The sequence below is a fragment of the Xenopus tropicalis genome, chromosome 5 (genome assembly GCF_000004195.4).
Source record: "Xenopus tropicalis strain Nigerian chromosome 5, UCB_Xtro_10.0, whole genome shotgun sequence".
Lineage (NCBI taxonomy): Eukaryota > Metazoa > Chordata > Amphibia > Anura > Pipidae > Xenopus > Xenopus tropicalis.
This window is the reverse complement of record NC_030681.2, coordinates 38,403,745-38,536,159: the sequence shown is the minus strand read 5'-3', so window position 1 is coordinate 38,536,159 and position 132,415 is coordinate 38,403,745. Positions and strand designations below refer to the sequence as shown.

The following is a 132,415-nucleotide window of genomic DNA, read 5'->3' as shown; positions in this document are numbered from 1 at the left end:
CAGAACCCAAGGAAAAGTTGCCTTTCTTCTATTGCTTCTATTCCGTGCTGAGCTCAGGCAGATGTGTTACTCGTAGGAGCCAAGTGCAGAGTCCCACACACCATTCCTGCCGCTGCTCTTCAGGATGGGACCTGAGCTTTACGCATGTTGATGTCACAAGGAAAGTGTGAATGAAGCCCAAATAGGGCTGAAATTAATTTAGGCTGGGACCCCTTCCCCCTTTAGCCATATGGTCATTCGGGCAGGGCCTGCTCCCTCCCCCGGCCAGCTCCAGGTAGAACAATAGAAGGGTGAGCAGTGGAGGGAAAGAGAGGGGCGGGCTAGGGGACTTAAGGTGGCCATACACGAGCAGATCCGCTCGCTTGGCGATGTCGCCAAGCGAGCGGATCTTCCCCCGATATCCCCACCTACGGGTGGGCGATATCGGGGAGCATTTAGGTAAAAAAAAAATAATCCGATCGTTTGGCCCTGGGGCCAAACGATCGGATTATGTGGGCGGCAATGGGCCAGTCGGATTGGGGACCGCATCAACGAGCCGATGCGGTCCCCGATCCGACCAGATTTTCTAACCTGGCCGATCAAGATCTGGCCAATTTCAGGCCAGATATCGGTCGGCCAGGCTGCTCTGCTCTCCCCATACACGGGCCGATTAGCTGCCGAATCGGTCCAAGGGACCGATATCGGCAGCTATAGTCGGCCCGTGTATGGGGACCTTTAGGCAGAGCAAGGTATGTAATGGGATGTATGTATGTATATCTTTATTTATAAAGCGCTACTTATGTACGCAGCGCTGTACGTTTGTTAAGGATACATTATTTCTAGTTTCTTGTTTCAGGATCGGTGCCCGTGGAGGATTTGGCAGAGTCTGGATCAGCAGCAGGCATCGTTCAGCAGAAGTGATTTTCGCTTGAATAATGGACGCCATTGGTGCAGGAGTGGAATTGCCCAGGAGGAAGATTCTTCGGCCAAAAAGGTTCCGGGATGGAGGGGAGCAGGGGGAGTTGTTGTTAGGAACCACGTGGAAGAGGAAGGTGAGGTATCTTTTGCAGGAGGAGAGGAACACCAAACGTCCCGTGCTGGGAAGGGTTGGGAAAGTAGTGAGGAGAATCGGTGCGACGCCGCAGGATTGCGGAAGATTTCCAGATGACGGCAGAGGGGTTACGGAAGGTGGCGAGGAACAAGGGAAGTGCGCGGTAAGTGCAGCAGAACAAGGGAGGGGGTTCGGAGGCCCGTGAGGGGGGGGAATAGGCCGGAAGAAGGCGGCCACTGCCACCAATGCAAACCACGAAAGGGTCCCAAGGGGGTGAGTAAGGGATGTGGGTAGCGATCAGACCACATTGGGAGATGCAGGAAGGGGGACATTGGGGGGATCTGAATGCTGGGAAAAGAAGTCCACGGCCACCGAGACAGAAGGAGGGAGAGAGCGCAGCACAGAAAGGGGAGAGGAGTTGGATGAGGCATCGGACGAAGGTGAGTGGGGCATGGAGGCTGATCCTGTCCCTAGGAGGGGGTTTGGGGGCGAGGCTGGGCAAGAGGGGGTTGCAATACACATCTGAGAGGTAGTGGCCGACCGAGATACGTGCAGGACGCTTTGAGACCCAGGTATGGCGGTGGTCTGCAAGATTGGGAGTACAATGGCCATGATGATGATTTTTATGAGGATGCTTATTGTGATGGGGACTATTGTGAAGAGGGTGAGGGTTGTAGTTATGATCTGAGGAAGTCGCATAGGCCTTGGCAAAGGAGGCCTAGGTGGATGAACCAACAAGATAACATGTACAGTCATAATTTTGGTTGTGCAAGTTTCTTTTTCAGGAATAGGGTGGAGGAGGAGAGTTGGAGACAATGGAGAAAGGAGAGGATGGGACAGCAGATAGGAGACGGGAGTCGGATTAAAAATCAGCAGGCAGCCACTTCATCTGCATCTCATACGGTGGGGGAGGAGAGGAATGCTGGAGTGTACACGCAGGAGGCTGCATTGGGTGAGTTGAGATCTCTAGATGTGTTGGCTAATTAGGATTCAGACTCTGATACATCTGATAGCGAGACGGAAGGGGGAAAGATTTTAGCATTACTTAAGAAATATTTTAAGGACGGTAAGGGAAAAGAAGGTGATAGGAAGAGAGGAAAGGAAGGGGGTCAGCTGTTGCTACCGTTAGGGGCGGCGGATACTTATGCGTGTGCTTTGACAGAGACTGCAGCTCATTTGCCTAAGAAATTGAGGAAATCAATTGAAACAGGTAAATTTGTGGATGTGTATGAACTAACAAGGGAAGCAGTTCAGGCAAAAGAAGATGGTGTTAAGATTGAGAAGGAAGGTAAGAGGAACAAATCAATTTTTGATTGGTTGAAGGGATTTTTGTTTTTTGCTAGTGTTTATTTGAAAGGAAAGCCAGAGCAATGTTTGAATGTGATCAAATACATAGATACCATAGTGGATACTTATCTGTTTTACAAGGGCACTTCATGGTCCGATTATGACAGAGCGTTTAGGAAAAAGATTGTTAATAGCAAGGTTTTGTCATTTGGTCAAAAGAATATAGATTTGTGGACTAGGTGTGTGTCTAAGGAGCAAGGAGGTTATAACAACGTGAGTAGAGGGTTTAGCGCTTTTAAACCAAGGAATGTGTGTTTTGCATACAATGAGAGGAGGTGTATCAGGGGGTACGCCTGTAAATTCAGGCATGTATGTAATTCATGCGGGTTGTCTCATGTGGTGAGCGATTGTGGGAAAAAGAAGGAGGGGCAGGTGAATGTTCAGCCCTTTCGTGCAACTCAACAGAAGAGCGGAAACGCCAATACAGGTGGGCAAGCTAAGTGAGGCATTGCGGGATTACCCAGATAAGGAGGCAGCTGAGTTTTTGTTTAAAGGTTTTACAGAAGGGTTCAGAATACCAGTTTTAAAGGCACCACCCCCCAGCAAAGTTTATAAGAATTTAAAATCGGCCAACGAGCATGGTGAAGTTTTGAAACAGAAGCTTGAGAAGGAATTAGGGGCTGGGAGGATGGCAGGCGCATTTGAGGAGATGCCTCTAAAGGATTTGGTAGTGTCACCCTTAGGTATAGTTCCCAAGAAAGAACCTGGGAAATATAGGATGATACAGCATCTATCGTATCCAGAAGGGGCATCAGTAAATGATGCATTGATCAAGGAACAATGTACAGTTCAGTAGCAATCCTTTGAAGATGCATTGGAGATTGTTAAGAGGCACGGGGAAGGGGCTTTGATGGCAAAGGTAGACATTGAGTCAGTATTTAGGCTCTTACCATTACACCCTGATAGTTTTAAGCTGACAGGTTGTTATTTACAAGGATTTTTCTACATGGATATGTGCCTTCCGATGGGATGGGGGATATCATGCTCGTTTTTCGAGGCATTTAGCACGTTTCTGCATTGGTTATTGTGCAAGAGGTCAGGGAGTAGAGCTATAGCCCATTATTTGGATGATTTCTTGATTGTCGGGCCAAAAAAGGAAGATGCGTGCCAGGGAACATTGGTTACATTTTTGCAGTTGTTAAAGGAATTGGGTGTGCCTGTAGCGGAAGAAAAGACAGTGTTTCCAACGACTAATTTGCAGTTTTTAGGAATTGAGATAGATACGGAAGCAAGGGTGTGTAGGCTTCCCATAGACGGGCAGTTAAGAAAATGATAACAGCTGGGAAGGTAACGTTGAAGGAGATGCAGAAATTGATGGGTTTGTTAAACTTCGCGTGTAGGTTCATTCCTATGGGTAAAGTATTCAATAGGCGTCTAGAAAAATCTATGGCAGGAGTGAAGAAGTCATTTCACAAAATCAGAATCACAAAAGAACTGAGAGAAGATTTGATGGTATGGGATAAGTTTTTGACTGAGTTTAATGGGATAAGAATTTGGATGCAGGAGGTTAAGCATAGTCAAGAATTGGACTTTATCACGGACACAGCAGGCAGCATTGGTTTTGGGGCTTACTTTGCAGGGAAATGGAGTGCCGGTAGATGGCCGCAGACATGGCATGAGAAAGGATTAACCAGGAACCTGACGCTGTTGGAGCTTTTTCCTATTTTGGTAGCATTAGAATTGTGGGCAGAGGGATTAAAAAATAAAGCGATAAGGTTTTTGTCAGATAATATGGGGGTAGTTTATGCCGTGAACAACTTGTCATCTGATTCACTTCCACTGATTAGGTTACTGAGGCGGTTGGTGCTGATTTGTTTAAAATTGAACATATCGTTTAAAGCACAACATGTGCCAGGGGTCGAGAATACACTAGCAGACGCCCTGTCAAAGGAAAAGTGGGATCTTTTCTTCAGATTGGCTTCTAAAGCAGAAAGATCTGCTCACGTGTGTCCCGGTAATTTATAGCAGTTGGTGAACCCATATTAGAAGAGCTATACAGCATGTCGTTATCGGAAAAAACTCTGGCCAGCTATAAAAGGGCTTGGGAAAGATGGCGGCTATTCTGCATTGGTGGTAAAAAAAATTATGCTTTTAAAGATTTATTGGACTTTCTGAGGGAACTTTACAAGGAGGGGAAGTCCAAAGCGGTTGCGGCTACTACATTGGCGGCAATTTCGCATTTTTCCGTAGCAGGAGGTAGGCCCGATATTACACATCATCCTATTGTTAAGAAAGTGATGAAGGGCTGGAGTAGAGCTGAAGGCCCGAGGGTAGATAAAAGGGAACCTATCGTTAAAGATAGGCTGCAACAGATATTGCTTTCATTGGGCACAATTTGTTTTGACCAATTTGAGTGTGTTTTGTTTAGAGCAGCTTTTGCCCTGTCGTTTGGTGGAGCTTTTTGTGTTAGTGAGCTGGTGCCACCTTCTAAGAAGGCAATAGAAAAAGGATTGCAATACAAGAATGTATCATTACAAAAGAATAAATTGTTGATTTATATTAGTAGGTCGAAGACAGATCAAATGGGTAAAGGAAAATGGGTAAGTATACAGGGAACAGGGGAAGTATCATGCCCAGTAAAGCTGTTAAGGGAATACATGGCGGTGCGTCCAGAGGGGGGGCAGCTATTGTTGTTGCATAAAGATGGTTCCCCTCTCTCAGCCTTTCAGTTTAGGCAAGTTCTGAAGAAGGCAGTGATCGATAATGGTTGGGACCCAAAGAAGTTTGGAACCCATTCTTTTAGAATCGGCGCAGCAACTGAAGCTGCAATGGGGGGTGGTAGCAGTGACAAGATAAAAGCATTGGGTAGATGGAAGTCGAGGGTATACAAGAAGTATATAAGGCCTGTAAATAACGCAAGTGAGAAGTCTTAACCAAAGTTTTTTGTTTGTTTTTTGTCGCAGTAGGAAGTGCAACGGCTTGCAACATTTTGATATTGGGGCATTCTTTTATTTTCTGGGCATCGGAACATGCAGGGGTTGCAGGTCAACAGATGGGTTTGCCGAAGGAACACATAAAGATCAGATGGATTGGTAGGAGAGGGATGAGATGGTATTTGAGAGGTATTTGCCAGATGTGACTATCCAGGTGGGTGGCTGTATCAGGCAGATCACATGAAGGTCTGTGCATCTATGGACCTCCTTCGTGGCCTTCGCAAATTTCTGTATCCCGTCATTGCATATTTTTTCCAAACCACCACAAAATTTTGCCACAGAAAATGCCCATTGACTCCAATGCCTTCTTTTGCAGAAAAAAATTGCTACAAAAAAATCCGTTGATTCCAATGTATTTTGCACAAAAAAGTCACCACAAAAAAGGCCCATTGATTTAGTACATTTTGCAATTTTTTTGCCATATCATAAATTTTCCCTCAGTTTTGAGGATTTGCTCATTACTATTATTGGACTGGGTCAAATGTGCCCGAGTCGGCAGGCAATATCTACCCAAATGTATTTCAGCATATTGTATGTAAAGAGGAAAATTTGTTTGTGTGTTTCTTATTCATTCAGACACATTAGGGTTGATTCACTAAAGTGTGTTATTTTTTATCGCAGCTTTTTTTGCGTTAAAATAGACGCGAAAATTAGCGTGCGATTCACTACAGTATTACCGTGTGCGTTAAGTCGCATATCGCATGCGTTAATTTTCGCGCAACCGCATGCGTTAATTAGCGCACTGGAAAGAATACTAACGCATGATTCACAAACACTTAGACGCGCTAAATATCACATTAGTCTGTGCGAAAATTAACACCTACTTGAGGCAGGCGGTAATTATAGAAAAGTACAATTCATGAGCTTTTGGCAATAAAATATGGACTTAGCAGTGTTATTCATTCAAGTCTGTGTTGGCCCTAGAGTGACGCAGCCTCCAGTTTGCAGGGAAATGGTCATTTTTAATACAGTCATTTTACGAAAGTATTGACATGTATGGCTAACATGGCGTGCGTTTATTCGCACAACTATTTATATGCGGCTACAAGTGATGAAATGTTTTGCCAGGCATGGATTCGCGGCAAATTTTTGGACGTGCAGCGAATTTTTCTGCGGCAAATTTTTTCGCAAAACAATCCACCAATGGCAAAACGCATGAAAAAATTTGCCACGGAAAAATTCGCCGCACGTCCAAAAATTGTTGCAGGCGTCAAAAAATAATAGTCGCGGGCAAGATAAACGGAACAGATTCGCTCATCACTAGCGGCTACTATTTATAAGCAGCTACTAATTATATGCTACCATTTATATGTGGCGACAATTTATATACAGCGACTATTTATTTGCGGCGACAATAGCGCATGTACCATCAAATACCGAACGAAAATAGTCTTTGCGAGTTAAATAACACATGCAATATCGCGTGTAAATTAGCGCAAGTGTGCTTATAGTGAATCGTGCGTTAAGTCGTGAAAATTTAGAAGCGATAACATTTTTAACGCACGCTATAAATAGCGCACGTTTTAACGCACTTTAGTGAATCAGCCCTATTATCTTCTATCTAACAGATGGGATTGCATCATTCTATAGTATCAGAATACTACTCAGGATGCTGAGCTTGGGTATATGGTCTATTTGTCTGCAAACCTGATCAGTTTATTAATGCTGGGTGCAGGAGTGCTTACCTATCTGAACAAAGACAACTGTGGAAGTTCTCAGCAGTGCCATGCTATCTCAATTCAGTGATCATCACAAGGTGGAACCCTCTGAACTATTACACAGAGGTCTTGGGTCAGACTGACCCCATCTGGTAACAGCGAGAAAACGCGGAGGGCTTGGCTTGCCATCAGCAGAAGTGGAGCAGTTTGGTAACCATGGGGTTGTAGGGAATAATGTGTGGGTGTCAGGAATCAAGGTTTCAAACCCTGACCTGCATTGTATTGAACAGGTGAAGTATCCTGCTGAGCCACTAGAGGCAGTTGGGTTTTGCTGGTTCCAGGTACACCATTCTGACACATTATCTGAAGAATTCTAGTGTTTCCTTAATTGCCAGAGCCAGTTTTAGGGGTCCATGATCAGAGGAGCTGCTCAGAAAAATGCTGATATATGTAATACAATAATGTCGTTATTGTTGGATATTTTCACTATCATTGTATGACCAGCCTGAGGCCCAGTAGCTGTTGTGGATTTCGGTTATTCGTCCCCAATGGGGGGCAGCCATCCTGCATTGTCAAAGTCCCCCCACTAACTCTGACACTGAAAACTGCTATTATTTTAGTTGAAATCACTTTCAATGAGCTGCAGTTGGTTAGTTTAGAGGAATTCCTATAAATAATAAGCAGAACATTTCTGTCATTCAGCTTCTCCATAAAGCCTTGGCTTTCTAATATTCTTTGGAGGGGGGGACACATTCCACAGCCTCTTTGTGCATTGCGCTGTCTTTCAGTACAATATGAAGAGAATTCTTCCAAAGGAATTTCTGATTTGTTGCTTAGGAATGATTTGAGCTGGTAGGATGAGAGGGTTATTATTGGCCTCTTTGATGAAAACAAATTCTTGTCTCTCATGTATATTGTATTGATGCTAAAACAGAGAGAGAGTCCCAAACATAAAATAAAGCAGAAATATTTAATCTTTTCATTTTTTTAAATCAGTTTCATAAAAAAACAGAGGGAGCCATGGTCCTCTCAATGAACCCTTACCCGTGGGTCTCCCTAATTGAAATACATTCTCCTTTCTCACTCATGGGTATCCAAAACCCTCTTCTGCATTTATACCACTGGGCGGTGTTGCCCTGTCCTGCCTCTATCACAATGGACTCCAGCCCTGACTATAGGGTCGTTGTGTAAAGAGGTTAAAGGAAAATTATACCCCTGAAAAATGACAAAATAACAAAATAGTTTATATGTAAAACTCATCTTCATCTAAATTAACCATTTTCATAAAAATATACATTTTTAGCGGTATGTGCTGTTGGGTAATCCTGTTGAGTGCAAATCTGGCCTCTAGCTTTCTATTACACATAATTAAGAGGCTCTTTACTCAGGTATGGTAAAGCTTTCTGCAGAATAAATATATTGTTCTAGGTGGCACTAATGTGGTGAATCTATTGGCAGTAAAATGCCCAAATGACTTTCCTTCTCCTTTAATTGACGTTTTCTGTTTCTTACAATACACAGTTATTATAAAAGCATTTTGTGCACTCAGAATACAAATTTCAATCAATTTCTTTATTAAATATGCCAACTGCTGTACAAAAGCACATGTTCTAGCAATTAACACAATGCTCATTCCAAATTCCATTTTGGCCCACTCATCCTCAACCTTTTGTCATTGTGCATATTGTCAGAGGGAACATGCACATAGACGAGTGGCTCTCACACCCTCACTGAAGCTTTGCTAAGGATCTAGAGTGGCTGGCAAATCATTAGGGCTAGCGCTGCCACAAGCGCAGATAATTACCCCAGCAGATTATTGCCCAACACATGTTGCCCCTCCAAGCGCTCCATGTTTGCACCACACAGCACAACCAGGTCGGGGGGGGGGCAACAGGACAGGGGCCCGTTAAGGTTTCTCCAGGTGCCCCCACAGGCCAGTCCAGCCCTGGGGCTGCTGTTTCTTCAGCTAAAGTAACTAAAGGTTTGTGGAAAGTTTTCAGTAGGAGTTTAATGAATAGAGTTTGTCCCTCTGCATAATCTGCTTCTTATTTAAAAATCTATTAGGCTTCAACTGGGGGAAGGGGAGTTTGTTTATACAGAGGGCATCTCAGTGGACTGCTGATTGTGTCCATTTGATTGTGATTTTGATTGTGGTTGGACGTAGGGTGTGATTTGATTTTCAGATTTTGCAATGTTTAGCAATTGAGCTAAAAATGTTGTCCTGCTGGCATCATTTCTGCCATTCGCTGTGCTGTGGGAAGCTTGGAGCTACTGACGGGTTTGGAGCTAAGGCTTAGGTGTGTTGGAAATTTAATAAAATGACAAAAAAATTGTATGCATTTTTGTGGATTAAAAAAAATAGAAAAAATATCTGTGGGAAAAATTCAAAAACTAAATGGGAACACAAATTTGAGAAATATGCTTTTTTCCCCTTAATTTTTAGGAACAAGTGTACTGTGCCCATTGACGCGGGGTGCTAAGAAAACCCTGGAGTTCCTGCTTAGTTTGGAGGAGCCGATATCGGCAAGTTGTCCCGCATTAATAGGCGCAACTGCGCTCAGTTTGGAACAAGAGGTGGGAAGGATTAAGCAGCGGTGGGCGCAGCTCTACGGAAGTACAAAGAGTTCCCTGTGTTGCCAGTGCCCTTAATAATTGGGATTTTTCCAGCAACTAACTGCTGGGAAATTTGCACAACCGCAACTGTGGTAGTGGATGTAAATGTCCCCTAGCTTTACACTATTTAATGTCTACATAAAATATCTCTTTAAAAGCAAACAATATGGCAGCTCTAATGTACAAATGTAAATATACAGAAATTAAAATTTCTATGGACACATAGGTGACTTGGAACTAATTTATCTGGCACAATGTAGCCCTGCATTAATGTGTGACTGCTACACAATAGATGCTGACCAGAACATTCCCATCTGATTTCTTCCTGCATCATCGTTTTACCCTTTAAATTTTGATATTCAGCTGTCCAAAAAATAGGTTGTTTCAAAGCAAGGAATTTATTTCATTTATTACATCTGCCAGCACAACACTGGCAGAGAATTCACATATTTTCTTGCTTTTCCTGAAGATTCATTTCCCTGCCGATGATACATTAAAATTCTCTTTCTATTGATACTAAAGGATGATCTCTTATTAACTATATATCTCAAAGTCAGAACATCAACACAGAGCTCTTTCTATGACATTTTTTGTATAAATATCATATCTGGAAAGTTTGGAAAGTTACCATAATATGGAGCACCATTCCCTAAAGCTAAGAAAATGAATTATAAACATTACGAAATACCAGTAGGATACCAGGAAGATTGTTGGTCTGCAGATTTGTGGTAACTTACTGTATATACTGTATGCCAGGGTTCTGCCTCATTATTACAAAAAAAGACAAATCAGTCAAACATGAAATACTATAATTGGACACAAGCAGAAATTGCATTGCTGTATGGGAACTTTGTGGCGTAACAATACAGGGAGGCCCGGACTCCGGGGTTTGCTTCCTCCATTTTACATATAAATCCTCGCTCCGCGCCGGCTCTGAGGTAGGAGGATTATAGGGGCGGTGGGAGGAAGTGTCAGGGGCAGGGGGCGCTGGTATGTTTGCTACTCTGGGCTGGGCCCCTTTGAAGTTTTTTTTTTGCAGGGGAACCCAGCACAGAGAAGTTACGCCACTGTACCTGTACTTTATATAGTATAGGCCAGTGCTGTCCAACTTCTGTAGTACCTAGGGCCAGAATTTTTCTGGACTACATGGTGGAGTGCCAATAATGGAAGCCCGTTTTGACCACTTCCCTTTTTTAAACCACACCCACTTCAAGCCACACCCATGTTATCACAATAGCTTTTAAAACCATACCCACAGTAATGGTGGTAGTGCAGCAAAAACCCAAATGGTTGGTGCTTACTGTAGGGCTATCACCTTCATACATATGTGAAAGAATTATATCATATTAAGATATACACTTAAATCCATATGCCTCCTCCTCCCCTGTTGATAGCACAGCAACCCCCAGCACATAATTACACACCTTAGGATCAATATGACTATTTTCAAATGCTAAAAAACTCCCAGAACAAATCCCTGCCTGGTTCACTTCCCACAGGCAGCATAGGACAGGCAGGGTATGGCACACACAGGCAGCATAGGGCAGGCAGAGTATGGCACACAGGCAGCGTAGGGCAGGCAGAGTATGGCACATACAGGCAGCATAGTCCTACGCTGCCTGTGTGTGCCATACTCTGCCTGCCCTATGCTGTCTGTGTGTGCCATACTCTGCCTGCCCTATGCTGTCTGTATGTGCCATACTCTGCCTGCCCTACCCTGCCTGTGTGTGCCATACTCTACCTGCCCTACCCTGCCTGTGTGTGCCATACTCTGCCTGCCCTACTCTGCCTGTGTGTGCCATACTCTGCCTGCCCTACACTTCCTGTGTGTGCCATACTCTGACCTATGCTGCCTGTGTGCCATACTCTGCCAAACTTCCCTTTCACCCTTTGATGCCCAAGGCATTTTACAGATATGACTGCAAAAAATCTTGGGCAGACTAAGGGGACTATTTACTAACACTCAGATTTTTTTTCTGATTTGGTTTTTTAGCGCCAAAAGCCGCCAAAAACCTTTTAGAAATTTACTGTTCAACAAAACTGCTTAGAATCCAAATCCAACAATTCGCCAGCTAAAACCTAATGTACCTGTGCCTCTATCCTCATAAAAAAGGGGGTTTATCTCTACCTAAAAACAATGTGAAAAAATAAGGGGCTGCTTCATGTGATTTATTATCACGATTAGGAATTTGTGGGCCAAAAACTCCCAAATTCAAATTATAGTTTCCAAAACGTGAATGTTTGGTATTTATTAAAGGGACAGTAACACCAAAAAATGCAAGTGTATAAAAGTAATTACTATATAATGTACTGCTGCCCTGTACTGGTACAACTGGTGTGTTTTCCTTAGAAAGACTACTATAGTTTATATAAATAAAGCTGCTGTGTAGCCCCGGGGGCAGCCATTTACAGGAGAAAAGGCACAGGTTACTTAGCAGATAACAGATAAAACCCCATTATATTCTAAAAAGCTTATCTGTTATCTGCTATGTAACCTGTGCCTTTTCTCCTTTTTCCCAGCTTCAATGGCTGCCCCCGTGTTGACATAGCAGCTCATTTATATAAACTATAGTAGCGTTTCTGTTGCAAACTTACCAATTTTACCAGTGCAGGGCAACAGTACATTATATTTTAATTACTTTAAAAAACTTTCATTTTTTGGTGTTACTGTTCCTTTAAGTGTAAAAAAATAAAAAAAATATTAAGGTAACACTTTGGAATCTCCAAACTTGGGAGTTCATGTTCAAGTCAATGTGAGTTGACTAATTTTCTAATTTTTTTTATCTTTTTTGAGAGTTTGTAGACCGAAGAAGATGAGAAGAAAACAAATTTGATGTGTTTAAGTATGTTTCATTCAATCAGGTTTTATGTTCAAATGTTTTAATTCACATGTATTTGAACTGAAGAAAGACCTGTAATATTCACAAATTTAAAAACTGCGATAAATAAGCCCCCCGGTTGTCCAGAAACCTGTTATCCATAAAGCCCAAAATGAAGGGAAGGCATCTCTCATAGACTTAATATATAATAATTAAAATATTTACAGGTTATTTTCTTTTTCTCTGTAATAATAAAACAGTACCTTGTACTAATTAAACTTATTGGAGGCAAAATAATCCTATTGAGTTTATTTAATGTTTAAATTAGTTTTAGTCTTGCGTTATGGAGATCCAAAACATTGAAAGATCCCTTATCCAAAAAATTCCAGGTCCTAAACATTCTAAATAACAGGTTCTATATCTGTGCCATGACAGAGCCCAAGGTTTTACCTATTGATATATGAATATATTACTTTTTGCCTGTTTCTCCTCCTATTCTTACGCCATTTGTGTCAGGGTTCATCCTGGGAATGGTCTGGTTGGATTGGGCCTGAAACAGAATGTTTTTGGGGGAATTGTATCCGGCCAATTACCAAATGTCAAAAATTTGGCTGAATATCAAACCTGATCCAAAACCCCGTGTTGCATATACTAACATCACATTTCCAGTCCAGTCTGGGTCATGTAACCAAGGATTCAAACTAAGTTTCATCCATACAGGAATGGGTTTTACCCAATCCATAAACCTTGGATATAACCAGATCCCAAATGGAAATCCTGGAATAAAAGCATCTCTAGTTGTAGATTAGCCAAGCTAATTGGGTGGGCCATATCCACACTGAGTAGAGCAGCCTGGGATAGGCCTTCTGAAGATGAATGAGAGGATAAGGATAGAGGATACATGGAGCACATTGGCTGACAGTTGAGGTGGGGGTATTCTGTTTCTGGAAGTCTTTGAAGATTATTACACTTAGTTTATTACTTAGATTTAAGTGCAACAAATAAAGAAGAACTGGGCCAGCAGGACACGGGCAGAAAACATGGTGGGCCCCAGCCCTCATGGGCCCTTCCAACCCAGGACTGTTACCTGCCTGGGATCTGCTGCCCTTCCTTCCCCATCATATTTGAGCAAATGCAACTTTTCAGGAGGAGAGAGCAGATATGATGTGATGGGACATGGAGGGGGAGTTTGCACATTAAGGAGGGGAATTCACAACAGGGGTGAGCATGATGGTCCCTTAAGGGGGAGGCCCTGGACACCCCAGTCCAACACTGGAAGAGGGGCACTATAAAGTAAACATCTCTACCACATTGAAGACTCATGGTTTCTTCAATAGTAATTTACATATTTTGTATGTCGCTGTGGCAACAGCAGCACCACAGTATTAACAATGCCCACCCTCCCGGGCCCCTCCAGTAGGTGCACCACTGGGTAGCCTGCACAGTAAATAAAATCAGAAAAACTACAAGTCATATTCACCAGAAATAAAAATAAATTCTTGTCCTTAAAGTGTAGTAGAGTCCTGCATGCAACAGGCGTAATAAGTTGGCGCCAGGCCCCCCTGCAAGGGCCCTCAGAGGGGCACAGCTGCTCAGAGGTTTATCCCGCCTGCCCACTGCCTGTGTCCCGCCCCCATCCTGCCTGTCAGGAACTTTCTACCCAAAAATCAACCACTTTGCAGGTATTCCGCAGGGACCAGTGGGTATCCGACACGCTGCAGGTCTATAAAGTTATACATAAAGATGGAGAAAAAGGTGATGTACCATGCTAGCCAGTCAAAATGTTTACAGGGTAACCCTTTTGAAATAAAAAATAACAAAAGTGGTATAAAGGTGATACCTTTATTGGCTAACTAAGATAACCATAGCAAGCTTGGCTCTCACAGCCAATGTGGGTAAAAGGATACATTTATGTTATGTCTGATGACAGGCGCATGTTACTTATGTCCAAACTTGTTTCTATTGTTGAACCAAAGAATGGCAAACATGAAAACATAACCAGCTAAAAGCATAATCTTGTTTCTTTGGTGATGAAACAATTCCTATCAGATTGCAGCCGTGGCAATGATGTTCCACGTTGTTCCACTATCACACAGTGCATACACAGTATAACATTCACTCTAACAGCACTTCTCTAACATACCTCACCTACATTATCTCATTTTGCAGGAGGGGCCCACTGAAAGATTTCTGCCCTGACCTAGTCAATATATGTTTAACCACAACCTTGTGAAGTAGTCGGCTGGGTTTGGGACAACCTCGGCACATCACTTGCCAAATCGACAGTAATTGATAGTCCTCAGCCTGCCTTCAGCCTGCATCCTCTAAATCCCACAATTCCCTGCACACGCAGGCCTGGATTTGTGGAGAGGCCACAAAGGCCCGGGCCTAGTGCAGCAGAAGTTTAGAGGCGGCATGCCACCCTGCCGCAACAAAATTTTTAAATTTGGCTCCCATACGGAGCAGTCGGGAGTATAAAGGAGCACGGGGGGAGGAGGGGGGGGCGACCAACAGGGGCGGCCTCGGGGCACCCAGAAGACAAATCCGGCCCTGTGCACACGTGATGTCAATAAGGATAGGAACAGCACAGTGCAATACATTGAAGTTTTTGCCTGCAGTCTGTAAGCTGTGGAGACGTTTTTACAATTTGTAACATCAATGTTTTAGTCCCTCCTCCCCTGCCAGGATTTCACATGATGGAGAAAGAGAAGAACTGTTTTGCAGCTGGATTTTTTCAAACTTTTTGAAGGAGCAGATTACAGTGATAGGTATATTAGGGGTTTCTGTGTTGTATGTCAGCTTTATTTCATTAGCCTTCCTATTATGACTCTTTCTGACCTGACTGCTTGCAACCAGAAAGTATATTGACTTTAAGGATTACATTTTAGAGTTATTCTTGATTGTTACATCATACTAACATGTAATATTAAGGTAAACTACTCCTTTAAATAAGGTATAAATATAACCTTTATATTGTGGCTGCCATCTATAAGGGGGGCCTCAGTTTGTTCATGGAACTTCTCTGATGGCAGGTTGACTCTGAATTTTCTTATCCCCCACCTTCCCACTTTATTACCCTTGTATCTACATCTACGGTTAGACATCACCTGTGTACTTGTCTCATTTGCCCATTTTTTTTTAACATACCAGACTGGAATGGTGCCTTAAATACCAAAGCAGGGCCTGTATTGAAATATGTAATGGATTGGGGAAATGGAATGTTATATTTAATCACACAGTGAGCCGGTGCCCTCTACTGGATAAATAAGAAAAAGCTTCAAGCCTAAACACAACTCATTTTTGCCCATAATTTCTACTACCAAGTGACAATCTAAGGCAGGATACCAGTTGTTTGTGTGGGTGGTCACTTCCTTCTCCTTTCCACAAAGACACTAGGGCTCATTTACAAATGCAGTTGCAATTTGCAAAAATGTGCGCTATTATTGAGAGTATTGACTTGATTCATTAAAGGTACTTGTACATAGGCACGCTCCTCCAATTTGCACCTATTTGAGCCAAACACAATCTCACCTACCCAGTCTGTTTTTGACTCTTTTTTGCCGATTTTGAGCTGCCTGAGGCCCTTATATCAAGGAAAAGGAACAGAACAGAAATGTGCCTATATTGGACTGATTGGACTAGAAAACCATCCCTGAACAGAGGAGGGGGCCTGCAACACCGCTTGTCATCAACTTACAATGCCGCTTTGCCATCCTTACCCCGGCGGTTTCACAACAGTTCACACTCCCAGTCATGTACATTGAAAGATTAACACCTGCATCAATGAGAATCATGACTGGATCTCTCTAACTGAAAAAGTTCAATGGAACCATTTTGATTGGATGTCTCAGACTGTACTACCCTTAAGGGTTTAAATGCTGGGGAACTTTCTACCACTCAGTTAAAATGAATGATGAGTAGTGAAATATTTTCAAGAAAATTCAGAAAAGTCCAGTTGCTTTAGACTTAATTCTACTAGATATCAGACATTAATGTATCAAAATTCACCAGTTTGTTTCGATATTCCTTATGTTTAAATGTACCCTAATCCTTAAAGGAACAGTAACACCAAAAAATAAAAGAGCTTTAAAGTAATAAAAATACAATGCACTGTTGCCCTGCACTGGTAAAACTGGTGTGTTTGCTACAGTAACACTACTGTGCAGGGCAGCAGCACATTATATTTTAGTTACTTTTATACACTTTAATTTTTTGGTGTTACTGTTCCTTTAAGATTGTAAAATCTTGCATGTAGGGCCCTCTAATCCTATTCTAACTCTGGATACCCTTGTTTGTTAAATTATTGTAAGATCCCTGTTTTTTAAAAATGAATATAAAACCCTGTGCAACTTGCTGGCACAATACTAATAAATGATGCTTCATGCGAAGCAGTCTCCCTTTCTAGTCATGTGAGGGTCAACATTTTGTTAACTCACACCTGACCCTAACTAATCCTCCTGCTCCCAACCTGGCTTGGCAAGGCACCTATATGGCACATGTTTTTACAGACCCACCCATCTGTGATGTCACAACAGGGGCAGGGCAGGCATGTGCATATAAATACAGGCTGCCGGAGGCAGAAGCTGGGCAGAGTAGGGGGTATATTTATCATGCTGAGTAAAATGGCGATTGAAGCATTACTGGTGATGTTGCTTAGAGCAACCAATCAGCAATTAGATTTCAACAGTTAGAAAACCAAAGCAAAGCATCTGATTGGCTGCTATGAGCAACATCACCTGTGATGTTTCATTCCACTTTTTAATCAGCATGATAAATATACCACTCGGTCTGGGCAAAAGATCTTTCCAAAGTACGTGAGTGAATTCTTTGGTTTTTGAAATACAATAGTTTCATCTTTAGTTCCATAAAGGATTTTATATTATCAGTGTGAAACGATGAAGCTCTGAAAGTGAAGAAGTGGTTCTGGCAGATACTTCACATTTCACAAAAGCACTGGATGTCTCCCCTACAGCAAGAATGTGAATACGAGGTTACTGCTATTAGTACATATTGTATAACACTCAAGCAGGAACAGATGAATTTGCCATTTTGGATTAGAATTTGACCCATAAAAAAGTGACAATGTGTTGCTATGTTACATGGTGACATTCTGAAATCATAGTAGGAAAAATGATTTAAAGGTAATGTCTTTATTGGTACCAAACATTCACAACATCCCAGCTCCTTTGTCAAGGTGATTATGATAAAAATTGGGTGGCTTCTCCTCCTCCTTCTGCACTGTTGTTCCTGTCATAGTAGACAGCACATCTCCTCCAGCCATGACTGTTTCCAACAATGTGCTTTTTCCCAGCTGTTAATGAGCTGGCTTCTGCTTAATCAACAGTCATAACCAGCAGTGCAAGGAATAGCAAGGGGAGACAGATACTACTTTGTAATAGAAATTACATTTGCAAATAAGTTTAAAGGAAAACAATAGCCCCCAAACAATGTGGGTCTCTATAAAAATATATTGCATAAACAAGCTCATAGGTAAAACCCTGCTTCATCTAAATAAACCATTTTCATAAAAATATACTTATTTAGTAGTATGTGCTATTGGGTACTCCTCAATAGAAAAATGCCATTTTAAGAATTATGGGCCACATACATGCTAGGCCACATCAGCCAATTAATGGGCAGAGCTCTGCCTTTTGTTCCCACACTACTTCCTGTTACAGTTACAGCTTCATTATTTCCTGTCAGCTGATCTCTGAGGGAGCACCCTCAGATCCAAATGGTGAATAAGGGGAAAGGATGTAAAAGGGCAATACATATTAGAAAGTTGTTTACAATTATATGTTACAATTACATTTCCTTTATTTTTTTATTAGATAATGCTATGTGTGTTTACACTACCATTAAAGTGTAGGGATGATTGCCAATTTTTTTTTTCTTCCAGGAGTCAATGAATCTGCCTGTATGTTTTTGGCATGTGAGAGGAAACCAGAGCACAGGGGGAACATTCAACTCCCTTTTGGACAGTGTCCTGCCTGGAACTGAATGTAGGACGCCACTGCTGCAAAGCACTAGTGCCACCCATTGCACCACCTTGCTTCTCATCAGAATCAGAATTATTGGCATGTAAATATACTACATGATTTATGGAAGAATCCTAAAAGCATGGGAGCAGCAGGAGAAGTGTCACAAACAGAGGTGGAATGAGGGTACTAACCAGTCCAGGCCCCTCCCCAGTGGTCACAGTGGACATTAGCCACTACATGAACACATACATTCCTTATACATGCTATCTTTACACAAAACCTATTTATATTAAAACTGCTAATTTTTAGGTGGCTATTAAGGTTTTTAATTGTGTTTCTGGTTTTATTATGGTACAATATAATTTGTTTTATACATCTGCCTACAGATACATATACTGTACATTACTACGGCAAATTGCATTACAAGCAAACACAAACTAAGATGTGGGTTAAACAGCAAAGGCCATTTTAAGTATAGATAAAATGGAAAAAAAAAACAGCAAGGAAAAACTTAGAAATAATTTTTATTGACAGTAGGAATACAAGTATAAGGCACGGTAATACAGATTTATTTTTCAAGTAAAGAAATTCCTTCAGATTACCATTCTCTTTTTTCTATATGAAAGCAACAAACAAAACAATGATCCAATAGCCTTTAGCAGCTCAAGCACTGGCATCAGCAGTTACTGCCTACCTACAATATGGGATAGGAAACATCCCCTGTCTGGATCACTTATCTGCTTCCTCACATCAGCAAATATGAGAGCTAGGTGGCAGAATGTGCAATGTTTATACCCACCCCAGAAATCATTGTTTTCTGTCACTATTGTTACAGAATGGTGGATACTGAAAATATATCAGAAATACTTTCAAATAAGCTGCGCTTTCACTCAATACTTTAAACTGCATTCACTTTACAGCTTTGCTGAAAAACACTTTTTAAATTAGCATCTGATCCAAACTGCGCCATACATGGGCCAATCCATATGGTACTCAAACACACAGGCTTAAGTGACAGATAATGTATGAGTGGTCATACATACGTATGGCTACTTTTCTATTTTTCCAATTGTTTGGGCCGGCCAAAGAAGTGAAGAGGACCTGTGACTGTTCGTCGCTTCCTTTCCACCAACTGATGGAAATTTTCTTCCAAGAAAGGCAAGCTTCATTGCCCCAAGATCATAGGATTATCTGTCTAAACACCCCCACAACTTGACATATATGCCCAGATGGCTAACTATGGTCAAAACCACCCAAACTGTGCAACCCAATCTGGGCATGTATGACCAGGACTTTTGTATGACAGTAATGTGAGATATCTACTCGGGGGCCAATGGCAAAATCACATTTTTATATCTACTGGGTTATTACCAATTACGTTTAATTGAAAATTGCAAACCTGTCAAGCCAATGGATCTTGAAGCCAAATAAGAAAATGTTAGCATGCAAAGACAGCTTTTCAGTTTCAAGGTTTGTTTCCTCCCATTACTTAGTAACCATAACTTATAGGTAATAATTTTAATCAAGGTAAATTACAAATATATTTTGTAGCATTCCCCATATTAAAAAATTAGGTGCACAGCATTTTACACAGTTGTCTTCTGGAGGCCTAGGCCGCAAAATACCCACTGACATACCCAAGCCTGAACCCCCCCCTAATGGGGACCACAGGTGACACAATGGTTTAAAGATCAATGACTGATTTTTAAAGGTCTTTAGACCTTTAGCTGGGTCCATGTGACTTTATTTACACCACTGCCCATTAAATGTCACAAATCAATGTATTATCTTTACAGTTAATAAATGTTATAAGAACAGAATAGATCTGTTTATCTGCATATATTACATTTGTAAGAATATCACAGAGAAATAATTCCATGGCATTCTTGGCAAGAGGCTTTAATACAAGTCTAGGTGAGGAAAAAAGAAAAATAAGCAAATTAAATGCAGGTTATGCACACTCTGCAAAGAAAGTACAAAGAAATTTCTTATTAACTTTTCACACAAAAAATGAGTCCATGGCACTGAGAGGAAAAGCCCCAACTTGCCTGTGCCACAGACTCTTTGAACCAAGCTGCACTACAATTAGCAACATACCACTTATGTAGATCACAAGAATGGGCACAGAAAGGGTTAAAAAAAACAAAACAAAAAACCCAAAACAAGCTTGAGCCTTAGCAATGCTGTTGGGAAAGTAAGTAAAATCCATATGTTTGCATGGTTTGAACAAAATAACTGAGTAAAAGCCTTTTTCAACAGAACTAAAGTGAAACTTTATTTTCTTTCAAAGTCTGTTTTTAAAGGGATTATTCCTAACCCTTCTCCTGTCACTCCCAATAAGAACAACTTGTATTACTAAAATACCCTTGTAGACAGATGCTGCTAGAGGCCCCGACATAGCATCAGCCAAGACATTCACTGGTTGCACTTGCTGGAAATCTTTCCCAAGGCACCTGGGAAGAGGAAAAGACCTAAAACTCTATAGCCTGGTAGCGACAATCCAAAGCTTCAGCGGCACAACAAGCTCCCGTGCTGCTTTCATTTTAAAGACTTTAGGGATATAAGGTCTTTGGGAAGAAATAAGAAGGATCATTTAAGGGAGGAGCAGCAAAACAGAGCAAGCAAGCACAATCTCCGTGCAGAACCCACAGATGCCACATTAGACACTAAGGTAATCCCTCCAACAGGAATATCATGAGAACATTAATCTTTTAAGAATTCCAACAAATGGAATAATAAGGTGACACTGTAAAAAGAGTGGCCATTTAAGCCTTTTCTTGGATTAACCTAGGCGGGAGGCAGAGAGAACAATATCAAATATGTATGTGACCCTAACCTTAAATGGTCACTTGCTCCTCTATGACTGCCCCGTGCACCTTATGCCATTGCTCATTTACTGGCTGGAATTGTACTTCCTCTGGATCTATTACAGTAGCGTGCTGGAATGATCAACATAGAAACCAATCCTTAAACCTGCATAACAGTCTGATCCAAATCATTTATTTTATTTTTAAATTTTTTGGCTTTTTTTATACTTCACATTTTATTATTTTAACGGATGCAAAATAAAATCATTTTTCAAGCCCATTCAGCTGCATACAGCTTACTAAAACCTAAGAGCAACAAACTCAGTGACAGTTATTGCTTTTAATAATTAAAGCTTGGAAGCAAAATAAAGACGTGAGTAAACCTTTTATATTGAGATCACACATGCTCTAAGTATGCCATCCTCAAACCTTCACATATGTACAAAATGTTTGAGTTCTCCATAAATAACACAAAAAACAAGAGTACAAAAAAACTGTGCATTAAGAAAATACACTCAAAAAATGTTTTTAAAAAGGTACAGAATTGAACACCATTTAAAAAACAGCATGTTCATCAACATCAATGTATACACACAATGGGCCACCGCCACTTGCTGCCTTCAGGCCTGATCTGTCATACAGTAAATGTTAGTATTCACACCTCAGACCCAGACCCTGGATTTTGATAGGGCATTGTATATATTATAGCTCCTTAGCCACAAACAAAATCTAAGGATATCGGAAAATGCAATGCAATGAGACTCAGAACAGAATGTTCATACAAATATCCATTTTAAAAGACATGCCTTATACATATAATAGGAAATCCCAACTCTTCATTATTAGGCCACATTCAACACAGCTGTATAGAAGGGGGTGGGGGGTTGCAATACAAGTCACTTTTTCATCCTACTACAAGCACACAAACATGGTATTAATGAGAACAGGGCTAAAAAGTTTTTAGTTTAAAGTATACATGTGCAAGGTTTGGAAGTGCTATTTCCATTTCACTGAATCATTGTCTTTGTCCCCCTCGACAAAACATGGAATCGTCTATACTGATTTAGGTCTCTCAGAGCAGAAGTTTACAATTCTTTCAGCCACCGAATTCCTGCCGGCATTATTCAATCTTGGACATTTCATATTTGGTCATCATAATCTCCTGTGCCAAAGAATAAGATATAAATCAGGCTCAAAACATGTAAACTGACATAAGTAGGAAAAAGGTTGATGTAGCAACAAGGCCACTAGGGCTAATAACTCCTTTGTTGTCTAAAGTGGCATATGGTTGGTGGGTAGGAAGTGTAATATCAATCATGTGTCATAAGCCTTATAAAAGAGAAAAGCATGTTGATTCTGGGCTTTTAATTGCCCTTTTATCATAAATGGTAATATTCAACCATAGGCTACTGAGAAAATCTTATTCATGGGAGGGTTTAAACCTCCACTTGCTTGTACTAAAAATACAAGAAATACATGCAAAAATGACTCAACATGCTGTGGATATAATCTAATCTACAGTATTTTTAATGGAAGGAGGCTAAATGTTACTGATAAACAGGGCATACTCCTTGTGAACCAATCACACAGATACTATATATAAGTCTCTCACCTCATCAGAGTCCATTAACACTGGGAGTGCTCTATAGAAACAAGAATTTGCAAGTTAGAATGGCAGATTGTGAACGTGTATATGATAGATATAGTTTCTCTCTAATACTAGAATTTTGCATTGAATTGAAACTATTATCCTTTATTAAAGCAGTGCCAATATATTCTGCAGTGCCATACAGAGATTACACATCATTCATATGTCCCTGTAAGGGCACAATCGAACGGCCCTATCACATTCACGCACACTAGGTTCAATTTTATCAGAAGTGAGAGGGACTGTGGAAACAAAGCCATGTATCAGTAGGAAGGCCATGCAAGCCTGGAAAGAATATACAAACCCTCTGATAGTGATCACAAAGAGGTTAACAAATGTAGTGAATATATTTAAGAGGGATATTTTAGATAAAGTTTATACAAGCAAATAATTTAGGTATCATGTGTGTCTCCCTATTTAGAGACTAGGTATGAACCATGTTTCAGATAGCATCTTATGAAGGCTTTAAATATATTTTAGTCTAGGAAAGTCCTGGACAAAGGACGTAAGATGGGTGCTTAAGGGCCCAGGTCTGATTAAGTTATGGGGGTCATAAAGTCTTCCCCAGGGTACAGGGTTAAGAGTGTGTAACAGTTAACAAGAACTTTCACTCTGCACCTCATGCTGGACTGATAATGCAGCCTTAGGTGCAAAGCGCAGCATCAGGGGGCATGGGCCAGACCTGTCCTTACCACCATGAGGCCCTGCTGCAGCCTGTGTGCATCTTTCAGACCACAAGTTAGGGATGGGTCAGATGCCTACACGCCCCTACTCCCCAATACAGTGCTTTCTTCTGCTCATTACACAATCCCTTATATGTAATAGATCAGCCAAAAAGCACAAAGTGGAAGGCTCTGACAACGGAAGATAAACAGCACTAAACATTAGAGAAATGTACACTGGTACAGCACTGTTGAGTATGTTGGTGCTTTATAAATAATTGTTCATTATAATTTTATATAACGGCATTTTTTACAGTTTAATAAAATGGAAATAAAAAATATATAATTACGCATCAGCAAATGAAGATGGAATATTCTCTTCCACCCACTTTAAATCTTCATCCTAAATAAAAGACACAAAATAAGTGCCATCAATTATAAACTCACTATGTAGTGTAATAAGAGAAATGTTATTTTTTTTCAATAAGCAGGAACCAATAATAGAAATGCAGGGAAACCTTAACTTTTGGTTCAGAGAAATACATTTTCTCCAAAAAATTTGGCTAAATAGTGACCTGAATCTAAACACCAATTTGCATATTATCTGAAAAAAAATGAATGTGATTCTTTTATTTATCCAGTAAAGCAGTGCTGTCCAACATGCGGCCCGCGACCCCCCTCTGTGTGGCCCCCCACCTGTCTGGCTGCTTTGATGGCTTACTCTTGTGTAAGCTTTAAATGGTATCAGTACTGTGATTAACTGGCCCCCTGCATGGTTCTCCTCAGATTCAGGCTGTATTGTTTAAACATGTAATCCCCTGTGTTGTTCACACCTTTTAATCTCTGTATTGTTCACCCCCTGCAGTGTTCACACCTCAGGCTCAGGCTGTAATCACCCACATTGTTCCCCTGTTCACACCTCAGGAGCAGTAGAAACCCACAAATAATCCCTGCACACTACAAAAAGAACATATACTGACGTGGTACTGCAATTAAAAAGTTTTTTAATATATAGTTATTGTGCAGACTGTAGGAGCAGTGCCAGCATTGTGTCACTGTAGGCTGCCTGTGTGTGCCATACACATAGGCAGCATAGGGCAAGCAGAGTATGGCACACACAGGCAGGGTAGGGAAGGCAGAGTATGGCACACACAGGCAGAGTAGGGCAGGCAGAGTATGGCACACACAGGCCAAGTTTGGCACAAACCAGCCAAGAATGGCACACACAGTAAAAGTATGGCACGCAGGCAAGGTAGGGCAGGCAGAGTATGGCACACACAGGCAGGGTAGGGAAGGCAGAGTATGGCACACACAAAGGCAGGGTAGGGCAGGCAGAGTATGGCACACAGGCAGGGTAGGGCAGGCAGAGTATGGCACACACAGGCCAAGTATGGCACATACCAGCCAAGAATGGCACACACAGTAAAAGTATGGCACGCAGGCAAGGTAGGGCAGGCAGAGTATGGCACACACAGGCAGGGTAGGGAAGGCAGAGTATGGCACACACAAAGGCAGGGTAGGGCAGGCAGAGTATGGCAGGTTTTTGCTGTACTACAACCATTAATATGGGTATGGTCATGTGATAACATGGGTGTGGTTTCAAGTGGGTGCAGTTTCAAAAAGGGGTGTGGTCAAAACTGGCTTCCATTATCGGCCCTCCACCACGTAGGTCGGAAAAATTCCGGCCCTCGGTACAACAAAAGTTGGACAGCACTGCAGTAAAGTATATATATTATATTTATACAAAAAATGCAAAAAAAAAAAAACATTGCATTAGCTTTACACAGTAAGTTAAAATAGCATTTCTTATATTTCTAATGATAGGTATTTCTCCCAGACCTTTTCAGATTAATCTTAGCAGTCTTTTACTTACTATATTAGTAGCAGGAGGTTTAGGGGCACCATTACATTCTGGCTTTGTTCCTCTTAATTTCATCCCTTCAGCTATAAAAAGCACGAAAAAAAAACATAAGACACATATTTAACACTGGTAACATCAGAACCAATGAGATTCTTAGCAACAAAAGGAAAATTAAATGTCACCTAAGTGATCTGTTACCAGGAATTCTTCAACTTCATCATCTGAATCATCTATTAAAGGGGTGAATGCATACCTGAAAAACAAACAAAAGCTTGATAGACCTCGTTTAACAGCTACCAATATAATACCATGATGATGGGATCAGTTGATTAGTCGTGGGCTGTCATGTTAGTCCTGCAATGTGTTAGCTGCAGGACTGGCCTCCAAGCACTAGACAAGACTGGATGACGTGTCTGCTGTTCAGACTACTCCTTCCTTATAGCGCTGCCTGCTCACTCCCTCCTCCCAGTTTTTTTTTTTTTACCTGAAAACTGTTTGTTTTGCAGCGTGACAACTGGATCAGGTATTTTGACTACTAATCACGCTTTCGGACCAGTTATTTTATTGATTTGCACAATGTGGTTTTATTGCTCTCTTATCCTTGCATATCTAAGATAAATGTGAAAAATTGCAAGATTTTTAGGCAATTTTCAAAAAAATCGCTAACATAAGGAAAGCTTTGCAGATGATAGTTTGGTGTAGAAAGATATCTTGTAACCTCCGAAAATATAGTGTTACAGTACTTTTTTGCAGCTTTATCCCACATCAAACAGCCAGTGTGTTTTTGAATTAACTGAAATGTAAGCCATAAAATTAGTATGTGCAAGGTATATTTTGGGGTCTCTACATGCCGTGTACTTCAGTAAACCTATGCTCATTGGGCATCAAACTGTTCAATGGACCCCTGGCATTCATATTTAGGATGGTTTATCTTGGTGCCTTATGATATAAAATAAATATTTACCCATACTAAATCCAGGGGGAATGTGTACTTTCCAAATATACAGTGGTGTGAAAAACTATTTGCCCCCTTCCTGATTTCTTATTCTTTTGCATGTTTGTCACACAAAATGTTTCTGATCATCAAACACATTTAACTATTAGTCAAAGATAACACAAGTAAACACAAAATGCAGTTTTTAAATGAGGGTTTTTATTATTTAGGGAGAAAACAAATCCAAACCTACATGGCCCTGTGTGAAAAAGTAATTGCCCCCTGAACCTAATAACTGGTTGGGCCACCCTTAGCAGCAATAACTGCAATCAAGCGTTTGTGATAACTTGCAACGAGTCTTTTACAGCACTCTGGAGGAATTTTGGCCCACTCATCTCAGAATTGTTGTAATTCAGCTTTATTTGAGGGTTTTCTAGCATGAACTGCCTTTTTAAGGTCATGCCACAACATCTCAATAGGATTGAGGTCAGGACTTTGACTAGGCCACTCCAAAGTCTTCATTTTGTTTTTCTTCAGCCATTCAGAGGTGGATTTGCTGGTGTGTTTTGGGTCATTGTCCTGCTGCAGCACCCAAGATCGCTTCAGCTTGAGTTGACGAACAGATGGGCGGACATTCTCCTTCAGGATTTTTTGGTAGACAGTAGAATTCATGGTTCCATCTATCACAGCAAGCCTTCCAGGTCCTGAAGCAGCAAAACAACCCCAGACCATCACACTACCACCACCACCATATTTTACTGTTGGTATGATGTTCTTTTTCTGAAATGCTGTGTTACTTTTACGCCAGATGTAACGGGACACGCACCTTCCAAAAAGTTCAACTTTTGTCTCGTCGGTCCACAAGGTATTTTCCCAAAAGTCTTGGCAATCATTGAGATGTTTTTTAGCAAAATTGAGACGAGCCTTAATGTTCTTTTTGCTTAAAAGTGGTTTGCCCCTTGGAAATCTGCCATGCAGGCCGTTTTTGCCCAGTCTCTTTCTTATGGTGGAGTCGTGAACACTGACCTTAATTGAGGCAAGTGAGGCCTGCAGTTCTTTAGATGTTGTCCTGGGGTCTTTTGTGGCCTCTTGGATGAGTTGTCTCTGCGCTCTTGGGGTAATTTTGGTCGGCCGGCCACTCCTGGGAAGGTTCACCACTGTTCCATGTTTTTGCCATTTGTGGATAATGGCTCTCACTGTGGTTCGCTGGAGTCCCAAAGCTTTAGAAATGGCTTTATAACCTTTACCAGACTGATAGATCAATTACTTTTGTTCTCATTTGTTCCTCAATTTCTTTGGATCTTGGCATGATGTCTAGCTTTTGAGGTGCTTTTGGTCTACTTCTCTGTGTCAGGTAGCTCCTATTTAAGTGATTTCTTGATTGAAACAGGTGTGGCAGTAATCAGGCCTGAGGGTGACTACAGAAATTAAACTCAAGTGTGATAAACTACAGTTAAGTTATTTTTTAACCAGGGGGGCAATCACTTTTTCACACAGGGCCATGTAGATTTTGAGTTTTTTTCTCCCTTAATAACGTAAACCTTCATTTAAAAACTGCATTTTGTGTTCAATTATGTTATCTTTGACTAATAGTTAAAGGTTTTTGATGAGCAGAAACATTTAAGTGTGACAAACATGCAAAAGAATAAGAAATCAGGAAGGGGGCAAATAGTTTTTCACACCACTGTATATGACTTTCTGATACATTAACTTTTTTATAGCTCTAACCCCACATAAAAAGCAGTATAGTATGTGTTGATTATGCAGTAGCTGAAATGCCAGAAATGATAGATTATATGGGGTATTTTGATTTTAGGGTCCCTACATACTTCATATTTTGGTAAACCTATGCACATTGGGCATCAAACTGTTCAGACCCCTTGTAGACATATTTAAGATGTTTTATCTTGAGCCACATGGGACATAACAGTTAGTTTGCTCTTGATCCTGAGTGTGCAGGAGTGAGCAGGTTGTAGGAGTGGCCAGAAACTCAAAGACTATAATGTTTGGGGATACACTGCATTATAAACATAGCTGTAACAACCCAACAAAGATGCTGGAGCTCATTTATAAACACTGGGAAATTTGCCTATGGGCAGTAACTCAGTAACTTTTTTAGCCAGTCGCAGGTTGAAATTACCATGATTGGTTGCTAAGGGTTACTGCCCAGGTGTAAATTTGGCCAGTGTTTATAAATGAGCCTGCTGTCTTTAATTTCATCCAGCGAGACTCAATTTGCCACTCAGTCTTGCTGCAGAGACAAATTATGACTGCGATTGGGACAGCATTTTTTAATCATTTGGTTTTAGAAAATCCCCATATGAAATTTCACAGTTTACGGTTGATTGACTTCTCATGTAAAATTCAGGGAAGAAACAAAATACTAATATATGTATGTTTAACTTTGTATGTTTTAACTTCAAGCAAACTTCAGGTTTGCTGTAGACTTCATGTGTTTGGATACAATATATCTGCAAGGGATAGCACTTGGAAGCCAAAATAACCATATTTCTAAACTGTTCCCATAAATATTGCCAATAGCCCATGTTGAACACCCTTCATCTGTAGGATTAAGTGCAGAAGAAGGAAAGTGAAAAGTATAGGCCTCTTTACCTTTGGTTGTTTGCGGAAGGTCTCCAGAGAAACATGATGACTAGTAAGATAATAAAGAAAAGAAACCTCCAATATGCATCATCAACCCAGAGTTCCATCCAATCCTGTAAAACATAAAAGGTTAAGTGCTAAAGAATCTTCATGCTGTGATGGCACAAAATTTGTAGTCACAGCCTCACTGCAAACCTGCCTAAAGATGGTCATACATGCACCGATAATATCGTATGAAACATAGTTTCGTACGATATTCGTTGTGTGTATTGCAAAAGGCTGCCGGGCGGGTGCAAAGATTTTGTTCGGGCGCCATTGAAGGCACCTGAGCAAAATCTGCCTTCAGGGCTGAATTGACAGGAGGTAGAAATCCTATTGTTTCTACCTCCATATCTGACGATTCAGCCCTGAATGTAAGTGGAGGGTTGGAACCATCGGTCCCACGAAATATTGAAAATCGCCACGTGTGTGGCCAGCTTAAAGGTTTAAAATTTAGCGATGAGCACAACTTTTTTGCTATAGTTTATACAGAAGTAGTGGCCAGCTCCACGTTGTAGCTTCCATTATTCCCAGTAACAGCCAGGTGGTCCCAGTGGTGGCCAATATAAAGGGCAGCCATTTATGAGTTTTAACCTTGAAAAGCAAATAAGTTGCAGGTAAAAACTTAGTCCCTGTGAAAAATATATAATGAAGGAGTAGAATTCTTATTGAATTTGATAAGAGAGTGTATTGTAATATATGGAGAACAATCCCTGTTTTGTTTAAAGGGGAGGGCAGTTTTTATTGTACAAAATGTCTTTATGCTCCAGGGTACCGATATTGTGTTATTACAGGTCATACTTTTGAAGGCAAAGAAGTGATCAAAGCAGCTACAACAATTTCAGCATAAAAGGAAATCTTGGAAATGTATTGAGAATGTTCTTCAGAACAAATCTCTGCAAACAACAAGATGGTTTTGACCCAAGGTTGTTTTGCATTTTGACATTATAGGAGAAGAGGAGGCCATCCTTTTGCTTTGATTACATCTAATATTACATTTGAATTGGCATTCCTTATTCCAACTGCCCAACATTTATTCTTCTTAGACCTACAATTTTATTTTTAACAAATGTTTAAATATCAACAAATATCAACCATTAACCAGTAAGGGTGGGATTAACCTGCTGTTCCCAGCTATTATTTTCCAGTATTTTCTTTTTAGCATATAAACCCTATATAGTAAAATAAAACTATTATAAACATCAGTGTAGAAACACTGTAAACTGATATTTGTCAGCATTCATTCTGCAAATAATTACTCTTACAGTAACAGTCAAAACTCTATGGATTTACTTACAGCTTGACAATCTACTAATTGGAACTTTTTTGTTCTCCATATCATGAATATTATTGATGCTGAAAAAAAAAGACAAAACAATTATTCTCTGAGATACCGGACCTATTTCCAGAAACCATTGAAATAGGTGGACTAAATTTCCTTTTTAATAAAAGGGTACGTTGTACTTGATAAATAACTAAGCTAGTGTAACTAAGCAAGCTAGTGTAAATCAATGTTAGAGACAAAACAACTTTATTTTTTTATTACATGTTTGTAGCAGCCTTAAATGGTAATATGGAAAGACCTCTTATCCTAAAAACCCTAGGTTCCATACAGTCAGATACTAAATCCCATACCTGCATTATATCACTGGGTAACCAAAGAGAGAAAGGCTTACCTAATATAGCAAAAATTAAGGTATTTGTGAAATGCCTATACAACGAATATTTGACCGTATTTTTCCTTAACTTCAGGGTCTTCATTGTTTGCGCCAGACTTACAAATATGTAGAAAATGTTCAGGAAAACTTACAGTGTGATATAACAATAAATGAAGAAAACAGAAAAAGATTGTCAAAAGGTAAAAATAAATGGGTTAAAACTATGAAGAGACAAGTCAAATTAATTTAAAAATCAAAGCCAATAGCCACAATCTTAACAGTGCTAGACCATCAGTAAAATAACTTAATGGTCCTATGACCCCCAGGATGACAGGATTCTAGATAGGGGTGTACACAGTGATTATTTGTTTTCACTAGAGCAACTGAAAGGATATCCACCAGCACAAGCCAGAGTCTAGTAGAGCCAAAGGAATACCAGCCAATAATACCAGGTCATATTCTTTTGCCTAAAATGAAACAGACCCATCCCAAAAAAATACAGCATTAGCATATTAGAAAATAAGACATATTAGAAAATAAGAAATATTCTGAGCAGCCTCAGAATAAATGGTTCAACTGTTTATGTGCAAAAGCCTGCAATTTGGGTTGTTTCTACTACTGGTTTCCAGAGTTCTAATTCTGTCCACCTTATGAGCACCACTGTGCAAAACTAGTGTGAAACCAGAACAATCAAGTCCACTCAAGGATATTGTTTATGCAGATCTGGAGAATGCAAAATAGCTGATCATTTTTTTATACTGTAGTATGTATAGACCAGACCACTGTGTAACATTCCTTGTAATAAAAAGTTTTCATTTTCTTATTAAAGGGGTGCTTGACCTTTAACTTAACTTTTAGTATGATGTTGAGAATGTTATTCTGACAGAATTTCCCAATTGGTCTTCAATTTTTTTTTAGCTTTTTGTGCAGCAGCTCTCCAGTTTGGAATTTCACCAGCTATCTTGTTGCTAGGGTACAATTTAACATAGCAACCAGGCTAAAAAAAGACAGGCAAAATAGTAGAGGGCCTAAATATAATGATAAGTAATAAAAAGTAACAATAAAATTGTAGCCTCACAGAGCAATAGTTTTTCTTCAACACACCCCTTTTGATTGCTTCAAAATGACTTAAATTCTGGGGAAAAAAAGGAAAAAATCCAGCTTGCCTGTATGGGACCGCAAAAAGACAGCAGCAATTTAGAGAAAATGTAAAATCCAGGGTTTTACAATTACTGTTCTACTGTAGGTATACTTTGGTAGTTAAAAACCAGTAGCTAGAAGATACAGATGCCTATAAATCGAAAATTGTTTTTCATGCACAATTATGTTAATACAGGTGTGGGACCAGTTATCCAGAATGCTCGGGACTTGGGGTTTTCCGGATAAGGGGTCTTTCTGTAATTCGGATCTACTACCTTAAGTCTGCTATAAAAAAAAAAAAAAATTTAAACAGTAATTAAACCCAACAGGATTGTTTTGGCTCCAATAAGGATTAATTATATCTTAGTTGGGGTCAAGTACAAGGTACTGTTTTATTATTACAGAGAAAAAGGAAAAAAAGAAAATTTTTAATTATTTGATTAAATTTGAGTCTATGGGAGATGGCCTTTTTCTTGATAATGGGTTTCCAGATAAGGGGTTCAATACATGTATAATATTGCAGCCACATGTTCATAATAAATGCAATTTGATTCAACATAATTCTGCATAATAAAAATGATTGTACACTATCAGGGCATCTATATGACCACATTGTTTAGATTTTAGTAGAAATTACTGGCACAATGTGACGACTGTATGCAGGACATCCACACTTGCGTGTTTATTGCAGAAAAAGAATTAATGTTTTGGGGTTTGCCCCTTTGTCAGCTTTCTGCAATAAACACGCAAGGGTGGATGCTCTGCATACAATCCCCACCTTGTGCTGGTAATTGAGTAGATATAGATTTTAACCATACAGATGGTAAGAAAAGATATATAATAGTTTCATATATTATTTATACATTTATACCATTTTTCATTTGAGTAACCATCAGAACACCAGTTTTATTTTAAAGTTTTTTTATGGTCTTCAGGACATTTTTTAAGTGATAATCATGATGAACTTGGTAAGAAGTTGTATTTAATTTAATTTTTTTTTTAATTTTGAAAACACTTTTTCACATTTTTATTATAAGAAGTGTCACACAGTACTGAGTATATTTAAAAGGACAAAGAAAGCCTATTTCACTGGAGCGGTGCTGAAATATTAGGCCTCCCCACAGTGAAATAAATCACAAAGTTTTCCCCCAGGTTGATACTTCTTTTTGGGGGAACCAAAATGGCCCATGGAAAAACTGTGCTGCACCAACATTTACTTACCTTGCAGTCACTGCTTCTTCAGTTTGTGCTTTTGTGTATGCGCAATAGAGTAAATCTTTTGAGTTTTACTCTACTGCACATGGAAAAATATGAACTTGTGCTTGGGATGCTGGGAAAAAAGATACATAAAATGGCTTTGGGGCACTTAAATGTTTTTTTTACCTGGGCCGGTGCTCATTTTCCCGTGGAAAAACTACCTATTTCACTACTGGTGTTGCCCACTGAAAAGCGCTATAAAACATTTTGTTCTGTTGCATTCTCTAGAGCTTAATAAGCACTGTCTTTAAATGGACTTGATTGCTTGATGGAGGCCAAGAAAAGGACAACATACAATACTTCTACTAATCCTTTAATGACTACTGTTGAAACTTAAAACTTTTATAGACAACATATGTTGTACTCCTAGAAAGGGGACTTCCAGACTGCAGCCAGTGAGCATTGGCGGCACAAAAGCTGCAGCCTGACCCTTGCTCATATTAAGAGAATATTTTGAAGAGTCTTATAAAAGTTCTGTCTTAAAAATAATTTTATAAAGAGACAATTTGGACCTTTTTTGTAATAGGTAGAAAAGTCGCAGAATAGAAGAATGTTTTTTACCCCGATAATCCTCATTACTCCTTCCACTGCGGCAAATACAAAATACAGAACCCCCATTCCAACTACACGGTGCATAACAGCTCCTAAACGTGGTCTGGGAGACAAATCGGAAAAAGAGACATATTAAGCAAAAGCATGGGGGATATACACAAAATATTTAAAAAGCTCATTTAGGCTTTATATGCAAATTACAGAAAACTATTTTTAAATAATAAGAACACATTATTACATTTTATTATTTATTATTACATTTTGGGACAGTCAACAAGCAAGTATCATTAAATTATAAAAACTGCGCAACAAACACAGTTCATCATCTCTTAACAGCATATGGGCAGTTTTAGAGCTGAATTTTTAAGTAAATTGCTTAGTCCATGCTTAGCCCATATCTAGTCATAGCTTCATCATGATTGGCAGGTGCATGCCACAATTAGTCTAAACAGTGAAACTGGCAGTGAATTCAAATGGTGAAGCTGTGACCACAGACTAGGCAGGGCACAAGTTCCCACTGTTGCACTAGCCCGTGTGATCTTAATATGAAAGAAGTGTTCTAAATATAATAATACAAATAAAGTGCTTTACTGTGCTGGCCGATTGCCTGGCAGAGTATAGATAGTTGTGAAAAGTATCAAACACATCTTTGGAAAAGGGAAATGGAGCAGGGAGCGATGACAAAAAGAGTAAATAGAAGAATATAGCATGGGGAAAAGGGAATATATGGGGAAGAGAGTGGCACATTGGAATAAAGAGGATTTTTGGGACAGCAAGCTTACTGATGCACTGTGGGACATTAGATGCCTTTTGAGTTTATTGTGGTCTTGAAGCGACTAAAATCTATGCAATACGTTAGCAAAAAGAGAGGGCTAAAGAACGTTTGCTGAATTGTTCTTTTAATTAAAAAAGAATCTATAGTAAAGTTAAACAAGTACCTGCCATTTTCTAGCAGGTAGTGCTGCCACAGCTACACTGGCATCCTCCAACATTAATCACAGCCTAAACCTGACCATATGCATGGAAATATCTGACTTGTTGGTTAGGTTGATAAATGTTTGAATCTTTACCCTAAGTCAGATCACAAAGCCAGTAGGACAACTTCAATAGCCATATTGCCTAAAGGTGGCCATACACGGGCTGATTGTAGCTGCCGATATTGGTCCCTTGGACCGTTTCGGCAGCTTGTCGGCCCGAGTAGGGGCAGGAACGAAGGGCATGCCTGACTGATATCTGGCCTGAAATTGGCAAGATATCGATCGGGCAGGTTAAAAGATTTAGTCAGATCGGGGACCGCATTGGCTCGATGATGCTGTCCACGAACCGACTGCCCCACTGCCGGCATTATAATTCTATCTTTTGGCCCCATTTTCCCCGATATCGCCAACCTGGATATCGGGAGAAGATCTGCTCGCTTGGCAAACTCACCAAGTGAGCGGATCTTCACGTGTATGGGCACCTTTAGTCTAGAGCAGCTGAGTCAGCGATGTTATGCTTTGTATGACTAGCCTGAGACTGTCCCTTTTGTGACTGGGCAGGAGGAGATGCTTCTGATCTGTTGGTGTAGTCTAGTTCAAGTTAAAAAAAAAAAAAAAACACTCACTTACTTAATTATGCCATATCCCAGACTGACAATTGTCACCAGCAACCTTGCCAATGTTCTTTTAATGGAAGAAATCAGCTCAGCAAATATCAGCAGGCCGTGTGCTATAAAGTACAGAACAGGTAAGAAATAGACTCATGGGTAAGGACCATTACACACAATCAAAAACATTCTCAACTTACAAGAAACTCCAGTGTTGTCCGTGTTCTGATATTCAGCGTAGTAAACTGCCTTTTCCAGCATTCCTAAGAAAATAACAGCAGCAATCCAGAACTGGATCCGCAATAGGTCCTTCCAGTAACAAGCAGACCAGATGAACCAGAGTAGTGCAAGTAGTATATACATTATGCACATCACCATATAAAACTGCAGAGTAAAAAAAATATAGATTGTAAACCCATCGTCATTCTATTCTATCCCATAAACCCTGGGTTCTGAGTTTGCATTTGGTCTTTGGTATTTCAGCAACTTATCTGATTTCTAGGGTATTGTTTTCCCTAGCAACCAGGCATTGGTTTGAATAAAATACTGGAATAGGTATTGTAGGGGGACAGAATTGGTAGATACGTAATAAAAAAGGAACAATAGCAATAAAATTGTAATCTCACAGAGCAATAGTTTTTTCCTGCTAAGGTCAGTGACCCCCATTTGATTAGATGGAATGAGGCAAAAGAGGAAGGAAAATCAGGGCCCAAACTAGAGGTAGGCAGAAGAGGCACATGCCTAGGGCACAACGCTTGGGGGGCACAAACCTCTTCTGCCTAGTTACCCCAAGTTCTGGCCCTTCTTTAGCTCCAGAGGCTCCGGAAAAAACTTCCGCGCCCTACCAGAGAAACACGGACGCAGGACAAGACGGCTTTCTTGAATTCTCGCAAACTCTCTGGAGAGTTTGAGAAAGCTTTCATGCCCTGCTTCTACCTGTCTCCTGTAGGGTGCAGTGAATCAATTGCCTTGCCTAAGGCGCAATAGTGATTAGGACCCATAGGTGGGGGATATCGGGAGAAGATCCGCTCGCTTGGCAACATCACCAAGCGAGCGGATCTGAAGGTGTATGGGGACCTTAACAGGTAAGCATTGTATACTACAGAGTTTATCCGTTATCTGCTGTGCCTTTTCTCTTTTTTCGGCTTTGAATGGCTGCCCCCCTGTCTACACAGCAGCTTTTTTAGATAAACTACAGTAAAGTTCACGAAGCAAAGGCAGCAATTGCACTAGTGGAGGGCAACAGTACATTATTTATTTTAATTATATATATTTTAATTGCTTTGGTTTTACTGTTCCTTTAAGGCACTCCAGCTTGCTCAAAGTTGTAATTAAAAAAGCCCAGGAGCTGCAGTTTCTATCTCTTTGTTACACTAAATGTCACAGTTGCCCACATAGCATGTTGTAAACTACACCTCCCAGCATCCTTAATTAAACTGCTTGCTTAGTGTGTCAGTGTTACATTTCTATAGCAGTTACCTGACTACTATATATAATGTACCCTTCATTAAAGAACACTGATGCAATTTCTCTTCATAGTTGATAATCTGCAAACTAATATAAATCCACACTTCAAAATATTTAATGTTTAAGGAGACATATTGGATAAATGGGAAAAAGCCTAATATTGTAGGCAATTATGAATAATATACGGTGCTGGTTTCCCTTTGGGCTAAACATTAATCCTATCTGTAAAAATGCCCCCTTTATTGGAGCTCCCTATAGATCCTCTCTCTCGCACAGTAGGAGGGGGAGAGCTAATCACAGCCCTGCAGTCACACAAGCAAAGACAGGCTTCAGTTCCCTATCAGGTCAGCCTAGCTGCTGATTGGTTCCTCTCCTACAGTGCAGTGTACTGAGAGCCGGCGGCTCCCAAGCTCATCCAGAGAATTCAGCCAGCAGGAAGTGGAACAGATGGGCGGGGCTAGTGAGGTTTTGGTGGAATTTCTCAATAAATCAGCCTGAAACTACAATCCTTCTATATCTAGAGGAGTATAATTCACTGGTACATTCATAATTTTTATAGGATATGTCTCCTTTAATAGTAATACTATTATCACACAGAGGAAGCTTACTGTTTTACTTACAATCATCAGTGGCCAATCAGAAGCAGAGATGAACCCATGAGGTCCCTTCATTGAGACAGTAACTACAAATGACATAGAAAAAAACCCTATAATCGCATTTATATTTAGGGGCAAATGTAAATCATTTACAATCTTTTTTTTTTTTTTTACACTCGATGACAGAATATCTAATGTAAGTATGCATCTTTTATCTAGAAATTTTCCAGATCAAAACAAACAAAAAAATTAGTAATGCAAGCTCCCACAGCATATTCATTAAATAAGTATGTCCTCATTATTAACGGATTGCCTTATCCTTAATAACAGTAAAAAATGCATCTGGTAATTTGTTAACCATCTCACAACAAACACAATTACAATTTAATGAGCCAAATCCAGTTACTGCATTAAACTGACAAAGTACTATTTATTTTGATGCCATATGATTAAAGATATTTTCAGTCATACCTGATAAATTCCATTTTACATTCTCATCTCCTTTTACTTGCAGCACAAAGAGATAAGGCCCATCTTGGTATGTTCTAGCCACAATATCAAAGTCCTAAAAAAATGTAAAGAATATATGTAATATAGACTTTTTGAACCTATGGTTGATTTGGGTGGCATTAGCTGCACTGATCTGTCAGCCCCGTTAAATCCAAAATATTCAAAGACATGGCTAACAGAACTTGACTATAGTTAAAGAGACTAACTAAGACTAACTGTTGGTGATGTTTGTTATGCAATACAACTTCTGATACCTCATACATGAATGTGAGTAATATAAATGTTTATCTACACATGAAATAACTCTTTGTAATAATATAGATAAAAGGCTTTTAAATAAGCTTCTATTTGATTTTCCATCTACGGCACTATAACTGCTTTTAGCAATGTTTACTGGTGTTAAAAGCACAGTGCATTTGAAGAAATTATAATGTTTGGAAGTACTATAGAACACAGATCTGTATAAAACATATTTTCAAGTTGTCTTCAATGGAAATAGAAGTAAAAATGAGCTTGTTTTGTGTGTGCACATTATCCTACAACTGTTGCATGTGCTTAAAATGTATTTGTAAATTTTACCATTTGGTTCAAAGGGTTTTTGGAACCGGCACTCTGGAAGACAGAAATTAAATGTCAATCATCAGACAGAGGATAGGTGGCAAATATGAGAAATAAGAATAATGAATCTGAGAAACCAGTTGGCTAACAAAGAAAGAACAAGCATTCATCCAAGGATTTGGAAAAAAAAACCACAAGGAAGTAGCACAGGTACATCCTACTGCCAGCAGCAATCCCAGGGCTGCTGCCCCCTGAGACAGCAGCCAGGATACTGGCACTTTCTCCTGCTCCTTGCTTACCATCTTAATGTCAGCGTGGGTCCAGAGGGGGCCACATCTCTAGTGCAGAGAATGATATTGCACTCTGTGCACTAGCAGAGCTGAATTTTTGTTTTAAAATGTAAAAATTTGGCTCTCAAAGTTACCAGAGGAGGCTTTTTGCTGCCCCTGGTAACTACCCACTCCCTGCTGCCTGAGGCAAGGTTCTCACCTTGTGAGCAGTGGTTACTTTAGCAGAAATAACTTTAAAATTATTAATAATTTTTATTAATGTAATGTAAAAAAAAAAAAAGGCTCAAATTTGGCTGAACAAAATTGAGGCTTTGGTCTTTCCACCAGCACCAATATGAGTCTCCAGTGGAAAGGCCCACACGTCACTTCGGCTTTCCAAAGTTGCGTAACATTGCCTGCAGGAGTAAATTACACAAGCTTTCAGAAAGTCAAAGTTATGTGTGGGCTTTTCCACCAGGACTCCTATTGTGGCCGGTGAAAAGGCATTTCAGAGCAGTTAGTTGCCAGCGGTAGCAGAGATCTATCATGCGCAACTAACTCACTCCATCGGTCATCATAATGCAGCTTGCTCTGGTATTACCGTATTTTTCGGACCATAAGACGCACTTTTTTTCCCCCAGAAGTGGGGGGGAAAAAGTCCCTGCGTCTTATGGTCCGAATATAGCCTACCGATATACTTTAAAAAAATGTTTTTACTTGCCCATGTGGTCTCCGCAGGGCCCTCCTCTATTTGCCGGCGCTTAGCTATGGCGCTGTGCGCATGCACAATGACGCGCATGCCCATACGCATGCGCGTCATTGTGCATGCGCCAGAGCTAAGCGCCGGTAAATAGAGGAGGGCCCCTGCGGAGACCACACGGGCAAGTAAAAACATTTTTTTAAAGTATATCGGTAGGCTATATGCTGGTACAGATGGGGGCAATATGTTGGGTGAAATATGTTGGGTGCTGCTGGTACAGGTGGGTGAAATATGTTGGGTGATGCTGGTACAGGTGGGGGGCAATATGTTGGGTGCTGCTGGTACAGGTTGGGTTTTAATGCACATAAAATATTTTAGGACACTTTGTTTCAGAATCTTTTTTTCTTCATTTCCCTTCCCAAAAAATTGGTGCGTCTTATGGTCCGAAAAATACGGTAGGTCCAGCAATAGTCACAGGACAAAAAAGGTTCATATCAGGAAATATCTCATTAATAAATTGTGGACTGTATCTATAGTTCTATTTAAAAGATAAAAGCTATTGTGCAATGCAAGATAAATAAATCTAGCGTATGCGAAAGTACATACTTGATTCACTGATATCTTTGGAACAAGCTTACTCATCTGTAAGGAAGAAAAATGCTGTTTTTAATACACTTTAAACATAAGGCAGAAAGGATGTGTAACATATAAATATGTACTTTTCAAAGTAAAAAGTATATTTGCTATATAATTTTATTCTTATTTGCTTTAAATGAAAAGAGTGCATTTATGATTCATCTGCTAGCTAAAGAAATGCAATATCAGTTGGTTGCTGACTGCAGATAATTGCCCCTTGAGGTGTAAAATATGCTATTTACTTTCTATTCTCCGACGCTTTTAGGCTTCTTAGTGGTAAATTATTGTAGTTCGATGAAAAAAATATAAAAGATTTCTGTTCTGATATGTAACTATAATGTAGGCTTCTCAGATGTGTAGGCCTGCATAGAAATACTGATATTTCTATATTCTTTCTAACACATGTAGGGACCCATTAAAATTGACGCAAAAAAAAGCGTGATTCCCTAAAGTATTATCTCATGCGTTAAGTCGCATATAGCGTGCAACCGAATGCGTTAATTTTACCGCATTGCGTTAATTCTCACGCAGAAATAATACTAACGCATGATTCACAAACACTTAGATGCGCTAAATATCGCATTAGTCTATGCAAAAATTAACACCTACTTGGGGCAGGCGGTAATTATAGAAAAGTACAATTCATGAGCTTTTGGCAACACAATATGGACTTTGCAGTGTGATTTATTCTAGTATGTGTTGGCCCTAGAGTGATGCAGCCTCCAGTTTGCAGGGAAATGGTCATTTTCAATAAAAGTAGGTTTACGTACGTAATGGTGTGTATGGTTAATACGGCGTGTGTGCAACAAGTAGCGCGCTGCGTTAATTAGCGCGTGTTGCGTCAAATACCGTGCGAAAATAGTCTTCACCACTTAAATAACGCAAACAGCATTGCATCTAAATTAACGCAAATATCCTTTTAGTGAATCGTGCGTTAAGACACGAAAAATAAGACGCGATAAAATTTTTAACGCATGCTATAAATAGCGCTTGTTTTATTGCATTTTAGTGAATCAACCCTATAGTGTTTATCAGAGGGGTGGGTCTTCCTCTTTTGCTGCCTCTGATGTCTCAGGTGGAAGGTTCGCTGAGCCTGGGATCAACAGGGCCCCAGTAAAGCCATTTCTACCCTACAGTTACCATCTACACTCTAGAGAAAGTCGGGGACAGGGACCCCGTAAATGAGGACCAGCTAGACAGTTACACTCCGTAGAGCACTTTTTAGGAAAGTGAGGTAGGTAGGCAAGGAAGCAACAGCAGTTTCTGGCTCCAACCAGGTTAGCTGGAAGTACCCTTCCATACAGGCACTGTTGCCTTAGCATAGCGCCACGGTTAAGATGCAGGATACAGGGTAGTACCTAAACCCTGATCCATTGTCGGCTGTAGGACTCATTAAAGCTAGAGGTATTCAACCTGAGGATTGAGATATCTATCAATGTGCAGGTCGAGAAAAACTTAATCCGCAAACTACCCTAACCCACCCGCTCCCAACCTGAATCCTACCCAACCCGGCTTCTCACCTCTATTTATAGACCCGCGCCTGCCCACAATGAGGTCACAAAAGGGACGGGCACGTCTATAAATTCCTGGGAGGGATCAGTTTGTTCCGATAGGTCCCCATGTTACAAGTGGAGTTAGTTTGCTTAGGTTGTGATTGGTTCAGAGTACCCAAGAAATGAGCTTGCACAGGATGGTTCATCAAAATCTCATGTATGACACAGAGTGCCTATATATGTAATCTCCAACTGAAGTTGGCTATTTTGACCAAAGGCACAAGCAATTCTAACTTTATGAAAAGACTGCAGTTTTTCAGGAAACCTCTGTTGAACTTCACAACCTAAACAAAGCTAATTATTAAGTGTAAATATAGTTCTATCCACTGTAGTACTGTAGCATTTTGTATTGTTTAGGATTGTTTGTCTGTAGCCATTTTGCTTAGTAAAGTAGTATGTGTGTTATAAACCATAGTGCGTGGGTGTTCATTTCCATTACATATTACTCCAATTCTAAACTTAATAGTGCCACAGCACTACAATTATGAAAACCAAAAATGTATCTAGAAACAATACCTACTTTACAGGGAGTCCAGTTGTGCTTGGATACTACAATTACTAGCAAATATTAGTTCCACAACTATTTTAAATAGTTGTTCATTTTCATAAAAAATGTGGCACTAAGGGGGCACTGTTTTAATGGGTTTTCCAGGCAACTATTGCTGCTCCCATTTAACTGAATGAACCAAAATTATGATGATTATAAATATAGCTCTCTGGAAATAATAACCTGGGTCAACAAGCTTCACTAAGCATTTATAGCCCATTTAATGAAATGTATAATTAATTACAGTCCAGGCGAATAATCTACCTGACCTGGAATGAACCACTTTGCTGTAACCTCTCCCTGCTCATATAGTTCATATCGCCATGAGATAAAGTTTATATTACATTTTTGCTTTTATGATTGATCCCCTTTAAAATAATTAAAGCTTACCTTTACATGTCATGTTGTAACGAACAACACCAATCATCACTTCTGTTATAAGTCTATAACGTTTTGTTTTGTGAAAGACCAAAACATAATCATTAAGCTAAAGAATATAGGACTATGTAATGTTATCTTTAGGTATTTGGCTTACTAGTACTTTACAAACTACTCTGAGAGGGCTGATGTCCAACATACTTTTTCCCCAATTCTTTTAACAAAGAAATATCTATGATTTTTAAAATATTTTTCACTTTCAATTTTTTAAATTCCTGTTAGCAAACAAAACTATTTGATGATACAAGTCTTATATATGGGGTTTACTAAAAGTGCATATAGGTGTATACTGCCTAAATTTGAAAATAATGTTTTATTATTAAAGGTTGTCTACCTTTAACGTCGGAAGCGCATGCATGTCTTTATTGCAGTCAATGTTCTTATCTTCATTTTTGTCACAGAAATCCGGCTTAGAAACATTTTTACAAAAATTGTCAGTTGTATCCAAATTTGTGTGGTGTCTTTCCAGGACTTCCTGTATTAGAAGATATTTTATATATGAGAGAATGACAACCTCTCTTTAATCACATTATGCTAAAATCACCATATAAATTAAAATATCTGAAGGATAGGAATGATTTTGAAGGAAAATTCTGAAAAAAAAAATAATTTTGAAACAATTTGTGAAAACAGCAAAAAGGATGTTTATTACATTAATATTCTTTCAATTAGTGCTTATGTTTCTTTTACACCATTCCTCCCTCCAATTAATTTATAATAATAATTCTACTTTGTGTCATGCAACTGATATAGGTTTTAACTCCACTATATATGCCTATGATACCTATATTGTTAGCCAATATAAGTATAATTTCTATGATACTTTTGTATTCGTGTTTATTTACTATACACCCAGAAACGTTATAAACTACTTAACCCCTTTTCATAACTTACTTCAAGATTTGTAAATTGATTGTAGCACCGATGAGATCTCAGATACCATTTTACAGTAAGTTTCACTGGAGTTGGGCAATTAGGTGAGATAACTGTAATAGGGTAAAAAAAAATAAAAAAATTACCGAGCATAAAAAAAGAAAATAAACGGGAAAACTCAAACTCAAACCTGACAGCACTGCCCTACAAGATGGCCTTTGTTCCCCTCTCCAAGTTGCCCTTTCCCCTCAGAAGGGAAACACAGAACCTTAAGTGTGTTTTATTATGTCAACCATAAAATAAATGATAAAAATGAGAATATAATTATCTGCATTTCATAATGTCGCCTGAAATAATATAGTACAGGTATAGGACCTGTTATCCAGAATGCTCGGGACCAAGGGTATTCCGGATAAGGGGTTAATGTAATTTGGATCTTCATACCTTAAGTCTACTAAAAAATCAATAAAACATTAAACAAAATAGGATTATTTTGCATCCAGTAAGGATTAATTATATCTTAGTTGGGATCAAATACAAAGCACTGTTTTATTTCTATGGAGAAAAAGGAAATCAATTTTAAAAATCTGAATTATTTGATTAAAATTGAGTCTATGGGAGACAGGCTTTCCGTAATTCGGAGCTTTCTGGATATTGGGTTTCCAGATAACGAATCCCATACCCGTAGAAGCAATCTGTTTGACAGACTTGGAGGAAAATCGGCTACTGCTACATTGTTTTACAAATCAGAACCAAGAGTGTATTCAGAAAACAGAAAAAGGGCAAATACTGCTTTCAAATGAAATTACATTTAAAATGAACTCACTTGGATTACTCTTTTTTTTTTATTACTCTTTTAGAGGAATAGCACATGGTGTGCTTTTTAACCCATGTGATTTCTCTCTTGTATGAAAACTACAAAATTCACCCTTCTACGGACTATTCTGGCAATTGCTCTTACATATGGTATTTGTGGCCTGGTCAAAACACCAAGTGCCATTAGCCTTGAAGAAGCCCAAATGCTGCATAAGAGAAAAACTATACCTTACATTTAGGCTGAAATTGCATTTGTAATGTAGACATTGCCAGTAAATTTAAGGCACCAGGCACCATACTCTATATCAGTGGTCCCCAACCTTGAAGGCAAGCGTTGATTGCCTAAAACCCAGTGTAAAGCCAAACAGAGCCTTCTATAAGCTGCCAGTCCAAATAGGGGCTACCAAATAGCCAATTATAGCTCTTATTTGCACTGAGCCTCATTTTAACTTGTTTTAAGGACATTACATCAAAGTTTTTTTTCCCACTTTAATTTCGAGTGTGACTCCAAATCCAGACCTCCATGGGTTGATAAATTTGATTTCCATTGATAATTTTTGTGTGATTTTGTTTTCAGCACATTCAACTATGTAAAGAATGAAGTTTTTAATAAGAATATTTCATTCATTCAGATCTAGGATGTGTTATTTTTGTGTTCCCTTTATTTTTTTGAGCAGTGTAAATATTTCTTTGAGTTTCTTTCTATCAAGCCATACTCTTTATGTGGGTTTCTCAAAAGACATTTTTGACATGGGCAGATATACAGGATTTTATGAACAAGAAACTGACTATATCAAATATAAGCTGGCAGAATAGGGAAGCTAATTTGCAATATAACTGAATGATTTATACACCAATATTTTCAATTGTCTGTACTTTTTTCATGTGCACACTGGCCAAAGGTTGAACCATCGATGGAGGCCCTGGCTAAAAGTTGGATAAGACAGAGAGTAAGAGTTACTACTACAAGATACTGTATTTTATGACATGCCTCAGATGGCAGCAGACTCATAGACTCACGTTTCACTTTAATGTTTGTCGAATTATAAAGCGTTTTCCTGAAGAACAGAGATCCTGCTCCCTGAAAAACATAAAGCACAGTTCATTCTTACACGGCTGATTCATGTACAGTAATCCAACAAAAATAGCATACTGCTCTAAACAAAGGTTGCATATAATAATGAATATATAGATTATACTACCAATTCTCATTTACTTTTTTTATACAATACTTTTTAGTTACACGGTATTACATCAATGATAATATTCATAATATTCTGTACTTTATTACACCATGCAGCATATCCACCTACATTGTTCTTAGTATGGTCAGATATGGGAACTACGTAGAGAACACAAAAGTGACACAGGTCCAATAAATTAGTAATACAAGTATTATTTTTATACATAAAAGATAACTATGAAACAGTCATGCACAACTTCAAAAATTATTTTACAGTAGACTGTTTGTGGTCCAAGGACAGTTAAACTTTGGTACTGTCTTTTGCAGGACTACAACTCTCTGTATCACCATTGCCACTGTCAGCTTAGGTAAGAGGAGGATGTAATCCCTGCTGGAACAGTGCTGGCCAGGGGGCTGTCTTATATACATGTCCTATGAATCATGTTACACACAGTAACAAAACACAGAGCCATTCATTAGTAATATTCTAAATATTTACCAGTATTTATGTTCACCTGCAGCTTACTGACAGAATTTCAAACTAGTAAAAATGTTTCTCTATAAGAATAAAACAGTACCCTGTACTTAATTCCAACTAAGATGTAATTAATCCTTATTGGAGGAAAAACAGTCCTTTTGGGTTTATTTAATGTTTAAATGATTTTTAGTATGGTGAGTAAGTATGGCGATACATAGTACAGAAACGTCCCTTATTGGGAAAACTCCTGGTCCCAAATGTTCTTGAAACCATGGCCAATACCTGTAGTAAATATGAGAGCTAACACAGGGAACCAATAAATTGCTTACAAAACACTTTGCAGACAGGGTTCTTCCCCAATTAGCTTTTACAATACAATAAAAGCATGGTAGCCTTTAATCAAATTATCTTTTAATAAAGGATTAGCAGCAGGCAGCAGGGACACATGCCTCAGGGGCAACTGGATGGAGGCCTGCGAGACAATCAGCTGGGCATCAGTGTATAACCACTATAGCACTTAGCCAGATCCAGTTGTTTTAACTGGATTATCAAATCACATCAACTGATCTGAAAAGATCTGGTTTTATGCCTTGTACAGAGCAAACACATCACAGGGATCCATGAAGCCAATGACTCATAAATCATCAGATTATCAAATATGCTACTAAAACCTCTATTGGCATTATGAAGCCAGTATGGTAACAAAAACATCAAACAGAACCAGCTTCTTTGTGGCTTCTTTAAATGGGTTGTGTCATGCCAACAGTATTGCCCTGGCATTGTAAATTGTTAAACCTGGCAACATTTTGCTTTGTGTCCACAAGACACCCTTAATTAATTCAATACACAACAAGGGACTGTGGGAGGTGACAAATTCATCAAACTTATCAGACAATTCGGAGGCAGCCATTTGGGGCAGGAACTGGGGTCATTGGCTTCTTTGATCTTTTGATCAAATTGTGGACCTGTGAATAACAGGAGGGAACAGCACAGAAAATATAGATTATAGAAAGGGATCCATATCTCCTTTGGTTCACACCCTCATAAATAATAGATTGGTTATGAGGAGGTCCCATGCTTCCCAATGATACCAAACAGGGACTGCCTATACCCACTAGTTAGGAGGGATAGTTTCTGGGGGACTGGGACATGAGACACCCCTCATGTTTGGTATCATTTTGATCGCCCACATATGGGTTAAAGCAAGCCCATATTTTCATAATAATATTGGGTACTGGCAAGTACCAATATTATATGACAAGAAACTGGCATGAGAAGTGCAGCCCTCTACAGGGGGGTCTACAAGGGACAAGCTCCTAGACACTCCCTCCTCATGCATACGGAAATGAGGAAGGGTCCCAGCTGGTAATTAAAAGGCAACAGACCCAGGTACTCATTAGCCCATTCTTGATGTCCCAATCTGTTGGGGGGTGGGCCCAGAATTTCCAAACTCTTGCCTCAGGAGCACACAAAAGATAACTCGGTAACGTACATAGGGTTTTCTGTGTGTTTTATTTTATTTACTGTTTGTACGTGTATGTCTCTTTTTGTAAAATCTTTTTTAAATGCACGGTTTAACTTTGTAATATTAAATATAAAATGTAATAAGTTCGGTCCTTTGGCTCTAAAGACTCCCGTACCTTGTTTAATTGTGAATGTATTAACTGCTTGGCTGTGTGTGTATTGAGTAGTGGGGCACCTTACAGTCAACTTTTAGTATACTAAAGAATGTCCAATTCTAAGCAACTTTCGATTTGTCTTTACTATTTTTATCATTTTTTTTTCATAATTTTCCTTCATCTTCCAATTCTTTTCAACTTTAAAATGGGGGTCACTGACCCCGGCAGCCAAAAACCTAATACTCTGTGAGGCTACCATTATATTGTTACTTTTTATTACTTATCTTTCTATTTAGGCCCTCTCCTATTCATAAACCAGTCTCTCATTTAAACCACTCCTTGGTTGCTAAGGTAATTTTGACCCTAGCATCCAGATAGCTGGTGAAACGCCAAACTGGAGAGCTGCTGAACCAAATTTTAAATAATTAAAAAACTACAAATAATAAAAAAATGAAGACCAATTACAAATTGTCTCAAAATATAACACTCTACATCTCAATAAAAAAAATGTACTTGATTATCAACTTATCATCATAATTTGGCCTTAAGTCTGGATCTACTGTATGACTTGTTTATGTCTATTTGATATGTGTATTTCCTCAAAATCACAGCCATGCCTAAAGATGCCCAAGTTCAACCAGTTTTTCCTGCCCATAAGAAAGCAAGTAAATCAGGAAAATGTGTCACTCAAACCATGCAGCAAATGCAGGCTGGAACTGGGGGCCTCTGGCCCACTCAAGGCATATATAAAAATGTCTATAAGCAGCACAAAAAGAACTCTGTAGAAATTATTAAACAGCTGTGCTAGTTTCCATGCCTGAAAGTCTTTGCATGAATGAGTTCTTCATAAGTGATTTTAGTTATACAAAAGATTTGTTGAAAAGGAGATCCAGGCCAATAACTCACAAGGTCTTTTATTTACACAGCTGAAGTAGGGTCATTTTGTTTCATAGTTAACTGAGGTAAGAGAAACATGCTCCACGTGCCCAATAATTCTAAATTTACTTTAATTCTGTTCCACCTACTTGTTTTACAAAGCATATATGTATATATTAAAGGAACAGTAACACCAAAAAATAAAAGTGTTTTAAAGTAACGGAAATATAACGTACTGTGGCCCTGCACTGGTAAAACCGGGGTGTTTGCTTCAGGAACACTACTATAGTTTATATAAATAAGCTGCTGTGTAGCCATGGGGGCAGCCATTCAAGCTGGAAAAAAGGAGAAAAGGCACAGGTTACATAGCAGATAACAGATAAGACACCATTGTATTCTACAGGGTTTATCTGTAAGCAGCTATATAACTTGTGCCTTTTCTTCTTTTGAATGGCTGCCCCCATGGCTACACACCAGGGTTTATATAAACTCTAGTAATGTTTCTGAAGCAAACACAAAACTTTTACCAGTGCAGGGCAGCAGTACATTATAGTTTAATTTCTTTGAAATATATAAATTTTTTGGTGTTACTGTTCCTTTAAACCGATAACATCAGAGGCACTGCAGGCTTGCTATTACTATAGCTGTAATCATATTCTCACAATGAAACCAGACGTGCAGTTGCACATCTGAAGGGCCAGGTACCAGCATCCAATGGTGTGCTGAGTTAGGGGACTATGTCCAGAGGGGATAAAGCTATTTATTGCTTAGAGGAGAAGGAAAGGTAAAAACTAAGTAAGCTTTATCAGAAAGGTCTATGTAAATATACCCATAAGCACTTACAGAAACACTGCACTGAGTTCTCTGTCAAAAGAAACACAGTATTTCTTGTCTCCTTTCTTGTAAACATGTTGTTCGGTATCTGACTTCCTCTCTCAGAAAAATCCTTCATTCCCGAGGCCAGAGTCTGTGCAGTTCTCTCCTCTCTCCTGCTCGGAGAATTCATAAAACGCCCTCCCCCCACCTTTAGGAATGTGTAATCTGAGCTAGAAGGGCCAGAGCTGCAAGCAGGAAACTATGAAGACCAAGCTAAAATGGCAGCTGCAACCTTAAACAAACAGAGAAAGCTTCTAGGGCTCTTTTCTCAGGTATGGTAATGCTTTCTGCAGAATAAATATAGTGTTCTAGGTGGCACTAAATGTGGCAAAACTACTGACAGTAAAATGCCAAAATGACTTTTTCTTCTCCTTTAATCCTAATTAACATTTCTTGTAAAGTACAGATAGAAGTTACTGCCAGGTCCGGACTGGCAAGCTGTTCAATCTGATAAATGGAGGCTGCTGTAAGATGTCATAGTAGACACTATTTAATGGGCTGGTGGGGGGGCGGGCTGTTTGAGCCTCTGTGTACTTGAAATGCCAGGGCTTATTTTAAATCCCAGTCTGGCCCTGGTTACTGCCCCCAAATTTTTTATCTTCTTCATTAACTGCATATCAGTCAAACCTCAATGGGCCTTCCACAATAACTGTTCTTCCAGTGATTGCAGGCTCTGCTTTCTCATTAGGTTGAAGGGCACCTATCTTCAAAAATTGGTTTCCCCCACCAGTGCCCACACTGTTGGGCTGTTGGGGGGGGGGGGGGGGGGGGGGGATTTTTTTCAAAATTGAAAATTTGAAGCACCCACACCAAGAGGGAGCTCTAGTTGTTTGCAGCCATGTTGGATAACAAGAATGCACATAATAAGCAAGTCTCCCATGTCACTCATTATGCACATGCATGTGTTGTAGGAGTGGTGGATGGTCTTACATACATATGCACATAATGAGTGAACTTGGGCTGTGACATAAGGCATATCGTGCAACAAAGTTTTTGACATACAGCAAAATTGCCCCACTCTGCTTGTCACAGCTCCAGATACAAATGAATAAAAAGCTTTCTACTGAGTGCACATGGAACAGTGACAGGAAAAAAGCAGCGTAATACATTTTACAAATATACAGATAAATAAAATTACCTGTATAGAAAAGCCTACACCTATAAGATGAATGAAAATTATAATTACAATAGGGCATATTATCCCTCCAGGGCAATGACACACATATTGCTTTGTAGAGAATTGTCCAAAAAATACCCTTGAATTCAAAAGAATTGGGATTAGGTGCATGAAAAACACTAATTGAAGAAAAACTGATTTATCAGTTTTACTGCTGCTCTTTCTTATCCTCAGAGCTCATCAACACGAGATGTTTTACAGATACCTAAACTGTTATCCTATTTGACAAAAGTACAAAGACAGTGCTATCGCCATGTTTAATACGCAAAGAACATCACATAAGGGTGAAGACACATGGAGCTACTAGTAGCAGCTACTTGTCGTGGCTACTAAAATAGACAATTCTGATTATTTACTGATAATTGTCTGTACGTGTGTTTTAGCAGAGGCAATTCTCAGTATTCTCTATAGCAGCTACTTTATCACAGCTACTAAACGCCAGAAAATCCCCTGCCAATACCGAGAATGGCCTCTGCTAAAACACACGTAGAGAAAGATCTACCACATTGTTATATAGGGCACAGCATCATTACAGAAGGGAGGAACACTGTGACAGAGATAACCTGTTATTAGGTACTTTATTATGCTGACACGTTTCAGGCCACACCAGCCCTATATCTAAGCAACATACAGTATCATAAACACAGTATAAAATCACTTGACAAGGTAATCTTTATAAATTAAAGACAGCAGAATGGTCTGGTGACATTTTAGACAGAAGTTTATTATAGTACCAGCCCAATGCAGGCTACAGGGTGATCAAACTGAAGTATTAGAAAACAGACTAAGTGCCACACAGACAGCAGTGATGAGAGAACCAAGTAAGCCAACTTGAAGCAGTTCCCGCTCGCAAGCGGAAGAAGCTGGCACTCTGTACTGTACTGGCATCCGTGTGCCACACTTCCACGCCTGACGGCACATCACGTGACCTGCTTCCAACACTCTTTCCCCATATAAACACAACGCACTTACACTGCCAATGGGTACCGTCCAGATTCCCGGCTCCGGTACCGCCTTCACCGGTGGCGTGATGACGAAAAAGACCCACAGCAATAAACATTTCAAGGGCTGGAAGGAGGCGGCTGCCATGGTAGAGCCGCTGCTGACGCCCACAGTACAGTTCGCTTTCCTTCCGTGAGTGGAAGCTGGTTGCTCTCCTTCGCCAACCAAAGGCGACAGCTCACCTGTCCGGCAGTGACATCACTCGCTCACCTGGGCAGGAGGTGGAGGGAAAGCAAGACGTGCCTCCTGTTGACGTCAATCAATGGTGACAGCAGCTAAGGCGGTGGAGAATGACGTAGTCTGGTCACGTGCCAAGTGAGCCGGGAGGCGGGGCTGTGCGAGTTCTGTCTGGAATTCCACACACTAGCGGCCAGTATTCCCATGCCTAATAAAGTGCTGCTGTTATGTGCCCTTCAGTAACACCCACAGGGGGCGCAGAATGAACGCTGTCAGTCCTAGAACATTGCTAGTCCTAATATTAAGGATATTCAGAGTGTGGAGCCCAGTTATACTGTTAGCATTATTAAAGACGGTATTATTAGCCCGCCTATCACCTGGGTCCGTTGGAGGTGGCCATATCAACAGGTGAAGACCAACTATGAAAAACAAAGCCCTTTGTGCTTATGGCCACAACCTTGACATTTTGTATTAATGTTAATACGGAAAATGCATAAAATTATTGGAAGGCCGGTCAATTTTTTCCAGAAAAGGTGGCAACCCTATCCGGAAGTGGCATAGTGGTGACAATGACCCTGTCTGATGAGAAAACAGAATCACAACACTTCCCATGAAAATGATTTTGCAAGGAAGGAACAGGTTACAGGACACAGAGTAGATTACTGGCATGAGTGCTTAATAACAACCAGTTAGAACTCTGCATCCAGATTCTAATTCTACATTTTCTAACTTGAATTTGAAAACTAACTAGCTATTGGTTGCTATTACTAACCTCAACCTACAGCAGGTCACCTACCCACAGCAAACATTTAGCAATTTGCTTTCATTTTCTAGCTTGCATTAGAACTTCCACGGCAGGGAACAGTGCCAGCCACGTCAGATGGGTGCCCTAGCCGAGCCTACAGCATGCACCCATTTTCCCCCAGTTAACTCCCCCCATTAACATTTGTGTGGAAAAAACACTCCAGCACTGATTTAACATCCAATGATTCTCCTGGTCAGCAGCAGATTTTCCTCAACCATGGCCCAAATTAGGGGCAGGTGTCAAAGGTATGTGCCTGGCATCTACCCCAACTTTGTGCCCTTGGCATATTACTCTTCTTGCTTGTGTTGTAACTTGCAGTGCAATTTCAAGAACTATTCATGAACTGTAATTTCATGGAAATACTACTTTTTGCAGTGGCTTGGGAGAAAATATTTTTGCAATGTTTTTTTACCCATATAGGCACGCACCCAGGAGCCACCCCCTTGAAGCTACTGCTCCAGGCACAGGCCCTTGGGCACCTATAGTTCTGTGCGGGTCCGATTGGTTAGACCATTCCTTACCCACAACCCGACCTGACCCGCCACCCCGCTATGCTCACCCTTACCACACCCACTACCTGACCTTACCCAACATGGGTTTTCTGACCCAAGGACCTGGAAAAGTGGAAGTGTCATCCCCGTGGACTGGAAGTGATGTCATTCTAGTGTCAGATCAACCAAGTAAGGGGAAAAATAGCTATTTTTGTATAGGGGTGTTGTAGTTTGTATAGGGGTGAGTAGAAAGGATCACAACCGCACTTTAGCCAGAACAGAAATGTTCTGATGTTGCTCTACTAATTTAATACATAAGAAATAAGATCTCTTTCTTTAGCAAATAAACATCAGAACAGTTTTCTGTTTTCCTTCTGAATGTATCTTTCTCCTGTACTATCAACTATTCATTGTGAAATGTCTTACATATAACATATTTGCAAAAAGAACAAGTCCTCTTGATAACGGGTTCTTTTGGTGCCCCCTGCTGGAAAAAAATAGAAGAAAAATAATTAATATACTATGTACTATTGCCCTGCACTGGTAAAAGTTGTGTGTTCGCTTCATAAACACTACTACAGTTTATATAAATACCCTGTTGTGTAGCCATGGGGGCAGCCATTTAAATTGAAAAAAGGAGAAAAGGCACAGGTTACTAAGCAGATAACAGATAAGTAGCAGGTTCCCATTGTATTCTACACACTTATCTGTTATCTTCTTATGTAACCTGTGCCTTTTCTCCTTTTTTCAATTTAAATGGCTGCCCCCATGGCTACACAACAGCTATTTCTATTAACTACAGTAGTCTTTCTGAAGCAAACACACAACTTTTACCAGTGCAGGGCAACAGTACATTATATTTTAATTATTTTAAAACATTTTTATTTTTTAGTGTTACTGTTCCTTTAAAGTGTAATTTCTTCTTCGTCCCTTCCATGTCAGTACGCATGGGCAGTATTGCCCCCACAGCTAGGAGGTAGGACCTATATACCAAAGCCAATCAAAATTAGCCCTTACCTATAAGACCATGTGACTTCCTCCTCACCACTGTTATTTTTTGTCCTACTGAACAGGAGGTAGGATCTCCCTCCTCACCATTTTGTGATTTCACAGTTTGATTTTTCTTTTGTTTTTGTCATTTTATTTATTTATTTTATTTTTTACCTCTGTGTATACATAGAGGGATGATTCCCAGGTAATGGAGAAGATTTTACCTGATGCCCCAATAAGTAAAGTAATCAAACTTTCACCTATTGGGAAGAAATGAAGGTGTGGGCATACCCATGGTCCTAGCCTTGTGCTAAAATAGCCCCCTGCTCTATTCCCATGTATGCACAGTATGCAAACAGCTGCTTAGTGGGAAAGTATACAGGCGTGGGTATTTCCACTTTCCTGCCTGTGATCAATTGAGTCTCCTTTTTCCTATGGTGTTTTGAGCCTTTGAAGACATTTCGGACTAAAGGGCCATGGGTATGGATATGGGCTAGTGATAACTAAGCCTGAATCTGGTGAGTATGAATCTTCAGTCTCCACTGTGTGTTTGAAATGCTCAGTGCACTGAGAAGCCTGCATACTAATGAGCTAATTATGGCCCTCAGCTGAAGGCTGTCTGGGTTCTTGTGGGAGTTGCCATGCTGCTGACTACTCACTGCTATCTGGTAAGGCTCCTTTAGGGCACTTTGCTATTGATATCTTTAGTGTTTTTACTGTAAGCCTGAGTCCTCTGTGCAGACACAGCAGGTATGGGTGCAGGTATGGGTGCTCGTATGTGTGCTCATTTACACCAGGTGCTTCCAAGACTGTTCTAGGAGTTGCACTGCTGTAGCAGTATGGTATCTCCTTTTCTTACGGGGAGTCTGCACCTTATAACCAGCCTTTCTCCAGGGTTCTGACTGGAGTTTGCATTTTGCCTACAAGCCAATTTTATCCTGTAAGGTGTTTGTATGCTTCTAGGCCTACTTGCTATTGCTGTTTCATATTGTTAGCCTTTCTTGGTGAGTCGAGTCTACCATGCAAACTCTGCAGGTATTGGGGCTCATTATTACACTGGGTACATCCAGACTGGCTGGGAGTTGCACTGCTGTAGCAGTATGGTATCTCCTTTTCTCGCAGGGAGTCTGAACCTTATAACCAACCTTTCTCCACGGTTCTGACTGGAGTTTGCATTTTGCCTACAAGCCAATTTTATCCTGTAAGGTGTTTGTATGCTTCTAGGCCTCCTTGCTATTGCTGTTTCATATTGTTAGCTTTTCTTTGTGAGTCTACCATGCGGACTCTGCAGGTATGGGAGCTCATTATTACACCAGGTGTGCCCAGACTGGCTGGGAGTTGCACTGTTGTAGCAGTATGGTATCTCCTTTTCTCACAGGGAGTCTGCACCTTTTAACCAGTCTTTCTCCAGGGTTCTGACTAGAGTTTGCCTTTACCTACAAGCCAGTGTTATCTTGTTAGGTGCTTGTATGCTTCTTGGGCTCCTTGTTATTGCTATTTCATATATGTAGAATTCCTTGTGAGTCAAATCTACTGGGCAGACACAGCAGGTATAGCAGCTCTTATTTCATCAGGGGCTTCCTGGTTTAACTGGGGTTTCTGCTGTGGCAGTGGTGTACCTTTTCCTGCTTATTTTATTTCTGCAGGCCCTGGTTGGGTCCTTGGCTTAAAAGGCAGTTTTTTCCTACCAGGTATGAACAGAGTTGTAGTTCAACCACTCCTTTTTCTTTCTGGTGTGTTTACAGGTATATTTCTGTCTGCTAGCATGATAGGAGCCAACATTAGTAAATGTTTGATTGCTCTGTGACTGTCATTTTGCATGACTGCCGGCTTGTGCTATGACTTTTGCTTACGTGCCTGTTGGTCGTTGTCCTGGTTATGGCCTTTGGTCAGCGTGACCGCTGTTCTTGGTCCCTGTTAGCCAGTTTTTTGCTATGTCTCTGGCTTGCATGACTGATGTTCCTTGTTTTGGGCTTTGCCTTGTGTGCCTGTTGACCCTGGCCGTGATTATTGTTTTTGGTTTGCTTGGCCGTTGGTTCTGTCTATGGCCTTTGCCTCACTTGGCTGCAGTTCCTGCTTATGGCCTCCGGCTCATCTGTCTACTGCCTCTGACCCCTGGCATCAGACTTTCTGCTATAGCCTTGACTTGCTTGGCTGCTGGTCCTTTTCATGGACTTTGTCTTGTGTGCCTGTTGGCCCAGATTACGGTCTTTGGCTTGCTTGGCTGTTGGGTCTGTTTATGGCTTTTGTTGCCCTTGGCTGTGGTTCCGGGTTATGGCCTTTGGCTTGCTTTGCTACTGCCTCTCACCCCTGGCAGCAGAATTTTTGCTATAGGCTTGCCTGCTGGTCCTTGTTTTGGACTCTGGCTTGCTTGCCTGCTGGTCCTTGTTGGCTTGAGTGGCCACTGGTCCTTGGTTTGGCCGTTTTCTTTGCTTGGTTGCTGGCCCTGGTTCTGGCCTTGACTCACTTGGCTGCTTCTTCCATTCTGGCTTTTAGCTCACTTGGCCGCTGGTTCTGGTTTGCTTGGCCGTTTTTTCCCAGTTCTGTCCTTTGGCTTGCTCGGCAGTGGGATCTGATTTTGGCCTTTGGCTTGCTTGCCCATTGGTTCCAGTTTTGACCTTTGGCTCACTTGGACATTAGTTTAGTCTTTGACTTGCTTGTCCATTGGTTCAGACCTTTGGCTCTGGTTTCAGCCTTTTGGCTCTGTTTTGGGCCTTAGTTTGCTTGGCCATTGACTCTGGTTTTGGCCATTGGCTCCAGTTTTGACCTTTTGGCTCACTTACCCATTGGTTTTGGCCTTTGGTGTGACCGTTGGCCCGGTTCTGGTCTTTGGCTTGCTTGGCCATTGGCTCTGATTCTGGCCTTTGGCTTGCTTGGCTCTGGTTCTGGCCTTTGGCTTGCTTGGCCACTTGGCTCTGGTTCTGGCCTTTGGCTTGCTTGGCCGCTTGGCTCTGGCCTTTGGCTTGCTTGGCTCTGGCCTTTGGCTTGCTTGGCCTTTTGGCTCAGGTTTTGACCTTTGGCTTGATTGGCCTTTTGGCTCTGTTTTTGGCCTTCAGCTTGCTTGGCCATTGGCTCCAGTTTTGGCTTGCTTGCCCATTGGTTTTGGCCTTTGGCTTGCTTGGATGGTGGCTCTGTTTCTGGCCTTTGGCTTGCTTGGCCGTTGGCTCTAGTTCTGGCCTTTGGCTTGCTTGGCGTTTGACCAGTTTTGGCCTTTGGTCCTGGTTTGTGGCTCATTTGACCCCGGTTTTAGCCTTGGTTTGCTTGCCAACTTGCCCTGTTTTCTGTCCTTTGGCTCCCAGGGAGACTGGCCCTGGTTAGGAGCTTAGGCTCATAGGATGCTGGCAATTGTTTATGAGGCTGCCAATTTTGGTGTGCTCCTTGGTGCAGGTGGCTGCTGGCCTTGGCTTAGTCCTTGGCGTATATGGTTGCCAGTCATGCTGTGGTCCTTGGTGCAGGCATGTGGTTGGCTGCCTTTGATATGGTCTTTGGTTCATGTCATGGTGTGCCTTGGCGCTTGTGGCTGTCTACCTTAGCTGCTTTCTTTGCATGTGTGGGTGCTTGTTTTTCACCTTGTATTCCACTCCTTACTAGCAGTGGCTAGTTTAGGGAGCGGTTTCTTTGCAGTTACAGTATCTGAACAGTCCATCAGTGGTTGCAGAGTCATGTATTGCAAGCACAGCGCTAGTTTTTTGCTATTGCTTGTGTGTTAGCTATCTTTCACTCTGGGCTCTTGCATGCAGGGATGGCAGCTGGCGTGTTCTCCAGTGCTTTGCTTGACATGTCCACCACTGCTTTCTGGCAGGGTGTTGGTTTGTCCGCTGGTTGTTTAGCATGCATAGTATATGGCACTTCTGACTTTCATGCAGGGTGGCTAGATGGTACATTGAGTATGGGCTGGCTGTGCACCAGTCGTTCCATGCATGTTTTCCAGTTGATTCCAGTCATGTTTTACTGGTTAGCTGATCTTCCATCTGCAGGTCGTGTACAGTTCCTAAACCTGGCCCTAACATTGCTGGTTAGGTAGCCTCTCAAGGTTGGTAGCTACAGTGAGTGGTAGGAAGTTGGGTTTCAGCCTGTCATGCTCTGTTACAGGCTGGAGTCCCTAGCTTGTTTGTGCCATAGGGGGGCTTGATGGCTAGTGTGCCCATCTTTGGCTGATCTCTGGGGGTGTTGAGTTTGACGGCTGTCAACACCAATTTAAGCTGATACCGGTGTGCTTTGGAGCTAGATGCTTGTGTGCCACAAATATTTTTCTAGGGCCCCAGGTTAGTGCTAAGGATTGGGGGCATAGAGACAGCTCTAGTGGATAATGCATCAGAGTTGTGGTTAACTGGTTGGTTGCTGCGGGGCTGGTAACACCAGTGAACTGCCCAGTGTCAGAGTCATGATTGTGACCATTTTCTTCTTGTTGGCAGAGGATCCTCCCGAGCCGGGCTTGGATGTTTATGGCAACCGTAGTGTGGAAATCCCTCTGGTCCCTGAGAGGATTCTTGTAATGGTCCGTTTTTTCTTGTGATGCTTGATTTGTTTTTAGCATCTGTTGATATTATTGTTCCCACCCCTTATATTTTAGGGGCATGGCTTGGTAGATCCCATGCGTACTGACATGGAAGGGACGAAGAAGAAAATGAGAATTTCACTTACCTCTTATCGTAAATTCCATTTCTTCTAGTCCCGACATGTCAGTACGGGGTTTCCCATCCCAAATATTTGCTTCTTGTATTGCTTGGCAAATGTATAACAGTGGTGAGGAGGAAGTCACATGGTCTTATAGGTAAGGGCTAATTTTGATTGGCTTTGGTATATAGGTCCTACCTCCTAGCTGTGGGGGCAATACTGCCCATGCGTACTGACATGTCGGGACTAGAAGAAATGGAATTTACGATAAGAGGTAAGTGAAATTCTCATTTTTGCATGCAACACTTGCGTAGGCCCCCATCACAGAAACATTTGAAACAAACACGATTTTTTAATAACACAATTTTTTTTCCAAGCAATTGTTACCTAGGATAGTTTACAAAATCTCATGCGCCCATCCTCATATCAACTGCTTCATGTCTCTCAAGGAGGAACAGCCTGTAACCTTTAAAATACACCCTGCCATTTCAGAAGTTAAAGCATAACAAATAGAAAATCCTCTAATGCATAATAATGTAGTTAATGGGCAAAACAAACACCTTTTCAGTTGATTATTCTGATGGGCTCAACTCCACCTCCAGCTTCTATACCATATAAATGCAGGAAATGAATACATGTACAGCAGTATAAGTGATTGTGGGATAATAGATGAGCTGCACATTATACAATACTTGTATCACCTTTTGTTTGCTTATTAATATTTGATACTTCAAGAGGGCTTTCTTGATCTTTACTCGTTATAACATTGCCTCATTCTCCCTGCTTGTATCACAGTTGAAAAATGGCCAGCAGGTGGCGATGTTGGTATAAAATTCATAATATTAGCAAAGTCATTTTTATCTTCAAAAAAAAATGAATGTACAAATAGTATGACATCATTTGACATTAATTTGTTTTAAATGGTTTCCTTTAAAGGAAGAAAATAAGTCTATTTGGGAAACAATAAATAGAAAGGTAAACTACTTTAGTTGCAGTTTGTTAAAGACCTTCCAATGAGCAAACCTCTTGCTTTATTTATTTAAAAAAAAAAATGACTGGGATACTTTGCTGGAAAGCATGGTGGTGCCATTTTCTTTTGCTCCCAGGTGCTCCTTGCAAGGCCTTTGGGTGGGTGCATGCAATGTAAAATCCAGCTTCTAACAGTTATTATACTGTGCATGTGCCCACCCAAGCCCAAGTGCCATTCAGGCCTGAAACACGTAAGGCAACAGGCTGTGGGGTTTGTATGTGTTATACTATATCATAAAGATTTTAAAACTTTTTTAATATTATGTTGGAATGCAGGACTAATTATTATGCCAGCCCAAGAATAACCCAAAGAAAACCTCTGGGAGCAGAAGAGAAAATGGTGCTGCTACTCTGCCTAACGAAGTAAAAATGGTTGATAACAGCTTATCAGCCCGACAAGCCTACCTGATCGATATCTGGCTGAAAAATGGGCAGATGACGATCTAGCAGGTTTAAAAATCCCGTCGGGGCTAGGATCACATTGATGTGGCCTTGCCCTGACAGACTGCATCTACAGTTGGTATTACTGTAATGATTACTGTTTATTGCCCAAGCTATCAGCTTCCTATGTAGTGAAATAGCACATATTTGGTTAAAACAAACAAATGTTTATTTACACATCAATTATTTTTTTATATTTACAGATCACAATATTGCATTTTCTTTACAACAGAATTGCCAAAAATCACATCATACACAGTAAGGCTAATGGCACATAAGCATATTTTCCACTGGTGTTTGCGTCCTGCAGAGTAAATATCAGGCGGTAGTGGTAGTTTTAGATCTTAGCTTGCTCAAACAATTCTGGCACAGAATACACCCCATGTGCCATAGCTTAAGAAAACAAAGAAGGCCTTCCCTGAGATTCTGAAAATAATGAAAGCATTTTTTTTTTATAGATCAGATTACAATTCTCATTCTAAAGCTGGCCATACACGTAGCGATCTGACGATGTTTCGTGCGACCATCGGTCAGGGTCACCGTCAGGGCTGAAACAGCAGAAACAATAGGATTTCTACCTCCTTCTGCCGATTCAGCCCTGACGGCAGATTTTGGTCAGGCGCCTTCTATGGCGCCCGATCAAAATTTTCTAACATGGCCGATCAGCGAGTCGACCGATATCAGCAGCTTCCTGCGATATCGGTCGACTCGCCGACATGCCATACACGCATAGTGTGTAGTATCGGTGCGTGTATGGCCAGCTTAAAGGTAGCCACACACCAGCTGCTATTGTGTGCTCACTTAGGCATTCCTGAGCCCGTTGGTAGCTTACTGACCCCTATAAGGACCCAAAATGAAGTCCTCCCTGACTGAAATTTGGTTGTGGATTGGCCAAATATCTATCAGACTAGCTCAAAATCCTATCCCAGGACTCTATTGTGATGTGATCAATCGCCCGTGGGCCTCATAATCAGATCATTCCAATCTGACACCCACAGATCTTATGGACAGCTTTAATCCTTTGCTTGGCAGGTGACCATAATATTTACTGAGGTCATTATAGGAAGGGCTGCTTTATTGTAAGGACACTTTGATTATGAATTTGCTATGGAGAGGTACTACTGAGGCATTTGTTAATTATACTGTAATATACATACACTGTATATACAGTGTATATGTATAATATACTTATACTGTAGTATATGTTGGAGTGTTCTTCTGGATTGTTTTTTTTTTTTTCAACCTTTCTATCATAGAATTTGTATTTCATGGGAGTTACATTTAGAGTGCAGTAAAAGGTAGGGGTCTGTTCTAATAAGACAGTACATCTTTGCTATTTCTAAAAATATAAAAAGACATGCATGTATCTGGTAGCCTAAGGCACATTTCAAGGGATACAGTCTCACTTTAACATTTCACTAATATATATACAACTTTGTGGTTTCAATAAAAATCTATATATTCATTTATTTATATACAATACTCATACATTACAGACTTTATGTAACAACATTTCTTTTTCCAAGATAAAAAATACTGAAAAATATTTAGCCAAGCAGGCTTAGTTCAGGATATTACACTCAGACAAGTGTCAAGGAGAAAGACAACAGGATGGTTAATGCCCAAGAGAGTTTCTGCCTGCTATACCATGATTTCTGTATCTTCAGCAGAGTCATCTGTATACTGATTGTCATCAGTCTTTGCGCTGCAGGCTAGAAAAGTATTGTTTTCACACCAAGGAGCTCTGCTACGTGCATTATTGTCCTGCAAAAGGGGGGTGCTTGATTGCTCAAAATCTCCATCATGCTCTTCACCTAAACCTTCCAAAATATATCTTTCTTCACTGCAATGATTTTCATGCACCTCCACTGTAACTGTGGTGGTTTCAGAATTTGAGGGACTGATCTGAACATAGCTTGGATCCACATTTATTTCATTCACTTCTGGATCTTGAGTGAGATGCTCACTCTCCTCAGGTAAGCTTGTGTTAATATAAAGAACTTCTTTGTCCGTTGCAGGAGGCAAGCCCTCAACGATCTTCTCCAGGTTCTCTCTTAGTGCTGTGAAAGAGGGGCGGCAAGTAGGGTCGGATAACCAGCACTGGTACATCACTGTGTAACTGCAAGCAAAAGTGAGAAAATTGTCTTGGTATGCAAATATAGTACAATCTGTTATCTCCTGATTTCATTCATACATAAGGATAAACACAAAATTCATTCCACTGCCATATATTCCACATTTCTGGGTTCTTGTTTCTCCTACTGTAAAAATGCATTGCTTGGCAACATATGGTCCTTGTATCTCCCACCAAATCTTAAAGATTTAAAAGGCTGGGAATACTTACGTCTATAATGCAAACCACATGTCGCCACTTGCAACAGACAGTTTGCTGTCCAAAACAAAATCACAAACAAAATATCGGCATCAGCCTCCTAACTGTGCCTGCACCCAAATGAATGAGATACGCTCAGGTGCAGGCACATGTAGCCGAAATACTCATAAAAACGCAAGAGAATGCAAATTCTCGCTTCTTTATGCGGATATCGGCAACATGTGCCGGTATTTTCGGCAAGCGTTTTTCCGCTTGCCAAAAATATATGCCATAAACCACGTCTGACATCAACCTAAACTCGCCATTGGATTATTAGGACTGACCTATATATTTGTATAGTTGGCTGAACTGTTTAAAAATATTCTGTTTACTATTAAATATATTATTCTATTAATTAGAGTAGAACCCCGATTTAATGTTATCCAGAAGGTGATGTCAAAATGGCATCAATTCAGAGAAAACGTAAAATGCAGGGACGTAAAAATGAGGTTCTAGTGTATTAACATGCTGCTAATGTTAATGCTCCCTAATATGCAAACAACAGACAGGCACTAGGTCCATGAATTTTTTTAAATTTGAAATAATTATAATGGAACTTAAAAATGCTTGATTTTGCTGCTTGGGAGAAAGTATCTCACATTTGTACTGGATTTCTGAGTTAAAGAACACTTGACATATATTTTTAGAAAATGCTTGTTTTATCACAAGGGTAGAGTGAATCCAGTTATTTAGATAAAGCATATATTATAGTTGCACTCAGTAGTTCCTGCCTTCTGTTCCAAATCAGCTACAGCTACTGCATCTACTGAGCAAAGGGAACCCATGAGCTACTGCTACCTCCTGACCAGGTGGTTGCTCCAGGGTTCCTGTATCAATCACCGCAGCACAGTTATACAAAGTATAGGGTGCACACATTATACGCACGCCAAACACCAGAAATGACATCAGACAGACTTTGAAAATACTTGGCGCAACTGTGCCCAATTTGTGACAAAGTGCACACACAATTGCATTCATTTTGTCAAATGGAGTGCAATTGTGTCAGATGCAATGCACCTTCCCATCCACAATGACACTGGAATTCTGGGAAAAAAGCTGCATTAAGGGAAAAAACATAGTCATTTCTCCCAAAACTGCACTTTGCTCATTGCACTTGCAGATGTAAATCAGTCCTATTGACTGAACATAGACTGACCATTAGGTGGGAGTGCCTATAAATATTAGCACTCAGTGTATAACTAGAGCTTGTTTTAACATTGTTTTGTTCTCTTTTTGATATCATGGCTTCCTGTTAAACAAAGAATAGTTTACAAACTCCTTCTCTTAACCTTCAAAGCCCTCCATTCCTCTGCTCCTCACTACATCTCTTCCCTTGTGTCTCCGTACGTTCCTGGCCGACTCCTTCGTTCCTCGCAGAGCAACCGTTTGGTTGCGCCCCCCACTACTACTGCTGTTTCCCGCCTTAAATCCTTCTGCCTGGCTGCCCCTTACATTTGGAATTCCCTCCCTGATGTCCTCCGGAGAGAATCCTCCCTCAGTCTTTTTAAAACTAAACTTAAAGACTACCTTATGGAGCACTCGCCCAGCACCTGATCTGGAAACTGGCACTTATACTGTAATGTCACCCACTGTGACCTATAGCACTTATATTTGCCTATTTGTGTCTGTTAGTTACCCCTCCCATATAGATTGTAAGCTCTACGGGGCAGGGACCTCCTTCATCTTGTGTTCTGACTCTTATTGCAACTGTACCTTGTATTTATTTGTATTTATTGTTGTACTTTGTATTTATCCATTATATTTAACCCCCCTGTCTGTATTAATGAATCCTACTGTACAGCGCTGCGTACATAAGTAGCGCTTTATAAATAAAGATATACATACATACATACATATATATAATACTAAATTCAACCTTCTCCCACACTGACTGTTAACACAAAGAGGTAGAAATAAAGAATACACTGAATACTTTATGATTCACCATATCTCAATACTCAATACTTACAGATCATCCAAACACTCTGGGGGCTGCTTCAACCTGTGTCCCACAAGCAAATAGTCATATATTTCATGGTTCTGTACCCCAGGATAAGGAGTCATTCCTCTGGTTGATATTTCCCACATTGTGACGCCAAAAGCCCACTAGAGAAAGCAAATAAAGAAAAGTAGGATGATATTTCCAAAACCCCTCAATGAACCCTTTCATAGAGAAAGGTCACATCCCAATATCCCACATATGTATCCAACAGCGGCAATCAACAGTATCTTGGCTGGCAGGAATGTTTTGTAATACACTGCACTTTGTTATGTAAGAGAGACACAAAGAGCCTTTCTCTTCCCAAAGTTACTGACACAAGAAATGTTGTTACTTCTGTGAAACAGGAGCCTCAATATCCTTAGCAGTATTGGGTCGTTGCCCTAGAAGACATTTAGCTACCATATATTCTTCCATAAATTAACATCAGATTAAACAAAAGGCCATGTATCACTGGAGAATATTATAGTATAAAGTCCCTAGTTTATGATGTCTTTCTGTGTCCTCATGGGGTACGCACCCTTGAATGTCTGTATTTTCAGCGTAAAGTACAACACATTGCATGTGGAGCATTGCAGCACATCCTTTGAAACCCATGGGGACCGGAATGATCAATCAGTGCAAAAAAGACTTACAAAGACCTGTTTGTCCAGTTTTCTGTTTAGTGGTTCTGTCTTCTCCCTAGGTATAGACCCACTGGGACTAATGTGGCTAAGTAATACATGCACAACCTAGGCTGTGTAAAGGTTGTGCAAAAGCCAGGTGTAATGACAAACTGAGCCTCCTGTAGGCTGCCAGTCCACATAGGGGCTACCAAATAGCCAATAACAGTCCCTTATTTAGCACCCCCAGGAACTTTTTTATGCTTGTGTTGCTCCCCTACCATTTTTACATTTAAATGTGTCTTGTGGGTAAAAAAAGGTTGAGGATCCCTGATCTAAAGGATAAGTGAGCTTTTTCAGTCTCTAGTTCTTGAGTAATGATGTGCAGGTCAGGAAAAACATAACCTACACCTGACCCTCACCTGCTAAACCTTAACCCAACCCTAACCCACAAAATGTTGCCATTGTAAGATCTGCACCCAACCCGTAACCATGTCTTTCCACTCTGTACGCTACTTCTGCACTCGTATTAGGTTCCAAAGCAGGAAATCTCCAGGAGAAGAGGAAGAGTGTACTTCCACAGTCTCACCCAAATCCAACTTGAACCCACAATGGTAGCCCAAGTTTCAACCCTATCCCACCTGCTATAAGGGTAAATATGCCGGTTGCGGCTCAACCCACACATCATTACTCTTGAGGTCTTTTCTTCTCACCACAGTAGTCACAATTTTGTGAAGCTAGGCCTGCCCTGTATATTTTTATTAACTTGTCCACAAGTGCCTACTTTTCATTTACTTTGCATACTTGGGTATTTCCTTTTGGCAGCACTGTTTTCAGTCACATGCCTAACAAACCTTTAATGCACATTACCATATTTTTCTGACTAAAACATACATCTACATACATCTACCAAAAACCCTAAGTCCAGATGAACCAGGATGAGACAGAGGCAAATGCCTCAATTTACATTAAATAGTGCATGTTCCAAAGTTGTGCAGCACAGACAGCGCTGCTCAGATAAATATAGTTGGAAAGTGGACAGTAGTACACTTGGACCATAGTATGCAAGCAGTAAATCCAAAAGTGTTCTATTTATGCATATGCACAGAAGCCACCACTTCTCATATTAACACACCACATCACTTTTGACTGTATAGATGCGATCAGCGAGGCTCTCCACTGCAATCCATTTCACTGGCATCTTAGCGATACGTCCCTGACGATAATAGTCTCCGCTGTAGATTTTCTTAGATAGACCAAAATCAGCTACACAAACAGTCATGTCGTCTCGTAACCTACAAAAGAAAACACATATTCAAACGCACAGCTTAGGGCCAACTAAAGCCAAAGCCCCTATAATTTATTTACATGCTGCTTCAATAATATATCAGAAGGACAGAGCTTCATTACCTCTGATGCTTCTTAAATTTCTGCCCATTACACTGGAACATGCAAATGCCCAAAGCTAAATAAACAACCAAGAATACATCTTTTGCAGCTCTTCTGCAGTTAGGTTTGTTTTAAAGAAAAGTTTTGCATGTGTACTTTTAGTTATACTGTATAGCCATAGACAATTTAAGCTTATCAGCGACGTTAAGGAAAAACGTCTTTGGTAAGTCCTAACTGCTTGCTCCTTTATCATATGTCATATGGCGGCTTCTGTTTAGATGTTAAAATTAGACTTTATAGGTAGCCTAGGAGCAGCCTAAATACTCTTATTAATTTACCAAGTATAGATGTGGTGCTAGAAGCCACAGAAATGATTTGACAGTCTTCCAAACCAACAACATATTCCAATAACTCCAGTGCACCCAAGCAAACTACACACGCTTAAAAGAACATTTTCTGAAGTACAGGTATGCGACCTTTTATCCAGATTCCTTGGGACCTGGGGTTTTTGGGATAATGGATCTTTCTGTAATTTGGGTCCCCATACATTAAATCTGCTAAAAAATAATTTAAGCATTAAAAAAACCCAATAGAATTGTTTTGCCTCTAATAAGGATCGGATCAAAATACAAGCTACTGTTTTATTATTACAAAAAAAGAAAATGAAAGATGAAATATGAAATTAATGTTGAAAAATTTAATTATTTGATTAAAATGGAGCCTATGGTAGATGGCCTTCCCTTTCTAGATAAAGGGTTTCCTATATTGGTAATCTGATCATATGTATACAAAGTACAGCACAAGTCAAGTGGATGCCTATATATGGTGATATCTAGTGTCGGACTGGGCTGGCGGGGCACCGGGATGCGCTGAAGGTAAGTATAATTTACACACACACTCAGTGGAGGGGGTTAGGTGGGAGCCCCTGCAGGGTGGGCATAATAAATATGTGTTAGTTACATGTAGACTCTAATAGAAAAGAAATACATGAGTGAAATAAAGTGTAGTGAGCTCACATGCAGTTTCGAGCAGCTAAATCTCTGTGTAGGAAGTTTCTGCTGCTGAGATACTCCATGCCCGTAGCAATGTCAATCATAAACTTTACTAGGGTCCTCAAGGGAACATGCTGAAACAAAACAGTTTTATTACATATAAAATGCAGATCATAAGCAGAATTTTACCAAATTTTATTACGTCATTAAAAATGTTATTTTGCTTTAGTCACTAGATGCACTTTTTTTAGAGTCTATATTTGTTCTTTATAAGAAGCCTTAAAGTAATATACAATTTTGTACCTGAGGGCCAGAACCAATTCTGGATGACAGCAGAAAACTGTGCAGATCTCCATACTTCATAAATGGTAAAATCACCATAGGCTTTGGGATTCGCCGAGGTCCAACTTCTAAACAAACACCTGGGACACAAACAAGTATATGGTTTTGTGTTACATTTGTTTTTTATGCTAAAAAAAAAAAAGAAAGATCTGCCCTTTTTTTATAATTGAGTTTTATGTTTTAAGTGTTTTTAGATACATAACATTAAAGTTAAGTAAAGAAAAGTCTATTTTACAATCAAAATATTAATTCTCTGCATGTTTGCATTATACATATGGTACGTAAGGTAGCTGCTAAAGTCTATGGAGAATGCCTCAGCATAGGTCTTTTATCCAGGGACACAAGCAGTTGTGTAACTACTGAGGGTGCCCACATACTGTATAAGGCCCATTGGAGGCACAGTGCTCAGATGGAAGGACAATGGAGGACGGAAAGGGAAAGTATGTGCTTAGTTGTGTATCTGGAGGGGGACCTCTGGGTTACGCCACTGGACACAGGTGACACTTTTTGTGAACTATGATCTTGATAGTTACCCCCAGAGTAGAAAGTAAAAGAGGTATTTAAATAATACACTGTCCATTTTACAGCTAGAATTGGCAAACTGCAGTTTTCACAAATCGAGAACACACCTAGCAATCTAATGACGTTTGGGTGATTGAAGTCTTTCATGCAGGCCGCTTCGCTTAAGAATTCCTCTATTTCCCTCTGAGAAAAATTATCCACTGAAAAAGAGCAAATTAAAAATGCAAAATGTAAATAAAATACAGAGTTCTGCATGGGGCCTCTCTATATGTGGGGTCTCCAAACTCAAGTCTCGGTTACTAAGATCTGCTAGTGCCTATTTTATGGTTCACCTGCAAGAATGCTGATGGAGTGGGTCAAAAATAAAAAAAAAGAAAGGAATTGAAAAGTTAAGTTATTTAGTCATTTATGACCGCAAGCGCAGTTGCATTCACGTACATTTCCCTGCAGTCAGTTGTGCGTAAAACTCATTCATTAAAGGTACTTCAAGATGAACTCCTTGCACTAATGTATAGCTCCGTTTGCAGCCACTATTTTCCTGGTACAAATTGAGCACTGCTGCTTCTGTGAATACAGAGGGTCTCTGGAACTACCACCCCCTTTTTACCAGGTGGTAGCTCCATAGTTGCCTTAGTGCCCTGCATCAATGGGCACAGCGCACTTGCGTCTAAAGAATGGGGTACAAGCATCACTTAGACACCACACACTGGAAATTATGGCAACCAGACTTTGAAAAAAAAAAAATTGGCGCTATTGTGTGCATTTTGCAAGAAAGTACAAGCACAATTTTGCTAATTATTATGCATCTGCCTCTATTGTGTCAGATGCAATGTGACTGCAACAGTGGTTGGATTCTGGGAACAATACAGAATTCTGGGGAAAAACATGGTGACTGCACTCAAAATTGCTCTCTGCCTATTGCATTTGCCATCATAAATGACCCCCTTTCATTTCTGGAAGGTGAACAACCCCTTTGACGCCAGTAAATATTCATGTCCAGAGATGCTTTCCACCATGTAAATGTAACATTTCTTAGGGCCCTAGTACATGTGTTAGGAAGGATTAGGATTAGCAGGAAGAAAATAAGCAATGGACTACTTTTAAACAAAAAGATATCATTACATATTTCAGTTACAGATTGAAACAGTTGGGACTGATGCAACAAACAGAGATTTCAACATTTCTAGGGATATTGGGTCCCTGTCAAGGAACTCTGCGTTGTTTAAAAAAGAATAGCTTTAATAGCACATATTCTGCTTATCTATCAATCATTATTTTCTTGCAACTAAGACCTCATGAAAATAACTCAAGATTCAGCAATAACAGACACAAAAAAAATTTTTTGTCATTAACTCATGAAATTTTTATTTCGCTCTCTAGTGAATATACAGCACTGTATAAATTGGAAAACACCCAAAATAAGTATATGCTCCGCTCGGACAGACAGCGATGTGGGTTATAACCCACTAACAAAGCTACTTACTCTTCATAGTTTTCACAGCTACTTTGTGATTGGTTCCATCAGAATACTGGAGCTCCCCCTCCATCACTGATCCAAATTCACCTGAGTGAACACATAATGATGGCGGTTAGATCTTCTAATAAATACAAACATTCCTAGTATTTACCAGCACACAAACACAATACGAGGCAATTATAAAATGGAGCTGGAGTCCAGCAATACCTACAGAAAGTCTGAAAATGACTGGCCCACACCAGCAGCTATGAAACTTCCCATTATCCCCTTACCAGTTAATGAGGCTGCGGTAGTGCACTAAGGGGTTGTAAGACTTGTAGTTCCATTGAAGAGAGAGAAACATTCTGATTCTTACTGTTCAAAGATAAAACTTACCTTCACCCAACACCTTCCCAAGGTTTAACAGGTTCCTTTCAACCATGACGTCTTCCAGTTTCTGTTGCAGATCCTGATTGATACCTAAAGTACTCACTGAAAAGACATTTTTTTCTGTTAATATATTTATGTATTCCACCCCTTCCTGGGTTTTCATTGTTTTTAAGACTGATGACATTTTGTAATGATGCCAAATCAGTACATGACGTGGGTAAGGGGTAAAGGTGGAAACTAAGTAAGATTTATCAGAAAGGTCTATGTAAATACAGCCATAAGCACTCACAGAAACACTGCACTGAGTCCTCTATCAAAAGAAACTGGATTTCTTCTTTTCCTTTGTGTAAACATGTTTTTGGTATCAGACTTCTTCTCTCAGAAAAATCCTTCATTCCCAGGTCCTGAGTCTGCACAGTTCTCTCTTCTGCTCCCCACTCCAATAAGAATTTACTGCCCCTCCCATTACAATATGTGATCTGAGGTACCCACGGCTACAGCTACAGCAATGAAGCTACTGAGACCAAGTTAAAATGGCAGCTGCTATCTTAAGCAAACAGATGGAGCTTCTAGGGCAGTTATTCAGGGGTGGTAAAGCTTTCTAGAGATAGTGTTCTAGGTGGCACCAATCTGGCTAATCTATTGGCAGTAAAATGCCAAGCTGCCTTTCCTTCTCCTTTAAATTAACTTCTAAGCAACTTTTTTTTTTTTTTTATAGTTTTTAAACTATTTGCCTTCTTCTTCTAACTCATTGCAGCTTTCATACTGCAGCCCAAAGCTATGGCTCTGTGAGGCTATAGATTTAATGTTATTGTTACTTTTTAAAAACTTGTTTTTCTATTCAAGTCCTCTACTATATATCTGAACTGTAAAATGAACTGAGTTCCTAACCATTATTATTTTACATTCAGCCTCAGCTGGGACTAAAATTAGGCACAAAATAAAAAGATTCCGTATGGATGCCTCATCTAAGCAGGCCAGTTATATGCAAGAGTGGCTTAGAACACGCCTGTTCAAGGTCAGTTATGCAGGCATTAATTGAGGGTACAGTACAAAACACCCCTCTTGGCTTGTGTTATATCTGTGGCACCACCTTATGCTACACAAAATGTGCCCACATTGCATGTAACTAAGGAGTGGCAACTCCCAGCAACGATGGAAAATACGATGGGGAAAATCATGACTGCAAGACTTTGCGCACCATTAGTCAAGGAGCTGCCAGTCATTTGTTACTTCTCTAAATCTATACCAACCATAAAACACTTAATTTTAATATCCCATATTTCCTTTAGTTTACTGCTTTAATAATTATATCTGTGTGCCAATGGATAATGTTGTATCCAACTTACGTGTGATTTCAATTGCTCTCCTATTATAGGACTTTTTAGCTTTGAAGTTTACTACAATGTCAGAATCTTCTGAGTGGATAAAAGCATGCCTGGCAAGACAAAATGGGATAAAAGACATTTAAGTACAAACATTAAAAAGGGATTAAAGTTGTGCAGAATGTTCCTCCCTCTGTTGCATATGTACATGGGATAAGCCAGAGAATTTTAAATCACAGACACCCATATGGCTAGGGAACAAAGATATTGAGTTCCAAACACAATATACTTACATAAACACCAAAATATTAGAATGCCCTGAAAGCATTTAATCCTTTTGTTTACGTAAGGACAGATTTATGAAAGTTCTCTTGCCTCCATGCTCAGTTTCAACTACAAATGGAATTTTTCCGCAGGGCAACATTCTTTTGCACAGTCATGCAATGTCGCAAGTAACCCTGGTAACTGTAACAGCCAAACTGGAAATTCAGGTGTTCTGGTGCAAAGCACTCACTTTTGCCCGAGCTGGAGCACGGGAAGGAGGCTGAACATGGTGGCTGATCGGAAAGGCTGCCCCAGGCGTAGTGACATGCAGACTGCCCCAGTGTACAGCATAAAAATGAGTTGAATGCAAAGCCAAATTAATCATTTAGATTTTTGGCGTATTGTTTCTTTAACAACAAAATACATTACATGAATAATAAACTAACTGGTTAGAATTACATTTTATTTTTAGGTTTACAGCCCCTCAATAAACTAGGAATTGATTAATATGTCTACACTGGCAACAACACAAGACATGGGTGTAAAATGTCATATAGGTATGAGACCTGTTATCCAGAATGCTCAGGACCTTGGGGTTTTTTGGATCTCCAGACATTAAATCTACTAAGAAATCATTAAAGGAGAAGGAAAGTTACAGTCACTGGGGGGTGCCAAAATGTTAGACACTGGGGGTGCTCCTGTTAGGAGAAAACTGCACCATAGAGTGAAAAGCCAAACTTTAACAAAAAAGGCAGCTATTTCCAAAAATTGGAGCTTTTCAGAGCTCAGAACCGACCCCATACCTATAAATACATATATATACAGTGGCTTGCAAAAGTATTCGGCCCCCTTGAACTTTTCCACATTTTGTCACATTACAGCCACAAACATGAATCAATTGTATTGGAATTCCACGTGAAAGACCAATACAAAGTGGTGTACACATGAGAAGTGGAACGAAAATCATACATGATTCCAAATATTTTTTACAAATAAATAACTGCAAAGTGGGGTGTGCGTAATTATTCTGCCCCCTGAGTCAATACTTTGTAGAACCACCTTTTGCTGCAATTACAGCTGCCAGGCTTTTAGGGTATGTCTCTACCAGCTTTGCACATCTACAGACTGAAATCCTTGCCCATTCTTCTTTGCAAAACAGCTCCAGCTCAGTCAGATTAGATGGACAGCGTTTGGGAACAGCAGTTTTCAGATCTTACCACAGATTCTCAATTGGATTTAGATCTGGACTGTGACTGGGCCATTCTAACACATGGATATGTTTTGTTTTAAACCATTCCATTGTTGCCCTGGCTTTATGTTTAGGGTCGTTGTCCTGCTGGAAGGTGAACCTCCGCCCCAGTCTCAATCTTTTGCAGACTCCAAGAGGTTTTCTTCCAAGATTGCCCTGTATTTGGCTCCATCCATCTTCCCATCAACTCGGACCAGCTTCCCTGTCCCTGCTGAAGAGAAGCACCCCCAGAGCATGATGTTGCCACCACCATATTTGACCGTGGGGATGGTGTGTTCAGAGTGATGTGCAGTGTTAGTTTTCCGCCACACATAGCGTTTTGCATTTAGGCCAAAAAGTTCCATTTTGGTCTCATCTGACCAGAGCACCTTCTTCCACATGTTTGCTGTGTCCCCCACATGGCTTGTGACAAAATGCAAACGGGACTTCTTATGGTTTTCTGTTAACAATGGCTTTCTTCTTGCCACTCTTCCATAAAGGCCAACTTTGTGCAGTGCACGACTAATAGTTATCCTATGGACAGATTCCCCCACCTGAGCTGTAGATCTCTGCAGCTCGTCCAGAGTCACCATGGGCCTCGTGGCTGCATTTCTGATCAGCGCTCTCCTTGTTCGGCCTGTGAGTTTAGGGGGACGGCCGTGTCTTGGTAGGTTTACAGTTGTGCCATACTCCTTCCATTTCTGAATGATCGCTTGAACAGTGCTCCGTGGGATGTTCAAGGCTTTGGAAATCTTTTTGTAGCCTAAGCCTGCTTTAAATTTCTCAATAACTTTATCCCTGACCTGTCTGGTGTGTTCTTTGGACTTCATGGTGTTGTTGCTCCCAATATTCTCTTAGACAACCTCTGAGGCCGTCACAGAGCAGTTGTATTTGTACTGACATTAGATTACACACAGGTGCACTCTATTTAGTCATTAGCACTCATCAGGCAATGTCTATGGGCAACTGACTGCACTCAGACCAAAGGGGGCTGAATAGTTACGCACACCCCACTTTGCAGTTATTTATTTGTAAAAAATGTTTGGAATCATGTATGATTTTCATTCCACTTCTCACGTGTACACCACATTGTATTGGTCTTTCACGTGGAATTCCAATAAAATTGATTCATGTTTGTGGCTGTAATGTGACAAAATATGGAAAAGTTCAAGGGGGCCGAATACTTTTGCAAGCCATTGTATATATATATTCTGTATTTACATAACAAGATAATATGAGATTTTATTAATAATATCCAATAGCAAAAACATTTTTACCCCTTGTCCAGCTAATTTAACAATATTTCAGATCTGTATCTACCCTGAAATGGCTAAATTGTGATGCCCTGTAGGACAAAAGAATTACAGTTAAATGAATTGCAATAATTAGCAGTTAGTTAATTAGGGCCCTTGAAATGTGCAAATAGACAACACATTTGTACATCAGATATCTATCTATCTATAGTGATGTCATGATGTCCATCTGATCTTATAAACTAAAGGGCAGAATAGAAAACCTCGGCAGCAGCAGAAAACAAAAGGAACAGTGGGAAGAAACTTAAACAAATTTAGTTCAAGATTTGCAAAATGTCCTTTATGTCAATTAAAAAATATTTTTCCATGAGACTTGTAAATCACAGTTGACCTATAGTATATAGGAAATTAGAGTTTTACACCTGCTGAAATGTGTTTTTTTTTTATGAGTCACAGAGTACAGGCCTACTGAGGAAAACAGAATGAGTAACTCGTTAGCTGCTCCATTCATTTCCTTTCCATTCCTGTTTGGCAGTGCTTATACTGCCGCTCTGCCGCTGTCTTATCATTAACTGAGTCACTGCCATTGCGTGATAAGAACTGCAAAGTCACAACTATTGTTAGAGTTATTTTATTATGCCTCATGGTCCTCAGAAGACGGATATGAATGTTATGTTCAACAACATAGTTGTGAATAACACCAATTTTGATCTATTTATTTTTGCTAGGAAAAAGCACAGCATTGCCTTATAAGTATCACCAGACTAGGGCCTTCCTGCTGTTGCTGCTAAACTACAGCTCTCATGTTTTTAGTTGTAGATGCCATATGTCTAGTTTTTCAGGGAGCTGTCCAGTTCACAGCCTTCTGTCCAGTATTTTGAGTTGCATAACCTGGACAATATTCCATCCAAGTGCATGGCATTATAGCCCCTGCTAACAGTGACCACCCTGTCCCCAAAGTCATTGGTCCACCACTTATACCACAGTCCTGCCCCCAACATCACTGCCCTGCTCCATAACGTCAAAGCCCCAATCACCTTTGTCTGGGTTTTGGAAATCCTAGTTGTAGTAAAACACTAACTGGTGATGCACAAAAAGAAAACTTATTTACAGAAAATATACAATATTTATATATGGCTTGCCTTTCAGAAAAATAAGGCAGTACTTATCCTTTACACCAGGGATCCCCAACCTTTTTTTACCCGTGAGCAACATTTAAATGTAAAACATGTTGGGGAGCAACACAAGCATTCTATGGGATGACCAATAAGGGCTGTGATTGGTTATTTGATAGCCCAATGATGACTGGCAGGAGGCTCTGCTTGGCAGTACACATGGTCTTTATGCCTCCAAATCTTCTCTTCAAGTCAGAAATTAAAAAATGAAAACCTGCTTTGAGGCCATTGGGAGCAACATCAGAGGAGTTAGTGAGCAACATGTTGCTCACAAGCCACTGGTTGACGATCACTGCTTTACACAGATTATTTATCCCCCCGCTTCTATCTATCATCTATCTATCTACAGTGGTGCTTGAAAGTTTGTGAAACCTTTAAAATTTCCTATATTTTTATACGGCTTAGACTTGAAACATCATCTTTCAAACAAGCCCTAAAAGTAGACGAAAAGAAGAAAAAAAGAAAACCTAGTTAAGCTAATGAAACAAAAATTATTATATTTGGTCATTTATTTATTGAAAAAAATGATCCAAGAACATATCTGCGTGTGGCAACATTAAGTGAATCCTTAGGATTATTATATAATTTGAAGGTGGAATCAAGAGTCTGGTGTTTTCAGTCACTGGGATGACAATCAAGTGTGAGTGAGAGACCCTGTTTCATTTAAAGCACAGGTATCCAGCAAAGCCTAATCTCACATACAACACATTTGTGGGTGTGTATTTTTTATTTATTTAACATCTACTACTGTAGCAATATGTACAGTACCACTATCGTCTACAGCTGTAATAACATGTTAGTCACATTGCTTTTGTGAGCTCACCCAAATTCTGTTTCCTTCTTCCTTCTAAGACACATGACCACTCCATATATGAGCAGCAAGAGAATCATTAGGCTGCAGATGAAGCCAAGCAAAATCACATAAGGACTGACATTTCCTGGAGCTGGAGTAGAAGAAGTGGCTGAAGTTACTGAACCTGGAAAACAGTTATGATGTGTTTATAATTTTACACAATATTAGTTCTGGAAACAGAGCCATTCCTGGGGTGCCAGCATCCTCTCTTCTTCAAAACATCTGAGTCTGCCATGGAAAAGATATAGGGAGCTCTCTCTCTCTGGTGTAACTACAATACAGCAGAACCTACGGTGGGGGGGGGCAGGAGACAGGGGTCCTGACCACATGCTCTGCTGTATAAAAAAAATCCTCCCCAGCCTGGACCTTTGTATACCTGTGCAAACTGATGCTGTTGAATTATGCCACTATTTGACTGTCTGCCTGTGAAGCAGAGACCAGTTCCCCATCCCCTCTTAAGGTCCCCATACACGGGCCGATTATAGCTGTCGATATCGGTCCCTTGGACCGATTCGGCAGCTTATCGGCCCGTGTAGGGGCAGAACCGAGGGGCCTGGCCGACCTATATCTGGCCTTCGTAATGCCGCGACCCTTTAATACAGTTCCTCATGTTGTGGTGACCCCCAACCATAGAGGAGTGGTGTCTCGGTTCCTAAGACCATTGGAAATATGTGTCCGATGGTCTTAGGCGACCCCTGTGAAAGGGTCATTTGACCCCCTAAGAGGTCCCAACCCACAGGTTGAGGACCGCTGCTTTAAAGATTTAACTGGGAATTCAAGTCCCTGAATCCATCTCATCACAATAGAACAACATAAGGCAGGGGTTGCATTACACTGTAAGACTATGGGGGGGTTGGGAAATGGTTTTTAAAAGTAACATGGCTTCCTTTCAATTTTTGGAATCCTATCTGTGTAAAAATATATATATAAATGCACTGATATTCATTTCTGGAAGTTCAGATAGTGTCTACAATAAGTCCAGCTGAATAAGCTCATATCATGAGGCATAGGGGCAGATTTACTAAAACTCTAAAATTTCTCATTTTTTGTCATTTTGACCCATAGTAAAGGGACAAAAAAGTAGAAAATAAAATTCAAACATTAGTAAATGGCCACCGTAGTGTTACTGCTGATTTTATTAAGTGATTATTTCCCCCCTCTTAATAGGCAAAGGCAAACCAGGCATAGGTTTAGGGGTTTTAGATATCAGTATTTTTACGTTTCTTACCATCTCCTGGGATGAGAAGTTGCACTGGCAGACTGTAGGGCCCAACGCCTCCATTTGTACGAGCTGCAACAGTTACAGTGCAGGTTGCATTGGTGGCTTTGATGGGAAGAAATGCAGCAGTAGAATTGGAGTACACAGAATATTCATCTTCCTAAAATTAAGAGAAAACATAAAAACTACTGATGTGGCAAATTATTCAGTGACTGGAGAATGGCTGTAACACATAAGATTCATGCAGGTCGTATTTAACATTTTATAGTGTAAGTTGCAAATATAATCTCAATGTAGGAATTATATGATTTAACTACAATATTCAAGAAATGAAGTTGTTGGCATTACTGGACCTTTAGGCCTATAGTGCAGCACTTTGTGCAGTTTGCCCGCCATATTTTAAGACCATGGAAAATCAGTGGGCTAATCACTCAATCTCAGCCCCAATTGGCAGTCATAAAAGATCTGTAACATCAACAAACAATTGTTTATTTGTTGGCACATTAAAAGCAGTGGAAATCTGCATGCAGTAGCCCTTTTGCATCACGTCACATTTATTAGACAATTCTCACACTGTTTAAAATGTATGAGCCACCATTAACCCCCATGGAGAAATATGTCTATATCATATAACCAATGTTGTTATTGTATTTCAAGTTAACAGCTTTGGAGTAACCACAATAGTGATGAAACCACTGGACATGTTAAGGGTAATGGCACACGCAATGCTTTTTAGTAACCAAAACAAAACTTGGCACCAAATCCTTAAACCACTAATTTTCAAAAACAGTCCTGTGTCCTGTGTGCAATTACCCTAAGACCTATATATTTCCACTACAACCCGTGGATGCAGAATAATTACTGAGAACTGTATATATATATCTATATAACACTATGATTAAGTCAGGCTGTTTTAATTACCCTCCAGAACCAATGCCATAAATCCCATGGCCTATACAATGCAGAAATGATAGTGCATGCCTGCAATACAACTGTGCCATGAGAAACCAGAATATTCACTGCACAGAAAGTCAGCTATAAAGCCTTTGGCTTTCTGAAAATGGAAAATTATTTGTTTTTCCAAAAAAGGAATTGCTTGTTTGAGATACTAAAAAAACATGATTTATTGTTGAGGAAGAAAATGTTCCAATTCTACAGAAGCAACAATCCAAGCTGGGATAAAATATTAAAGCAAGCAAGAATGAAGAGAGGAGATTACTTACATATCTAAATGTTAATTTTGTTACATTTATCCATGTTAATAATAAACAAATTGAGATGTAATGACTGGAATAACATGTCACAATAATGTTTTGGGGTTTTTTTGTAATTACAGTGTGATATTTAAAATCCAAATGGAACACCACATGGTTTGACTGACTGGTCAGGTAAACTACATGACTTGTCATGTCCTCTAATTGCAAACCACTGAGCAGGTCGTTCCAAGCCCCACTAGTGACAGGGCGGTGTTTGTTTATATAGTTATGCCAACCACAGCATCTCCAATGACATCAGAGAAGGTGCGGACGTGAGTATATAAAAATGGCACACAGGACAATTGGGAATGGAAGTGTTATATATATATATATATATATATATATATATATATATATATAGTGTAGAGAAGGATACAGAAAAAAACAGAGATACTTAGCTTGACATCTGCTCCTATTTATCCTTTCATATAGCATGACTTATTTTAGCAGTACTTACAGTATATATCAAAAACACCACATTGCCATTTAAGAAATGCACTCAAATGACATGCACAGTCCTGGCCCTCCTGGACATATGTCTCTGTGTTCTAAACTATGTAATCTCTGATTGATTTATTTGTGGGCTATATAAAGAATAAATCCTTATACACATAACTTACTTGGTTAGGAGACTAAGCATCACTAAGTAGGGGTAGTTGCAAAAATGTTTTTGCCCCTTCAAAAAAACATATCTGGAAATATTGAAGGGTGCTTATGCACCTTTAAGCGCACTATACACTTAGAACTTCCACCTACCAGTCTGTCTTGCATCTGAAAGCCCTTCTTACTATACAAGGGTGCTTTGTGAAAGGGGCATAATTATCTACATCACAAGGACAAAATATGGGGTAGCTTCAATTTCACTGTTTAGCTCAAGAGATACATTTTTTGTGGTTAAATCAACAGGCAAAATGTATGTTCAGCAAAAGCCCTATTTATTGAACTCATATTAAAAATCCTGTATTATACCCCCTTAAGTGGTATCCAAAAGAATTCCCAGTCTCATCCATGTCCGACCCTTTACACTGAGGGCACAAACTGCACCTTAGTGTGCCATTCCCTGTCAAGAATAATTCTGTTTGCCTTATGCCAAAGGCACAAAGATTTGCACCTGACTGAGGCAGGTTTTCTTTTTAACATGGCACCTTGCTCCACAATAAGTTGATACAACTTATAAAAGGGCTAAAGGCCCCCATACACGGGCCGAGAGAAGCTGCCGATATCGGTCCCTTGGACCGACTCGGCAGCTTATCTGCCCGTGTAGGGGCAGAAACGAGCGGACTGGCCGACCAATATGTGGCCTGAAATTGGCCAGATATCAATCGGCCAGGTTAGAAAATCCAGTCAGATCGGGGACCGCATTGCCTCGTTGATGCAGTCCCCGAACCGACTGCCCCATTGCCGCCTATATAATCCGGTTAATCGGATTATTTTTTTTTGTTAACTTCAAGCTCCCCGATATTGCCCACCCGTAGGTGGGGATATTGGGGGAAGATTCGCTCGCTTGGCGATCTCGCCAAGCGAGCGGATCTTACCGTGTATGGGGACCTTAACCTTCTACATGTTCAAAACAAAACTCTGAGCCCTTTTGCTAACATAAAGGCATTTATGTAGATTGTAAGCTCTTTTGGCCAGGGCTCTCTTCACCTCTTGTATCGGTTATTGATTGCTTTATATGTTACTCTGTATGTCCAATGTATGAAACCCACTTATTGTACAGCGCTGCGGAATATGTTGGCGCTTTATAAATAATAATAATAATTTTACTTCATCTGAATGCTGTCCAGTAGATTTATATTGGACAGCACAAGTGCCTGGGGAACTGGCATGTATAAGCATAAAGTGGTGCCAAATAGTGGAAAAAATTAAAAATGTGCCAGTGCATTATACTCCTCTAAATATAAAATGTATGTGCTTGAAAAAGATGTGTTTCACCTGATTTACTGAAAATTTCCCCCAGAACCCTACTAGTCCCGCCCATTCATTCCACTTCCTGCTCTTTCCTTTTTGAGGCACAACCAGCAGCTACACTGACCTGATAGGGAACTGAAGCCTGTCTTTGCTTGTGTAGCTGATGGGTTGTGATTGGCTACCCCCCTCCTACTGTGCATCCGGCAGGGACCGTTATAGGAAACATGGACAGTGACCGTAGCAGATCTTTAAGGAGCTCCAATAAAGGGGCCATATTTAACAATAATGATCATTTTTAGCTCAGAATGAAACCAGCACTTATTATTGATTATTGCCTACAATAATCAGTTATGCCATCTCACATTTTAATTAAAATATTTCTAAATAGGTGAAATAGAAAAGATGCAGTTCTCCTTTTGCAACCATTTATTAATAAGTCCCTTCATTCCTTTATTTCATCAAGTTTTTGTACCTGACCTCATCTAACAGATCTTTCTCTCACAATAATAGCACGCTCAAGAACAGAATTGTTTTTGTCCTATTCGAGCCGTTAATCTGCTGTAATAATGAAAGCGGGAATGCCACATTGTAGGAAGGAGTACTTTTCTTTTTTTGTAAAGCAGTGTCACCAGACCAAGTGGGAACATCGGATTACACGGCATTGCTGACATTTCAGAGAAAAAGCCACTAAACAAAAACAAAGCAGCGACTAACAATGGGGCATGTGATAACTGGGTTACACACTGCCAGGAATAACTGTTATTATTATTACAGTATTTCCATAATGCCACTGTGAATATCTCCTGCTGGGTAACTGTATATATATATAAAAAGTATATTAGAAAATGATCTGTTACTTTAAATAACCTTGAGTCAAGACAAACCCATAACCTGGATTATCTCTCTTTATAATTAGCTAAGCTTTCAAGCATTCCTATTAGTCAAGATTTTCACAATCCCACAATAAAATGCAAACTGATGTAACTGTAGGCCAATATCTGTTTTAATAATAATTGGAATACTTGGGGGGGGGGGGGGGGGGGGATGCTGTATAAAAGGTACAGTACCTTCTAAGACAGTGATCCCCAACCAGTGGCTCAAGGCCAATATGTTGCTAACAAACCCCTTGGATGTTGCTCTCGGTGCCCCCAAACCAGGTAGTTATTTTTATATCCTGACTTGGGGGCAAGTTTTGGTTGAATAAAAACAAGATTTACTACCAAATAAAGCCTCCTGTAAGCTGATAGTGTGCATAGAGGCCCCTAATAGCCAATCTTAGCCCTTATTTGGCACCTCCATAAACATTTATGATGCTTGTGTTGCTCTCCAAGTCTTTTTACATTTGACTCTGGCTCACGAGTAGGAAAGGTTGGGGATCCCACAAAAGGGTCAGATTGGGCCAGAGGTAGTTAATGTAGTCGTACAACATGCCTAATAAATTCACATTTGCCAGAAACTATAAAACAGAACTATGGTAGTAAAACTAGATATTCATGAAGGAGCCTATGTATTATGCTGTGCAAAATGAAATCCGTCCGAACACCAGGTTTGACGCTGTTATTTCCGGCAGAAGTTGCTCCAAGGAAAACACAAAGCGAAGTATGACAATGTATGGCAAATTTTGGCACCAATTTTAAGCCTGCCTAAAGTGCACAATACACTGTCCTGCTCATATTTATTATATACTATATACAGCACATATAGGGGCACATTTATTTAAGTACGACAGGTACAAAATACAAAAAAATCGTATTTGGTCGTGCTGTGCGTATTTTCAGCGACATTTTCATACCTTTGCATGACTTTTTCGTACTTTGCGACAAAATTGTATTGTCGCCCTGAGTATGAAAGTTTCGGATTCATTCAAGCTTCGGTATCGTGACTTTCCTTGGGTCAGGTTGGAGCTGCAGAGTGCCATTGAGCCCTATGGGAGACTTTCCTTGGGCCAGCTTGGAGCTGCAGAGTGCCATTGAGCCCTATGGGAGACTTTCCTTGGGCCAGGTTGGAGCTGCAGAGTGCCATTGAGCCCTATGGGAGACTTTCCTTGGGCCAGGTTGGAGCTGCAAAGTGCCATTGAGCCCTATGGGAGGCTTTCCTTGGGCCAGGTTGGAGCTGCAGAGTGCCATTGAGTCCTATGGCAGACTTTCCTTGGGCCAGGTTGGAGCTGCAGAGTGCCATTGATTCCTATGGGAGACTTTCCTTGGGCCAGGTTGGAGCTGCAGAGTGCCATTGAGCCCTATGGGAGACTTTCCTTGGGCCAGGTTGGAGCTGCAGAGTGCCATTGATTCCTATGGGAGACTTTCCTTGGGCCAGGTTGGAGCTGCAGAGTGCCATTGAGCCCTATGGGAGACTTTCCTTGGGACAGGTTGGAGCTGCAGAGTGCCATTCAGCCCTATGGGAGACTTTCCTTGGGCCAGGTTGGAGCTGCAGAGTGCCATTGAGCCCTATGGGAGACTTTCCTTGGGCCAGGTTGGAGCTGCAGAGTGCCATTGAGCCCTATGGGAGACTTTCCTTGGGCCAGGTTGGAGCTGCAGAGTGCCATTGAGCCCTATGGGAGACTTTCCTTGGGCCAGGTTGGAGCTGCAGAGTGCCATTGAGTCCTATGGGAGACTTTCCTTGGGCCAGGTTGGAGCTGCAGAGTGCCATTGAGCCCTATGGGAGACTTTCCTTGGGCCAGGTTGGAGCTGCAGAGTGCCATTGAGCCCTATGGGAGACTTTCCTTGGGCCAGGTTGGAGCTGCAGAGTGCCATTGAGCCCTACGGGAGACTTTCCTTGGGCCAGGTTGGAGCTGCAGAGTGCCATTGAGCCCTACGGGAGACTTTCATTGGGCCAGGTTGGAGCTGCAGAGTGCCATTGAGCCCTACGGGAGACTTTCCTTGGGCCAGGTTGGAGCTGCAGAGTGCCATTGAGCCCTACGGGAGACTTTCCTTGGGCCAGGTTGGAGCTGCAGAGTGCCATTGAGCCCTACGGGAGACTTTCCTTGGGCCAGGTTGGAGTGCAGAGTGCCATTGAGCCCTACGGGAGGCTTTCCTTGGGCCAGGTTGGAGCTGCAGAGTGCCATTGAGCCCTATGGGAGACTTTCCTTGGGCCAGGTTGGAGTGCAGAGTGCCATTGAGCCCTATGGGAGACTTTCCTTGGGCCGGGTTGGAGCTGCAGAGTGCCATTGAGTCCTATGGGAGACTTTCCTTGGGCCAGGTTGGAGTGCAGAGTGCCATTTAGCCCTGTGGGAGACTTTCCTTGGGCCAGGTTGGAGCTGCAGAGTGCCATTGAGCCCTACGGGAGACTTTCCTTGGGCCAGGTTGGAGTGCAGAGTGCCACTGAGCCCTATGGGAGACTTTCCTTGGGCCAGGTTGGAGCTGCAGAGTGCCATTGAGCCCTATGGGAGACTTTCCTTGGGCCGGGTTGGAGCTGCAGAGTGCCATTGAGCCCTACGGGAGACTTTCCTTGGGCCAGGTTGGAGCTGCAGAGTGCCATTGAGCCCTACGGGAGACTTTCCTTGGGCCAGGTTGGAGCTGCAGAGTGCCATTGAGTGCTATGGGAGGCTTCCAAAATCATGCACAGAAGGATCAAAGTCGGAAAGATTTTCCCGCCATTTCCGATCGTAAAAATGTTGTGACTTTCGGATACGATATTATCGTGGCTGATTTTTTTGTAAGCATTTTCGTGATATTTGCAATCGTCAGAAATTATCGTATCTAATCGGAATTTTTCCCATTTTGGGAATCAAACTCCTACTTTCATGAATGTGCCCCATAGGGTGAATTTAAGCATAATGTCCCCTATGCTGCTGTGCCTTGCTGCACTATAAGATTCAAAGTTCTGGTTAAAAAAACAGTAGCTTCTCCTTTAAAGTTAAAAAGCACTAGAAATATAAAGCCACAAGTTTATTCACATCATTCATACGACCCACAGAAGCATTTCAAAATAAATTTTCAATTTTAAGTCAAAGTAATTTTCAAGATATCTTGAGCTAGCAAAGCAAATAGATATATAATGTATTTGGCCTGTTCTTTTATTTCGTAGTTTGGGAATTTCTGATTGATGCCAACTAGAGAGTTCCCATTGGGCAATAAAGGACATTGCAGTACCAGCAGTTGCAGGATCTCAGAAAAGATATTCTTAGTAATCAATTTTCTATTCCTTCTCTGGAAATGCTTAGGAAATATCATATATTTTACTGTCAGGCTCAAGTCAAGATTGATCAGACGAGTAAGTCATTTGATGACATGACAATTCAAGGCATTTTAAAGGAAGAGTAACACAAAAAAATGAAAGTGTTTTAAAGTATAATGAACTGAACAGTACCTTATCTTTCATTCAAACTAAGATTCCTTAATGGAATAAGAACTCCTTATTGGATTAATCCTATTGGGTTTAATTAATATTTTAATGATTTCTTAGTAGACAAAGTATGTAGATCCAAATCTGGAAAATCTCAGGTCCCAAGCATTCTGGATAACAGGTCCCATATCTGTACTACTAAACTATGCTTTGAGCTTTTGGAATTATGGTAAATTCGCTTCCAGAGCCTTTACTCATGATCAGTGACAACTTGGCAACACAGTCATGTTAACAAACCAAAAAAAAGTGAAAAAAATTCTTTGGATATGCCAAATAAGGACTGTGATTGGCTATTTGGTATCCCCATGGGGACTGCTGGCCTGCAGGAGGCTCTGCTTGGAGTAAAACTGTGTCTCTGGGCTTCCAAAACTTATCTCCACTGCATTAAAGGGGATGAAAACCCAAATCCATCAGCTGATTTTTGAGGCTGCACACGTATAGACAGACAAGTACAGTGGGAACACTGCTCAAATTATATGGAAAATCTCTGTGTGCATCCTGTGGCCAACTTTAGATTTTTTCATTAAAAATAGCAGGAGCCTTTTCTGGGCAATTTGCATAAACAAAATGTGACTTTAATTAAAACAGAGAAGCAACAGCACGATGCCACCTATCATGTGCCCAAGACAAAACAAAATAATTTCAAGTGAATTAAATGACCGGAAAATCCCAAGATAAAACAATAACAGTGCTGCTGGTGGTAAACCACAATTTTCCTTTTTAACAGTTGAGGATGAAGAAAAACATGCTGAGTGAGTTTTTTTCAGCGCCTTAAGAGGAACACAGAACACTGAGTCACAGGTCACACTTCTGGCCAATAGGAGACTTCAGCTCTTTTATGTTGGTCACAAGTCATAACATTTTTCCAGTACAGTAAAGTGCAGCATTACATGTATGTATATATGATTTCTTTATACCTGACATATAGGATGGCCACTCTAGGGGAGAGCAAGAGGCTCTATAACTGCTGGACTGGATTTTTAGGGCTGGCATACAGGCCAGATATGGGTTTGGACTTACACCATGTAACTGTGGCCAATTTAACTGGGAGAAGAGGGAGCACCTCTAGGCATAAAAAATAAACAGGGCATAATTCCAATTTAAGGGAGGTGGTAAGTACAGGGATCACTGTACTTAAGCACCACTTAAAGGAGAAGGAAAGGCTAAGTCACTTGGGGGTGCCAAAATGTTAGGCACCCCCAAGTGACTTAGATCGCATACCTTCTACCCCGGGCTGGTGCCCCTGTACGGAGAGAACAGCACCAGCCCGGGGTAGCAGTGAGCGCTTCCTCCTTCCTTTTCGCTTGCGCGCGCATGTGCAGTAGAGTGAAAAGCCGAACTTAAACAAGAAAGTCGTCTTTTCACTCTACTGCGCATGCGCCGGCCGACGGATTTCGGCGGCAGAAGAGAGAGGAAGGAGGAAGCGCTTCCTACAGGTACCCCGGGCTGGTGCTTTTTTCTCCTAACAGGGGCACCAGCCCAGGGTACAAGGTAAGTGATCTAAGTCATTTGGGGGTGCCTAACATTTTGGCACCCCCAAGTGACTTAGCCTTTCCTTCCCCTTTAACAGGAAAACTGAGTGCAAGAAGCCTTAGGCATTAGTGTGTAGAATAAATGGGTGCACTGAACTTTACACAAAAGTATTACAGGTATGTTATCCATTATCTGGAAACCTGTTATCCAGAAAGCTACAAATTACATTAAGGCCATATCCTGTAGACTTAATTTTATACAACTAATTCTGATTTTTAAAAATGATATCCTTTATCTCTGTAATAATAAAACTGTACCTTGTAGTTGCTGGTAACTAAGCTGTATGAATCCATTTTGGTTGCAAACCAATCCTGTTTATTTAATGTTTAAATTATTCTTAGCAGACTTAAGGTATGGAGATCCAAATTATGGAAAGACCCCCATACCCGAAACACCTCAGGTCCCATAACCGATGGTGACTATGCCCGCCCAATATCGCTCACCCATAGGATCTTACAGTGTGTGTCCACCTTTTAGATTTAAGTTTAAATCTAATTGCTAATTGGTTGCTATGGGCAACTTCACCGGTGATGTTTGTCTCCAGTGTTAAGAAAAACACCCCTTAGTGTGTTTTCAGAACAGCTCTTACATAAAGTGACATATTGTCTCCCAGTTTGTGCATTAGAGATCTAGGCTTGATTGTAACAAACAGCCCATTTTGCTTATTTTATAAAAGGTGCAAAGTTTGCTATAGGTCTAGTCACCTGTACCAGCTAATCAGCAGGTAGCAGCAGGGCTCCTACACCTGGGCAAACATTGTAACATATGGGGGCATAATGAAAGGAACTGGCAATCCAGGCAGTAGTCAATAGCAAAGCTATGTAAATCCTAGCTTGCTACTCAGAAGCTGGGAACAGTTAGCGCCTACTCCTCTTGACCTTCTGTGCAGAACATGCATCTGGACCACAAAAGAAAACAAAAGTACTAACTGAGCACCAAAAGGTCACTGGGATGGACTGGGTTCGCAAGAAATAAATATATGAAACAGCTGCGTTGCTACACAACCACTTAGTGTTCTCCTCACACCTACTACACAACACTGAGGGGAGGCTGTTTCCAGCCAAAGCAATACTTTCTGCCAAATGAAGACTCCAAAATAAAATTTCCCATGTGAGATGCAACTATAATGTTCCAGGATGCGGCTTTCAGCTGGGATTTTTTTGTCCTGCCTTTGCCAAGTCTATAGAAGGGCAATGAAACCTAATTGGTGCCACCAGAATCTTACTATTGTAACTGACCCCATGTAAAAAATAAATGCTTTGTAAAACTACACATTTGTTGTTATTGCTACTTTTTATTACTCATCTTTCTATTCAGGCCGCCTCCTATTCATTTCCAGCCTCTCATTTAAAAATCAGGGCATGGTTGCTAGAGTAATTTGGACCCTAGCAACTAGATCCCCAAACTGGAAAGTTGCTGAATAAATAGGCAAATAACTCAAAAACCATAAATAATAAAAAATGAAAAACAATTGCATATTGTCTCAAAATATAATTCTCTACTACATCATACTAAAAGATCAGAGGACTCTGACATGCAGTGACGTACCTATACGATCCTGTGCCCAACGGTGAGTGCAAACAGTGAGAGACAAGGCAAGGGAAGTGATGTCACACCAAGCTAATATGGTATCTGCTATATTAAACAAACAGAAAGCTTCTAGGGTTGTTTACTATAGTAAAGCATTCTACAGAATAAGTTTAGCATACTAGCTTGCACTAGCTAATCAAGCGGGAGTACACCATGTCAGTAGCTTACATTTTTTATTGGCATAAAATAAAATTCTAGTCTACTTACTTTACGTCCATACACTTTCCATTTGTGTATTATTGTATAACCCAGGAGTTGTCCGTTCATCTCCGCAACTGGAGGACTGACCCACGACACTTCAAGAACGGAATGGGAGTTATTTACTCCCACTGTTAAATTCTGGGGAGCAGCCGATGGAGCTGGAGAGAAATATTTCCATTTACAGTTAACATAAATGAAAATGAAAGAAGGAAGCAGAGATATCTCCTGGGATCAAGCAGTTCATTATCTAGTTGATTTGGACAGTGGATATCTGACAAAGGGCATATTCAGTCTAAGGACAGAACCTCATTTCATGATGTATTTTATAAAAACACCTTCAGGTTAACTGTTAGTATGTTATAGAATGGAATATTCTTAGTAACTTTTCCAAAGGTCTTCATTTTTTATTTTCCATAGTTTTTAAATTATTTGACTTCCTCCTCTGACTCTTTCCAGCTTTCAAATGGGGGTTACTGACCCCAGCAGCCAAAAACCCTTGTCCTGTAAGGCTACAATCTTATTGTTATTGTGACTTTGTATTCCTTATCTTTCTATCTAGTCCTTCCTCTATTTATATTCCTGCCGTGCTTGCTTTTGGCCGCAGCTGACAGTTTGTGGTAGACAGCGAGGTTTAATGTAGGCAAGGGGCTGGGGACGTTGGACTACACATATTTCGCAGTGCGGCACCCAAAGGCCACCTCATTCTCGCAACCCTTTCCCCTCCCCAAGGATCACGTGTATGCACAGATACAGAACACTGGGGACGGGGCGCGCTGAAGTTTTTTGCACGTCACGTCCACAATGCTCCGTGAGCACATTTTACTTGCGGCCGGGTGACATGCCGCCCCTAAATTATGTATAGTAATAACGAGAATGTTTAATGTTAGGTTTCACATGTCATCTATAGGGCTCAAACACAGGTCCTCATTCCTTGAGAATAAACATTTTAGTGTGCCATGTCCCTGAATATGGTTCTGGGACAACCCACTTTATTAAATATCCTCGAAGTGTGTTATGTGATATATAGCACAATAAAATGCTTATTTACAATAAATTATGACCTGCATTGAGCCTTTTGCTTCTACATAAACCTTTGATTAATTATATATTACACTGGCAATAGAAAGGAACATTGCATGTGGACCAAACACCAAACAGCACCAAAAAGCAATGCAAACAGGGGCGTTGCTGCCATGAGTTGAGTTAAGAAACTCCCCTCAAGCATCAGCATCCACGTAGATACCAGGGGTGGCAAAAAGTGCAATTGCATTCTCTGCACTAACAATGTGGCCCATGTGGACCCCCTCTGGTGCAGGAATGGTAAGTGCTGGGGGCATCAAAGGAGCCACCTAAGGGCGGCTCATGTCATGGAATCACCCCTGCATACAAAAGATGCCTTGGAGCCCTGAGCAGTAGCTGCGGGTCTCAGCCTGAAAGCAAGTTAGGATGAGATTTTGGGAGAATGCATTTTGTTTTCCTAATTACTAACAAATTCTCTGTTTGAAGGTCAGTTATAGCGAGATTTGGGGTTAAATGCTTATTTGGTCTTCTAGATGTGATTAATTATCAAAATGTTTTTAAATACTGACAACTTTGCTATGGTCCCTAATTAAATGTTGGTTGGGTTTAAACCTGAAAAGTCCTAATATCTCTGTAGTAGAGAAACTGTTGTGGTTGTCTTACAGTACTTACGCCCTTCTGTTGTACTATTAACAATCCACAAGCTTGAAGAAGACCAGCCCACTTCATTCTTACAGGAGATGCTAAAGTTATATTTGGAAGATGCCTTTAATCCACCAATCTGATATTCATAGGGAGGCACTGGGGTGTTAAAGTACCTTGTGTTGCTAGCATTGCTTTGTAGCATTTCCTTCATCTGCAAATGAAAAAGAAAATAAAAATAAAAAACATAGCTCTTTGTATTTTAATCGGTCCCAAATATTTTAAAATGGGTGAGAAGAATGCAAAAGGCTTAAGGGGTATATTTGTCATGCTGTGTAAAAAGTGGAGTAAAACATCACCGGTGATGTTGCTCATAGCAGCCAATCAGATGCCTTGCTTTTCTAACTGTTGAAATCTAGTTGCTGATTGGTTGCGCTGGGCAACATCACCAGTAATGCTTCACTCCAGTTTTTACACAGCATGATAAATATACCCCTAAGGAGTGCCCAATAATCATGCCACCTATGGCAAGTGTTGTATTCTGTGACCTATTTAGGGATAGTATTCCTATCTTTCTGCCCTATATAAAATATTGGCATTAAGCATCATTTTTACCTGCCTGTTGATGGGTATCAGTATCTTGCGATTTTGGCACATCTAAGTATTATATCTTCTATATAACTATGTACTTTACAGCAAGAAGTCTTTGCTTTTTATATTATTAAGCAGAGAGTTTTGCTCCCTGAAAAAATATCACTGGCAACAATACACCATCTAAAATGTAGTTATAATAATAAAAAACTATATGGTATAGCCAAAACATAAGATATAACCAAACATATTCATTAAATTCAAAATGTCATTGCTCCTGGCAGTTGGTTTTAATACAGGTATCGGAGCCCTTATCCAGAAACCCATTATCCAGAAAGTTCCAAATTATGGAAAGGCCATCCCCCGTAGACTCCATTATAAGCAAATAATTTAAATTTTTTAAAATAATTCCCTTTTTCTCTGTAGTAATAAAACAGTACCTTGTACTTGATCCCAACTACGATATAATTACTCCTTATTGGAGGCAAAACAATCCTACTGGGTTTAATTACAGTTTAGATCATTTTTTTAGCAGACTTATGGTAGGAGATCCAAATTACGGAAAGACCCCTTATCTAAAAAAAAACCAGGTCCCGAGCATTCTGGATAACAGGTCCAATACCTGTACATCAGGTGTTATGTAATAAAATAGTTTGCACAGGTACAGTAACCCATAGCGACCAATTAGCAAATAGCAATGACAAGGCAAGTGACAAGTGTTTAAAAGCACACATGGGCAAAATGAAAGTTTTTTTACCACCTATGGGCAGGGGTGTTCCTGACCCCTTGGCTGCCCTGAGGCGGCTCCTGTGATGCCACTCCCCCAGGCAGCTTTTTTGCCGCCCCTGGTAACTTGGGGGTTGCTGTGTCCTGAGGCGAGTTTATCAAATTGCCTCTTTGCACAAGCACCCCTGGATATAGGGTTTGTGTCAGCAATGAAAATAAATCTTAGCAATGGGAGTAACCACTCACTGTGAATAAAATAGGGATATTTCAAGCAAAAGCCCAAATTCCAGTTTACCAGCTACACCCTTTCCTGTGCCTCACAGAGAATGCAGGAAACAGCATCTTTTATAAAGCTTCCTGCACAGCGCTGGAACAAAGGAATATTGCTTGAGCTCTGAGCAAAATATTAGCTTCATGTTTTTCTTAGCAAATCCACAGGGCATTTAGTTTGTCTTCCTTTGTCCCCGCTTTAGACATAACTTTCAGTTCCCCCCACAGGCCCAGTCTCCGATGTGACTATACATGGCACATATTCACATATTTTGTTTTACTTTCTATTTGAGAGCAATAAGCCATTTCCATGAAAGAGCAGTCAGGTGGGTGGTCTCTATGAATGAGTCACTTTTTTCTTAATATTTACACACTTTTTTGGGTTTCTGTTTGTTGAATATTGACACTGCCGTCAAACAGATTGGAGGTTTACAGGTATTTATATATTCAGTGGAAGGGCATAAGGGGGATTAAGTTATATCTTGCCCCACTCAAAGTCAGCACCTGCATTCTAGATGAAGAATGTCAGTGAAATAGATAATTTCTTTGTATATATTCATTAAAAATAACATATACAGGTATGTGATCTATTATCCATAATGCTTCAAATATTTAAAGAATAAATAAACCCAATATGATTGCAATTACCATCAATTACCACCAAGTTCATAGTACTGTTTTATTATTAGATAAGAAGGGAATCATTTTCTGCACCTTCGAAATTGATATTGGAATATACAAAACAGAACTGCCAGCCACCCTTACCCCCACTTATAATGCAAATATGTTCACTTTTTAACTCTTAACAGCACCCAGAGCACTGGACACTTTATGCGGGGGAGATTTAAACTTGAAAAATGTCCTGTGTTGCCAGACCTCAGGAACTAGCAATCAAATGCAGATCAGGCTGGGTGGCATGATTCCCCTAAAATCACCCTAGGCTCGGGCCCTTGTGCCCTTCCCACAAATCTAGGTCTGCCCTCTACGATTCTCTAACTCCAACCCTGGCTAACCTCTGCTGGCAGATTAGTTAGATATATGGTCTTTCATGGCCAACATAACAATCAACTAAATTAAATAACTTTATTACATATAATTGATATTTGATATGATGTTTATATAACTGAATTCCATTGATAGCTTCATCACCACATTTACCTTTATAATGCAGACACTCAGTGGAGAATAACCATCAAATCCAGGAATCCAGGATATTAAAATACCATGTGCCGTTCTATTTATAACATCGACCTTAATTGGTGGCGATGGGATACCTATGAAAAAAAAAATAAACATACAAGAAACTCCCCAACATTTTAACATCACAGATTCTGCGTTTGCTAACAGTATGTTAATGTTGAAGTCTTCACTGTTACCCCAATACACATGGGGCTTCCCCTTCCACATATTTTTGTTACCAGTGCTTTCTTTTCTAAGGCAGCCCTAGTCATAGATGAACTGACTGAGCAACTGTTTTTTGCACTTTGCACCCAGCCCCATATAAAATTAATGCATACATACAAAAAGGCAAAATATACCTACAAAAAAAACAACTGCAAGCAAACATTTGTTTTAGAGAACTTTGTTAAGAATGTTCTTTTTCTTTTGATAAATATGCTCCTATATAGTCTACATTACAGATTATACCCCTTTTAGGTAACCACGCAATAAAGGAATTCAGGGAGTTGTGCTTCAGGAAATACTGTATGTTAAAATATCTTCATAAACAGACAAACATTGGGGATACCCAAATGAACCAGGAAAGAGAAGTCTTATGATGTTACATTAAACTTATACTGTTCTGCTACTTTCATAAGACAGTCTTTACCACTTTTTGTTTTTGCAAATAGGGGAAGCCATTATCATTTGCCTGTGTCACTCATTAGTCAGCAGATTGCCGCTATACCAAGAACAAGAAGTGAAAGAAAACCTTCCCCATCTGTCCTATTGATAAGTCATATGAGAATTCATATTTCCTCTCAAAGACATTTTTTTAAAAAAAATGTTATAGATAAAAGGGCAATGATTTTAAACTTGGAGCCTTTCTGTTGTAGTAGACTATAGAAGGGTTACCAGATCACTTGCACCCAGTCCTGCACTTAGTAAATAACCCTCTTCATTCTTATCATCCCCTGCCCCAGTTTACAAGCTGAGTTCCCCTTTGCCTTGTTTGCAGCAGGCTTATATGCCTGCACTATAAAACCCAAATAACAGACATGGCTTTCTCTTTGCGCCACAGAATGCGTGGCGTTACAGAGCTCTTTAAATTAAATAAACAAGGCAGCTTAGCTTTCTAAACTCTCAAGGATGTCATCCTATTATATTATGGCACATTCCCAAGGATTGAAGGAAAAAAAAGCCAGCTTAAACAAGTCTCCCATTAATCCCCAGATCAGACAGGCAACCCCTTAACAATAAGGTAACTGTCAGAGGCCGCCGTACACCAGGGGTTTGTTTATTTGGTTCTATTCAAAGACAAAATGTGGTTCTGCTGAAACTGATTTGAGAGTGCACCAAAATATGTATGTCTACTTATTAAAAACAACTGCTTTTGGCAGGGTATAGCTGCCCTTAACCTTTGTTAAGCTTTAGTCTTTCTTAGACTTGAAGAAGGTCTAACACTTAAAAAATGTTTGGCCTATAAATGCTACTCCTTACTTTCTTATCTAAGAAAACTCTGAATTACAAGAATGCCATTTCCTTTTTCTTTGTAATAATAAATCAGTACCTTGTAATTGATCCCAACTAATGTGCAATTAAACCTTTTTGGAAGCAAAACAATCCTATGTTTATATGGTTTTTTAGTAGGCTTAAAGTATGGAGATCCAAATTAAGGAAAGACACCTTATTTGGAAAACCCAAGGTCCCAAACATTATGGATAACAGGCTGTACCAGCCCAGGGCAACCATAGCCATAACCATTTGGCAGTGACGATCTGTGCTTTTGAACATGTCCTCTGTATCTCCCTATCTTCTTTTTTGCTTATTCACAGCATATATATATATATATATATATATATATATATATATATATATATTATAACACAGTCATTACATGGCAGCTTTTTAGAAATCAGACCTGTAGCATAAGCTTCTATGACAGATGAACCTAATTTTCTACTTGATGATTTTCAATGACCACCGTTATACAGCTGCTAAACCTCTCTGCTGGTACAGTTCAGTATACAAAATAGAATGTGCCAATAAACAAGGCAGCTTCTTTCCCTGTTTTAAAAGAGGATGGATACACAAGATTTCTATAAAGAACGTTTTTTGCAGTGTTTTTTTCACGCAAAACGAACTGAAGATATTTTTCCTGTTGTGTTTTTTGTGCATCAAAAACTGAAATTTCACCACAAGAAAAATACAGTGGTTTTGCAAATTTTTAACAATGCAAAACAGGACAGATTTGCTCATCACTGCTCTTAATATTTGCACCCACATATATATTACGTGTGTACTGAATTCTTTACCAGAAATTCTTCCAATTACCTAATTGTCAAATTTGATCCTACAATTAACAAAAGATAACCTGGAGTTACAAATGAAGAATGTAAAACAAAGTAATGGCATATTTCACTACCTGGCACACTTTTACCAGATGCAACATATTGAAAAATAGTTCTGTCTGAACAGAGAATTTCATTTAAAAATGGCACCACCCATCTCAATGCCATGCTTAAATTCCATACTTCAATGGAATAAATATTTGGAAGCATTTCAAATGAGAAAATAAATCAGTTTGCATAAAGCTATTCCATAAAACGGTTGAAAGGAAATCATTTTCTCCTATTGTTGTTCAGATGTGTGATTGATGTATTCATCACTTCCTCTGGAATGAAGTGAATGTAGAAGTTAGTAGAAGAAGGAAACAATGATTCACTGCTTCCTTAAATACAGTGTAAATTAGAAATTCAAAAGGCTGTCTAAATTACTGTAAAGCATATGTAAAGGCAATTTCCACAAGTGGCATCCATAAAAAGCAATTCACATGTAACAGTCATTAAAAATTATTTATTTATGCCTATAAAGTTTTAATGTTGATAGTACGCCTTAGGTGTGATTTTTCTTACGCAAAGAATTAGGCTGTTGTTTTTTAGTAAAATCACCTAGAACAATGACCTGAAATCTGGTCCAGGTTCATTACTGAACCTAAAGCTTGTGAAGAGTGATCCCAATCTTATCACTAATTTATACATAATTTAAATACCTGTTTTTTTAATTATATATAATTTATCATACATACATTATGGTGGTCATAAATTGTGCAGCTGAATGTGCAACGATATTGGCACTCTGTTTGTCTTGGCTTTAGTAAACCTAATAATCCTCACATTAGACAATAACAGATAAAAGCACTGGTTTCCTATTACTTTGGTTTTAACTGGAAATTTCAAACAGCACTGCAAATCGAAAACATTTTTGTGTGCTATTTAAAGGAAAAGTACATGGCAGTTAAACTCTAATGAGATTAAGCCCATGTCAGTACGAATATCTGTCCAGTAAGGGGTGTACAGAAATTGTAGTCTGCTTATTCTTGAACCTGCAAAGGAACTGGTGAACATACCTTTGTAATATCCTCCCAACAAGTACAAGGACAGATTATAAAGTCTGAATAAAATGCTATTACACTGCCCCATCAGTCTATCCTTATAATATGTACACTATGTGCAATTCAGTCAATAAAGACATTTTTGAGGATGGAGTTTGTCTAAAAAACTTCCTCTACTCCCCAATTACTTTGCAGAAAACAACATAGTAAAAGACTCTCATATAGTTGGGAAGAAGCACAAATTCACCAAAACGCATAGAAAATGGGTGTAATTTTAGATGATTTCAGCTACTACAAAATGAAGTTACCAAGGTGCCAAAAATTGTCTTATTTGCCAATTGCCTAAGAAATGCAAACTGTGGCCCACATAGGGGGGCTTGGAGCAGTGGGTTGGGGACTGATGATAAAGATGAGACTTAGTTAGAATGCCTATTATAGAATGTCTTTTATCTTTGATAGACCTCAGGAAGCCCACATTAATGGTCAGTTAAGGTGGCTATACACCAGTGGTATCCAACCAGTGGCTTGTGAACAACATGTTGCTCCTAGTGGTCTCAAAGTAGGTGCTTATTTTTGAATTCCTGGCTTGGAGGCAAGTTGTGGTTGCATAAAAACCAGGTGTACCTGCCAAACTGATCCTCCTCTAGGCTGCCAGTCCATAGAGGGAATACCAAAAAAGGAACTTTTTTATGTTTGTGTTGCCCTCCAACATATTTTACATTTGAGTGTACCTTACAGGTAAAAAAGGTTGAGGATCCCTGCTATACACAGTACAATTACGCTCTTATAGTGACCACTGGTAGCAGTAAAGATTGTTTAAAAAGCTGAATCATCACATATGTAGGTAGAAACATAAGAATTCTACCTCTATCTTATGATTCAGCATAAATGTTTTGCCGATGTTTGGGAACCTTCAAAGGTGCCCGTTAAAAAATTTCCATCCTGTCCAATCGGCAAGACAACCCATATAAAAGTCTTTTGCCGAGGTTGTTCGCCTAGTCTCCTACCATACACCATACATACAGGTTCGGGTTGAACTCAGCTCTTTAATTTATAGGCGCGCACCCAACACGCCTATGTAGTGTGTGTATGGCCACCTTTAGAGGGGTATTTGGGGATGAGCAATTCTTTACCCACCAGTTGTAACTGCAACAGGATGGCTGACATTTCAGTGTTTTCATTACTTTGTTACTGTGTGGGGCCATGAACAAATATTGAACCTCAAAGGGGACCTGAGCCTGAAAACTGCTGCCTAAAACAAAGTAAGAAAAAATGACTATTTGTAACGATTGTTCTCCTACAACAATAATAACATTACCATTGGAAACACTTAATAAAAGGATCCTTAGAATTCCCTCTATAATTTATAAATGAAAAGGTTCTGCTTTAGGATATAAAGAGCTACTTCTAGAGCTCTACACAGCTATAAAACTAGTGTAATATTTAACTTAACCTTGTAACTTGACCTAGGAAACCCTTACAAGCAGAATTACTGAATGTTAATCATCATGGAATTGTACTTTTCCTCAGAAAGCTTAGCCATACCTTTTATATTGATCCTTACATCATTGGACACAGTCAGGCCTTTCTTGTTGTGTGCTTCACAGCTGAATATTGCAGGTTCTTCCAGACCTGTTAGAGACAGACAAAAATTATAGGTTTTACTTGTTAAATCTAGAAAAAATAGATCCCCGCAGCAATTGCTTTGCTTGTGTGCTGAACATACCTTTGCCCATTGTTTAATTATAAAAAATCAATGGTTTTTGTTATTTCTTGAGCTAAACAGGGCAAATGGGGAGGTTAAGCTATTCCATGTTTGTTCTTTGTTAGGTAGATAATTAGATTACCAGTATAAAACCCCTCCGTTTCCCATTTTTTGTGACTTTTTTGATAGCAGGAGACCATTATGTGGCAGCATTATCTGTTTACTGGTAATCTAATTATCTGCCTCGCAAGTACCAAAATTGGTGAAGCTTCAGTTTCCCTGTTTGTCCTCTTCAAAAAATAACAAAATCCATACATTTTTCCTGATTAAAACAATAGTCAAAAATACGTTCAGTACAAGCACTACTCATTGCACTCATGTCGAACAAGAGGATATACTGCCCCTTTAAAGGGTGCAAACTTATGCACAGTGGAGCATTACCATAGTATATCCAAGCAGTCTCCCAGGGCCTATTATTAATCGGAGGTCTATTGTTCATTGGTGGCCCTTGTGCCCAAATTCACCAATCTTCACTTCACAATCTTTGTCATGCTGGGCCAAATTGGGCTGATCCAATCATCTTGCCCTCTGGCCAGCAACCTTTTTATATTGTAGGCCTATGCAGTCCTGTGGGAAGAGGACTGCAGTAATGGTCAAATGTTGTCCTTTCCCAACTAGATTTTCAAATCAATCTGGCAGATTATCAGTCAGCAGGCCACATACACAGACCAATAAACAATAAGCTGCCAATAATGGGCTGCCTGCATATGCCCAGCTTCAAGGGCTGAGACCACAGTGCATGTGCCACAGCAATAAAACAGGGAACCTTTAAACATGCAGATGCTTAGATTGGTCTACTATTTGGCCCTGCAGCATGGGCTTCTACAGGGGTTACCTTTGAAAGCAACAATCTGGCAATCCTACTGATAAATGCAATGGAAATTTCTTTCATGAGCTCAACAGTTAATAAATGTCTCCCCTTACACTGAACTTTCAGCCACAAAAGGAAATAAAGTTCTGCCAATTTTCCATGCTATTAAAAAACGTTTTTATCATGACGGTAAAATAAGCCAAACGTTTGCAAGTAGAATAGTTAAATATTTATAAATAGAATGTAACAGAGAACTTCTTAAAAGAACCGAGAATCTAGTGCGCAGGACACAGACTGAGTATAAACTGAGCTAAGGTACAGTAAATATAATAAAAGTAGGGAAAATAGCAGTCAGGAGTGTAAAAATCACTAGTAATATTGCACAGTCTCTCTATTTGGCTCCTATCCCAGCAACATGCTTACATTTGCCTGCTTAATCTTAGCATATAGTAATAACTATGCAAACATACATTCATGCCATCTCTCAGGACCAGACTTAAAGTAAACTCACTGGGAGATCTTCTGATACTTTGGTCCTGTTTTAATAATAATAATCTCACCCCCTGGGCTGCTAAAACATGTCAATTCCTTGGTTGTTTTATAGGTATTATAACGCAATGGAAGAGCTAAGAGAGGTGTTACGCTGTAGCAGCCAGTAGTTTCGTTGATTTGCCACTTTCCGTGCATTTTCACGGCACTTGAATAGTCGGAAGACATTGTGATTTTTGACTTTCCGAAGAAAAAAACATGATTATACACACAGCAAAATTAAGAATAGCCATATCCTATTTATTTTAATGGAATTTCAGTAGGTCAGAGCTGACACGTTGACACTGACCATTTTGATTATCATAAATCACAGAGTTTGGGAACAAGAAGCCTCAAAATACTGTCCGGGTTTTTGTTAGTAAGGTTTCTGCCATTTTAGCTGCCAACAGCCAATAAAATATGTGCCAATATTTCTCAAACATTGCTTTTACAATGTTTCTCAAACATAATTAAATAAGTAGCTTTTGGCAGAGAGCCCAGAAAACTAAACAGGCAAAGCCTACACTTATATACAGTTGTAACTAATAAGTTAAACAGATCTTTTGGGGGAACTTGCAGCTTAAAGGGATTTTTTAGCAAAACTACAGTCCATATGAATCAAAAATACATGCATAATTTCCATGAAACAAAATTTATTTCAAGGAACACTTTGTCCCTGGGCTATTTTGCCATATGAGAAATATGCATAAGGTGCATAAAGAGGCATAATGAGCCAACCATAACGTATCTGGTATGAATAATGGTCAAGATTCTAAAAATGCAAAAAGCCCTTTCCTTAACCTCAGGTTATAGAGTTAGCAACCTTACGTTATAGAGTTAGAACTTACACTGAGCACTTAATTCTTACATTCAGATCAGAGACATGCAGTGGTTGTTCTATTTTTAAAAATGTACCTCATTGTTGTTTTCATAAGATTTGATATTTATATTGATATTTTGATATTTATATTCACATATGATACAATAATTCTGCACTTTAACTCTACCATCACTTGCTGAGCTGTCACTACAGTAATTTATAGGGATGTACCAAATCCAGGATTCTGTTTAGGATGAAGATGAATAGCTGCACTTTTAGCAGAACTGGGAATCAGCCCAAACCTTAATGTTTAACCTAATCGAATACAAACACTAACATGTCATTCAGCTTTTAATCACTGGAGAACTGCCAACTGGTGGCAATTTTTTTTTTGTGGATCATGCCCTTGTTTTTCAACTGCAAATTAGGCTTTGGGCAAATCTTCAATAGAAGATCAAGAAAACTGCATTTGGAAGAAAAAATACATTTCTAACTAATATGCAATAATTGATATTCTAATTTTCCATTATCAACATACCAGGTACCCATATGAACTAAAAATACAGTTGTCTGTTATATCGTAATATAACAAAGGCCATTATCTTATGTATTGGAACTGGTCCCAAATAGGGAGCACCACTTAAATAAGTAGATGAAATGGAGTGCTTGTGGGAATCCAATAAACCCATATATAGAGGTGCATGGGTAATCCCAAATGTGATGGACACCAGTCTATAACCTGTAGGTGTTTATATGATAGACGGAAAGGAAAGCCTGAACATGAATGCTGGCCATCAGATATGGCAACAGAAAATAAAGCAATAACTTTTTCTCCAATGCATCCTACTAAGCCAGTTTCTTTCTGTGAGTAGGTGGTTGTCACGTCCGCTTCTTCTTTTGATCCTCTCAGTGTTAGACATGGAGGCACATTTATGAACATTCTGATTTTTGTGGTATTAAGAGTTTATTAAAACCGAGAATAAATTAATTTCCACTAAAACCACAAATGCCACGTTGTTTATTAAGAGATCCAAATTGAAAAAGCATGAACGAATTAAAATGTGGAAAACCACAAATTTTTCATGGTTTTAATGTTTTCCTACAAATCTTTGTGGACTTACAAACAAAAACCTGTAAGACCACAAATTAAATAAAGATTGTTCCATTTTTGCTAGGACAGCTCCCGTTGACCTCTACATGATCTCGACACCTTTTAGATGGCATATTTTTACATCTGTGTTTCATCAAAATAAATGGCAAAATATTTGTATTTGTACACAAAAAATCAAGCAAATCATGAAAAAAATGTTAGTAAATGCCCTCCTTAGACTTCGATCATACGGGAAAACAAAAAGTCCCAAAAAATCAGGGCTAGCAACGCTAGGTGCCATTGTGTCAGAGAATTTTCCGATATCACCAAATGCAATATGATGGCTGCATTGTTAGATACAAGTGCTGATTTATAAAAGGTTTTTACAATCATTTTAGAGAAATGATTAATAAAACTGGTTTGTGGAGTGTGTCTTCTTTTTTTAAGCAGCAGCAACAGAAGTGTAAGAATGACATTTTTGCTGAGCCTCTAAATCACAAAGCCACCATGCACCTGACATGGTCCTTCTTCCTTTTTTCTACTTCCTCCCTTCATTTCCTATTGCTTGTCATGTTTGGAGAAGGCAATCAAGTCATAAGCCTTAAAAGGGTAGTTCACCTTTAAATTCACGTTTTGTATTATGAAGACATTGATATTCTCAGACAATACAACAAAAACTTGGTATTTCAGCAGCTTGCTGGTTACTAGGGTCATTTATACTGTAATATGAATAGGAGAGGGACTAAATAGGAACATTAGTAATAAAAAGTAACAATAACTATATAATTGTAGCCTCACAGAGCAACGTTGTTTTAGCTGGAAAGGGCAAGAACAGGAAGATATATAATTCAAAAACTATAACAAAAAAAAGTTATAATAAAGTCTCTATTTATTGTTGGCCTTTCCCTTACTAAGGAATGCTATTTTATACACAGGAGCATGGCCACTTACTAGAAGAAGTAATTTGTACTATGACTTTCTGAGCTGGCTAAGTAATATGGTGATTTAACTGGAGAGATATAAAATAAAGACCATTTGCAAAGTTGCTATAAATATGACATTCTATAATATTTTAACTACAAGAGAAAGTGCCCCTTTAATCTCAAAAATGCTAGCTTGGAACATCTTTCAGAAGTTTAAAGGGACACATAAGTGTCAGACATTGGGGATGGTAGCTATAGATTGGCATACTGAAGCAAGTTCATACCATTACTGTAGGTTTAATGTTAATGAAGAAATCAGCCATAGTTTGCCATAGGTCAGGCTTCTCTTTCTGCAGTGGTACATGCAACATGTGTTATGGTTATTAGAAATGCTGTTGCTTTAGTATCTACCAAGGATGGTTTTTGAGCCTGCCAATGTATTCTTGCTTTATACCACATAAATTCATTTAATCAAGTTAACCAGTGTCTGTATCCTGTTTAATCACCATATTACTTAGACAGCTCAGAAGGTAATAGTATAAAGTACATCTTCTAGCAAGTGCCCATTGCCCTGTGTATAAAATAGCTTTCCTTAGTAAGGGAAAGCCCAACAACAAATAGAGGCTTACACAAAAAAGCATAATCATGGTACCCTATAATATTATTAGCAGGCACTTGCCTTGCTTACAAATGCTTTGAATTGAATCCATTACTTAGTTAGCCTGGCGCTGCATTGAACAGCCGTACTCTAAGCGGTTTGATAGAATCTTATGGAATGTTGCGGTGAAAGAGATTACTCAGCTCTGAAGGATTTGAGAAAGGACACGATTGGAGCTATAGTTCAATTATTTCCCCTTCTGTTCTGGCACAAGAAGCATTACATCTGATAGCAATTTCAAATGTTGTTGTTTTCATGTTTTTTTCTTATTGTGCTCAGTTAGTGCAGGTTAATATACAGATGAGCAAGTTGAAATATTACTGAAATCTCTTCACCAAGTACGACTTGCCAATCCCCATAAAAAGTTACTGATTTAAGTCGTACGTTAACACAAGGGCTTGTTTGTTATATAAGAACCATTGGAAGTCAGTCAAGTATCCAGCAGACTGAAATCTCATTTTAATTGTTCTGTTTTATTATTGATGTTAAGGGAGTTCCCAGAAAATAAAACTGAAAAGAGCCTTTTTGACAAGCTAAATCAGCAGTAACCCCAAAATGAAAAGGAATACATAGATGACCTAATTTCAAAAAACAACTGACCACAGCAAACTTCCCCCACTCTCTATTCATTCCTATGGAATTATAAGAGGCATATTTATCTATGGGTAAAAGTTAGAGTTCACAATTTTATAAATATGCCTCTAAAAATCCCATAGGAATGAACATAATGTGGGGGGAATTTTACCATGGTGAGCTCTAATTTTTTACTTCTGCGTAAATTTTACACTTCTACATACATCTGCCTCCAAGAGTTCAATCTTCCTTGAAGCCATGTGCACCTGATTATTAAAGGGAATCTATGCTCCCCACAAAACTGCCTCACTGTGCCCCCTATGTCTATAAGTAGATTAAAATGAAAAAAAAAAATAAATACAAGAGAATTCCCAATGAGAATGCTGCTTACAAGCACAATATAAATACATATATGAAGGGGTTAAATAATTCAATAATCATTAATATGTAACCAGATATTTAATCCAAAATAAAGACCTTCCTATAATCCCAAACAATTATTTTTTTATTAATAGAGATTATTTGTATTATCTACAAATGATATTTTGGTTTTACATAACCCTTGAATATCATCTTTCTCTGAGATTATTGTGTAATTTTTGGCTTCATTATAATGCAGCATCACAAGGGAGGAGGATATATGTCATCTAGTTGTTTTGTTTGCTGTCTTTTAAGTCTTACAGATTCAGATTCCAGAACAAGAAACATGGAACCAGATTTACACAAATCATTCTCACTGAAGGGTTATTTTGCAGTTTAATGGGGCCACTGACCCTAGAGAGCTGTAGTACCATTTTATTGAGAAAAATTGCTTTACAAATACAACCCTGATGTTGCAACAGGCCAGTCATTTTTGTGTTACCTAGTATATTAGCAATGACGTGAGGGGACAGCAGTGCAGCTAGACTAGCAGTTTGCCCCCAAAGGTAAAGTCCTGCCTAAGACAAGTGAAAACTGGCAGTGGTTCTACGTATATGCAGAGCTAGGTTACTCTTGCTAATCTAAACTAAACTGCTTTTAGTCTCTCAGGCTCTGTACTTACCCGATACAGTAAAAACTGCTGGTGAAACTTCTGGAATTGTATTGATTTTTGTACTATTCTGGATCCAGTAAATCTCTACAGGTTCTGGGGGTCCCACTGCTTCACAGGTAAGATTAAATGGCATGTTCTTGGTGACATTTAATCTCTCAGGTTGCTGAATGAAATATGGCAGACCTAATGGAAAAGCAATAAACAAGGCCTTGAGTAGCAATTTAGCAATACTTATGTATTCGCAATATCCCAACAAATGACATAAGAAAACTGATAAGAGGTGTTAGGTGTTAAGTAATGAGACAATAAAAGAGAAAAATATAACTATACCCCCAAACAATGTAGGTCTCTATAAAAATATTGTTACACAAAGGATACTCACTATACCTATCTTAGATCAGCACAGACTAGCACAAGGTGTCTCCCACCCATGAAATCAAAACGATGCAAGAATTGTATTTTGTGCGTTCTCTGTTACAATTAAAACATAACTTTTATTTTACATATAAAATCATTAGTGAAAACATGTATCGTGTCAACTAGTGCAATGTTAATTAAAAACAATCATTAGTATAAGCACACCTGTTCTGAGTCCGTAGTTTATGCAGTATATACGCAATTAAGTTCAGAACATGGTTCAAAAAACTAGGGGCCGGTAGCTAGAGGTCAGTTATATTCATTCAAATAATCAATAACGAGATGGGAGGGGATGGATTACCCAAATAAAAATCAAACTATAGTTTGTCCATTGACACTTAAGTAGAACTATAACTATATGCACACATAAACACATAGGGGGGGATGAGGGACAGTGGACAAAGGGAGCCTCATGGGCACATACAGGGGAATAAACGCGATAGTCAATCAGTAATTAAGTTTCAATCACATATATATGAGTAGAGACTTAGGGAGGGTATCAGCCAAGCATCATAGGTAAAAACCTGCTTCATCTTAATAAACCATTTTCATAAAAAGATACCTTTTTTAGTAGTATGTGCCATTGGGTAATCCTAAATAGAAAATTGCCATTTTAAGAATTAAGGGCCGCCTCCTGGGATCATAGGATTCACAGTGCACACAAACAAGCCAAGGGCACACATACATGACTGGCCACATCAGCCAATTAATGGACAGAGTTCTATCTTTTGCTTCCACACTACTTCCTTTCACAGTTAGAGCTGCATTATTTCTAGTCAAGTGATCTCTGAGGGAGCACACAGCCCATCACTAAATGGTGGATCAGGAAAAGGATGTAAAAGGGCAATATTTATAAATATATATATTCCAGTTTGGCAAGATTATTTAATAGGTCACTTAACATAATGTAAACTATCTGTTGTATTTATTCTAGGGGTATAGTTTTCCTTTAAGTTTGATTAGCCTCTCTTTTCTATAACATGTACTGGTTTGTAAGGGGGACACCAATAACAATTTCCTGCCAGGAAAACCAACAAACAACGAGGGATCTGGGGCCCTTTACAAATGCTACTGGCATTAAAGGCTGTAAAATCATCCAGAGTGCACCCTATGGCAAACACTGTTATGGATTGCAAGAATTAAGGTAGAAGGGTTCAAGGGTTATGTAAAACCAAAAAAAATCAGTTGTAGATAATACAAATAATCTCTATTACTAAAAAAAAATAATTGTTTGGGATTATATGAAGGTCTTTATTTTGGATTTCATGCCATGCACAAATCACTCCTTGCTTTAGGTTGTGCATCTGACTGGCAAAGAGGCCCTGCAAATGCCCTCCATAGTGTAACATTAACACTGCACGGCTTAACTCTCGTCATTAGTGCATTACATATTGTATTTCAAATTAAACAGACTCTTTTGTTTATATCCTTTAAGTACTTAAAGAATAAGTTGCTTTGACACTTTGACACTTTTCCCTGATTTTACATTTTCCCGGATGTTACCCAATTTTTTCCTGGTCCCTTGAAAAATGTATAACGGGGGTTCTACTTAGGCTTGCCATCTCTGCCGGCTCTCTTAGCCTGGCAGGGGGGGTTATGCACCAGGGGCAGGGGAAAGGCCATGACATTGTGTGGCGGGGAAGAGGTGGGGCCATGACATCATGGGAGGGAGGGCTATGATCGATCGGCGATTGGCCGACCAATGTTAGTGAGTCCTGCCTGGTTTTCCTAATTTGGGAAACCACGCAGGAGGTTTTGACCATTACAGGCCTTCCGAAAACCGGGCTGTCCAGGTCAAAACCGGACAGGTGGCAACCCTAGTTCTACTGTAACTTTTTACCTCCCTTTTTTAGTCACCATTCGACATTTAGCGGAAATGCCCACTGATTTGTTTCTTATTCTTTACCTTCCACTTGGATGTAGATAGGCTCTGAAACAACTTCTTCCCCCTCTACTGTCAGTTTACAGTTGTATGTCCCATTGTCCAACCTCTGAACGCCTGCAATACTTTAACACAACAGCAGATATAAGTTTAAAATCAGCCTGCTTCTGTTTCAAAAAAAAGAATTTTTAAAAGACAAGATTGAACATAATAAAACTTTTTCTATAATGATAGGTGAATGTATAAATAGCACATATAGTAAACACATTCTAGTCAGGTTATATGAGAAGTTCAACTTCTTTAAATAACTTTTAATATTTTACAAGTGACCTTAATAAAGGCAACTTTGCAATTTGTCTTCATTCATTATTTTTGGAATTTTATGCTCTGCTATTTCGCCTCTTTCACAAATGACATGTAAAATACTAAAAAATGATTGCTAAGGTCAGTCATGACCTTAATTTAAATTAATGTTAAATTATCTAACTGTATAAAAGGCCTCAAACAGCAGATCAGACAATTTCCACAACTAGCGTTGGTATGCTGAATTCTACCTACTAACCTCTTTGGTTTTGTGGATAAATTGCTATATAATGTACTTGGTATGCCACATTTTATAATGCAATGTCGCTTGGCCCATCCACCCCCTTACCAGTTCTCTAACTTGCTCGTCATTCAGACAGTCAAGTTAGGGAGTGACAAGGTAAAAAGAAATGCTGTACTGTGCCTTGGGACAGGCAGTAAGAACATAACTGCTTCCCTTGTGCTAGATTTTTAATCCAAGCCAAAGTGCACAGCTCTGCAAGAGATATAATTTTGTACTCAAGACTACTAATCTTATTTTCCAGTAGCAAATTATTATTCAAACTGCAGCAGACCAGTACATGGTAAACGCTGAATGGCTTATACTGCTTACTTGATTTGGACAAACTATGCACCTTGATTAATTATGCGACAAACCATGACAATTCCAAATGCTAAAATATGCCAGCTAAAACCTGTCAAGATCATGTAGAAGTCAATTGCAGATGTCCCTTTTACAATTAGAAGATCTTTCTTTGAATTAATAACAATATGAAAAAGTTGCAGTTTTTGCTGTTTTTTCAAAACAAATTTCGTTCATGCTTTTTCAGTTCAGATCTTTTGATAAATGACTGCATTCATGGAAATGAGTTTTTTTGTGGTTTCAAACAAATATAAATCTGAGAAGACGTGTATCAGTAAATCCCCCCCCCCCCAAGAGATTGTGAGGTCTGATATGCTAGTGATTTTGGCCACACATCTCACCTGCAGGAGGATGACATAGATGTTACAGTCAGATCAGGGATTTCAAAAGACTGGATGGAAATGCGATCAGATGAAGGTAGTAGCTTCCCATCCTTCCACCAGGTGATCTGGTCCCCATTATCTGTATTTGGGACCACAATGGAGCAATTGAACTTGACATCTTTATGCTCTGAAACAGCAATATTCCGCACTGTTGGTATAAACATAAAGCGAGCAGAAGAGCGAGTTGGCAGTGCGACTGGGACACTTCCACCTTCTGTGTAAGGGGTGCTGGCATTAGGAGCGCCAAGTGTCTCCGGAGTAGTGGCTTCTTCAACTGATGCAGGCAAGGTGACAGAAGGTACATGTATTTCACTTGACGTAATTACATTTTCTGCAACAAAGAAAATAATAAAACAAAATGTTAAACAGTGTGAAAGATGAATTGTTAAAATCCTCATTTTCATTAAAACTGCCACATTACATTATTGTCAGCACCACAGCAGATGTAAAAAAATCCAGCAAAAGTCATGAAAGAAGTAAAGATGTCTTTTAATTAATCTAGGTCATGATATGTGTCATGATATATAGTATCAAGTGTTGACTCCCACGGAGGCAATTTTAAGCAAATTCTATCTTTTTTAATTGATTTACTTTTTCTGTGTAACAACAGTACCTTGTACTTAATTGTTTGTAATGGTTACTAACTATACAGATGGCAAGTATGAATTAATGCTGCAGGCTAAAAAAATTACTTTAGTTAATGTTAAAATATTTTTTGTAGACTGATCTAGAAAACCCCAGGTGCCAAGTTTTTGGGATAATAGATACCATACCTGGTTGGGTTATTTTAAAAATGGAAGGGATTTATGACAGATTTGCAGGGTGTCTAGTTGTAACTGGTAGTAGTCTGGAAGCAGCCTGGATGCATGTTCGCACTGACAACAGCCCCTAACAATAAATAGTGTCAGTCTATGGCATCCTGCAGCAGCCCTGGTCTGCCTAGAAGTGACCTAAATGCCCTGATTTTGTAATTTGGTATTTTAGAAGTAATGATTAATAGCATTAGATCTATTGTCCTGCAATAAAAGGTCCAAGCAAAAGCTTCATGAATGCAAACAAATGCTTATATCATTCTGAAGGATATTTTTACTCAGTATCAAAAAGACAGAAGCCAGTAGCTTTAGATGGGACACAGAGGAATAGAAGGCTCAGTGGGGGTCTTGAATAATCTGCAATTTTAATATATATGTATGCTTGTGAAATAGATCCTCTTCCACAAGGTTTGTATGTTCTCACAAGACTAATTTTCGAAAATGAAATTAGTAAGAGTAATGATACACCCATACATTTAAACATGCTGTTTTCATAGGAAGGGTACTCTACCTATTTAATGTTAAAGGCACAATATATACAGCTATACGTAATTGTTAAAGGGAATATATCCTCTTTTTTGACATGAGCTCATTCGGTTGGGCATCTAAACTTTTAGAAATGTGTATATTTTTTTTACACAGACATAACTGATTCTGTGGAAACCACGATAATCCATCACTTCTTACAGGGAGGAGTTCCCATGTTGTTTCAAGAGTCAATAACACAGAACATAGAGAAATAAATAACCACTGCTTTCAAGTGCAATTACTTCTACAAATAACTTAAAAACCATTCAAAATGTTCGAAGGAGAACTATACCCCCGGGTGCAAAAAGCACCCTTAACTATTATTGCCTAAGCCCCCCTTACCTCTCCCCTAGTTTTTAAGTTTACACTCTGTCCCTATTGCTAACCGCTAGCTAAAAATGCAGAGAAGCGCAGCCGCATACCTCGCCAACATCTTCTTACCGACTGAAGACACTTCGGGTCTCTCCGCCGATATGAACCTGCTTGCGCATGTGCAGTTGGAGGTTGCAGGAAATCTGCTTCAACTCGCAAAGCCCCTGATCTGGGAACGAGAACTTATATTGTAGTGTCACCCACTGTGACCTACAGCACTTATATTTGCCTATTTGTGTCTGTAAGTTACCCTCCCATCTAGATTGTAAACTCTACAGGGCAGGGACCTCCATCCTCTTGTGTCTTTGACTCTTTAACTTATTGCAACTGTATCTTGTATTTATTGTTATACTTTGTATTTATCTATTATTATCTTAATAATCCCCTTTTTGTATTAATGTATTCTACTGTACAGCGCTTTATAAATAAAGATATACATACATGCATACATACAACTGCGCATGCGCAAGCAGGGTCTGTGTTGGCGGTGAGACCCAAAGAGTCTTCAGTCGGTAAGAAGTCTGCAGCGAGGTACGCGTCTGCGCTTCTCTGCATTTTTAGCTAGCGGTTAGCGATAGGGACAGAGTGTAAACTTAAAAACTATGCGATAAGGGAGAGGTCAGGGGGGTCTAGGCAATGATAGTTAAGGGAGCTTTTTGCGCCCGGAGGAATAATTCTCCTTTAATGTTTGTATTTTGGTATGTTCTGTTATTATTTCTTTCATTATGCAAAAACACAGGTTTTTGTTGCAAATTTGGTTAATACAAAATCAAATCTAACCCTCTGCAATGTAATGAAAAGAAGCCCAATAAAATGAGTTGATGGATTTTAGGTAAAACAAACTATTTTGCTTTGACTCGAGACAAAGAGCTGAGCGCAGAGCAAGAGGATAAACAGTAAGGTGTTGTGCTATGCCTGGCAAGCTGCCTAGAGGTCTGCTTTATATCACTAGCACAGGTCTTGGCCTTACCAAAAAGCTCCAATGGCATACAGTATTCATGGGCAATGACCTGCTTTGCAACTGCTCATTTTTGGCAGGGGCTGGAGAAAGATATTATAAAGGCAAAGCAACACTAATAGTTGTTTGCACTAAAAACTCCAGTGGGCCCATTTGCTCCTAACCATTAGGCCTATTTCATTTACGGATGCACTGAATCCACTGAAATATTCAGCTGGATACTGAACCAAATCTGAATCCTAATTTGCATATGCAAATTAAAGAGAACCACATGCTGTGTCCTTGGTTAAAAATGTTTTTAACTTCCGTGTTCAGGGTCGGACAAGGTGTATCCACCGCGACCCCTGCAACCCCCACAGGGGTCCCTGCTGCGCCACCATAACCCCCCGTAGGGACCCCGCCACCTGCCCGACGTCCTCCCCTGAGCTCTAAACTTACTTTCAGCATGTCAGGGGAGGGACACCGGAAGCTGGGGGAGCGGCAACCCAGTCTGACCCTGTCCATGTTCACGTGATGGAAAGTCACATGATTTTAAGGATTCGGTTCAGCCCGGCACTTGAATTCAGCTGAATCCAAATTTTGCTGAAAAAGGACAAATCTTGGCCAAATCCCAAACCAAATCCTGGTTTCGGTGCATAACTAATTTCATGGTCATTCCCTTTTTCTATATGGAAACAAACCAGAAGAAGGCAAAGCAGAAGGAAGAATGAATTATAGTATTTAAAGGAGACAAATTGGATAAATAGGAAAAACCCTAATTTTGTAGGCAATTATGAATAATATATGATGCTGGTTGCACTTTGTGCTAAAAATTAATTCCATCTGTAAAAATGACCCATTTATTGGAGTTCCCTATAGATCCTATAAGTTCTCTGTCTGTGTTTGAAATGAAGGGTGGACATGTCCTAATGGTCCCTGCCAGAAGCACAGTGGGAGGGGGATAGCCAATCACAGCTTTGCACAAGCAAAAACAGGCTTCAGTTCCCTATCAGATTAGCCTACCTGCTGATGCAGTGTACTGAGAGCCGCCGGCTCCCCTGCACATCCAGAGAATTCAGCCAGCAGGAAGTGGAACAGATGGGCGGGACTAGTGGGGTTTTGGTGGAATTTCTCAATAAATCAGTCAGACACAACACAACTTTTTTAAGCACAATCCTTCTATATCTAGAGGAGTACAATTCCCTGGTACATTTAGCATTTTTATAGGATATGTCTCCTTTAAAGAAAACAGGCTAGGAGAATAAGGAGGTTGAGAGAGAAGGGGAGTAAAAGTGGGCCTTTGATCTGGTTTACTGCTGGGCTCCTGGCATCCCAGTCTGACATGGCATACCTGTGCTACAAATCCTGAATCCTTATATACCACCTGTTACCAACCATCACCAACTATCAGAACAGATTAAAGAGTTGAAATAACAACGGGCCACGTCAGGCCCCTTTGCAAAAACACGCCCTTCATTAAAGGAGAAGGAAAGGCAAAGTCACTTGGGGTGCCAAAATGTTAGGCACCCCCAAGTGACTTGAATCGCATACCTTTTACCCCGGGCTGGTACCCCTGTTGGGAGAGAACAGCACCAGCCCGGGGTAGCAGCGAGCGCTTCCTCCTTCCTGTATCGCTCGCGCGCGCATGCGCAGTAGAGTGAAAAGCCAAACTTTAATAGAGAAGTTGGCTTTTCACTCTACTGCGCATCCGCCTATTGTGTTAGTCTTAGCGAAACGAAGCCGGAAGGAGGAAGCGCATCGCTCCAGGTATCCCGGGCTGGTGCTGTTTAAGTGATTAAAGTCACTTGGGGGTGCTTAACAGTTTAGCAACCCCAAGTGACTTAGCCTTTCCTTCTCCTTTAATAACAGAAAGTCAGATACAACAAGCAAATTACTGAACTGGCACAATTTTAAATTGTTAATTTTATAATGAATGCATGTGTTTACACCATTTAAAAGACCCCTTATTTGGAAAAAACAAGGTCCCGAGCATTCTGAATAACAGGTTCAATACCAGTATACTAAATATAAATGTGTATTGCTATACAAATATCACTTCTTCAGTTTATCCTTAGCATGTGTGACTTAAGCTGGCCATACACGAGCAGATCCGCTCGCTTGGCGATGTCGCCAAGCGAGCGGATCTTCCCCCGATATCCCCACCTACGGGTGGGCGATATCGGGGACCATTTAGGTAAAAAAAATAATAATCCGATCGTTTGGCCCTGGGGCCAGACGATCGGATTATGTGGGCGGCAATGGGGCAGTCGGATCGGGGACCGCATCAACGAGCCGATCCGACCAGATTTTCTAACCTGGCCGATCGAGATCTGGCCAATTTCAGGCCAGATATCGGTCGGCCAGGCCGATCTGCTCTCCCCATACACGGGCCGATTAGCTGCCGAATCGGTCCATCGGCAGCTATAGTCGGCCCGTGTATGGCCACCTTTAACTGTGTTAGGTAAGTGCAAACCAGACATATTCTGTTTTATGACTTACCACACCTGATTTATAACAGCGCAGAAAAGAAATACAAGGTTAAAGTTACAAAGGTATCCAATGCCCCTATGAAATGAAGCACATGACTTTTCTCTCATAATCACCTCTGGAATCAAGGTCGGACTGGAGCACAGGGGCCAACTGGGGCTGTGACCTCAGGGCCCGCCGTCTGCCATCCATGCCACATCCCTTTTAACTCCTGGGGATTGGGAAGGGGAGCTGGGAGCAGGGTAGTGGGAGCCGTCCTGGAAGGATGCTGGGGTGGCCCGGGCATGGGAGTGGGCTTGGGTCAGTGGGGCTAGGGCCCCTGGGTTTTTTCCCGGGGTGTCCTACCACCCCAGTCCAATCGTGTCTGGAGTGGCATACTAGACGAGTAGACATATTTGTAGACATATTTGGCTAATAAATCAGAAAAGAGCCTATATATCTATTATGCTATATAAAAACAAAATTTTGTACCACTTGCCATGTTATTTGACATGCAAACATGTGTAATAGCTAACAACAGTCAAACTTGGATGCTTTCTACTGATTACAATAGAAATATTAAAAATTTTGTACAATCTGTGATCAACCATTGAAAACATGACATTGGTGCTTTAAAAAAAATAACTGTGTGCTCTGGGCTACTGGTCCTGCTGAGATTACCGGCGTATTGATCAAAATGTTTCACATGTTATAATGTCATCATTTGCAAAGTGACCAGCTAGTGTCATTTAGGAAAAAGATTCCACCATAGGGGGGCACACAAGGCACCACAAAAGACTTACACAGCAATTAAGCGCTAGGCGAAAGTCTTGCTTCTAGCTCTGGCCAAAAATAGCTGAACTAGTGGTAGCTACTAGTTAGATAAACATAAAGTAGCTGATTGCAATAGCGGTAGCTAGTTAACTATAGATGTATTACCTAATGACAATAGTGATAGCTATTTAAATATAGATAATTATGCACTACATATAGCTTTGTCATTTGCTAGATAATAAAGAATGGAATTTAGAAAAGATGCCTCTGTAAGGCAATTTGGCTTCTGTACAATGAAGCTTCAAATCTTTCAGCAGCTTTTGCATAATAAGCAACTTGACAACCTAGCTGCATTGCATGGCCAACAGAGCAAAACCTGCACACGAAGTGAGTAGAAAGCCACAAGTGGTACAGTACTGATGATACAGCTCTGAATCAGCACATCAGCTACATCTACATTTTGTAAAACATGGGTGCAGAAAAGATAAAACTTATTAAGGTAATTCTAAAAGAGACATTTTGTCACCTACCTTCTACAGCAAAGGTGACCAAAGTACATAGTTACATTCCAGCTGGCATTAATGTAAATCCAAGGTGGTTAAACAGACACATCCATTATGCAGTAGCCCAAAATTGCCTTGAAAGGCTACTACATGATGCATATGTTTTGCCACTAGCAATTTACATCAGTCCAGGCTACAACATATCATTCCCTGCATTGGAGGAGATTAGGCACAGGCACCAAAACTTCCCTTCTGCCATAGCCCTGTGAAAGCCATTATGCATAGTGCTGTGCTTGCATTTCCGCAGTAACCCACAAACTGTTTTGAAGCAACTCTAAGCACAGGTGGCCCTTGCTGGTGTGCAAAAGGCAGGTTACATTGTTTCCAATCGTGTCAGTTTGCACTCCAGTTGCCAGTTTATGTGGGTTCCCAAAGAAATAATACAATCTATTTAAAAGACAATGAAATATAAATTAAAAGTTAGTCTAAAGGCATTCTTTTAAAGTACTTACTGCATATCTAAATTCCCAGATCCCTGCTTGCTTCTCTGAGATATGGTGCTGGCAGCCTACAGCAGTGTGAAGACTACAGTGACATCACTGAAATCTCTCTCCCCTTCCTGTAGGTGCCAGCGGCAGCCTTCCTATTCTCTGAGCATGTGTGTAACTTGATCCTGTCTCCTGTTCTGAGCTACACATGCCCACCAGCCAATCAGAAGCGGATCTGGCAGAGGGGTGGGGGGAGAGGGAATGAAACACATGTGCAGTATGAAGCAAGGAGGGGAGGGAAGGGAGAATACCTTTTTAGAGATGGCTGCCTGTTCTAGAAAATGTGAAGTAAGTGTGACTGAGTAAATATAGGTGAGCCAAAAGTGTGGCATTTTTACTGAACAATAGGAGGACTATTGGGCAGTATGCTTTTTAAATTTTGACTTGCATTCTCCTTTAAGCCTTAAATATTGGGGTCTTTAGTCAGCTTTACAGAAGGCACAGTCAATTAAAGTTTCCATGTTCTCCTCATTTATCAGTGAGGTAATTTCCTTTGCTTGTACACTCCAAAAACATACTTGCACGTTAAAAATGGGTGCCCCATTAAATTGACCCATGTGTGCAATTCAGGGACTGAAACAGAAACTGATGTGAGTGATTGAACATACCATACTGTATAAAGCAGTGGCGTAACATTGATGCACCGAACCCCCCGTAGACAAAATCTTCAGAGGGCTTGGCACACAACTACCTGGCCCACCTTCCACTCACCTCTGCCCTGCCACTCTCATTGAGTAGGTAAGACATCGGCTAGGGAGGGGGTACATCTTAGACCCCCCCCCCCCGTGACTGCTTCCTCTATACTTAAGGCACTGGCGTAAAGAATTGTTCAACATGTGGCACTGTATATATTAAATCATAACGGAATGCTATTTGTGCTTGCACAGTGAAGTCAAAAGATCTGCCACCAACTTGGCTATAGGCTTGCCACCTGGCTGGTATTTTACTGGCCTGGTCGATAAAAATATTACTTGATGCTAATGGTTATAATTGGGCAGAAAGATACCAGACATGGAAGGGTTGGTATTTTCCCAAAAGGTGGCAAAAGCACTTGTCTTGTCTGTGGCATTTAAAACTCTAATGCAGTGAAAGGCAACCTGTGGCCCTCCATATCCCAGCATCCCTGACTAATAAGCCAACAACATCTAGAGGAGCACAAGTTTTCCAAGCCTGCTCTAATATGAGACAAAGTGACATGCCACTATTAAAAAAAAATGGGTTTATAAAAAGTACATTTTGTATTTAAAAAACGGAATGCTTGGGACTTGTGGTTTTCCAGATAAGGGGTCTTTCCAAATTTAGCATTTAGACATTAATAATAAAAAAAAGCCTTGAAAAGACTTTTTTTTGCCACTGGGGGTTTAAACCCGTTACTAAAACAATGCACAGTGTTTGGCTGATGGAATTTACCCTACTGCCAGGTTCAAAGAGAACACAATGTAAATCTCACTGCTTTCTACTTTGCTTCCAGCTGTGTAAATAGAATAAATGGTCTAATTTTCACTTGAGGGAGAATTCTTGTGCCATCCCTCCCCTGTTTATCACCATCTCCCAAAAGTCAATCAACCAAGAATTGAAAGGTGCTGTTCTGTAGAGCCAAAGTTATGGGCCGCTGAGTTTGACATTCGTTTAAAAAAATACATATACATTTTTGCAAAATGAAACAAAATATAGCTCTAAGCAACTTACCAGTACAAATACATACAATATTTGCAGAGGTCTTATGGTAGTGGCACACAGGAAGATTAGTTGCCTGCAGTTAAATCTCGGCTCCTGTGCAGGAAACTTCAGGCAACTTTGGAAAATGTAGCATTGTATATGCCTTCCCCATGGCGATTAACTTTATTAACAGTGGGAATGCATTTTGGGGAGATTAGTCGCCTGTGGCAGCCGAAATTTAACCACAAGCTACTAATTTTCCTTTGTGCCACTGCTTGTATTACATTGTTTATAAGTCAGAACCAGCAGCACAGAGAACAGCAATGAAAAGTCAAATATTGTTTTTTATGAATTTTATTTACAAATAACTTTATTTATTTATTTAATTTAATTTCCAATGAATTTATATTGCTTAGAGGTTTGTTTGTTTTTTTAAATAGTATTTTTGTGGTTTACATCCCCTTTGATCTTTGAGAACATTCACTTAAAGCCACATCTGGAAGGCATTTGGCCTCCTGCTAGTGGGACTTACCTATTCCAGATGCCCCAGGTTCTGCCAGGAGGACGCAGACGCAGACTGTATAAAGCCACTTCATATTTAGCAATGCAGAAAAGACAAACAGCCTGGCACTGGGCATCAGGGCAATCACTCCGACAGACTACTGATTTCTACAGCAATGCAGCCAGCGACATCATCAGCTGCAATAACACCGTCCTGCTGCGACACAGTCCTTATTCTGGAGTACAAAATCGCATTCCACGGGGCAAATTAGTAATTTATAGCAGCGCCTTTATCACTAATACGGGATCCTGGATGCAGGGATTATCTATGAAAAAAGCAAAATTGCCGGCTCTGATCATTGTAGAGAAGTCGCAGAACAATTCTTGTAAAGTCACAACACGGCGCAATCATACAGGTCCCCGTGAACCATAACAGCTGCAACTCTGCGCTATGCGACTTCCCAAGTCGCTGGTGACCATCACCTACTGACCTGTCCTTGAATCTCCTTTTATCACTTCAATATCTAAATCTCCTATGCTGAATTGAGTCCTGAGCCCCCGGAATGCCGCTGCTCGTACCGCAGTGTTTGTGTGACGTGGGACCTGCCCTGCAGTTACTGCTCTCTCCAAACTCCCAACTCGCCCGCTCCAGCGGCGGCACAGACAGGGGAGGGCAGCACAGGCAGGGGAGGGCCGCCCAGGGGGAGGGAGAAACCTGACACTTCAATGTTTATATTTTTTTCTTCCTTTACTCGGTATTATTAGTCATTTCATAGGTATATTCCTGAGTTTTATATAATGTTTATATTCTCATCCTGTAATATTTCCCTTCCCTGGTTTCACAAATCCCAATTTACCACAGAATACCGACCCACACGGGTTACCCTGTGCCCACTAATCACCAACCCCCCTCTCCTGTGGGCTGCTGTGTAGCTGGAATGTGGGATGAAAGCACAACACAGTTGTTTTCAAGTGCTGGATAAAATGCCTGCAGTCATCCCAAACCAGATACATATAGTTTCCCAGCAGATATAGTGCTACCGTTTGTGAAGTATCCAGAACAGCAAATCAACATTCAGCCCAAATCTCAGCTTTTTGTTGGGCTCTCAGTATCCCTGTTTACTACATAAGGCTGATGCCAGATGTGGCGTTTTTACACTGCGTATTTTCTAATTCTCTCGGCGGCTGAAAAATGCAATATATCATGATCCATAGAAATAACAAACAGTCTCGATGGAAAACACACTATGCGTAAATACGCTAGAAAACACGTTACCACGGACTTTTCATGCGTTTGCCGAAATACGCCGTTATTTGTACAGCAACCTATTCCTATGTATACACAAAGGCAACTGCCAGACCTTGCGGAAATACGCAGTGTTTTTTACTATTTCGCACTATTAGCTCCATGGGAAACGGGATTTGCTACGTCACCAGAACTAGGCTGAAAAACGCCATAGTCAGGGGCTGTGTGGGTTGTGCAGCATTTTTAGGCGGAGAAAATACGCAGTGTAAAAACGCCAAGTCTGGCATCAGCCTAATGGTAGAAAAATCAAGGACACTTTTTGCCATGTGGGCAAATAATATATTTTACACTTTTAAAAAGTTGGGTGCAGAGACATAGGTGGGTGTGAATAAGTACAAAATGATAAGTACTCATACCACATTTTATTGTGCTTCTATGCCAGGGGTGCCCAGGCTTTGTCACCCTGTGAGATTCTCTTGCCACCTGTCACACTATGCATGGTATACATTTGAATTGTGTCTTTATTTACACGTTTAGAGCCACAAATAATAGAATCAACAACGTGGAAAAAGTATACACAAAGTATATTGTATACACAATATACACAATATATATTGTATACACATATAAGTATTAGACTGTAGATTCTCAAATGCAAGTTCTGCTTTGTGATTTCTGGCAGGCCCCAACTGGCAATCTAGAAATTTTGGCAAATGCCAGAGGGGGCTGCTCTAAGGGTATACCCATTTTCAATTCTTTAGGAAGTGTTTTCAAAAACATACTATTTTCTGTGCTTATCTTAATGTTACAGGGCTTTTTGGACACATAAATCACAGGCAGAGTCTTGTTTTAGCAAAGGAATAATTGTCAGCCCTAAACATAAGTATGAACTATCTATATTTTGCAGTCTCTACATGTCAAGTAGTAATCCTATGGATAATGATTATCAGCATGTTCACAAGACTCCTGGAATTCATATACATGATGTTTTTTTTTTGTAGCCAAGAATGTATTTGGGGTTTATAATAAGTTTTGAGTTTATACAATCTATAGTATGCTTATTTCTGTAATGAATTTGAGAGTTTGTAGACCCAATGAAAATGATAATGAGAATAATATGAATTTGATGCATTTGAGTTTTTTTCATGGTTTCGTTCAATTTAGTTTTTTCTTTATACACAATTTTTTAAATAACTAAGCAAATTTACAAATTGGGAAATTTTGAGTTTTTTCAAATTGAAAAATAATTTCCAGAATTTGAAAACTGATAAATAAGCCTCCCATTGTAGTAATGCACAGTCCAAAACATGAAAAAGTAAGAAGGGTAGCTAAGTACTTAAAACCAAAGCTAGGCAAGGCCAGTCACCTGAAATAATTTTTCCCAGAATTAACTCTCCTCTTCCACAGACAACCCCAAATCTTGAAAAAAATGGTTGTCAGAAGTTCACTGTCTTCCAGTGAACAGCAAAGATGTGTGACATGCCCTTTCATTTTATGCACAGATACAATACACATTCCAAACACACAATGGGAATACACAATGCCAGGAACTTTCACCTGTGCCGCATCCAATGTTGTCTACATGATAATCTGTGTCTCACTGTTGGACTCTATGTAGCAGAGACAGGGCAGAACAAAGATAAAGAATGAACCGTCCTGCACTGCTACACAAACCAAAGAAAAAATAGGAGCACAACTTGAAAAGCACTCCTGTAGTCCTCTCAGTAAAATAGCCACTGACCTGTCACATTTCTTTTTTATACCACAGTCCAGAACATATATTTGATCCCACACTTGGAACTGATTGATAATGTATGACTCTATCAGACTTTTTTCCCTTGCATTTATTTAACACAAAAGAGGGTAAAAATTGACTGGTACTAAAAGGGTTAAAAGGTTATTAAAGTACTTAAGTTTAGTTCCAGCCAAAGACACTCTCTGGAAGGGTTTGTATGTTTTACATGTGTCTGCCTGGTCTTCCTCAAGGTGCTCCAATTTCCTCTGTCAATAAATATACAGTCTCCTGATGAATTTAACTGCTGAGTAAATGCGATAAGGGCCTTAGATTGTAAGCTCCTAAGGAGCAGGGACTGCTGTGGATGATGTATAATCTCTGTAAATCACTGAGTATCAATGCAATATAAATAGAATAATTACTAAATCTCCTTATAATGCAGTATTTTCATCCTCTCTTGCCTTGCAGCTATAAAGTCTAAAAGTCTTTAGAATGAATATGTTAAGGTATTTTTATGTTTATAAAGAAGCGGCAGACATGGTCTGACCAAAGCTACAGCCTTAAGTGTGACCCATCAGTATAACCTCTTTTTAGCACCCTCCCTTTGTCAAGAAAGATACTCAGAGACTGCCATTGTTTTCTTTGTTGCTTTTTTTTTTTTTGTGTCCCTCCTCCCCCACCTTCCCCATGATCGTGGTAACTCCCCTTTACTTTTTTTCAAATAATCTATTTGTCTTATTGTACTTTTTCCTAAAACATTTCCTATATTATGCTTTAAAAATACATAAGAAACAAAAGCTATAATGCACCTATTTACAGATATTAAACATCTCAGATGTTTGTTCAATGTTTGTTACCCATGGGTCTTATGCTGTTGTCCGGGTTATGGTGATTGAATCAATTATTGAGGTAATATTGTCTTGTGAGTAAGGTAAAAAGTTAGTTTTACTGTAAGAATTTCCACATATTTTTATCAAACAGAAGTTATCCTGTCTACAAAGATTTGAGGGTATTGGGTCTGTCATTCTGTATTAGGAGAGGTGCATGTGTGTGCCCAAGGAATCTCCATGCCTGCCTACAGTGGCAGGCTGACCTACAAGGGCAGATGGATCTGGTTCCACGGGCATCAGGTGGAGGTCTGTATAAGTGAGAAGTTTGTAGGGTCCAGACAAGCTGCCATGGGTCACCCAGGACCTGGACTCACCGAAATTTAGGCCAGTATAACACACATTTTATATCAATATCTAAATGTAGGGGTTTACCAAATCTGGGCCCTTAGGATAGAGACCCTTTTTATGCAGACCCCTGGGTGGTGCTGGTCATGGGATAGTGGGTAGAGCTGGTGTAGTGATAGTTAACAGGGTGGATCCCTGTAGTTTGGGTTATGGCCACAGGGTGGTGCATAGGCCCATATAAGGGGAATGCAGCCATGTGCTGTAGGCCAGAGTTAAGGGAGAGCCTCTGAGAGCAGAGGTATCCTCCCCATAGGTATATTAGGAGTTTTCATGTGTCAGGTCACTCTAGGAGTGCTATGTAGTTAGGGCACAGTTAGAATGGGCAGAATTAGCCCCTCCAGGAGTGGTAGAGGGAGTAGTCTCCCCCATACCCCCCAACTGTCCCACTTTTCGCGGGACAGTCCCGCTTTTTATGGCGCATCCCGCTGTCCTGGATAGTTCCATGAATGTCCCGCATTGCGGAACATTCATGGAACTATCCGGCACAGCGGGATGCGCTTGCTGTGCCGGATGTTCACGCTTTGTCGGCTGCTTCGTTATGCCTCTCCTTGTGCAGCGCGACAGTCCCTTTTATAAGGTTGCGCCTGTGGGTGTGACGTCATTACGCACGGGGCGCAACCTTATAAAAGGGACTGTCGCGCTGCACAAGGAGAGGCATAATGAAGCCGGAGCGCCTATGGGAGGTACTGTGAATGGGGGGCTACTGTGATAGGGGGCTACTGTGATAGGGGGACACTGTGTGTTGGGGGACACTGTGTATTGGGGGGCACTGTGTATTGGGGGGCTACTGTGTATAGGGGCACTGTGTATTGGGGGCTACTGTGTATGGGAGACTACTGTGTATTGGGGGCTACTGTGTATGGGAGACTACTGTGTATTGGATGGTACTGTGTATGGGGGTACTGTGTATTGGGGGGCTACTGTGTATTGGGGGCTACTGTGTTTTGGATGGTACTGTGTATGGGGGTACTGTGTATTGGGGGGCTACTGTGTATTGGGGGCTACTGTGTATTGGATGGTACTGTGTATGGGGGTACTGTGTATTGGGGGGCTACTGTGTATTGGGACACTGTGTATTGGGGCACTGTGTATTGGGGGCTACTGTGTATAGGGGCACTGTGTATTGGGGGCTACTGTGTATAGGGGGACACTGTGTATAGGGGGCTACTGTGTATAGGGGGCACTGTGTATGGGAGACTACTGTGTATGGGGGGCTACTGTGTATTGGATGGTACTATGTATCGGGGTACTGTGTATTGGGGGGCTACTGTGAATGGGGGGGCTACTGTGTATGGGGGGCTACTGTGTATGGGGGGCTACTGTGTATGGGGGGGCTACTGTGTATGGGGCGGGCTACTGTGTATGGGGCGGGCTACTGTGTATGTGGGGGCTACTGTGTATTGGGGCACTGTGTATTGGGGCACTGTGTATTGGGGGCACTGTGTATTGGGGGCTACTGTGTATTGGGGGGCAAAACTGGTACTTAGTTATAACTCACTGCCTTCTCTCTATATTTGTATTTATATGTATGAGTTGCTATATTGTTTTCCTTAGGTCGTTCAGTATGAGGGTATAGCACATTTTCGTCTGCTCCCGCCATATGATCTATATAAAAGGGGTATTTTTTTTAAAATGGGGTGTGGTAATTGGGGCGTGACCACAAAAGGGGGCGTGGTCAAAAAATTTGCCGCGCTGCGCGCACCAAATCTTTTTGTCCCTCTTTTCATTTTTCAAATGTTGGGAGGTATGGTCTCCCCCAGCAGTACATCAGCTGGAGTGTAGGGACTCAAGAGTCTAGGTAGGTGGTTAGGCTGCCGCTAGAAGGGGTACTACTCTGAGGGTACTTAGTCGTGAGTACCGGGGATGAGTCCTGGAGGTGGTCCGTCTTGGCGTGAGTACCGGGGAGAGCCCTTAGAGAGGGTCTCTTGGCGTGTAGTACCGGGGAGGACATATAAAATGGATCATCCTGGCGGGAGTACCGATAAGATACCCAACAGGGGTAGGTACTCTAAAGGTTTAAAGAAGGAGAGTGTCCCCTGCACTGTGTTTGTATTGCCACTCCTGGAGAGGTCCTGCCTAATAAACAACCAACTGTTTCATCACAACTGTGTGTTCATCGTGTCTGCCTCAAGGAGCACCTACATACCAGTAAGTGAATGCCCCAGGGAGGGGATTCCCTTTGGGGGCTTGTGTGAGGTCTCAGGCAGCACTACACCCAAGTATCAAGTCCCAGGGAGGGAGTTGTAGTTCTCCCATAACAGAGCCCTGGGTGGAGGCACGCCATTAACAGAGAAGTCCCTGCTTCCCCCATAGTAAGCGGGGCTCAGGACTCCTGGAAGCGCCAAAACAGAGTAATTCAGTAGGTAGTGCCACATCAAATCAATAAGTGGGCTACATAAATATCTTTTTTCAGGTGACAGCAAGCTAGAAACACACTTACTAGGGGTAACAAAAAGCCTCTGGTAAGTTTAAAATTTCAGTTTTTTAAAAAGAAAGAAATTTTGCTCTTATAGTGCCATAGCTCTCTCTGCATTAGCGATGTGGCCCCCTTTTGACCCACTCCAACACCAAAGAGGTAAGCACGGAGCAGGAAATCATTGCTAAGGCTGTAGGTGGCAGCAGCCACAGAAATGTCCCTGAGCAAATGGCTCTTTTGCCCATTTATTAAGTATAGTAAAATGCAAAACATACAGCAAAATTATGTCTGTGCTTTTCACCTCTAACTAAGCTCTTTCTGCTTCAGTATTCCCTTTCCAGGAAAAGCTTTATGAATATTGCATTTTATTTTAATGTGGAGATGCACATACAGTAGACCACCACATTTTTCAGAGGGGAATCTCACTGTATATCATTTTTACTGTCATATTTATCAAAGAATGAAAAAATCCTGTGTAAGTGAATAGAGAGCTGTGGAGTGCCCTTATGGTACACTGTGACCTATGTTTGGATAAATATGACCTAAAATGCCTAATCATCTGTCAAACCAACTTTACAAGTTTTTTAAAAGAATCATGCTTGAACAGATTCTCTCTCAGTCTTAATAAGTTATTCCCCACCATCCCCACCAGGATTTAGAATGATTGTATTTCAAGTAGGTTTTGACACCTTGCCATGAAGTGCTGCGGGGGGGGGGGGCAGGATTGCAAAGGGCCCAGTAAAGGTCCCCATACATGGGCCGATTCTAGCTGCCGATATGGGTCCCTTAGATCGATTCGGCCCGTGAATGGACACTACCGACGGGCCTGCCAGATCTGCCAGATCTGGATCGGCTCGTTGATGCGGTCCCGGACTGTCTTTTCCTATACCTGTCATTATAATTCGATCGTTTGGCCAATTAGCCTGGATTCTCCCGATATTGCCCACCCGTAGCGAGCGGATCGGCCTGTGTATGGGGACCTTAAGGTCCTAAGTAATTAGCAATTTTGATTGGGCAACTTAGAAATATATTGGGGCCCTAAAGTGAATTTGCTGTGGGCTCCAGTAGCATCAATCTATGCCGTTGTCCATCTGATCTTTATTTTAGATTGAAATGCTTATTTTCCTCTAGGACAGGCAATTGTGTAGCAGCTACAGAAACATAACCAAATACTTTAGCAGAAACACAAGGGGAATTATATTCCCATATCAACAGGGAGCAAAATGGCAGTGTCAGGGCATAAAGGAAAAACAGAATGCTTTTTTTTTAATGTTTTTTTCTTTGATGGTATAATGAAAGTGTTATAATTCACTAATACACAGTGTTAGAATATGATAATCACATCTCATTACATTATATGACAGCCACAAAAAGTAAAACATCCCTCGAGCACCAGACTGTTGTATTTTACTCATTGAGTACACCCATTTGCTGGTATTACCTTGATTAAATGGTTACTTAACCCTGTAACCAATTCTAATAGTAATCCTAAACAGGTATTAGGAGCAAATCTGATTTACCATATAGTGTTGTAATTGTACTACTGTACTACAGAAAAAGCAGGAAACAAAATATCTGTACATTGGACATACTAATGAGCCAGGGGTGTGTGAAATGTGGAAGTATGCACCTAACTCTAATAAGCATTAAAGGAACAGTAACACCAAAAATAAAAGTTTTTTAAATCAATTAAAATATAATGTACTGTTGCCCTGCACTGGTAAAAGTTGTGTTTTTGCTACAGTAACGCTAATATAGTTTATATAAATAAGGTGGTGTGTGGCCATGGGGGCAGCCATTCAAGCTGGAAAAATGGAGAAAAGGCACAGGTTACATAGCAGATAACAGATAACCTCTCTAGAATACAATAGTGTTTTATCTGTTATCTGCTATGTGCCTGTGCCTTTTCTCCTTTGAATGGCTGCCCCCATTTCTACAGAGCAACTTTGTTTATATAAGTTTCTGGGGAAAACACCCCAGTTGTACCAGTGCAGGGCAGCATTACATTATATTCTAATTACTTTCATACACTTTTATTTTTTGGCGTTACTGTTCCTTTAAGCTATAAAGTCATCATGCAGGTTTACCTAAGAAAACTATAGATAAAATAAGTATAACCAAAATAATTTAGTGTATTGTATGCAGATGCACCAAATAATGTGCTACAGCATTAGTTAGATACTAAACTGGTGCTATTACATACCCCTTCTGTTTCAGCAAAAAGTGTGAGCTCTTTTACAGGCAAAAAAGTAGTATCAGAAAAAGAGGAAATAAAAAAGGACAAATCAGAGTCGGAAGGAATACCAGTTCTTCAATTTCTTCCTGTTATAATGTATTAATATAATGTATAATATATTACAGGTATGGGACCTGTTATCCAAAATGATTGGGACATGGAGTTTTCTGGATATGGGGTCTTTCTGTAATTAGATCTCCATATGTTAAGTCTGGTAAAAATCAATTAATATTAATTGAACCCAATAGGATTGTTTTGCATCCAATAAAGATTAATAATATCTTAGTTGGAATCAAGTACAAGGCACTGATTTAGAATTACAGAGAAAAAGAAATAATTTTTAAATATAAGAATTATTTGATTAAATGTAATCTATGGATGATGGCCTTCCCGAAAACAGATCCCATACCTGTATTTGATAATACTTATAATAAGTACAGGGTTGCCTATCACTTTTCATGCTCTGGCACTCTTGAAATGTAAGCAAGTGGCATGACGGGACACCCATGCACTGTCCATACCCTGGCCTGCATGCATTTAAAAATGTGGGAATATGCGTCTGTTTTTGTGGTTTGCATCCTCTGTATTTAAATCAGCAGTAATAAGTTTCAGAAAGAAGACTAGGACAAAGAATTGGCTGTGAACTGGAGACAAAAGAGTAGCAGATTTGCCAACAGAATTGGGTAAGAGCGTAAGTCTGCAGAAAGGTCAAAATTAGAATAAGGAAGCAACCTTTGCACTTTGCCAGGAGCAGAGCTAGACTCCAGATGTGTTGGCTGCATTTAGTCCTTTACTACAACAGTGTCCTTCCAATTGCCATTACAAAGTTAAACCATCTTCTTCCAAATTATAAATATCAGTAGCTTTCTGTAAAAAAATATAATTTCCTACAAAGTATAAATTTAAGGAATTGTAACTGAATATTTCTGCTATTTCTTGTTTTGTGTTCTCTGTTTTTTTTAATTTAAAGTAGCAAATTCAGTAGCAAATTCCATTTACAAGAAATGAAAGTACACTCTTTTATATTAAGAAGAAGCAAAATAAATTAAGTAAATTCCACTAAGTAGTTTTTTCCATCATGCTGGATTTGCACGTCCAACTTTGTGCCTAATTGTCCTTCTACTTACTTTATTTTTTGTGATTTTCTAATGAAATAAATCATAAGTAGGCAATTAGAACACAACTGCAACTTTGGCATGGTGCCCTCTACTGGACATCTTAAAAAGTACGTAAATTGCCATGTGTTTCTTAGCACTAGTGAATGTTAGCTATTAATTAGCAATGTCTCTCTAAGGCTCTTCTATTTGTATGTGGTGTCATGTTTTTTGCATGCCTGAAAAGATGCTTACAGTAATTCAAATTCTGTATTACCACGGCTAGGGAACCAAATGTGAGCTAGATGGTCAGCTTTCTATGGTACCAGAGTATTTTAGAAAATAAAGGTTTAACTTTTAAAGAGGCAAAGTAGAGAATATATATAGAGTTAAATTTAAAGAAGTTTTCCATGTACAGAGATTTATTGGCCCAAACTCAGACGAAAACCCAGAAGATTCATCCTTGGCTTAGTATATCACCATGCCAACGTATGCAAGAAAACAAACTGTCATTAATATAGTGACACCATAAAACCAGGCATGCAGATATACTGTATACATTGCTTTTAATGAGAGAGAAATTCTCAATGTTCATTCTTTTTCTTGTTAAATCTGTGTCTTTTTTATTTTAATTTATATCTTCTTTTCTTTTATTCTTCTTGTATGTCTTCTTAATGTGCTTTCTTTTTCTTGTTAAACATTTGTTCTTTTTTTATTCTAATTTATATCTTCTTTTCATTTATGTCTTCTTATTCAATACAGAATACAGAATATGTTTTTTCAATAAAAGTCTAAAAGAAACAATTTATAATATGGCAGGTAATCATGTAATCAGTGCAAAAGTACCTAAGTCAAGGGGGTGGCCCACTGGAGCTCTGCGCACATGCGATTCCTGTGAGAAAATTGCTTTTGAGGGGGGACCTGGCCTGTACCCAGGCTCCACCTCTTATAGTTACTCTACTGCATAATTTTCAATGTTCTTTGTCAAAATTACATCTGCTCTGTGTGTTTCCGCTGAGTGTATTTAATAAGTAGAATCAATTGGCATGACTGCACCCCCTTTATAACCCCTTTAGTGTCCCAGGTATAAACTTTATTGTGAAACATTCCCAGAGGGCCTGAATCTGGTTAAAATATTTTTTTTTCTTTTTTGTAAATTTTCCTTCTTTGAGAATTTTAAAGATACAATCTGAGTTTTGGTTCTACTGTGAAAGGCTCATGGGGTGATACTATTGTGTAAGTGATATTGTGTAACATCTCACGTCTTTTTCACTTTCCTGTCAATGCTTGAAGTTCCAGGGTTCAGTGACTGCTGCTTTAGACATGTGAGAGGAACCTGCAAAATGTCTGTGACAGCATTTTAAGAGGTGGTACAAAAAAAAAATCCCACTACACATTACTTTGTAGATTCTGTTCTTATTTCCAAAAAATGACAATGCAATAAAATACTGTAATACTTTTACGATAGTTATGAACAAATGCAGAAGCAACCGAAATGCATGCTCTAATCCAGGGGTCGGGAACCTTTTTGCCCGAGAAAGCCATAAACACCACATATTTTAAAATGTAATTCCGTGAGAGCCATACAATATGTTTGGCCGCTGTGGGGCAAGGTAGGGTGGGTGCCAAGGATGCCGGATGTGGATGCAATGCGGAGGAGGGCGTGGCCTGCGCTCGGCGGATAGAAGACGTGTTGTAAGGCTAATATTACATTATCTGTAATAGATAGAAGATGTGTTGTAAGGCCACGCCCCCGTTGTTTTTTTTATTAAAGATTTGGCAGCGAGCCAGATGCAGCCATCAAAAGAGCCACATCTGGCTCCCGAGCCATAGGTTCCCTACCCCTGCTCTAATCCAATATACTAAGGAGGACGTGTGCTAAAAACCTTCTCTCTGAGCTATTTGGGAAAACACTTGGACACCCATTTATCGAAATTCCTATCTGTATCATTTTTAAAAAAGCACAAAAAGAATCCCAATAAAATATGAAAACCTTGAAATCCTTGTTTTCGTAAGAATTTTTGTGCACTTACAAACAAAAAACACCTCACAAAATCCTCTAAAACCACATATTAAATAAATACTTACAATTTGCCTAGGACAGCTCCCATTGACTTCTAAATGACGGTGTCAGCTTATAGATGGTAAAGTTTTGTTCTTAAATGTTTTTTTGTGTTTTAAATGAAGCTTTTGTATGATGTAGACTTTGATATTTTGTGAAAATTTGCAATTAATTAGTCTCAATTTTTTCTGCCTTTTCTTCCATTATTCAGCTTTTTAGTGAAGAACTCATCCAAGCCCCTCTTAAAGGCATGAACAGAATCTGCCATTACCACATCACTAGGAAGGGCATTCCCCAACCTCACTGCCCTCACTGTGAAAAACCACCTACACTGCTTCAAATGGAAGCTCCATTCCTCTAATCTAAAGGGAGGGCCTCTGGTGTGCTGATCATTTTTATTGGAAAAAAAGAACACCCCCTATCTGCCTATAATCCCCTCTAATGTACTTGTACAGAGTAATCATGTCCCCTCGCAAGCACCTCTTTTCCAGAGAAAACAACCCCAACCCTGACAGTCTAACCTCATAGTTTAAATCTTCCATCCCCTTTACCAGTTTAGTTGCACGTCTCTGCACTTTCTCCAGCTCATTAATATCCTTCATAAAAAGTTACCGCCCAACTTTACTACAGCAGTTTTTAAATCAAGCAAACCTACCCTCGCTAACGCTCCAACAGAAAACATTAATGTCAGAACCAATTTCCATAGAAGAAATTAAGGTAGCCATAAAACAATTGAAAGCAAACAAATCCCCAGGCCCTGATGGGTTCACGGGGAAATACTACAAACTATTTGCCCCAAATTAATCCCATGGTTACACCTATTATTTAACGATATAATGACCAATAAAGGCAACTTTAGCAGAGATGACTTACAAGCACAAATAGCTGTGATACCTAAACCAGAGAAGGACCATACTAATTGTAAAAATTTTCGCCCCATATCAATACTAAACCTAGACATCAAACTACTAGCTAAAATAATAGCCTCAAGACTCAACCAGTTTCTAGGACAACTCATCCACAAGGATCAGTCAGGATTTATCCCAAAACGACAGGTCACTGATAATATCCGTAAAATCATAAATCTTATACATATAGCAAAAACAAAAGATGTTCCCTCCATGCTCCTATCATTAGACCTAGAAAAAGCATTTGATTCTGTTTCCTGGCACTATTTGTACCAAGTGTTATCTGCCTATAATTTTCCTACCCCTTTCCTCTCCGTAGTTAAGGCCCTCTACAACTCCCCTACAGCTAAAGTTAGCCATATGGGGTTCCAATCAGACGCATTCAAAATAGGCAGAGGGACCAGACAGGGATGCCCCCTGTCCCCTCTACTATTTGCCTTAGCACTCGAACCCCTAGCCCAACAACTAAGGCTAAACAAAAAAATCTCGGGTATTACAGCAGGGGACTCTGAACATAAATGTACAATGTATGCTGATGACATAATACAACAATGTCTAACCCCATGACTTCTTTCCCGTATTTATATGAGATTCTCTCTAACTTTGCTAAGATTTCGGGGCTTAAAATTAACCCCTCTAAGTCAGAAGCTTTAAGCATAAACCTCCAGCCCCATCTTAAAAAACTATTAGAAATTAATTTTGAATTCAAATGGCAAACCAAAACTATAAGATATTTAGGAGTATTGATATCAGCCGATTACAGATCTTTAGCCAAAGAAAATTATCCCAAAATAGAACAAAAGATTTTAAATATGGTGAAGTCATGGGAAAGACTTTAATTATCTTGGCTTGGGAGAGTAACCGCACTGAAAATGTCTGCCCTTCCCCTACTATTATACTTGTTTCGCACGCTTCCAACCTCCCCCCCTAAGGATTACATAGAGAAAATGCAAAAGGCCGCAAATCAATCGCACTACAGCCTGCCGTAATAGACACAAGGGCGGCCTAGGCATCCCTAATTTGAAAGGATATTATATTGCAGCACAACTATCCCAACTGATACCATGGCACTTATCTGAGGATAAACCACTATGGGCAACGATCGAACAAAACTCTCTACCAAATATATCCTTAAGGAACATATTATAGACAACCCACTCTATTCCTCAGACACAAACAAATCCCATAGTAACTCATCTTGTTAGGCTCTGGGATAGATCAAAGGAACCCTACAAACTATGTTCCCCGCATAAACCAGTCGCAAGCCTTATTAACAACCCAGACTTCGATCCAGGCCAATCACCAGGAGCTCTTCACTGGTGGAAACAATCTAACCTGGACACTATATACTCACTAACTAGCTCTAACATACTTCTGCCTTGGCCAAGACTCCGGGACAACTATAAAATTCCACAACAAGAATGGCTCCACTACCACCAAGCAGTAAGCTACATTAGATCTCAATATAAAGGCAAACAATTTCCTCTACCCACAGCCTTCGAGAGATTATGTCTGCAACTCACTACGCTTAAAGGGGCATTATCCTACTTATATGATACAGTAACCCACCTAACTCCAATTAAGGAATTAAAATTTGTACAAACCTGGGAAAGTACATTGCGTCTGTGCTTTGATGAGGATACTTGGCGAGATATCTTCAAAAATACAGTAACATGCTCCATAAATGTGCTGACTCAGGAAACTTCCCAAAAGATTTTACATCAATGGTACTTGGTACCAACTAGAGTCTCTAAGTGGTACCCTTCAGCATCCTCATTATGCTTCCGAGCATGCAATCAACAAGGCACATTTATGCACACTTGGTGGGACTGCCCAGTCGCAGTACGTTACTGGATCAGAATCTATACCTTAATAACGGCAGTAACAGGCCTCTCATTAAGAAAGAGCCCAGCAGAAGCCTTACTCAACAAAAGCATTCCCGGCGGCAATAAATACTCGAGGAAACTAATCACTCACATTTTCTCAGCAGCGAAACAAACAATAGCCAAAGCCTGGAAATCAGCAACACTGGACATAAACTCTGTCAAAACTAGACTTGATAATATGCTAATTATGGAAAGGCTAACAAGTATCTCATCAGGCCAACTAAAAGCCCACAACAAAATTTGTGCCCCCTGGATGACGTACAGAAATATTTCACTACACTTATAAGATCAACCTGGAAAAGATACCTTCTAAAGGCATACTGATACACTAAAAGACAAGACCTGATTATCTACCTACAAGACAAAAGCTTGACAAACATATACCCACAAGAACTCCTACCCTAAGTTTATTGGTTACTCTCCCATTTTATTTTATTTTATTACTTAAGCTTATTCTTTTATCCTGAACTTCTCTCTCCTCTTTCATTCCCTTCCTCTACCCCCCCTCCCTTTTCCCTATGTTTATGACTACTTTATAAACCTGCCTGGCACCCTGGGATAACCCAAAAGGTGCTCCTCTGTATACCTTACTTTCAATCTCAAAATAAAAACATTTAAATATAAAAAAAAAAAGTTACCGTTAGGTCATGTTAATGATTTTTCCCTAAAAGGTTTGCTTACGTAAGTAATTGTTACTTGAATTACCTAAATCTGACTGTTTTGCCATCCTGACTGTCCCTTCTCAGCCTGTCATAGCCTGTTATAGCTTCTAATGCTAATGGACCCCTGCTGCACAAATATGG

The 132,415-nt window shown here is 40.1% G+C and overlaps 3 protein-coding genes across 5 annotated transcripts; 1 reads left to right on the top strand and 2 right to left on the bottom strand.

Annotated features, from left to right (window-relative positions):
• Positions 1-914: 914 nt before the first annotated feature.
• On the top strand, positions 915-10,102 carry LOC105947324. The gene is made up of 3 exons (XM_018093987.1): positions 915-1,193; positions 1,505-1,982; positions 9,412-10,102. Exons 1-3 carry the CDS (start codon positions 915-917, stop codon positions 9,615-9,617), a joined length of 963 nt encoding a protein of 320 aa, XP_017949476.1. The 3' UTR covers positions 9,618-10,102.
• Positions 10,103-21,396: 11,294 nt separating this feature from the next.
• Positions 21,397-51,425, bottom strand: tmem87b (transmembrane protein 87B). The gene is given in 20 exon segments (NM_001016057.2): positions 21,397-22,350; positions 22,801-22,831; positions 23,849-23,901; positions 25,372-25,442; positions 25,542-25,612; positions 28,907-29,010; positions 30,234-30,292; positions 30,613-30,721; positions 30,990-31,061; positions 33,553-33,646; positions 35,151-35,250; positions 35,329-35,512; positions 37,216-37,277; positions 37,663-37,756; positions 38,281-38,313; positions 39,835-39,870; positions 42,737-42,877; positions 43,297-43,388; positions 45,112-45,172; positions 51,273-51,425. Coding segments are annotated over 20 exon segments (1,626 nt in total). The 5' UTR covers positions 51,390-51,425; the 3' UTR covers positions 21,397-22,308.
• Positions 51,426-61,078: 9,653 nt separating this feature from the next.
• Positions 61,079-117,451, bottom strand: mertk (MER proto-oncogene, tyrosine kinase). Of its 3 annotated transcripts, XM_004914695.4 has the most exons (20): positions 117,286-117,451; positions 116,826-117,120; positions 107,653-108,025; positions 106,390-106,490; positions 104,076-104,249; positions 97,411-97,497; positions 92,472-92,587; positions 89,757-89,940; positions 88,071-88,222; positions 77,242-77,392; positions 75,984-76,137; positions 71,265-71,353; positions 69,922-70,017; positions 69,553-69,633; positions 68,177-68,269; positions 67,509-67,627; positions 67,230-67,339; positions 65,960-66,119; positions 64,193-64,329; positions 61,079-61,971 (listed from the first exon to the last, which is right to left on the bottom strand). In XM_004914695.4, exons 2-20 carry the CDS (start codon positions 116,929-116,931, stop codon positions 61,494-61,496), a joined length of 2,961 nt encoding a protein of 986 aa, XP_004914752.1. In that variant the 5' UTR covers positions 116,932-117,120; positions 117,286-117,451; the 3' UTR covers positions 61,079-61,493. The 3 variants fall into 3 exon arrangements, with proteins under 3 accessions (XP_004914752.1, XP_002940444.2, XP_004914753.1); XM_002940398.5 differs by having other exon boundaries at positions 116,826-117,451; XM_004914696.4 differs by having other exon boundaries at positions 75,984-76,104; positions 116,826-117,451.
• Between the last annotated feature and the right edge of the window lie 14,964 nt (positions 117,452-132,415).

Coding starts and splice junctions, on each gene's coding strand:
- LOC105947324 (XM_018093987.1), top strand. CDS start 915: ATGGACGCCATTGGTGCAGGAGTGGAATTGCCCAGGAGGAAGATTCTT. Junction 1,194..1,504: donor AGGAACAAGGGAAGTGCGCG/GTAAGTGCAGCA, acceptor TCCTGTCCCTAG/GAGGGGGTTTGGGGGCGAGG. Junction 1,983..9,411: donor CACGCAGGAGGCTGCATTGG/GTGAGTTGAGAT, acceptor CTTAATTTTTAG/GAACAAGTGTACTGTGCCCA.
- mertk (XM_002940398.5), bottom strand. CDS start 116,931: ATGCCCAGTGCCAGGCTGTTTGTCTTTTCTGCATTGCTAAATATGAAG. Junction 88,223..89,756: donor TAATAGTACAACAGAAGGGC/GTAAGTACTGTA, acceptor ATTTCTCTCCAG/CTCCATCGGCTGCTCCCCAG. Junction 69,634..69,921: donor TGGGAAGGTGTTGGGTGAAG/GTAAGTTTTATC, acceptor GTGTTCACTCAG/GTGAATTTGGATCAGTGATG.